Genomic DNA, 144,179 nt, shown 5'->3' with positions numbered 1-144,179 from the left:
CCAGAAACACCACAGACTACAAACTAGAGATCCATAAACACCACAGACTACAAACTAGAGATCCAGAAACACCACAGACTACAAACTAGAGATCCAGAAACACCACAGACTACAAACTAGAGATCCAGAAACACCACAGACTACAAACTAAAGATCCAGAAACACCACAGACTACAAACTAGAGATCCAGAAACACCAGAGACACCAGACTACAAACTAGAGATCCAGAAACACCACAGACTACAAACTAGAGATCCAGAAACACCACAGACTAAACTAGAGATCCAGAAACACCACAGACTACAAACTAGAGATCCAGAAACACCACAGACTACAAACTAGAGATCCATAAACACCACAGACTACAAACTAGAGATCCACAGACACCAGAAACACCACAGACTACAAACTAGAGATCCACAGACACCAGAAACACCACAGACTACAAACTAGAGATCCAGAAACACCACAGACTACAAACTAGAGATCCAGAAACACCACAGACTACAAACTAGAGATCCAGAAACACCACAGACTACAAACTAGAGATCCAGAAACACCAGAGACTACAAACTAGAGATCCAGAAACAGCAGAGACTACAAACTAGAGATCCAGAAACACCACAGACTACAAACTGGAGATCCAGAAACACCAGAGACACCACAGACTACAAACTAGAGATCCAGAAACACCAGAGACACCACAGACTACAAACTGGAGATCCAGAAACACCACAGACTACAAACTAGAAATCCAGAAACACCACAGACTACAAACTAGAGATCCAGAAACACCACAGACTACAAACTAAAGATCCAGAAACACCAGAGACACCACAGACTACAAACTGGAGATCCAGAGACACCACAGACTACAACTAAGAGATCCAGAGACACCACAGACTACAAACTAGAGATCCAGAAACACCACAGACTACAAACTAGAGATCCAGAAACACCACAGACTACAAACTAGAGTTCCAGAAACAGCAGAGACTACAAACTAGAGATCCAGAAACAGCAGAGACTACAAACTAGAGATCCAGAAACACCACAGACTACAAACTGGAGATCCAGAAACACCAGAGACACCACAGACTACAAACTAGAGATCCAGAAACACCAGAGACACCACAGACTACAAACTGGAGATCCAGAAACACCACAGACTACAAACTAGAAATCCAGAAACACCACAGACTACAAACTAGAGATCCAGAAACACCACAGACTACAAACTAAAGATCCAGAAACACCAGAGACACCACAGACTACAAACTGGAGATCCAGAGACACCACAGACTACAACTAAGAGATCCAGAGACACCACAGACTACAAACTAGAGATCCAGAAACACCACAGACTACAAACTAGAGATCCAGAAACACCACAGACTACAAACTAGAGATCCAGAAACACCACAGACTACAAACTAGAGATCCAGAGACACCACATACTACAAACTAGAGATCCAGAAACACCACAGACTACAAACTAGAGATCCAGAAACACCACAGACTACAAACTAGAGATCCAGAAACACCACAGACTACAAACTAGAGATCCAGAGACACCACATACTACAAACTAGAGATCCAGAAACACCACAGACTACAAACTAGAGATCCAGAAACACCACAGACTACACACTAGAGATCCAGAAACACCACTGACTACAAACTAAAGATCCAGAAACACCACAGACTACAAACTAGAGATCCAGAAACACCACAGACTACAAACTAAAGATCCAGAAACACCACAGACTGCAAACTAAAGATCCAGAAACACCACAGACTACAAACTAAAGATCCAGAAACACCACAGACTACAAACTAGAGATCCAGAAACACCACAGACTACAAACTAAAGATCCAGAAACACCACAGACTACAAACTAGAGATCCAGAAACACCACAGACTACAAACTAGAGATCCAGAAACACCACAGACTACAAACTAGAAATCCAGAAACACCACAGACTACAAACTAGAGATCCAGAAACACCACAGACTACAAACTAGAGATCCAGAAACACCAAATACTAAACTAGAGATCCAGAAACACCACAGACTAAACTAGCGATCCAGAAACACCACAGACTAAACTAGAGATCCAGAAACACCAAACACACCACATACAACAAACTAGAGTTCAAGAAACACCAGAGACAACACAGACTACAAACTAGAGATCCATAAACACCACAGACTACAAACTAGAGATCCAGAAACACCACAGACTACAAACTAGAGATCCAGAAACACCACAGACTACAAACTAGAGATCCAGAAACACCACAGACTACAAACTAAAGATCCAGAAACACCACAGACTACAAACTAGAGATCCAGAAACACCAGAGACACCAGACTACAAACTAGAGATCCAGAAACACCACAGACTACAAACTAGAGATCCAGAAACACCACAGACTAAACTAGAGATCCAGAAACACCACAGACTACAAACTAGAGATCCAGAAACACCACAGACTACAAACTAGAGATCCAGAAACACCACAGACTACAAACTAGAGATCCAGAAACACCACAGACTACAAACTAGAGATCCAGAAACACCAAAGACTACAAACTAGAGATCCAGAAACACCACAGACTACAAACTAGAGATCCAGAAACACCACAGACTACAAACTAGAGATCCAGAAACACCACAGACTACAAACTAGAGATCCAGAAACACCACAGACTACAAACTAGAGATCCAGAGACACCACATACTACAAACTAGAGATCCAGAAACACCACAGACTACAAACTAGAGATCCAGAAACACCACAGACTACACACTAGAGATCCAGAAACACCACTGACTACAAACTAAAGATCCAGAAACACCACAGACTACAAACTAGAGATCCAGAAACACCACAGACTACAAACTAAAGATCCAGAAACACCACAGACTGCAACTAAGAGATCCAGAAACACCACAGACTACAAACTAAAGATCCAGAAACACCACAGACTACAAACTAGAGATCCAGAAACACCACAGACTACAAACTAGAGATCCAGAAACACCACATACTAAACTAGAGATCCAGAAACACCACAGACTAAACTAGCGATCCAGAAACACCACAGACTAAACTAGAGATCCAGAAACACCAAACACACCACATACTACAAACTAGAGTTCAAGAAACACCAGAGACAACACAGACTACAAACTAGAGATCCAGAAACACCACAGACTACAAACTAGAGATCTAGAAACACCACAGACTACAAACTAAAGATCCAGAAACACCTCAGACTACAAACTAGAGATCCAGAAACACCACAGACTACAAACTAGAGATCCAGAAACACCACATACTAAACTAGAGATCCAGAAACACCACAGACTAAACTAGCGATCCAGAAACACCACAGACTAAACTAGAGATCCAGAAACACCAAACACACCACAGACTACAAACTAGAGATCCAGAAACACCACATACTAAACTAGAGATCCAGAAACACCACAGACTACAAACTAGAGATCCAGAAACACCACAGACTACAAACTAGAGATCCAGAAACACCACATACTAAACTAGAGATCCAGAAACACCACAGACTACAAACTAGAGATCCAGAAACACCACAGACTACAAACTAGAGATCCAGAGACACCACATACTACAAACTAGAGAACCAGAAACACCACAGACTACAAACTAGAGATCCAGAAACACCACAGACTACAAACTAGAGATCCAGAAACACCACAGACTACAAACTACAGATCCAGAAACACCACAGACTACAAACTAAAGATCCAGAAACACCACAGACTACAAACTAGAGATCCAGAAACACCAGAGACACCAGATTACAAACTAGAGATCCAGAAACACCACAGACTACAAACTAGAGATCCAGAAACACCACAGACTAAACTAGAGATCCAGAAACACCACAGACTACAAACTAGAGATCCAGAAACACCACAGACTACAAACTAGAGATCCAGAGACACCACAGACTACAAACTAGAGATCCAGAAACACCACAGACTACAAACTAGAGATCCAGAAACACCAGACTACAAACTAAAGATCCAGAAACACCAGAGACACCACAGACTACAAACTGGAGATCCAGAGACACCACAGACTACAACTAAGAGATCCAGAGACACCACAGACTACAAACTAAAGATCCAGAAACACCACAGACTACAAACTAGAGATCCAGAAACACCACAGACTACAAACTAGAGATCCAGAAACACCACAGACTACACACTAGAGATCCAGAAACACCAATGACTACAAACTAAAGATCCAGAAACACCACAGACTACAAACTAGAGATCCAGAAACACCAGACTACAAACTAAAGATCCAGAAACACCACAGACTGCAAACTAAAGATCCAGAAACACCACAGACTACAAACTAAAGATCCAGAAACACCACAGACTACAAACTAGAGATCCAGAAACACCACAGACTACAAACTAAAGATCCAGAAACACCACAGACTACAAACTAGAGATCCAGAAACACCACAGACTACAAACTAGAGATCCAGAAACACCACAGACTACAAACTAGAAATCCAGAAACACCACAGACTACAAACTAGAGATCCAGAAACACCACAGACTACAAACTAGAGATCCAGAAACACCAAATACTAAACTAGAGATCCAGAAACACCACAGACTAAACTAGCGATCCAGAAACACCACAGACTAAACTAGAGATCCAGAAACACCAAACACACCACATACTACAAACTAGAGTTCAAGAAACACCAGAGACAACACAGACTACAAACTAGAGATCCATAAACACCACAGACTACAAACTAGAGATCCAGAAACACCACAGACTACAAACTAGAGATCCAGAAACACCACAGACTACAAACTAGAGATCCAGAAACACCACAGACTACAAACTAAAGATCCAGAAACACCACAGACTACAAACTAGAGATCCAGAAACACCAGAGACACCAGACTACAAACTAGAGATCCAGAAACACCACAGACTACAAACTAGAGATCCAGAAACACCACAGACTAAACTAGAGATCCAGAAACACCACAGACTACAAACTAGAGATCCAGAAACACCACAGACTCCAAACTAGAGATCCAGAAACACCACAGACTACAAACTAGAGATCCAGAAACACCACAGACTACAAACTAGAGATCCAGAAACACCACAGACTACAAACTAGAGATCCAGAAACACCACAGACTACAAACTAGAGATCCAGAAACACCACAGACTACAAACTAGAGATCCAGAAACACCACAGACTACAAACTAGAGATCCAGAAACACCACAGACTACAAACTAGAGATCCAGAGACACCACATACTACAAACTAGAGATCCAGAAACACCACAGACTACAAACTAGAGATCCAGAAACACCACAGACTACACACTAGAGATCCAGAAACATCACAGACTACAAACTAGAGATCCAGAAACACCACAGACTGCAAACTAAAGATCCAGAAACACCACAGACTGCAAACTAAAGATCCAGAAACACCACAGACTACAAACTAAAGATCCAGAAACACCACAGACTACAAACTAGAGATCCAGAAACACCACAGACTACAAACTAAAGATCCAGAAACACCACAGACTACAAACTAGAGATCCAGAAACACCACAGACTACAAACTAGAGATCCAGAAACACCACAGACTACAAACTAGAAATCCAGAAACACCACAGACTACAAACTAGAGATCCAGAAACACCACAGACTACAAACTAGAGATCCAGAAACACCAAATACTAAACTAGAGATCCAGAAACACCACAGACTAAACTAGCGATCCAGAAACACCACAGACTAAACTAGAGATCCAGAAACACCAAACACACCACATACTACAAACTAGAGTTCAAGAAACACCAGAGACAACACAGACTACAAACTAGAGATCCATAAACACCACAGACTACAAACTAGAGATCCAGAAACACCACAGACTACAAACTAGAGATCCAGAAACACCACAGACTACAAACTAGAGATCCAGAAACACCACAGACTACAAACTAAAGATCCAGAAACACCACAGACTACAAACTAGAGATCCAGAAACACCAGAGACACCAGACTACAAACTAGAGATCCAGAAACACCAGACTACAAACTAGAGATCCAGAAACACCACAGACTACAAACTAGAGATCCAGAAACACCACAGACTACACACTAGAGATCCAGAAACACCACTGACTACAAACTAAAGATCCAGAAACACCACAGACTACAAACTAGAGATCCAGAAACACCAGACTACAAACTAAAGATCCAGAAACACCACAGACTGCAAACTAAAGATCCAGAAACACCACAGACTACAAACTAAAGATCCAGAAACACCACAGACTACAAACTAGAGATCCAGAAACACCACAGACTACAAACTAAAGATCCAGAAACACCACAGACTACAAACTAGAGATCCAGAAACACCACAGACTACAAACTAGAGATCCAGAAACACCACAGACTACAAACTAGAAATCCAGAAACACCACAGACTACAAACTAGAGATCCAGAAACACCACAGACTACAAACTAGAGATCCAGAAACACCAAATACTAAACTAGAGATCCAGAAACACCACAGACTAAACTAGCGATCCAGAAACACCACAGACTAAACTAGAGATCCAGAAACACCAAACACACCACATACTACAAACTAGAGTTCAAGAAACACCAGAGACAACACAGACTACAAACTAGAGATCCATAAACACCACAGACTACAAACTAGAGATCCAGAAACACCACAGACTACAAACTAGAGATCCAGAAACACCACAGACTACAAACTAGAGATCCAGAAACACCACAGACTACAAACTAAAGATCCAGAAACACCACAGACTACAAACTAGAGATCCAGAAACACCAGAGACACCAGACTACAAACTAGAGATCCAGAAACACCACAGACTACAAACTAGAGATCCAGAAACACCACAGACTAAACTAGAGATCCAGAAACACCACAGACTACAAACTAGAGATCCAGAAACACCACAGACTACAAACTAGAGATCCAGAAACACCACAGACTACAAACTAGAGATCCAGAAACACCACAGACTACAAACTAGAGATCCAGAAACACCACAGACTACAAACTAGAGATCCAGAAACACCACAGACTACAAACTAGAGATCCAGAAACACCACAGACTACAAACTAGAGATCCAGAAACACCACAGACTACAAACTAGAGATCCAGAAACACCACAGACTACAAACTAGAGATCCAGAGACACCACATACTACAAACTAGAGATCCAGAAACACCACAGACTACAAACTAGAGATCCAGAAACACCACAGACTACACACTAGAGATCCAGAAACATCACAGACTACAAACTAGAGATCCAGAAACACCACAGACTACAAACTAAAGATCCAGAAACACCACAGACTGCAAACTAAAGATCCAGAAACACCACAGACTACAAACTAAAGATCCAGAAACACCACAGACTACAAACTAGAGATCCAGAAACACCACAGACTACAAACTAAAGATCCAGAAACACCACAGACTACAAACTAGAGATCCAGAAACACCACAGACTACAAACTAGAGATCCAGAAACACCACAGACTACAAACTAGAAATCCAGAAACACCACAGACTACAAACTAGAGATCCAGAAACACCACAGACTACAAACTAGAGATCCAGAAACACCAAATACTAAACTAGAGATCCAGAAACACCACAGACTAAACTAGCGATCCAGAAACACCACAGACTAAACTAGAGATCCAGAAACACCAAACACACCACATACTACAAACTAGAGTTCAAGAAACACCAGAGACAACACAGACTACAAACTAGAGATCCATAAACACCACAGACTATAAACTAGAGATCCAGAAACACCACAGACTACAAACTAGAGATCCAGAAACACCACAGACTACAAACTAAAGATCCAGAAACACCACAGACTACAAACTAGAGATCCAGAAACACCAGAGACACCAGACTACAAACTAGAGATCCAGAAACACCAGACTACAAACTAGAGATCCAGAAACACCACAGACTACAAACTAGAGATCCAGAAACACCACAGACTACAAACTAGAGTTCCAGAAACACCACAGACTACAAACTAGAGATCCAGAAACACCACAGACTACAAACTAGAGATCCAGAAACACCACAGACTACAAACTAGAGATCCAGAAACACCACAGACTACAAACTAGAGATCCAGAAACACCACAGACTACAAACTAGAGATCCAGAAACACCACAGACTACAAACTAGAGATCCAGAAACACCACAGACTACAAACTAGAGATCCAGAAACACCACAGACTACAAACTAGAGATCCAGATACACCACATACTACAAACTAGAGTTCAAGAAACACCAGAGACAACACAGACTACAAACTAGAGATCCAGAAACACCACAGACTACAAACTAGAGATCCAGAAACACCACAGACTACAAACTAAAGATCCAGAAACACCACAGACTACAAACTAGAGATCCAGAAACACCACAGACTACAAACTAGAGATCCAGAAACACCACAGACTACAAACTAGAGATCCAGAAACACCACATACTAAACTAGAGATCCAGAAACACCACAGACTAAACTAGCGATCCAGAAACACCACAGACTAAACTAGAGATCCAGAAACACCAAACACACCACAGACTACAAACTAGAGATCCAGAAACACCAAATACTAAACTAGAGATCCAGAAACACCACAGACTACAAACTAGAGATCCAGAAACACCACAGACTACAAACTAGAGATCCAGAAACACCACAGACTACAAACTAGAGATCCATAAACACCACAGACTACAAACTAGAGATCCAGAAACACCACAGACTACAAACTAGAGATCCAGAAACACCACAGACTACAAACTAGAGATCCAGAAACACCACAGACTACAAACTAAAGATCCAGAAACACCACAGACTACAAACTAGAGATCCAGAAACACCAGAGACACCAGACTACAAACTAGAGATCCAGAAACACCACAGACTACAAACTAGAGATCCAGAAACACCACAGACTAAACTAGAGATCCAGAAACACCACAGACTACAAACTAGAGATCCACAGACACCAGAAACACCACAGACTACAAACTAGAGATCCACAGACACCAGAAACACCACAGACTACAAACTAGAGATCCAGAAACACCACAGACTACAAACTAGAGATCCAGAAACACCACAGACTACAAACTAGAGATCCAGAAACACCACAGACTACAAACTAGAGATCCAGAAACACCACAGACTACAAACTAGAGATCCAGAAACACCAGAGACTACAAACTAGAGATCCAGAAACAGCAGAGACTACAAACTAGAGATCCAGAAACACCACAGACTACAAACTGGAGATCCAGAAACACCAGAGACACCACAGACTACAAACTAGAGATCCAGAAACACCAGAGACACCACAGACTACAAACTGGAGATCCAGAAACACCACAGACTACAAACTAGAAATCCAGAAACACCACAGACTACAAACTAGAGATCCAGAAACACCACAGACTACAAACTAAAGATCCAGAAACACCAGAGACACCACAGACTACAAACTGGAGATCCAGAGACACCACAGACTACAACTAAGAGATCCAGAGACACCACAGACTACAAACTAGAGATCCAGAAACACCACAGACTACAAACTAGAGATCCAGAAACACCACAGACTACAAACTAGAGTTCCAGAAACAGCAGAGACTACAAACTAGAGATCCAGAAACAGCAGAGACTACAAACTAGAGATCCAGAAACACCACAGACTACAAACTGGAGATCCAGAAACACCAGAGACACCACAGACTACAAACTAGAGATCCAGAAACACCAGAGACACCACAGACTACAAACTGGAGATCCAGAAACACCACAGACTACAAACTAGAAATCCAGAAACACCACAGACTACAAACTAGAGATCCAGAAACACCACAGACTACAAACTAAAGATCCAGAAACACCAGAGACACCACAGACTACAAACTGGAGATCCAGAGACACCACAGACTACAACTAAGAGATCCAGAGACACCACAGACTACAAACTAGAGATCCAGAAACACCACAGACTACAAACTAGAGATCCAGAAACACCACAGACTACAAACTAGAGATCCAGAAACACCACAGACTACAAACTAGAGATCCAGAGACACCACATACTACAAACTAGAGATCCAGAAACACCACAGACTACAAACTAGAGATCCAGAAACACCACAGACTACAAACTAGAGATCCAGAAACACCACAGACTACAAACTAGAGATCCAGAGACACCACATACTACAAACTAGAGATCCAGAAACACCACAGACTACAAACTAGAGATCCAGAAACACCACAGACTACACACTAGAGATCCAGAAACACCACTGACTACAAACTAAAGATCCAGAAACACCACAGACTACAAACTAGAGATCCAGAAACACCACAGACTACAAACTAAAGATCCAGAAACACCACAGACTGCAAACTAAAGATCCAGAAACACCACAGACTACAAACTAAAGATCCAGAAACACCACAGACTACAAACTAGAGATCCAGAAACACCACAGACTACAAACTAAAGATCCAGAAACACCACAGACTACAAACTAGAGATCCAGAAACACCACAGACTACAAACTAGAGATCCAGAAACACCACAGACTACAAACTAGAAATCCAGAAACACCACAGACTACAAACTAGAGATCCAGAAACACCACAGACTACAAACTAGAGATCCAGAAACACCAAATACTAAACTAGAGATCCAGAAACACCACAGACTAAACTAGCGATCCAGAAACACCACAGACTAAACTAGAGATCCAGAAACACCAAACACACCACATACAACAAACTAGAGTTCAAGAAACACCAGAGACAACACAGACTACAAACTAGAGATCCATAAACACCACAGACTACAAACTAGAGATCCAGAAACACCACAGACTACAAACTAGAGATCCAGAAACACCACAGACTACAAACTAGAGATCCAGAAACACCACAGACTACAAACTAAAGATCCAGAAACACCACAGACTACAAACTAGAGATCCAGAAACACCAGAGACACCAGACTACAAACTAGAGATCCAGAAACACCACAGACTACAAACTAGAGATCCAGAAACACCACAGACTAAACTAGAGATCCAGAAACACCACAGACTACAAACTAGAGATCCAGAAACACCACAGACTACAAACTAGAGATCCATAAACACCACAGACTACAAACTAGAGATCCAGAAACACCACAGACTACAAACTAGAGATCCAGAAACACCACAGACTACAAACTAGAGATCCAGAAACACCACAGACTACAAACTAGAGATCCAGAAACACCACAGACTACAAACTAGAGATCCAGAAACACCACAGACTACAAACTAGAGATCCAGAAACACCACAGACTACAAACTAGAGATCCAGAGACACCACATACTACAAACTAGAGATCCAGAAACACCACAGACTACAAACTAGAGATCCAGAAACACCACAGACTACACACTAGAGATCCAGAAACACCACTGACTACAAACTAAAGATCCAGAAACACCACAGACTACAAACTAGAGATCCAGAAACACCACAGACTACAAACTAAAGATCCAGAAACACCACAGACTGCAAACTAAAGATCCAGAAACACCACAGACTACAAACTAAAGATCCAGAAACACCACAGACTACAAACTAGAGATCCAGAAACACCACAGACTACAAACTAGAGATCCAGAAACACCACATACTAAACTAGAGATCCAGAAACACCACAGACTAAACTAGCGATCCAGAAACACCACAGACTAAACTAGAGATCCAGAAACACCAAACACACCACATACTACAAACTAGAGTTCAAGAAACACCAGAGACAACACAGACTACAAACTAGAGATCCAGAAACACCACAGACTACAAACTAGAGATCTAGAAACACCACAGACTACAAACTAAAGATCCAGAAACACCTCAGACTACAAACTAGAGATCCAGAAACACCACAGACTACAAACTAGAGATCCAGAAACACCACATACTAAACTAGAGATCCAGAAACACCACAGACTAAACTAGCGATCCAGAAACACCACAGACTAAACTAGAGATCCAGAAACACCAAACACACCACAGACTACAAACTAGAGATCCAGAAACACCACATACTAAACTAGAGATCCAGAAACACCACAGACTACAAACTAGAGATCCAGAAACACCACAGACTACAAACTAGAGATCCAGAAACACCACATACTAAACTAGAGATCCAGAAACACCACAGACTACAAACTAGAGATCCAGAAACACCACAGACTACAAACTAGAGATCCAGAGACACCACATACTACAAACTAGAGAACCAGAAACACCACAGACTACAAACTAGAGATCCAGAAACACCACAGACTACAAACTAGAGATCCAGAAACACCACAGACTACAAACTACAGATCCAGAAACACCACAGACTACAAACTAAAGATCCAGAAACACCACAGACTACAAACTAGAGATCCAGAAACACCAGAGACACCAGATTACAAACTAGAGATCCAGAAACACCACAGACTACAAACTAGAGATCCAGAAACACCACAGACTAAACTAGAGATCCAGAAACACCACAGACTACAAACTAGAGATCCAGAAACACCACAGACTACAAACTAGAGATCCAGAGACACCACAGACTACAAACTAGAGATCCAGAAACACCACAGACTACAAACTAGAGATCCAGAAACACCAGACTACAAACTAAAGATCCAGAAACACCAGAGACACCACAGACTACAAACTGGAGATCCAGAGACACCACAGACTACAACTAAGAGATCCAGAGACACCACAGACTACAAACTAGAGATCCAGAAACACCACAGACTACAAACTAGAGATCCAGAAACACCACAGACTACAAACTAGAGATCCAGAAACACCACAGACTACAAACTAGAGATCCAGAGACACCACATACTACAAACTAGAGATCCAGAAACACCACAGACTACAAACTAGAGATCCAGAAACACCACAGACTACAAACTAGAGATCCAGAAACACCACAGACTACAAACTAGAGATCCAGAGACACCACATACTACAAACTAGAGATCCAGAAACACCACAGACTACAAACTAGAGATCCAGAAACACCACAGACTACACACTAGAGATCCAGAAACACCACTGACTACAAACTAAAGATCCAGAAACACCACAGACTACAAACTAGAGATCCAGAAACACCACAGACTACAAACTAAAGATCCAGAAACACCACAGACTGCAAACTAAAGATCCAGAAACACCACAGACTACAAACTAAAGATCCAGAAACACCACAGACTACAAGCTAGAGATCCAGAAACACCACAGACTACAAACTAAAGATCCAGAAACACCACAGACTACAAACTAGAGATCCAGAAACACCACAGACTACAAACTAGAGATCCAGAAACACCACAGACTACAAACTAGAAATCCAGAAACACCACAGACTACAAACTAGAGATCCAGAAACACCACAGACTACAAACTAGAGATCCAGAAACACCAAATACTAAACTAGAGATCCAGAAACACCACAGACTAAACTAGCGATCCAGAAACACCACAGACTAAACTAGAGATCCAGAAACACCAAACACACCACATACAACAAACTAGAGTTCAAGAAACACCAGAGACAACACAGACTACAAACTAGAGATCCATAAACACCACAGACTACAAACTAGAGATCCAGAAACACCACAGACTACAAACTAGAGATCCAGAAACACCACAGACTACAAACTAGAGATCCAGAAACACCACAGACTACAAACTAAAGATCCAGAAACACCACAGACTACAAACTAGAGATCCAGAAACACCAGAGACACCAGACTACAAACTAGAGATCCAGAAACACCACAGACTACAAACTAGAGATCCAGAAACACCACAGACTAAACTAGAGATCCAGAAACACCAGAGACACCAGACTACAAACTAGAGATCCAGAAACACCACAGACTACAAACTAGAGATCCAGAAACACCACAGACTAAACTAGAGATCCAGAAACACCACAGACTACAAACTAGAGATCCAGAAACACCACAGACTAAACTAGAGATCCAGAAACACCACAGACTACAAACTAGAGATCCAGAAACACCACAGACTACAAACTAGAGATCCAGAAACACCACAGACTACAAACTAGAGATCCAGAAACACCACAGACTACAAACTAGAGATCCAGAAACACCACAGACTACAAACTAGAGATCCAGAAACACCACAGACTACAAACTAGAGATCCAGAAACACCACAGACTACAAACTAGAGATCCAGAAACACCACAGACTACAAACTAGAGATCCAGAAACACCACAGACTACAAACTAGAGATCCAGAGACACCACATACTACAAACTAGAGATCCAGAAACACCACAGACTACAAACTAGAGATCCAGAAACACCACAGACTACACACTAGAGATCCAGAAACACCACTGACTACAAACTAAAGATCCAGAAACACCACAGACTACAAACTAGAGATCCAGAAACACCACAGACTACAAACTAAAGATCCAGAAACACCACAGACTGCAAACTAAAGATCCAGAAACACCACAGACTACAAACTAAAGATCCAGAAACACCACAGACTACAAACTAGAGATCCAGAAACACCACAGACTACAAACTAGAGATCCAGAAACACCACATACTAAACTAGAGATCCAGAAACACCACAGACTAAACTAGCGATCCAGAAACACCACAGACTAAACTAGAGATCCAGAAACACCAAACACACCACATACTACAAACTAGAGTTCAAGAAACACCAGAGACAACACAGACTACAAACTAGAGATCCAGAAACACCACAGACTACAAACTAGAGATCCAGAAACACCACAGACTACAAACTAAAGATCCAGAAACACCTCAGACTACAAACTAGAGATCCAGAAACACCACAGACTACAAACTAGAGATCCAGAAACACCACATACTAAACTAGAGATCCAGAAACACCACAGACTAAACTAGCGATCCAGAAACACCACAGACTAAACTAGAGATCCAGAAACACCAAACACACCACAGACTACAAACTAGAGATCCAGAAACACCACATACTAAACTAGAGATCCAGAAACACCACAGACTACAAACTAGAGATCCAGAAACACCACAGACTACAAACTAGAGATCCAGAAACACCACATACTAAACTAGAGATCCAGAAACACCACAGACTACAAACTAGAGATCCAGAAACACCACAGACTACAAACTAGAGATCCAGAGACACCACATACTACAAACTAGAGAACCAGAAACACCACAGACTACAAACTAGAGATCCAGAAACACCACAGACTACAAACTAGAGATCCAGAAACACCACAGACTACAAACTAGAGATCCAGAAACACCAGAGACACCAGATTACAAACTAGAGATCCAGAAACACCACAGACTACAAACTAGAGATCCAGAAACACCACAGACTAAACTAGAGATCCAGAAACACCACAGACTACAAACTAGAGATCCAGAAACACCACAGACTACAAACTAGAGATCCAGAAACACCACAGACTACAAACTAGAGATCCAGAAACACCACAGACTACAAACTAGAGATCCAGAAACACCACATACTAAACTAGAGATCCAGAAACACCACAGACTAAACTAGCGATCCAGAAACACCACAGACTAAACTAGAGATCCAGAAACACCAAACACACCACATACTACAAACTAGAGTTCAAGAAACACCAGAGACAACACAGACTACAAACTAGAGATCCAGAAACACCACAGACTACAAACTAGAGATCCAGAAACACCACAGACTACAAACTAAAGATCCAGAAACACCTCAGACTACAAACTAGAGATCCAGAAACACCACAGACTACAAACTAGAGATCCAGAAACACCACATACTAAACTAGAGATCCAGAAACACCACAGACTAAACTAGCGATCCAGAAACACCACAGACTAAACTAGAGATCCAGAAACACCAAACACACCACAGACTACAAACTAGAGATCCAGAAACACCACATACTAAACTAGAGATCCAGAAACACCACAGACTACAAACTAGAGATCCAGAAACACCACAGACTACAAACTAGAGATCCAGAAACACCACATACTAAACTAGAGATCCAGAAACACCACAGACTACAAACTAGAGATCCAGAAACACCACAGACTACAAACTAGAGATCCAGAGACACCACATACTACAAACTAGAGAACCAGAAACACCACAGACTACAAACTAGAGATCCAGAAACACCACAGACTACAAACTAGAGATCCAGAAACACCACAGACTACAAACTAGAGATCCAGAAACACCACAGACTACAAACTAAAGATCCAGAAACACCACAGACTACAAACTAGAGATCCAGAAACACCAGAGACACCAGATTACAAACTAGAGATCCAGAAACACCACAGACTACAAACTAGAGATCCAGAAACACCACAGACTAAACTAGAGATCCAGAAACACCACAGACTACAAACTAGCGATCCAGAAACACCACAGACTACAAACTAGAGATCCAGAGACACCACAGACTACAAACTAGAGATCCAGAAACACCACAGACTACAAACTAGAGATCCAGAAACACCAGACTACAAACTAAAGATCCAGAAACACCAGAGACACCACAGACTACAAACTGGAGATCCAGAGACACCACAGACTACAACTAAGAGATCCAGAAACACCACAGACTACAAACTAGAGATCCAGAAACACCACAGACTACACACTAGAGATCCAGAAACACCACTGACTACAAACTAAAGATCCAGAAACACCACAGACTACAAACTAGAGATCCAGAAACACCACAGACTACAAACTAAAGATCCAGAAACACCACAGACTGCAAACTAAAGATCCAGAAACACCACAGACTACAAACTAAAGATCCAGAAACACCACAGACTACAAACTAGAGATCCAGAAACACCACAGACTACAAACTAAAGATCCAGAAACACCACAGACTACAAACTAGAGATCCAGAAACACCACAGACTACAAACTAGAGATCCAGAAACACCACAGACTACAAACTAGAAATCCAGAAACACCACAGACTACAAACTAGAGATCCAGAAACACCACAGACTACAAACTAGAGATCCAGAAACACCAAATACTAAACTAGAGATCCAGAAACACCACAGACTAAACTAGCGATCCAGAAACACCACAGACTAAACTAGAGATCCAGAAACACCAAACACACCACATACTACAAACTAGAGTTCAAGAAACACCAGAGACAACACAGACTACAAACTAGAGATCCATAAACACCACAGACTACAAACTAGAGATCCAGAGACACCACATACTACAAACTAGAGATCCAGAAACACCACAGACTACAAACTAGAGATCCAGAAACACCACAGACTACACACTAGAGATCCAGAAACACCACAGACTACAAACTAAACATCCAGAAACACCACAGACTGCAAACTAAAGATCCATAAACACCACAGACTACAAACTAAAGATCCAGAAACACCACAGACTACAAACTAGAGATCCAGAAACACCACAGACTACAAACTAGAGATCCAGAAACACCACATACTAAACTAGAGATCCAGAAACCCCACAGACTAAACTAGCGATCCAGAAACACCACAGACTAAACTAGAGATCCAGAAACACCAAACACACCACATACTACAAACTAGAGTTCAAGAAACACCACAGACTACAAACTAGAGATCCAGAAACACCACAGACTACAAACTAGAGATCCAGAAACACCACAGACTACAAACTAAAGATCCAGAAACACCACAGACTACAAACTAGAGATCCAGAAACACCACAGACTACAAACTAGAGATCCAGAAACACCACAGACTACAAACTAGAGATCCAGAAACACCACATACTAAACTAGAGATCCAGAAACACCACAGACTAAACTAGCGATCCAGAAACACCACAGACTAAACTAGAGATCCAGAAACACCAAACACACCACAGACTACAAACTAGAGATCCAGAAACACCACATACTAAACTAGAGATCCAGAAACACCACAGACTACAAACTAGAGATCCAGAAACACCACAGACTACAAACTAGAGATCCAGAAACACCACATACTAAACTAGAGATCCAGAAACACCACAGACTACAAACTAGAGATCCAGAAACACCACAGACTACAAACTAGAGATCCAGAGACACCACATACTACAAACTAGAGATCCAGAAACACCACAGACTACAAACTAGAGATCCAGAAACACCACAGACTACAAACTAGAGATCCAGAAACACCACAGACTACAAACTAGAGATCCAGAAACACCACAGACTACAAACTAAAGATCCAGAAACACCACAGACTACAAACTAGAGATCCAGAAACACCAGAGACACCAGACTACAAACTAGAGATCCAGAAACACCACAGACTACAAACTAGAGATCCAGAAACACCACAGACTAAACTAGAGATCCAGAAACACCACAGACTACAAACTAGAGATCCAGAAACACCACAGACTACAAACTAGAGATCCAGAAACACCACAGACTAAACTAGAGATCCAGAAACACCACAGACTACAAACTAGAGATCCAGAAACACCACAGACTACAAACTAGAGATCCAGAAACACCATAGACTGCTAACTAGAGATCCAGAAACACCACAGACTACAAACTAGAGATCCAGAAACACCACAGACTACAAACTAGAGATCCAGAAACACCACAGACTACAAACTAGAGATCCAGAAACACCACAGACTACAAACTAGAGATCCAGAAACAGCAGAGACTACAAACTAGAGATCCAGAAACAACACAGACTACAAACTAGAGATCCAGAAACACCACAGACTACAAACTGGAGATCCAGAAACACCAGTGACACCACATACTACAAACTAGAGATCCAGAAACACCAGAGACACCACAGAATACAAACTAGAGATCCAGAAACACCACAGACTTCAAACTAAAGATCCAGAAACACCACAGACTACAAACTAGAGATCCAGAAACACCACAGACTAATAACTAGAGATCCAGAAACACCACAGACTACAAACTAGAGATCCAGAAACACCACAGACTACAAACTAGAGATCCAGAAACACCACAGACTACAAACTAGAGATCCAGAAACACATCAGACTACAAACTAGAGATCCAGAAACACCACAGACTACAAACTAAAGATCCAGAAACACCAGAGACACCACAGACTACAAACTGGAGATCCAGAGACACCACAGACTACAACTAAGAGATCCAGAGACACCACAGACTACAAACTAGAGATCCAGAAACACCACAGACTACAAACTAGAGATCCAGAAACACCACAGACTACAAACTAGAGATCCAGAAACACCACAGACTACAAACTAGAGATCCAGAAACACCACAGACTACAAACTAGAGATCCAGAAACACCAGACTACAAACTAGAGATCCAGAAACAGCAGAGACTACAAACTAGAGATCCAGAAACACCACAGACTACAAACTAGAGATCCAGAAACACCACAGACTACAAACTGGAGATCCAGAAACACCAGAGACACCACATACTACAAACTAGAGATCCAGAAACACCAGAGACACCACAGAATACAAACTAGAGATCCAGAAACACCACAGACTTCAAACTAGAGATCCAGAAACACCACAGACTAATAACTAGAGATCCAGAAACACCACAGACTACAAACTAGAGATCCAGAAACACCACAGACTACAAACTAGAGATCCAGAAACACCACAGACTACAAACTAGAGATCCAGAAACACATCAGACTACAAACTAGAGATCCAGAAACACCACAGACTACAAACTAAAGATCCAGAAACACCAGAGACACCACAGACTACAAACTGGAGATCCAGAGACACCACAGACTACAACTAAGAGATCCAGAGACACCACAGACTACAAACTAGAGATCCAGAAACACCACAGACTACAAACTAGAGATCCAGAAACACCACAGACTACAAACTAGAGATCCAGAAACACCACAGACTACAAACTAGAGATCCAGAGACACCACATACTACAAACTAGAGATCCAGAAACACCACAGACTACAAACTAGAGATCCAGAAACACCACAGACTACAAACTAGAGATCCAGAGACACCACAGACTACAAACTAGAGATCCAGAGACACCACATACTACAAACTAGAGATCCAGAAACACCACAGACTACAAACTAGAGATCCAGAAACACCACAGACTACACACTAGAGATCCAGAAACACCACTGACTACAAACTAAAGATCCAGAAACACCACAGACTACAAACTAGAGATCCAGAAACACCACAGACTACAAACTAAAGATCCAGAAACACCACAGACTACAAACTAGAGATCCAGAAACACCAGAGACACCAGACTACAAACTAGAGATCCAGAAACACCACAGACTACAAACTAGAGATCCAGAAACACCACAGACTAAACTAGAGATCCAGAAACACCAGAGACACCAGACTACAAACTAGAGATCCAGAAACACCACAGACTACAAACTAGAGATCCAGAAACACCACAGACTAAACTAGAGATCCAGAAACACCACAGACTACAAACTAGAGATCCAGAAACACCACAGACTAAACTAGAGATCCAGAAACACCACAGACTACAAACTAGAGATCCAGAAACACCACAGACTACAAACTAGAGATCCAGAAACACCACAGACTACAAACTAAAGATCCAGAAACACCACAGACTGCAAACTAAAGATCCAGAAACACCACAGACTACAAACTAAAGATCCAGAAACACCACAGACTACAAGCTAGAGATCCAGAAACACCACAGACTACAAACTAAAGATCCAGAAACACCACAGACTACAAACTAGAGATCCAGAAACACCACAGACTACAAACTAGAGATCCAGAAACACCACAGACTACAAACTAGAAATCCAGAAACACCACAGACTACAAACTAGAGATCCAGAAACACCACAGACTACAAACTAGAGATCCAGAAACACCAAATACTAAACTAGAGATCCAGAAACACCACAGACTAAACTAGCGATCCAGAAACACCACAGACTAAACTAGAGATCCAGAAACACCAAACACACCACATACAACAAACTAGAGTTCAAGAAACACCAGAGACAACACAGACTACAAACTAGAGATCCATAAACACCACAGACTACAAACTAGAGATCCAGAAACACCACAGACTACAAACTAGAGATCCAGAAACACCACAGACTACAAACTAGAGATCCAGAAACACCACAGACTACAAACTAAAGATCCAGAAACACCACAGACTACAAACTAGAGATCCAGAAACACCAGAGACACCAGACTACAAACTAGAGATCCAGAAACACCACAGACTACAAACTAGAGATCCAGAAACACCACAGACTAAACTAGAGATCCAGAAACACCAGAGACACCAGACTACAAACTAGAGATCCAGAAACACCACAGACTACAAACTAGAGATCCAGAAACACCACAGACTAAACTAGAGATCCAGAAACACCACAGACTACAAACTAGAGATCCAGAAACACCACAGACTAAACTAGAGATCCAGAAACACCACAGACTACAAACTAGAGATCCAGAAACACCACAGACTACAAACTAGAGATCCAGAAACACCACAGACTACAAACTAGAGATCCAGAAACACCACAGACTACAAACTAGAGATCCAGAAACACCACAGACTACAAACTAGAGATCCAGAAACACCACAGACTACAAACTAGAGATCCAGAAACACCACAGACTACAAACTAGAGATCCAGAAACACCACAGACTACAAACTAGAGATCCAGAAACACCACAGACTACAAACTAGAGATCCAGAGACACCACATACTACAAACTAGAGATCCAGAAACACCACAGACTACAAACTAGAGATCCAGAAACACCACAGACTACACACTAGAGATCCAGAAACACCACTGACTACAAACTAAAGATCCAGAAACACCACAGACTACAAACTAGAGATCCAGAAACACCACAGACTACAAACTAAAGATCCAGAAACACCACAGACTGCAAACTAAAGATCCAGAAACACCACAGACTACAAACTAAAGATCCAGAAACACCACAGACTACAAACTAGAGATCCAGAAACACCACAGACTACAAACTAGAGATCCAGAAACACCACATACTAAACTAGAGATCCAGAAACACCACAGACTAAACTAGCGATCCAGAAACACCACAGACTAAACTAGAGATCCAGAAACACCAAACACACCACATACTACAAACTAGAGTTCAAGAAACACCAGAGACAACACAGACTACAAACTAGAGATCCAGAAACACCACAGACTACAAACTAGAGATCCAGAAACACCACAGACTACAAACTAAAGATCCAGAAACACCTCAGACTACAAACTAGAGATCCAGAAACACCACAGACTACAAACTAGAGATCCAGAAACACCACATACTAAACTAGAGATCCAGAAACACCACAGACTAAACTAGCGATCCAGAAACACCACAGACTAAACTAGAGATCCAGAAACACCAAACACACCACAGACTACAAACTAGAGATCCAGAAACACCACATACTAAACTAGAGATCCAGAAACACCACAGACTACAAACTAGAGATCCAGAAACACCACAGACTACAAACTAGAGATCCAGAAACACCACATACTAAACTAGAGATCCAGAAACACCACAGACTACAAACTAGAGATCCAGAAACACCACAGACTACAAACTAGAGATCCAGAGACACCACATACTACAAACTAGAGAACCAGAAACACCACAGACTACAAACTAGAGATCCAGAAACACCACAGACTACAAACTAGAGATCCAGAAACACCACAGACTACAAACTAGAGATCCAGAAACACCAGAGACACCAGATTACAAACTAGAGATCCAGAAACACCACAGACTACAAACTAGAGATCCAGAAACACCACAGACTAAACTAGAGATCCAGAAACACCACAGACTACAAACTAGAGATCCAGAAACACCACAGACTACAAACTAGAGATCCAGAAACACCACAGACTACAAACTAGAGATCCAGAAACACCACAGACTACAAACTAGAGATCCAGAAACACCACATACTAAACTAGAGATCCAGAAACACCACAGACTAAACTAGCGATCCAGAAACACCACAGACTAAACTAGAGATCCAGAAACACCAAACACACCACATACTACAAACTAGAGTTCAAGAAACACCAGAGACAACACAGACTACAAACTAGAGATCCAGAAACACCACAGACTACAAACTAGAGATCCAGAAACACCACAGACTACAAACTAAAGATCCAGAAACACCTCAGACTACAAACTAGAGATCCAGAAACACCACAGACTACAAACTAGAGATCCAGAAACACCACATACTAAACTAGAGATCCAGAAACACCACAGACTAAACTAGCGATCCAGAAACACCACAGACTAAACTAGAGATCCAGAAACACCAAACACACCACAGACTACAAACTAGAGATCCAGAAACACCACATACTAAACTAGAGATCCAGAAACACCACAGACTACAAACTAGAGATCCAGAAACACCACAGACTACAAACTAGAGATCCAGAAACACCACATACTAAACTAGAGATCCAGAAACACCACAGACTACAAACTAGAGATCCAGAAACACCACAGACTACAAACTAGAGATCCAGAGACACCACATACTACAAACTAGAGAACCAGAAACACCACAGACTACAAACTAGAGATCCAGAAACACCACAGACTACAAACTAGAGATCCAGAAACACCACAGACTACAAACTAGAGATCCAGAAACACCACAGACTACAAACTAAAGATCCAGAAACACCACAGACTACAAACTAGAGATCCAGAAACACCAGAGACACCAGATTACAAACTAGAGATCCAGAAACACCACAGACTACAAACTAGAGATCCAGAAACACCACAGACTAAACTAGAGATCCAGAAACACCACAGACTACAAACTAGCGATCCAGAAACACCACAGACTACAAACTAGAGATCCAGAGACACCACAGACTACAAACTAGAGATCCAGAAACACCACAGACTACAAACTAGAGATCCAGAAACACCAGACTACAAACTAAAGATCCAGAAACACCAGAGACACCACAGACTACAAACTGGAGATCCAGAGACACCACAGACTACAACTAAGAGATCCAGAAACACCACAGACTACAAACTAGAGATCCAGAAACACCACAGACTACACACTAGAGATCCAGAAACACCACTGACTACAAACTAAAGATCCAGAAACACCACAGACTACAAACTAGAGATCCAGAAACACCACAGACTACAAACTAAAGATCCAGAAACACCACAGACTGCAAACTAAAGATCCAGAAACACCACAGACTACAAACTAAAGATCCAGAAACACCACAGACTACAAACTAGAGATCCAGAAACACCACAGACTACAAACTAAAGATCCAGAAACACCACAGACTACAAACTAGAGATCCAGAAACACCACAGACTACAAACTAGAGATCCAGAAACACCACAGACTACAAACTAGAAATCCAGAAACACCACAGACTACAAACTAGAGATCCAGAAACACCACAGACTACAAACTAGAGATCCAGAAACACCAAATACTAAACTAGAGATCCAGAAACACCACAGACTAAACTAGCGATCCAGAAACACCACAGACTAAACTAGAGATCCAGAAACACCAAACACACCACATACTACAAACTAGAGTTCAAGAAACACCAGAGACAACACAGACTACAAACTAGAGATCCATAAACACCACAGACTACAAACTAGAGATCCAGAGACACCACATACTACAAACTAGAGATCCAGAAACACCACAGACTACAAACTAGAGATCCAGAAACACCACAGACTACACACTAGAGATCCAGAAACACCACAGACTACAAACTAAACATCCAGAAACACCACAGACTGCAAACTAAAGATCCATAAACACCACAGACTACAAACTAAAGATCCAGAAACACCACAGACTACAAACTAGAGATCCAGAAACACCACAGACTACAAACTAGAGATCCAGAAACACCACATACTAAACTAGAGATCCAGAAACCCCACAGACTAAACTAGCGATCCAGAAACACCACAGACTAAACTAGAGATCCAGAAACACCAAACACACCACATACTACAAACTAGAGTTCAAGAAACACCACAGACTACAAACTAGAGATCCAGAAACACCACAGACTACAAACTAGAGATCCAGAAACACCACAGACTACAAACTAAAGATCCAGAAACACCACAGACTACAAACTAGAGATCCAGAAACACCACAGACTACAAACTAGAGATCCAGAAACACCACAGACTACAAACTAGAGATCCAGAAACACCACATACTAAACTAGAGATCCAGAAACACCACAGACTAAACTAGCGATCCAGAAACACCACAGACTAAACTAGAGATCCAGAAACACCAAACACACCACAGACTACAAACTAGAGATCCAGAAACACCACATACTAAACTAGAGATCCAGAAACACCACAGACTACAAACTAGAGATCCAGAAACACCACAGACTACAAACTAGAGATCCAGAAACACCACATACTAAACTAGAGATCCAGAAACACCACAGACTACAAACTAGAGATCCAGAAACACCACAGACTACAAACTAGAGATCCAGAGACACCACATACTACAAACTAGAGATCCAGAAACACCACAGACTACAAACTAGAGATCCAGAAACACCACAGACTACAAACTAGAGATCCAGAAACACCACAGACTACAAACTAGAGATCCAGAAACACCACAGACTACAAACTAAAGATCCAGAAACACCACAGACTACAAACTAGAGATCCAGAAACACCAGAGACACCAGACTACAAACTAGAGATCCAGAAACACCACAGACTACAAACTAGAGATCCAGAAACACCACAGACTAAACTAGAGATCCAGAAACACCACAGACTACAAACTAGAGATCCAGAAACACCACAGACTACAAACTAGAGATCCAGAAACACCACAGACTAAACTAGAGATCCAGAAACACCACAGACTACAAACTAGAGATCCAGAAACACCACAGACTACAAACTAGAGATCCAGAAACACCATAGACTGCTAACTAGAGATCCAGAAACACCACAGACTACAAACTAGAGATCCAGAAACACCACAGACTACAAACTAGAGATCCAGAAACACCACAGACTACAAACTAGAGATCCAGAAACACCACAGACTACAAACTAGAGATCCAGAAACAGCAGAGACTACAAACTAGAGATCCAGAAACAACACAGACTACAAACTAGAGATCCAGAAACACCACAGACTACAAACTGGAGATCCAGAAACACCAGTGACACCACATACTACAAACTAGAGATCCAGAAACACCAGAGACACCACAGAATACAAACTAGAGATCCAGAAACACCACAGACTTCAAACTAAAGATCCAGAAACACCACAGACTACAAACTAGAGATCCAGAAACACCACAGACTAATAACTAGAGATCCAGAAACACCACAGACTACAAACTAGAGATCCAGAAACACCACAGACTACAAACTAGAGATCCAGAAACACCACAGACTACAAACTAGAGATCCAGAAACACATCAGACTACAAACTAGAGATCCAGAAACACCACAGACTACAAACTAAAGATCCAGAAACACCAGAGACACCACAGACTACAAACTGGAGATCCAGAGACACCACAGACTACAACTAAGAGATCCAGAGACACCACAGACTACAAACTAGAGATCCAGAAACACCACAGACTACAAACTAGAGATCCAGAAACACCACAGACTACAAACTAGAGATCCAGAAACACCACAGACTACAAACTAGAGATCCAGAAACACCACAGACTACAAACTAGAGATCCAGAAACACCAGACTACAAACTAGAGATCCAGAAACAGCAGAGACTACAAACTAGAGATCCAGAAACACCACAGACTACAAACTAGAGATCCAGAAACACCACAGACTACAAACTGGAGATCCAGAAACACCAGAGACACCACATACTACAAACTAGAGATCCAGAAACACCAGAGACACCACAGAATACAAACTAGAGATCCAGAAACACCACAGACTTCAAACTAGAGATCCAGAAACACCACAGACTAATAACTAGAGATCCAGAAACACCACAGACTACAAACTAGAGATCCAGAAACACCACAGACTACAAACTAGAGATCCAGAAACACCACAGACTACAAACTAGAGATCCAGAAACACATCAGACTACAAACTAGAGATCCAGAAACACCACAGACTACAAACTAAAGATCCAGAAACACCAGAGACACCACAGACTACAAACTGGAGATCCAGAGACACCACAGACTACAACTAAGAGATCCAGAGACACCACAGACTACAAACTAGAGATCCAGAAACACCACAGACTACAAACTAGAGATCCAGAAACACCACAGACTACAAACTAGAGATCCAGAAACACCACAGACTACAAACTAGAGATCCAGAGACACCACATACTACAAACTAGAGATCCAGAAACACCACAGACTACAAACTAGAGATCCAGAAACACCACAGACTACAAACTAGAGATCCAGAGACACCACAGACTACAAACTAGAGATCCAGAGACACCACATACTACAAACTAGAGATCCAGAAACACCACAGACTACAAACTAGAGATCCAGAAACACCACAGACTACACACTAGAGATCCAGAAACACCACTGACTACAAACTAAAGATCCAGAAACACCACAGACTACAAACTAGAGATCCAGAAACACCACAGACTACAAACTAAAGATCCAGAAACACCACAGACTACAAACTAGAGATCCAGAAACACCAGAGACACCAGACTACAAACTAGAGATCCAGAAACACCACAGACTACAAACTAGAGATCCAGAAACACCACAGACTAAACTAGAGATCCAGAAACACCAGAGACACCAGACTACAAACTAGAGATCCAGAAACACCACAGACTACAAACTAGAGATCCAGAAACACCACAGACTAAACTAGAGATCCAGAAACACCACAGACTACAAACTAGAGATCCAGAAACACCACAGACTAAACTAGAGATCCAGAAACACCACAGACTACAAACTAGAGATCCAGAAACACCACAGACTACAAACTAGAGATCCAGAAACACCACAGACTACAAACTAGAGAACCAGAAACACCACAGACTACAAACTAGAGATCCAGAAACACCACAGACTACAAACTAGAGATCCAGAAACACCACAGACTACAAACTAGAGATCCAGAAACACCACAGACTACAAACTAAAGATCCAGAAACACCACAGACTACAAACTAGAGATCCAGAAACACCAGAGACACCAGATTACAAACTAGAGATCCAGAAACACCACAGACTACAAACTAGAGATCCAGAAACACCACAGACTAAACTAGAGATCCAGAAACACCACAGACTACAAACTAGAGATCCAGAAACACCACAGACTACAAACTAGAGATCCAGAAACACCACAGACTACAAACTAGAGATCCAGAAACACCACAGACTACAAACTAGAGATCCAGAAACACCACATACTAAACTAGAGATCCAGAAACACCACAGACTAAACTAGCGATCCAGAAACACCACAGACTAAACTAGAGATCCAGAAACACCAAACACACCACATACTACAAACTAGAGTTCAAGAAACACCAGAGACAACACAGACTACAAACTAGAGATCCAGAAACACCACAGACTACAAACTAGAGATCCAGAAACACCACAGACTACAAACTAAAGATCCAGAAACACCTCAGACTACAAACTAGAGATCCAGAAACACCACAGACTACAAACTAGAGATCCAGAAACACCACATACTAAACTAGAGATCCAGAAACACCACAGACTAAACTAGCGATCCAGAAACACCACAGACTAAACTAGAGATCCAGAAACACCAAACACACCACAGACTACAAACTAGAGATCCAGAAACACCACATACTAAACTAGAGATCCAGAAACACCACAGACTACAAACTAGAGATCCAGAAACACCACAGACTACAAACTAGAGATCCAGAAACACCACATACTAAACTAGAGATCCAGAAACACCACAGACTACAAACTAGAGATCCAGAAACACCACAGACTACAAACTAGAGATCCAGAGACACCACATACTACAAACTAGAGAACCAGAAACACCACAGACTACAAACTAGAGATCCAGAAACACCACAGACTACAAACTAGAGATCCAGAAACACCACAGACTACAAACTAGAGATCCAGAAACACCACAGACTACAAACTAAAGATCCAGAAACACCACAGACTACAAACTAGAGATCCAGAAACACCAGAGACACCAGATTACAAACTAGAGATCCAGAAACACCACAGACTACAAACTAGAGATCCAGAAACACCACAGACTAAACTAGAGATCCAGAAACACCACAGACTACAAACTAGCGATCCAGAAACACCACAGACTACAAACTAGAGATCCAGAGACACCACAGACTACAAACTAGAGATCCAGAAACACCACAGACTACAAACTAGAGATCCAGAAACACCAGACTACAAACTAAAGATCCAGAAACACCAGAGACACCACAGACTACAAACTGGAGATCCAGAGACACCACAGACTACAACTAAGAGATCCAGAAACACCACAGACTACAAACTAGAGATCCAGAAACACCACAGACTACACACTAGAGATCCAGAAACACCACTGACTACAAACTAAAGATCCAGAAACACCACAGACTACAAACTAGAGATCCAGAAACACCACAGACTACAAACTAAAGATCCAGAAACACCACAGACTGCAAACTAAAGATCCAGAAACACCACAGACTACAAACTAAAGATCCAGAAACACCACAGACTACAAACTAGAGATCCAGAAACACCACAGACTACAAACTAAAGATCCAGAAACACCACAGACTACAAACTAGAGATCCAGAAACACCACAGACTACAAACTAGAGATCCAGAAACACCACAGACTACAAACTAGAGATCCAGAAACACCACAGACTACAAACTAGAGATCCAGAAACACCACAGACTACAAACTAGAGATCCAGAAACACCACATACTAAACTAGAGATCCAGAAACACCACAGACTACAAACTAGAGATCCAGAAACACCACAGACTACAAACTAGAGATCCAGAGACACCACATACTACAAACTAGAGAACCAGAAACACCACAGACTACAAACTAGAGATCCAGAAACACCACAGACTACAAACTAGAGATCCAGAAACACCACAGACTACAAACTAGAGATCCAGAAACACCACAGACTACAAACTAAAGATCCAGAAACACCACAGACTACAAACTAGAGATCCAGAAACACCAGAGACACCAGATTACAAACTAGAGATCCAGAAACACCACAGACTACAAACTAGAGATCCAGAAACACCACAGACTAAACTAGAGATCCAGAAACACCACAGACTACAAACTAGCGATCCAGAAACACCACAGACTACAAACTAGAGATCCAGAGACACCACAGACTACAAACTAGAGATCCAGAAACACCACAGACTACAAACTAGAGATCCAGAAACACCAGACTACAAACTAAAGATCCAGAAACACCAGAGACACCACAGACTACAAACTGGAGATCCAGAGACACCACAGACTACAACTAAGAGATCCAGAAACACCACAGACTACAAACTAGAGATCCAGAAACACCACAGACTACACACTAGAGATCCAGAAACACCACTGACTACAAACTAAAGATCCAGAAACACCACAGACTACAAACTAGAGATCCAGAAACACCACAGACTACAAACTAAAGATCCAGAAACACCACAGACTGCAAACTAAAGATCCAGAAACACCACAGACTACAAACTAAAGATCCAGAAACACCACAGACTACAAACTAGAGATCCAGAAACACCACAGACTACAAACTAAAGATCCAGAAACACCACAGACTACAAACTAGAGATCCAGAAACACCACAGACTACAAACTAGAGATCCAGAAACACCACAGACTACAAACTAGAAATCCAGAAACACCACAGACTACAAACTAGAGATCCAGAAACACCACAGACTACAAACTAGAGATCCAGAAACACCAAATACTAAACTAGAGATCCAGAAACACCACAGACTAAACTAGCGATCCAGAAACACCACAGACTAAACTAGAGATCCAGAAACACCAAACACACCACATACTACAAACTAGAGTTCAAGAAACACCAGAGACAACACAGACTACAAACTAGAGATCCATAAACACCACAGACTACAAACTAGAGATCCAGAGACACCACATACTACAAACTAGAGATCCAGAAACACCACAGACTACAAACTAGAGATCCAGAAACACCACAGACTACACACTAGAGATCCAGAAACACCACAGACTACAAACTAAACATCCAGAAACACCACAGACTGCAAACTAAAGATCCATAAACACCACAGACTACAAACTAAAGATCCAGAAACACCACAGACTACAAACTAGAGATCCAGAAACACCACAGACTACAAACTAGAGATCCAGAAACACCACATACTAAACTAGAGATCCAGAAACCCCACAGACTAAACTAGCGATCCAGAAACACCACAGACTAAACTAGAGATCCAGAAACACCAAACACACCACATACTACAAACTAGAGTTCAAGAAACACCACAGACTACAAACTAGAGATCCAGAAACACCACAGACTACAAACTAGAGATCCAGAAACACCACAGACTACAAACTAAAGATCCAGAAACACCACAGACTACAAACTAGAGATCCAGAAACACCACAGACTACAAACTAGAGACCCAGAAACACCACAGACTACAAACTAGAGATCCAGAAACACCACATACTAAACTAGAGATCCAGAAACACCACAGACTAAACTAGCGATCCAGAAACACCACAGACTAAACTAGAGATCCAGAAACACCAAACACACCACAGACTACAAACTAGAGATCCAGAAACACCACATACTAAACTAGAGATCCAGAAACACCACAGACTACAAACTAGAGATCCAGAAACACCACAGACTACAAACTAGAGATCCAGAAACACCACATACTAAACTAGAGATCCAGAAACACCACAGACTACAAACTAGAGATCCAGAAACACCACAGACTACAAACTAGAGATCCAGAAACACCACAGACTACAAACTAGAGATCCAGAAACACCACAGACTACAAACTAGAGATCCAGAAACACCACAGACTACAAACTAAAGATCCAGAAACACCACAGACTACAAACTAGAGATCCAGAAACACCAGAGACACCAGACTACAAACTAGAGATCCAGAAACACCACAGACTACAAACTAGAGATCCAGAAACACCACAGACTAAACTAGAGATCCAGAAACACCACAGACTACAAACTAGAGATCCAGAAACACCACAGACTACAAACTAGAGATCCAGAAACACCACATACTAAACTAGAGATCCAGAAACACCACAGACTACAAACTAGAGATCCAGAAACACCACAGACTACAAACTAGAGATCCAGAAACACCACAGACTACAAACTAGAGATCCAGAAACACCACAGACTACAAACTAGAGATCCAGAAACACCACAGACTACAAACTAAAGATCCAGAAACACCACAGACTACAAACTAGAGATCCAGAAACACCAGAGACACCAGACTACAAACTAGAGATCCAGAAACACCAGACTACAAACTAGAGATCCAGAAACACCACAGACTAAACTAGAGATCCAGAAACACCACAGACTACAAACTAGAGATCCAGAAACACCACAGACTACAAACTAGAGATCCAGAAACACCACAGACTAAACTAGAGATCCAGAAACACCACAGACTACAAACTAGAGATCCAGAAACACCACAGACTACAAACTAGAGATCCAGAAACACCATAGACTGCTAACTAGAGATCCAGAAACACCACAGACTACAAACTAGAGATCCAGAAACACCACAGACTACAAACTAGAGATCCAGAAACACCACAGACTACAAACTAGAGATCCAGAAACAGCAGAGACTACAAACTAGAGATCCAGAAACACCACAGACTACAAACTAGAGATCCAGAAACACCACAGACTACAAACTGGAGATCCAGAAACACCAGTGACACCACATACTACAAACTAGAGATCCAGAAACACCAGAGACACCACAGAATACAAACTAGAGATCCAGAAACACCACAGACTTCAAACTAAAGATCCAGAAACACCACAGACTACAAACTAGAGATCCAGAAACACCACAGACTAATAACTAGAGATCCAGAAACACCACAGACTACAAACTAGAGATCCAGAAACACCACAGACTACAAACTAGAGATCCAGAAACACCACAGACTACAAACTAGAGATCCAGAAACACATCAGACTACAAACTAGAGATCCAGAAACACCACAGACTACAAACTAAAGATCCAGAAACACCAGAGACACCACAGACTACAAACTGGAGATCCAGAGACACCACAGACTACAACTAAGAGATCCAGAGACACCACAGACTACAAACTAGAGATCCAGAAACACCACAGACTACAAACTAGAGATCCAGAAACACCACAGACTACAAACTAGAGATCCAGAAACACCACAGACTACAAACTAGAGATCCAGAAACACCACAGACTACAAACTAGAGATCCAGAAACACCAGACTACAAACTAGAGATCCAGAAACAGCAGAGACTACAAACTAGAGATCCAGAAACACCACAGACTACAAACTAGAGATCCAGAAACACCACAGACTACAAACTGGAGATCCAGAAACACCAGAGACACCACATACTACAAACTAGAGATCCAGAAACACCAGAGACACCACAGAATACAAACTAGAGATCCAGAAACACCACAGACTTCAAACTAAAGATCCAGAAACACCACAGACTACAAACTAGAGATCCAGAAACACCAAAGACTAATAACTAGAGATCCAGAAACACCACAGACTACAAACTAGAGATCCAGAAACACCACAGACTACAAACTAGAGATCCAGAAACACCACAGACTACAAACTAGAGATCCAGAAACACATCAGACTACAAACTAGAGATCCAGAAACACCACAGACTACAAACTAAAGATCCAGAAACACCAGAGACACCACAGACTACAAACTGGAGATCCAGAGACACCACAGACTACAACTAAGAGATCCAGAGACACCACAGACTACAAACTAGAGATCCAGAAACACCACAGACTACAAACTAGAGATCCAGAAACACCACAGACTACAGACTAGAGATCCAGAAACACCACAGACTACAAACTAGAGATCCAGAGACACCACATACTACAAACTAGAGATCCAGAAACACCACAGACTACAAACTAGAGATCCAGAAACACCACAGACTACAAACTAGAGATCCAGAGACACCACAGACTACAAACTAGAGATCCAGAGACACCACATACTACAAACTAGAGATCCAGAAACACCACAGACTACAAACTAGAGATCCAGAAACACCACAGACTACACACTAGAGATCCAGAAACACCACTGACTACAAACTAAAGATCCAGAAACACCACAGACTACAAACTAGAGATCCAGAAACACCACAGACTACAAACTAAAGATCCAGAAACACCACAGACTACAAACTAGAGATCCAGAAACACCACAGACTACAAACTAAAGATCCAGAAACACCACAGACTACAAACTAGAGATCCAGAAACACCACAGACTACAAACTAAAGATCCAGAAACACCACAGACTACAAACTAGAGATCCAGAAACACCACAGACTACAAACTAGAGATCCAGAAACACCACAGACTACAAACTAGAAATCCAGAAACACCACAGACTAAACTAGAGATCCAGAAACACCAAACACACCACATACTACAAACTAGAGTTCAAGAAACACCAGAGACAACACAGACTACAAACTAGAGATCCATAAACACCACAGACTACAAACTAGAGATCCAGAAACACCACTGACTACAAACTAGAGATCCACAGACACCAGAAACACCACAGACTACAAACTAGAGATCCAGAAACACCACAGACTACAAACTAAAGATCCAGAAACACCACAGACTAGAGATCCAGAAACACCACAGACTACAAACTAGAGATCCAGAAACAGCAGAGACTACAAACTAGAGATCCAGAAACAGCAGAGACTACAAACTAGAGATCCAGAAACAGCAGAGACTACAAACTAGAGATCCAGAAACACCACAGACTACAAACTGGAGATCCAGAAACACCAGAGACACCACAGACTACAAACTAGAGATCCAGAAACACCAGAGACACCACAGACTACAAACTGGAGATCCAGAAACACCACAGACTACAAACTAGAAATCCAGAAACACCACAGACTACAAACTAGAGATCCAGAAACACCACAGACTACAAACTAAAGATCCAGAAACACCAGAGACACCACAGACTACAAACTGGAGATCCAGAGACACCACAGACTACAACTAAGAGATCCAGAGACACCACAGACTACAAACTAGAGATCCAGAAACACCACAGACTACAAACTAGAGATCCAGAAACACCACAGACTACAAACTAGAGTTCCAGAAACAGCAGAGACTACAAACTAGAGATCCAGAAACAGCAGAGACTACAAACTAGAGATCCAGAAACACCACAGACTACAAACTGGAGATCCAGAAACACCAGAGACACCACAGACTACAAACTAGAGATCCAGAAACACCAGAGACACCACAGACTACAAACTGGAGATCCAGAAACACCACAGACTACAAACTAGAAATCCAGAAACACCACAGACTACAAACTAGAGATCCAGAAACACCACAGACTACAAACTAAAGATCCAGAAACACCAGAGACACCACAGACTACAAACTGGAGATCCAGAGACACCACAGACTACAACTAAGAGATCCAGAGACACCACAGACTACAAACTAGAGATCCAGAAACACCACAGACTACAAACTAGAGATCCAGAAACACCACAGACTACAAACTAGAGATCCAGAAACACCACAGACTACAAACTAGAGATCCAGAGACACCACATACTACAAACTAGAGATCCAGAAACACCACAGACTACAAACTATAGATCCAGAAACACCACAGACTACAAACTAGAGATCCAGAAACACCACAGACTACAAACTAGAGATCCAGAGACACCACATACTACAAACTAGAGATCCAGAAACACCACAGACTACACACTAGAGATCCAAAAACACCACTGACTACAAACTAAAGATCCAGAAACACCACAGACTACAAACTAGAGATCCAGAAACACCAAATACTAAACTAGAGATCCAGAAACACCACAGACTAAACTAGCGATCCAGAAACACCACAGACTAAACTAGAGATCCAGAAACACCAAACACACCACATACTACAAACTAGAGTTCAAGAAACACCAGAGACAACACAGACTACAAACTAGAGATCCATAAACACCACAGACTACAAACTAGAGATCCAGAAACACCACAGACTACTAACTAGAGATCCAGAAACACCACAGACTACAAACTAGAGATCCAGAAACACCACAGACTACAAACTAAAGATCCAGAAACACCACAGACTACAAACTAGAGATCCAGAAACACCAGAGACACCAGACTACAAACTAGAGATCCAGAAACACCACAGACTACAAACTAGAGATCCAGAAACACCACAGACTAAACTAGAGATCCAGAAACACCACAGACTACAAACTAGAGATCCAGAAACACCACAGACTACAAACTAGAGATCCAGAAACACCACAGACTACAAACTAGAGATCCAGAAACACCACAGACTACAAACTAGAGATCCAGAAACACCACAGACTACAAACTAGAGATCCAGAAACACCACAGACTACAAACTAGAGATCCAGAAACACCACAGACTACAAACTAGAGATCCAGAAACACCACAGACTACAAACTAGAGATCCAGAGACACCACATACTACAAACTAGAGATCCAGAAACACCACAGACTACAAACTAGAGATCCAGAAACACCACAGACTACACACTAGAGATCCAGAAACACCACTGACTACAAACTAAAGATCCAGAAACACCACAGACTACAAACTAGAGATCCAGAAACACCACAGACTACAAACTAAAGATCCAGAAACACCACAGACTGCAAACTAAATATCCAGAAACACCACAGACTACAAACTAAAGATCCAGAAACACCACAGACTACAAACTAGAGATCCAGAAACACCACAGACTACAAACTAAAGATCCAGAAACACCACAGACTACAAACTAGAGATCCAGAAACACCACAGACTACAAACTAGAGATCCAGAAACACCACAGACTACAAACTAGAAATCCAGAAACACCACAGACTACAAACTAGAGATCCAGAAACACCACAGACTACAAACTAGAAATCCAGAAACACCACATACTAAACTAGAGATCCAGAAACACCACAGACTAAACTAGCGATCCAGAAACACCACAGACTAAACTAGAGATCCAGAAACACCAAACACACCACAGACTACAAACTAGAGATCCAGAAACACCACATACTAAACTAGAGATCCAGAAACACCACAGACTACAAACTAGAGATCCAGAAACACCACAGACTACAAACTAGAGATCCAGAAACACCACAGACTACAAACTAGAGATCCAGAAACACCACATACTAAACTAGAGATCCAGAAACACCACAGACTAAACTAGCGATCCAGAAACACCACAGACTACAAACTAGAGATCCATAAACACCACAGACTACAAACTAGAGATCCAGAAACACCACAGACTACAAACTAGAGATCCAGAAACACCACAGACTACAAACTAGAGATCCAGAAACACCACAGACTACAAACTAAAGATCCAGAAACACCACAGACTACAAACTAGAGATCCAGAAACACCAGAGACACCAGACTACAAACTAGAGATCCAGAAACACCACAGACTACAAACTAGAGATCCAGAAACACCACAGACTAAACTAGAGATCCAGAAACACCACAGACTACAAACTAGAGATCCAGAAACACCACAGACTACAAACTAGAGATCCAGAAACACCATAGACTGCAAACTAGAGATCCAGAAACACCACAGACTACAAACTAGAGATCCAGAAACACCACAGACTACAAACTAGAGATCCAGAGACACCACATACTACAAACTAGAGATCCAGAAACACCACAGACTACAAACTAGAGATCCAGAAACACCACAGACTACAAACTAGAGATCCAGAAACAGCAGAGACTACAGACTAGAGATCCAGAAACAGCACAGACTACAGACTAGAGATCCAGAGACTAAAGCAACAACACACCCTATTCCCTACTTGGTCAAAACCCAAAGGATCCTGTCCACCCTCTTTGCTAGAGGGTTAATTTCAGGATTAACTGTAGACAGTAATATTTCATACCTTGGTATCCCAGTCTCTGTGCTACATGGTTCAGTAATAGTAGATAACTGTAGACAGTAATATTAGTAATATACCTTGGCGTCCCAGTCTTTATTTAGGTAGTATATACAGGTGACACATCGCCCGTCTCCGTTCGGGTTGTCCACGTGGCGTACGTATCCGGTCCCGTTGCCTGGGTAACATGCCACCATCGCCTAGACAACAGAACAGAAACAGAGGAAAAGATTAGTCCTGACTCTCCTAAGTATACGTGATAACAGAACTACTCATAACAACATTAAATAGACTAACTCTCATGATTAGCCTAGGAGGAGAAGATTAGTCCTGACTCTCCTAAGAATGTGATCAATTAACTAAATCTCATGATTAGACCTAGGAAGGAGACCCCCACAAACAACCGCTATGGATGTTACACCCTCCGTTATTGATGTTACAGTCTAAAATAGACATTCAAATCTGAAAGATTTCTTGATCAAACTCTATCATAACACATTTGTTGTAATTTGGAATGTTTTAAAAATGTCAGCAGAAGTCATAGTACTTTAGGATTGCATAATTACAGGTAGCCTGAATAGTATACAAGGCCAGTCACCGTGTTAAATACTGTTGAAGTAATACGGCTACAGGTTCACCTGCCTCACCTACAGTGGCTTGCGAAAGTATTCACCCCCCTTGGCATTTTTCCTATTTTGTTGCCTTACAACCTGGAATTAAATTGATTTTGGGGGGTTTGTATCATTTGATTTACACAACATGCCTACCACTTTGAAGATGCAAAATATTTTTTGGTGTGAAACAAACAAGAAATAACACAAAAAAACAGAAAACTTGAGTGTGCATAACTATTCACCCCCCCCCCCCCCCCAAAGTCAATACTTTGTAGAGCCACATTTTGCAGCAATTACAGCTGCAAGTCTCTTGGGGTATGTCTCTATAAGCTTGGCACATCTAGCCACTGGGATATTTGCCCATTCTTCATGGCAAAACTGCTCCAGCTCCTTCAACTTGGATGGGTTCCGCTGGTGTACAGCAATCTTTAAGTCATACCACAGATTCTCAATTGGATTGAGGTCTGGGCTTTGACTAAGCCATTCCAAGACATTTAAATGTTTCCCCTTAAACCACTCAAGTGTTGCTTTAGCAGTATGCTTAGGGTCATTGTCCTGCTGGAAGGTGAACCTCCGTCCCAGTCTCAAATCTCTAGAAGACTGAAACAGGTTTCCCTCAAAAATGTCCCTGTATTTAGTGCCGTCCATCATTCCTTAAATTCTGACCAGTTTCCCAGTCCCTGCCGATTAGAAACATCCCCACAGCATGATACTGCACCACCATGCTTCACTGTGGGGATGGTGTTCTCGGGGTGATGTTAGGTGTTGGGTTTGCACCAGACATAGCGTTTTCCTTGATGGCCAAAAAGCTCAATTTTAGTCTCATCTGACCAGAGTACCTTCTTCCATATGTTTGGGGAGTCTCCCACATTCTTTTTTTCTTTAAGCAATGGCTTTTTTCTGGCCACTCTTCCGTAAAGCCCAGCTCTGTGGAGTGTACGGCTTAAAGTGGTCCTATGGACAGATACTCCAATCTCCAAAGTGGAGCTTTGCAGCTCCTTCAGGGTTATCTTTGGTCTCTTTGTTGCCTTTCTGATTAATGCCCTCCTTGCCTGGTCCGTGAGTTTTGGTGGGCGGCTGTCACGCCCTGACTCAAGGGACTCGTATTGGTTGAGTCAGGGTGTGTATTTTCTGTGTTGTGTGTTTGCTATGTTGGATTTTCTATGTTTAAGATATAGAGTGTGTAGATCTATGTTGGCCGGGGTGGTTCCCAATCAGAGGCAGCTGTAGCTTGTTGTCTCTGATTGGGGACCATACTTAGGCAGCCTTTTGGCACCTGTTAGTTGTGGGATCTTGTTCCGTGTTAGGTATGTTATTTTGTCTACCTTGGACTTCACGTTTCGTTTGTTGTTTTGTCGTGTGTTCAGTACGGAAATAAATATGAATACATATCACGCTGCGCCTTGGTCCGTCTCATCCGTTAACGATCGTGACAGAAGATCCCACCAACCTAGGACCAAGCAGCGGGTTCAGGAGCAAACGCCGGGAATTCAACGGGAGGTTACATTAGTTGATGTCCTCCTCGGTTGGGGGAGAATTTCGGAGGAAGAGGCCGTCCGTTACCGGAGGGCGATGAATGAGGATGAGAGTAGGAGAGGAGAAACGGCGGCAACAGTACCGACGACGGAGACCCGAGAGGCAACCCCAAGAATTTTTTTTGGGGGGGCACAAGGTGTGGACGACGAGGCAGCAGGAGGCAGCGACGTGGCGAATCTGCAGGTTAGGAGAGGAGGCCACCAGGTTACGGGGGCTATTGGTCCAGAGGGAGCAGGAGTTATTTGGTCAGAGGGAGGAGCTACAGGAGGCGATAAGGGAGAAGGAGAGTGTAGAGGCACGGCGAGAGGAGCTGGTTAGGCAGCAGAAGGAGCGGGGGTTTATAAGGGAACCCAGTTCCGCTCCTCGCACCAAGCAAGTGGTGCGTGTCGCCAGTCCGGTCCGGCCCGTTCCTGATCCCCGCACTAAGACAGTGGTGCGTGTTCCCAGTACGGCCCGACCCGTTCCTGCTCCCCGCACTAAGCCAGTGGTGTGTGTTCCCAGTCCGGCACGGCCCGTGCCTGGTTCGGCACCGGTCAGCTGCTCCACTCCGGAGCCAGAGCAGTCCGCTCCACCGGTGCCCAGTTCAGGTCCGGTCAGCTGCTCCACTCCGGAGCCAGAGCAATCCGCTCCACCGGGGTCAAGTCCAGCTCCGGTCAGCGGCTCCACTCCGGAGCCAGAGCAGTCCGCTCCACCGGTGCCTGATCCAGCTCCGGTCAGCGGCTCCACTCCGGAGCCAGAGCAGTTCGATCCACCGTCGTCAGGTCCAGGGGGGGGGGGTACTGTCATGCCCTGACTCAAGGGACTCGTATTGGTTGAGTCAGGGTGTGTATTTTCTGTGTTGTGTGTTTGCTATGTTGGATTTTCTATGTTTAAGATCTAGATTGTGTAGATCTATGTTGGCCGGGGTGGTTCCCAATCAGAGGCAGCTGTAGCTCGTTGTCTCTGATTGGGGACCATACATAGGCAGCCTTTTGGCACCTGTTAGTTGTGGGATCTTGTTCCGTGTGAGGTATGTTATTTTGTCTACCTTGGACTTCACGTTTCGTTTGTTGTTTTGTCGTGTGTTCAGTACGGAAATAAATATGAATACATATCACGCTGCGCCTTGGTCCTTCTCATCCGTTAACGATCGTGACAGCGGCCCTCTCTTGGCAGGTTTGTTGTCGTGCCATATTCTTTCCATTTTTTAATAATGGATTTAATGGTGCTCCGTGGGATGTTCAAATTTTCAGATATTTTTTCAGAACCCAAACCTGATCTGTACTTCTCCACAACTTTGTCCCACCCCTGTTTGGATAGTTCCTTGGTCTTCATGGCGCCGCTTGCTTGGTGGTGCCCCTTGCTTAGTGGTGTTGCAGACACTGGGGCCTCTCAGAACAGGTGTATATATACACTGAGATCATGTGACAGATCATGTGACACTTAGATTGCACACAGGTGGACTTTATTTAACTAATTATGTGACTTCTGAAGGTAATTGGTTGCACCTGATCTTATTTAGGGGCTTCATAGCAAAGGTGGTGAATACATATGCAGTCACGACTTCCTCCAAAGCTTCCTCCTCTCCTTGTTCGGGCAGGCTTCGGCGTTCGTCGTCACCGGCCTTCTAGCCACTGCCGCTCCTCATCTCATCATTCCATTTGTTTTGTCTTGTTTTTTCACACACCTGGTTCATATTCCCCTCATCAGTACCTGTATAAGTGTTCCCTCTGCCCCCCTTGTCTTTGTGTGTGATTATTTATTGTGGAGGTGACGATAGCGCGGTGGATCGTTATATATTTGTATCGCTGGGATATTCACCCGTGTGCTTTGTTTTCTCCAGTGCGCCGTTATACCGCACTGTAGTGTTTTAGGCATTTCTGCGTACCGCTGTATTTGCCGAATAAACAATTTATTCGGCATTCAGTGTCACTCTTGTGGCAAGAGAGGACATTCTGCTGCACGCTGTCGTCAGAGTTCCTCTGGGTCTGGAGGCGGCATGCAGGTCACTCTCGCATCGCCCCAGGTAGCGCAAACCCACACTCGTTCAGAACCCTCTGCTGTGCACTTCACCATACACGTCAACTTCCCTGATTACACGGTAGTTCCCCAGTTTAAGGCGCTGGTCGATTCAGGCACAGCTGGGAACTTTATGGACAGGTCTTTAGCTAATAGTCTATGTATTACATTGGTTCCCCTATCCATTCCATTGCCCATCAAAGCACTTGACAGTCGACCATTAGGGTCAGGTTTTGTTAGGGAGGTTACAGCACCAGTCACGATGATTACGCAGGAGACCCATAGAGAGCAAATCACCTTTTATATTATTGAGTCCCCTGATTTCCCTGTTGTGTTGGGTCTTCCCTGGCTCGCACTACACGACCCCACCTTTTCATGGCCGCAGAGGGTTCTCACGGGGTGGTCGCGAGAGTGTCAGGGTAGGTGTCTAGCTGTTTCCGTTGGTGCAACCACGGTGGAAGGTCCAGACACTACCTCCACTGTGCGCATTCCCCCCAAATACCTCGACTTGGTGCAAGCGTTTTCCAAAACGCAGGTGACCAAATTACCACCCCAATCAGGTGGGGGATAAACCTCCAGTTAGACGCTGTGAAACAGGCTGTCAGGCTGAAACAGAGGCTATGGAGAAATACGTCTCCGAGTCCCTGCGCTAGGGGCTCATACATCCCTCCACTTCGCCCGCCTCCTCGAGTTTCTTTTTCGTGAAGAAGAAAGACGGAGGTCTGCGCCCTTGCATTGATTACTGTGCACTTAATGAAACTACCATTCACTATTCACTATAGTTAACCTCTACCCCTCATCTCCTCTGTTAACGAATCAATGCATGGGGCGCGCTTCTTCATGAAATTAGATCTCCGGAGTGCGTACAACCTGGTGCGTGTCCGGGAGGGGGATGAGTGGAAGACAGCATTCAGCACAACCACGGGGCATTATGAATACCTGGTGATGCCCTACGGTTTGATGAATGCTCCATCAGTCTTCCAGTCCTTTGTGAACGAGGTGTTTCAGGACATGCTTGGTCGCGGTGTGGTGGTCTACATCGATGACATTCTGGTGTACTCCGCTACGCGCACCGAGCATGTGTCCCTGGTTCGCAGAGTGCTGGGCCGACTGTTGGAACATGACCTATATGCCAAGGCAGAAAAGTGTCTGTTCTTTTAACAGTCCGTCTCCTTCCTCGGATACCGCATTACCACCTCAGGTGTGGAGATGGAGGGAGACTGCATTTCAGCCGTGAGTAATTGGCAGACTCCAACCACGGTAAAGGAGGAGCAGCACTTTATTGGCTTTGCCAATTACTATCGGAGGTTTATCCAGGGCTTTGGCAAGGTCGCAGCTCCCATCACCTCTCTTTTGAAGGGTGCACTGCTGAGGCTGACAGGGCTTTTAACCTGAGGGCTCTGTACACCTCAGCCCCGGTACTGGCCCATCCCGATCCATCATTGCCGTTCGTAGTGGAGGTGGATGCGTCCGAGGTAGGGGTAGGCGCTGTCCTATGCCAACGCTCGGGCACACCACCCAAGCTCCGCCCCTGTGCCTTCTTCTATAAGATGCTCAGCCCGGTGGAGCAGAACTATGACGTTGGTGATCGGGAGCTGTTGGCTGTTGTCAGAGCCCTGACTGCGTGTAGGCACTGGCTCGAGGGGGCGAAACAACCTTTCCTTGTCTGGACTGACAACCGTAACCTGGAGTATATCCGGGCAGCGAGGAGGCTGAACCCTCGCCAGGCCAGGTGGGCCTTGTTCGTCACCCAGTTTGATTTCACGCTGTCCTACATACCAGGCACAAAGAACGTGAAGGCAGATGCCCTGTCACGGCTGTACGATACAGAGGAGAGGCCCTGCATTGTGGCGCCGGTAATGTGGGCGGTGGACATAGAGTGGGCGTTACGCACAGGTACCCAGCTGGGCTGCGGTACGTGCCGTCTATTGTCCATGATTGTCTTATCTATTGGGCACACACGTCCCCCTCCTCTGATCACCCAGGCATCGGCCGTACAGTGCGCTGCCTGACCAGGAAGTACTGGTGGCCTACCTTGGCTAAGGACGCTCGGTGAGCGCCCAGAGGAAGGCACCTAGGCACCTTCCAGCGGGTAAGTTACATCCCTTCCCAGTTCCACAACATCCCTAACCGATCTTCCCCTCTCTCAGGGTAAGGCACCTAGGCACCTTCCAGCGGGTAAGTTACATCCCTTCCCAGTTCCACAACATTCCTAACCGATCTTCCCCTCTCTCAGGGTAAGGCACCTAGGCACCTTCCAGCGGGTAAGTTACATCCCTTCCCAGTTCCACAACATTCCTAACCGATCTTCCCCTCCTGCTTTTCTAAAGCCTGCCACCTCCTTCCTCTGCCCGGTCTCCCCACGGCCCTGCAAACTGCAGAAGCCCTGTTTACTCACGTCTTCCGGCACTACGGGGTGCCAGAGGACATAGTGTCTGACCGGGGTCCCCAGTTTACATCCAGGGTCTGGAAGGCATTCATGGAACGTCTGGGGGTCTCGGTTAGCCTGACCTCTGGGTTTCACCCCGAATCTAATTTTTATTTATTTATTTTACCTTTATTTAACTAGGCAAGTTAGTTAAGAACAAATTCTTATTTACAATGACGGCCTACACTGGCCAAACCCGGACGACGCTGAGCCAATTGTGCGCCGCCCTATGGGACTCCCAATCACGGCCGGTTGTGATACAGCCTGGAATCGAACCAGGTGGTCTGTAGTGACGCCTCAAGCACTGAGATGCAGTGCCTTAGTCCGCTGCGCCACTCGGGAGCCCCAATGGGCAGGTGGAACGGGTGAATCAGGATGTGGGTAGGTTCCTGCGGTCCTACTGCCAGGACCGGCCGGGGGAGAGGTCAGTGTTCTTGCCATGGGCCGAATATGCTCAGAACTCTCTCCGCCACTCCTCCATTAACCTGTCTCCATTTCAATGTGTTTTAGGGTTTCAGCCGGTCCTGGCACCGTGGCATCAGAGCCAGACCGAAGCTCCTGCGGTGGACGACTGGTTTTGGCGCGCGGAGGAGCCATGGAACACTGCCCACGTCCACCTCCAGCACACCGTACATCGCCAGAAGGCCAACGCTGACCGTCACCGCAGTGAGGCCCCCGGTCTTTGTACCGGGTGATCGGGTCTGGCTCTCGACCCTCCACCTGCCCCTCCACCTGCCCTGCCAGAAGCTGAGCCTGTGGTTGGTGGGACCGTTCAAAGTCCTGAGGAGAGTAAATGAGGTTATGTATAGGTTACTACTCCCTCCTGATTACCGTATTAACACTTCGTTTCACATGTCTCTCCTCAGGCCAGTGGTGGCTGGTCTGCTCCAGGAGTCTGAGGTGCGGGGGCCCCGGCGTACTCTGTCCGTTCCATTCTGGATTCGAGGCGTCGGGTGGGGGGCCTTTAGTACCTCGTGGAGTGGGAGGGGTACGGTCCGAAGGAGCGGTGCTGGGTCCCGGTGAGGGATGTCCTCGATCCCTCCCTGTTGCGGGATTTCCACCGTCGCCATCCTGGCCGTGTGTCGGGGGGGGGGGGGGTTACTGTCACAACTTCCTCTGAAGCTGCCTCCTCTCCTTGTTCGGGCAGGCTTCGGCGTTCGTCGTCACCGGCCATCTCATCATTCCATTTGTTTTGTCTTGTTTTTACACACACCTAGTTCATTTCCCCTCATCATTACCTGTATAAGTATTCCCTCTGCCCCTTGTCTTTGTGTGTGATTGTTTATTGTGGAGGTGACGATAGCGCGGTGGAGCTTTATACATTTGCTGCGTACCACTGTACCACCTCCTGCCTGACTCCGTCCAAATCACCCACTACATAATGCACGCACCACTTTTCTGTTATTTATTTTTTTTTAAATTTTTTAACAAGTTATTTTTAAAATTTCACTTCACCAATTTGGACTATTTTGTGTATGTCCATTACATGAAATCCAAATATAAAAATCTATTTACATTACAGGTTTTAATGCAACAAAATAGGAAAAACACCAAGGGGGGTGAATACTTTGGCAAGGCACTGTATACGCGTCAGCTACTACAGCGACTGAAATGACTGCAACACTTAACAAAGAGCTGCAGTTACTTTCAGAACAGGTGGCAAGGAATAAGATAGTCCTAAATATTTCAAAAACTAAAAGCATTGTATTTGGGACAAATCCTTCACTAAACCCTAAACCTCAACTAAATCTTGTAATGAATAATGTGGAAATTGAGGAAGTTGTTGTGAATAAACTGCTTGGAGTAACCCTGGATTGTAAACTGTCATGGTCAAAACATATTGATACAACAGTAGCTAAGATGGGGAGAAGTCTGTCCATAATAAAGCGCTGCTCTGCCTTCTTAACAGCATTATCAACAAGGCAGGTCCTACAGGCCCTAGTTTTAATCAGGTCAGGTGCCACAAAGAGGAACTTAGGAAAATTGCAATTGGCTCAAAACAGGGCAGCACGGCTGGCCCTTGGATGTACACAGAGAGCTAACAATAATATGCATGTCAATCTCTCCTGGCTCAAAGTGGAGGAGAGATTGACTTCATCACTACTTGTATTTGTGAGAGGTATTGACATGTTGAATGCACCGAGCTGTCTGTTTGAACTACTGGCACACAGCTCGGACACCCATTCATACCTGGGGTTTATTATGGATCCCCATTAGTTCCTGCCAAGGCAGCAGCTACTCTTCCTGGGGTTTATTATGGATCCCCATTAGTTCCTGCCAAGGCAGCAGCTACTCTTCCTGGGGTTTATTATGGATCCCCATTAGTTCCTGCCAAGGCAGCAGCTACTCTTCCTGGGGTTTATTATCGATCCCCATTAGTTCCTGCCAAGGCAGCAGCTACTCTTCCTGGGGTCCAGCAACATTAAGGCAGTTATATACAGGAAAAAAGAAGAAACCCACACACAGCTCTCGATGGTATCACTGCTCTCGATGGTATCACTGCTCTTTATTCAGCTTTACATATCGGCCTCCAGGCCTTCGTCAGAGCTTTTGAGTAAAGCTTAATAAAGAACAGTGATACCATCGAGAGCAGTGATACCATCGAGAGCAGTGATACCATCGAGAGCAGTGTGCAGCTTCTTCTTTTTCTCATGTTATTCAACTGTTACCAGGCAACTGCAACTAAGATAGCTCAGATGTGTGAGTGCCTTTTGAATTATGAGTTATATACAGTTTAAAATACTACATGACATTATGAGTTATATACAGTTTAAAATACTACATGACATTACATAACACCTTATACAACACATTCAGTGTGTTCCCTCAGGCCACTACTCTACTATCACATATTTACAATACAACATCCATGTGTACGTGTGAGTGTCCCTCAGGTGATGTAGTGCCTTCGGGAAAGTATTCAGACCCCTTGACTTTTTCCTCGTTACAGCCTTATTCTAAAATTTATTAAATAAATACAACTCTCAATCTACACACAATACCCCATAATGACCAAGCAAAAACAGGTTTTTACAATTTTTTGCAAATGTACTAAACATAAAACAGAAATAGTATTCAGACCATTTGTTATTAGACTCAAAATTGAGCTCAGGTGCATCCTGTTTCCATTGATCATCCTTGATGTTTCTACAACTTGATTAGAGTCCACATGTGGTAAATTAAATTGATTGGACATGATTTGGAAAGGAACACACCTGTCTATATAAGGTCTAACAGTTGACAGTGCATGTCAGAGCAAAATCCAAGCCATGAGGTCGAAGGAATTGTCCGTAGAGCTCCGAGACAGGATTGTGTCGAGGCACAGATCTGGGGAAGGGTACCAAAACAATTCTGCAGCATTGAAGGTCCCCAATAACACAGTGTCTTCCATCATTCTTAAATGGACGAAGTTTGGAACCAACAAGACTCTTCCTAGAGCTGGCCACCCGGCTAAACTGAGCAATCGGGGGAGAAGGGCCTTGGTCAGGGAGGTGACCAAGAACCCGATGGTCACTCTGAAAGAGCTCCAGAGTTCCTCTGTGGAGATGGGAGAACCTTCCAGAAGGACAACCATCTCTGCAGCACTCCACCAATCAGGCCTTTATGGTAGAGTGGCCAAAAGGAAGCCACTCTTCAGTAAAAAGGCACATGACAGCCCGCTTGGAGTTTGCCAAAAGGCACCTAAATTCTCTCAGACCATGAGAAACAAGATTCTCTGGTCTGATGAAACCAAGATTGAACTCTTTGGCCTGAATGCCAAGCGTCACGTCTGGAGGAAACGTGGCACCATCCTTACAGTGAAGTATGGTGGTGGCAGCATCATGCTGAGGAAATGTTTTTCAGCGGCAGGGACTGGGAGACTAGTCAGGATCGAGGGAAAGATGAACGGAGCAAAGTACAGAGAGATCCTTGATGAAAACCTGCTCCAGAGCGCTCAGGACCTCAGACTGGGGCGAAGGTTCACCTTCCAACAGGACAACGACCCTAATCACAGCCAAGACAACACAGGAGTGGCTTCGGGACAAGTCTCTGAATGTCCTTGAGTGGCCCAGCCAGAGCCCAGACTTGAACCCGATCGAACATCTCTGGAGAGACCTGAAAATAGCTGTGTAGCGATGTTCCCCATCCAACCTGACAAAGCTTGACAGGATCTGCAGAGAAGAATGGGAGAAACTACCCAAATACAGGTGTGCCAAGCTTGTAGCATCATACCCAAGAAGACTCGAGGCTGTAATCACTGCCAAAGGTGCTTCAACAAGTGTCTGAATACTTATGTAAATGTCATATTTCATTTTTCTATTTTTAATAATTTTGCTTTGTCATTATGGGGTATTAAGTGTAGATTGATGACGGGGAAAAAACGATTTAATCAATTTTAGAATAAGGCTGTAACATAAAATGTGGAAAAAGTCAAGGGGTCTGAATACTTTCTGAATGCACTGTACCCAATAAACTGTCCACTGAGTATTTTAGAAGAAAATATTAGCTAGAACACATGATTTTCAAGATAAACAAACTTCGGCAAAAGTCTAAAGAATACATTTAAGAACTAGCACAGACGGTGATTCTGAAGCTAAGATATGATACATCAATTTCCATCACACCGACAACCGTTATGGATATCATAACGCTGAAAAAGGATACTGACAATGAAAAGAGAGAAACCGATTATAGACCATATAAACGTTACAGAGAAAGTTTCAAGACAATCCAATGTAAGGTCCATGTTTTACAAAAACTTTTCCTAAAAAACATTACGGCCTGTCCCTTATCTTTACCAGACTGTCTATTGGTCTATTGTTTCATGATCATCTACTCTTCAGAACTAATACTGGGGGGTGAATGGAAAAACAAGCTTTGTGAGCCCTTTCTAAAATAAATGAAATATGATTGACTTTAAAGCCTTTGAGACTTTGCATTCTACTCTGCAATGGTCAAAATTCATACAACTTCTTACAGAAACAAAAAAAAAAAAAAAAAGAAATCCTAAACCTTAAGCATCATTATGAACATGGTTTCATTTGGAAATTACGCACTTTATTTGTGGATGCTCAGGTTGACCTTTCCACGAAATCGCCCAAATACATCCACGGCTATTTCAGTGGAAGTTATTCTCTATCTGGGTGGAGTATTCACTGACTAGTGGATGGAACAGCCTCCTCCACACGCCGTTATTCTCTATCTGGGTGGAGTATTCACTGACTAGTGGATGGAACAGCCTCCCCCACACGCCGTTATTCTCTATCTGGGTGGAGTATTCACTGACTAGTGGATGGAACAGCCTCCCCCCACACTGCAGCACACGTCGTTATTCTCTATTTGGGGTGGAGTATTCACTGACTAGTGGATGGAACAGCCTCCCCCACACGCCGTTATTCTCTATCTGGGGTGGAGTATTCACTGACTAGTGGATGGAACAGCCTCCCCCACACGCCGTTATTCTCTATCTGGGTGGAGTATTCACCGACTAGTGGATGGAACAGCCTCCCCCACACTGCAGCACACGCCGTTATTCTCTATCTGGGTGGAGTATTCACTGACTAGTGGATGGAACAGCCTCCCCCACACGCCGTTATTCTCTATCTGGGTGGAGTATTCACCGACTAGTGGATGGAACAGCCTCCCCCACACGCCGTTATTCTCTATCTGGGGTGGAGTATTCACCGACTAGTGGATGGAACAGCCTCCCCCCCACGCCGTTATTCTCTATCTGGGTGGAGTATTCACTGACTAGTGGATGGAACAGCCTCCCCCACACGCCGTTATTCTCTATCTGGGTGGAGTATTCACTGACTAGTGGATGGAACAGCCTCCCCCACACGCCGTTATTCTCTATCTGGGTGGAGTATTCACCGACTAGTGGATGGAACAGCCTCCCCCACACGCCGTTATTCTCTATCTGGGTAGAGTATTCACTGACTAGTGGATGGAACAGCCTCCCCCACACGCCGTTATTCTCTATCTGGGTGGAGTATTCACTGAATAGTGGATGGAACAGCCTCCCCCCACACTGCAGCACATGCCGTTATTCTCTATCTGGGGTGGAGTATTCACTGACTAGTGGATGGGACAGCCTCCCCCACACGCCGTTATTCTCTATCTGGGTGGAGTATTCACTGACTAGTGGATGGAACAGCCTCCCCCACACGCCGTTATTCTCTATCTGGGTGGAGTATTCACTGACTAGTGGATGGAACAGCCTCCCCCACACTGCAGCACACGCTGTTATTCTCTATCTGGGGTGGAGTATTCACCGACTAGTGGATGGAACAGCCTCCCCCACACGCCGTTATTCTCTATCTGGGGTGGAGTATTCACCGACTAGTGGATGGAACAGCCTCCCCCCACGCCGTTATTCTCTATCTGGGGTGGAGTATTCACCGACTAGTGGATGGAACAGCCTCCCCCACACGCCGTTATTCTCTATCTGGGGTGGAGTATTCACTGACTAGTGGATGGAACAGCCTCCCCCACACTGCAGCACACGCCGTTATTCTCTATCTGGGTGGAGTATTCACTGACTAGTGGATGGAACAGCCTCCCCCACACTGCAGCACACGCCGTTATTCTCTATCTGGGTGGAGTATTCACTGACTAGTGGATGGAACAGCCTCCCCCACACGCCGTTATTCTCTATCTGGGGTGGAGTATTCACTGACTAGTGGATGGAACAGCCTCCCCCACACTGCAGCACACGCCGTTATTCTCTATCTGGGTGGAGTATTCACCGACTAGTGGATGAAACAGCCTCCCCCACACGCCGTTATTCTCTATCTGGGGTGGAGTATTCACTGACTATTGGATGGAACAGCCTCCCCCACACGCCGTTATTCTCTATCTGGGTGGAGTATTCACTGACTAGTGGATGGAACAGCCTCCCCCACACGCCGTTATTCTCTATCTGGGTGGAGTATTCACTGACTAGTGGATGGAACAGCCTCCCCCACACGCCGTTATTCTCTATCTGGGTGGAGTATTCACTGACTAGTGGATGGAACAGCCTCCCCCACACGCCGTTATTCTCTATCTGGGGTGGAGTATTCACTGACTAGTGGATGGAACAGCCTCCCCCACACTGCAGCACACGCCGTTATTCTCTATCTGGGTGGAGTATTCACTGACTAGTGGATGGAACAGCCTCCCCCACACGCCGTTATTCTCTATCTGGGGTGGAGTATTCACTGACTAGTGGATGGAACAGCCTCCCCCACACTGCAGCACACGCCGTTATTCTCTATCTGGGTGGAGTATTCACTGACTAGTGGATGGAACAGCCTCCCCCACACGCCGTTATTCTCTATCTGGGTGGAGTATTCACTGACTAGTGGATGGAACAGCCTCCCCCACACGCCGTTATTCTCTATCTGGGGTGGAGTATTCACTGACTAGTGGATGGAACAGCCTCCCCCACACTGCAGCACACGCCGTTATTCTCTATCTGGGTGGAGTATTCACTGACTAGTGGATGGAACAGCCTCCCCCACACGCCGTTATTCTCTATCTGGGGTGGAGTATTCACTGACTAGTGGATGGAACAGCCTCCCCCACACGCCGTTATTCTCTATCTGGGTGGAGTATTCACTGAATAGTGGATGGAACAGCCTCCCCCCACGCCGTTATTCTCTATCTGGGTGGAGTATTCACTGACTAGTGGATGGAACAGCCTCCCCCACACGCCGTTATTCTCTATCTGGGGTGGAGTATTCACTGACTAGTGGATGGAACAGCCTCCCCCACACGCCGTTATTCTCTATCTGGGTGGAGTATTCACTGACTAGTGGATGGAACAGCCTCCCCCACACGCCGTTATTCTCTATCTGGGTGGAGTATTCACTGACTAGTGGATGGAACAGCCTCCCCCACACGCCGTTATTCTCTATCTGGGTGGAGTATTCACTGACTAGTGGATGGAACAGCCTCCCCCACACTGCAGCACACGCCGTTATTCTCTATCTGGGGTGGAGTATTCACCGACTAGTGGATGGAACAGCCTCCCCCACACGCCGTTATTCTCTATCTGGGTGGAGTATTCACTGACTAGTGGATGGAACAGCCTCCCCCCACACTGCAGCACACGCCGCACGGCACGTAGCAGAACCATTAAAACATACTCCCTCTGGAGAGGGGCCAGGAGTCAAACTACCAGCCAGGAGTTTAACCTAGTTTACTCTCTCTTCCTCCTCCGCACGAACACACCTCTCTGTCTCCCGCTCAGTGTCCCTGCAGAGCCCCTTCAGCATAATGAGTTGTACATGTGAGACGTGCAGAGAGCTGTGGTTTACATGGATAACTGGTTGTCTTGGTTACCCTTTCTGTCCCGTTGCCAGATCAACAAACCAAAATGAAACATATTCTAGACTTCCCTAACTTAACTTTTAGACTTTCTGAGCAGACATGCATACTAGCAGACAGGATTAACTAGACAAAGTTGAAATGTGAATATCTGATGTTTGAACCCTTTTTAACCCTTAAACCAGTGTTTTTAAAACAAGACATATGAGCCTTGTGAAATGTGCTCGGCCTAGGTTTCATCTAGCCTTGTTCAACAGATGGGACAGGATCGCTTTACAAATACGGAACAGAAAGATTTACATGATTAGTCTTGGTGTGGTACGAGCCCCGGGAGGCTAGTCTGCTATGGTAATAATAATGTTTCTACGTAACTGGATAGAAGAATATGGACTAACCAGTTTCTGATATCAGCTCAGACAAGGTGCTGCATGGGGGACTGAACCTGAACCCGTCTCTGAGTGTCAGCTCAGCTCAGACAAGGTGCTGCATGGGGGTCTGAACCTGAACCCGTCTCTGAGTGTCAGCTCAGCTCAGACAAGGTGCTGCATGGGGGACTGAACCTGAACCCGTCTCTGAGTGTCAGCTCAGCTCAGACAAGGTGCTGCATGGGGGTCTGAACCTGAACCCGTCTCTGAGTGTCAGCTCAGCTCAGACAAGGTGCTGCATGGGGGACTGAACCTGAACCCGTCTCTGAGTGTCAGCTCAGCTCAGACAAGGTGCTGCATGGGGGTCTGAACCTGAACCCGTCTCTGAGTGTCAGCTCAGCTCAGACAAGGTGCTGCATGGGGGACTGAACCTGAACCCGTCTCTGAGTGTCAGCTCAGCTCAGACAAGGTGCTGCATGGGGACTGAACCTGAACCCGTCTCTGAGTGTCAGCTCAGCTCAGACAAGGTGCTGCATTGGGGTCTGAACCTGAACCCGTCTCTGAGTGTCAGCTCAGCTCAGACAAGGTGCTGCATGGGGGACTGAACCTGAACCCGTCTCTGAGTGTCAGCTCAGCTCAGACAAGGTGCTGCATGGGGACTGAACCTGAACCCGTCTCTGAGTGTCAGCTCAGCTCAGACAAGGTGCTGCATGGGGGACTGAACCTGAACCCGTCTCTGAGTGTCAGCTCAGCTCAGACAAGGTGCTGCATGGGGACTGAACCTGAACCCGTCTCTGAGTGTCAGCTCAGCTCAGACAAGGTGCTGCATTGGGGTCTGAACCTGAACCCGTCTCTGAGTGTCAGCTCAGCTCAGACAAGGTGCTGCATGGGGGACTGAACCTGAACCCGTCTCTGAGTGTCAGCTCAGCTCAGACAAGGTGCTGCATGGGGACTGAACCTGAACCCGTCTCTGAGTGTCAGCTCAGCTCAGACAAGGTGCTGCATGGGGGACTGAACCTGAACCCGTCTCTGAGTGTCAGCTCAGCTCAGACAAGGTGCTGCATTGGGGTCTGAACCTGAACCCGTCTCTGAGTGTCAGCTCAGCTCAGACAAGGTGCTGCATGGGGGACTGAACCTGAACCCGTCTCTGAGTGTCAGCTCAGCTCAGACAAGGTGCTGCATGGGGTCTGAACCTGAACCCGTCTCTGAGTGTCAGCTCAGCTCAGACAAGGTGCTGCATGGGGACTGAACCTGAACCAGTCTCTTTGAGGAACATTCTGAACTCCTCTGTCTGCGCTGTGCATATGGCTTCTTCTGGGTTAAGCTAGGTGCATATGGCTTCTTCTGGGTTAAGCTAGGTGCATATGGCTTCTTCTGGGTTAACCTAGGTGCACATGGCTTCTTCTGGGTTAACCTAGGTGCATATGGCTTCTTCTGGGTTAACCTAGGTGCACATGGCTTCTTCTGGGTTAACCTAGGTGCACATGGCTTCTTCTGGGTTAACCTAGGTGCATATGGCTTCTTCTGGGTTAACCTAGGTGCATATGGCTTCTTCTGGGTTAACCTAGGTGCATATGGCTTCTTCTGGGTTAAGCTAGGTGCATATGGCTTCTTCTGGGTTAAGCTAGGTGCACATGGCTTCTTCTGGGTTAACCTAGGTGCATATGGCTTCTTCTGGGTTAAGCTAGGTGCATATGGCTTCTTCTGGGTTAACCTAGGTGCATATGGCTTCTTCTGGGTTAAGCTAGGTGCATATGGCTTCTTCTGGGTTAAGCTAGGTGCATATGGCTTCTTCTGGGTTAAGCTAGGTGCATATGGCTTCTTCTGGGTTAAGCTAGGTGCATATGGCTTCTTCTGGGTTAAGCTAGGTGCATATGGCTTCTTCTGGGTTAAGCTAGGTGCATATGGCTTCTTCTGGGTTAAGCTAGGTGCACATGGCTTCTTCTGGGTTAACCTAGGAGCATATGTTTCATATACAATTGTAACCGGTGTGAAATGGCTAGCTAGTTAGCGGTGCACGCTAGTAGCATTTCAAATCGGTGACGTCACTCGCTCTGAGACCTTGAAGTAGTTGTTTCCCTTTGCTCTGCAAGGGCCGCGGCTTTTGTGGAGCGACGGGTAACGGTGCTTCGAGGGTGACTGTTGTCGATGTGTGCAGAGGGTCCCTGGTTCAAGCCCAGGTGAGGAGAGGGACGGAAGCAACACTGTTACACAATATCATGCATTCCACCAGGATTTATGGGTGAAGTTATGTCCAAATCCTCCAATATCGTGTCTGTTTTTAACAGTTGATCTCTAAACGTAACCAATGCTGTACTAAGGTACACTATATAAACTAAAGTATGTGGACATCCCTTTTCAAATGAGTGGAATCGGCTATTTCAGCCACACCCGTTGCTGACAGGTGTATAAAAATTGAGCATTAAGCCATGCAAACTCCATAGACAAACATTGGCAGTAGAATGGCCTTACTGAAAAGCCAAGTGACTTTCAACGTGGCACCATCATAGGATGCCACCTTTCCAACAAGTCAGTTTGTCAAATTTCTCAGGAAAATATTAAACCCTAGTGTGTGTTTCTTCTAGTGAGACTTTGGCACAGGGTGTTAGACAATAATTAACATAGCGAGAGCGTCTGAACCAATCGAGGCTCCGGTACAAACAGTTAGGCAGCATGTACGGTTAACAAGCCCGCCTGCACGCACACTTCTGTCAGCTGAGCCTTGTAGCATGTGATCCAGCCAGTCACGTGATCCAGCCAGTCATGATGATGGTGTTAAGTTAACTACACAGCTATACTGCTTGGCAGCAGCAGGCTAGCTACTTCAAGCTCTATCCTATAGATCTTTCTGTCCATATACTGGGCTTCACATTCACTTTTTTTAGACACTGGTCCAAAGTAGGACTGATTTCTTATTTGTCCAAAAGCTGAAGTTACCTAGGTCTAGAGATGTGTAGGATCCCAGGTCTAGAGATGTGTAGGATCCCAGGTCTAGAGATGTGTAGGATCCCAGGTCTAGAGATGTATAGGATCCCAGGTCTAGAGATGTGTAGGATCCCAGGTCTATCTGATGCACATTGCTATAATATTGAAATAGGTCTAGGCCAACTACGCATTTCTTTCATAAGCTTTCCTCTGCTGTAGCCTAAGTTTTCTTTTGCCTCATTATATATTTTTCCCATCTTGTTATTGTTTGCTCAATTTCACTTCTTGTGGTCTAAAATATATATGTCATTCAAAATAAATCTGTGAATGATTACAGCATAAAATCCCACTTTCATACTGATTCCCATTTAAAAGCTGCAACTTTAGGAACCTAAAACTATTTATTAGATTCATTTGAAAAATACTCTTCATACCTTCAATTTGTATTAATGCTTTTTTGATATTTCAGTTAGTACGATTTTGGTTGTCTGGTTCGCAATGGCAAGGAAGGATATATATTTATTTTAGGCCTTGCATGCATGGATCATTCCTGTTTTATAACGCTTTGCTCAACTGTAAGGTTTGTTCACCTTTCTCTTTAGATCTTTATCGTTTCATCGCTCTCGTTAGTACCTTAGGCCTCCCATGTTTGGGGTTATTCTAAAACAACTTAACTTGCTGAGAACTCTGTTAGATTCATTCCCTGTTTGATCATCAAATAGTGCAGCAGGAGAAATCTAACATGCATTAAACTGAGTGTCTTAATATACCAGGTCATAATCATATCAAACGGAGAGGAAATAGAACATATGGCCTCCTACAACAACAAGACACTGGAGTGTCCTCTACAACAACAACAACGACAAGACACTGGAGTGTCCTCTACAACAACAAGACACTGGAGTGTCCTCTACAACAACAACAACACGACACTGGAGTGTCCTCTACAACAACAACAACAAGACACTGGAGTGTCCTCTACAACAACAACAACGACAAGACACTGGAGTGTCCTCTACAACAACAACAACAAGACACTGGAGTGTCCTCTACAACAACAACAACAAGACACTGGAGTGTCCTCTACAACAACAAGACACTGGAGTGTCCTCTACAACAACAACAACAAGACACTGGAGTGTCCTCTACAACAACAACAAGACACTGGAGTGTCCTCTACAACAACAACAACAAGACACTGGAGTGTCCTCTACAACAACAACAAGACACTGGAGTGTCCTCTACAACAACAAGACACTGGAGTGTCCTCTACAACAACAACAACGACAAGACACTGGAGTGTCCTCTACAACAACAACAACAAGACACTGGAGTGTCCTCTACAACAACAACAACAAGACACTGGAGTGTCCTCTACAACAACAACAACAAGACACTGGAGTGTCCTCTACAACAACAAGACACTGGAGTGTCCTCTACAACAACAACAACAAGACACTGGAGTGTCCTCTACAACAACAACAAGACACTGGAGTGTCCTCTACAACAACAACAACAAGACACTGGAGTGTCCTCTACAACAACAACAACAAGACACTGGAGTGTCCTCTACAACAACAACAACAAGACACTGGAGTGTCCTCTACAACAACAACAACACGACACTGGAGTGTCCTCTACAACAACAACAACAAGACACTGGAGTGTCCTCTACAACAACAAGACACTGGAGTGTCCTCTACAACAACAACAACAAGACACTGGAGTGTCCTCTACAACAACAACAACAACAAGACACTGGAGTGTCCTCTACAACAACAACAAGACACTGGAGTGTCCTCTACAACAACAACAACGACAAGACACTGGAGTGTCCTCTATAACAACAACAACAACAAGACACTGGAGTGTCCTCTACAACAACAACAACAAGACACTGGAGTGTCCTCTACAACAACAAGACACTGGAGTGTCCTCTACAACAACAACAACAAGACACTGGAGTGTCCTCTACAACAACAACAAGACACTGGAGTGTCCTCTACAACAACAACAAGACACTGGAGTGTCCTCTACAACAACAACAACAACAACAAGACACTGGAGTGTCCTCTATAACAACAACAAGACACTGGAGTGTCCTCTACAACAACAACAACAAGACACTGGAGTGTCCTCTACAACAACAACAACAAGACACTGGAGTGTCCTCTACAACAACAACAAGACACTGGAGTGTCCTCTACAACAACAACAACAACAACAAGACACTGGAGTGTCCTCTACAACAACAACAACAACAACAAGACACTGGAGTGTCCTCTACAACAACCACAACAACAAGACACTGGAGTGTCCTCTACAACAACAACAACAACAAGACACTGGAGTGTCCTCTACAACAACAACAACAACAAGACACTGGAGTGTCCTCTACAACAACAACAAGACACTGGAGTGTCCTCTACAACAACAACAAGACACTGGAGTGTCCTCTACAACAACAACAACAAGACACTGGAGTGTCCTCTACAACAACAACAACAAGACACTGGAGTGTCCTCTACAACAACAACAAGACACTGGAGTGTCCTCTACAACAACAACAACAACAAGACACTGGAGTGTCCTCTACAACAACCACAACAACAACAAGACACTGGAGTGTCCTCTACAACAACAACAACAACAACAAGACACTGGAGTGTCCTCTACAACAACAACAACAACAACAAGACACTGGAGTGTCCTCTACAACAACAACAACAAGACACTGGAGTGTCCTCTACAACAACAAGACACTGGAGTGTCCTCTACAACAACAACAACAAGACACTGGAGTGTCCTCTACAACAACAACAACAAGACACTGGAGTGTCCTCTACAACAACAACAACAACAACAAGACACTGGAGTGTCCTCTACAACAACAACAACAAGACACTGGAGTGTCCTCTACAACAACAACAACAAGACACTGGAGTGTCCTCTACAACAACAACAACAAGACACTGGAGTGTCCTCTACAACAACAAGACACTGGAGTGTCCTCTACAACAACAACAACAAGACACTGGAGTGTCCTCTACAACAACAACAACACGACACTGGAGTGTCCTCTACAACAACAACAACAAGACACTGGAGTGTCCTCTACAACAACAACAAGACACTGGAGTGTCCTCTACAACAACAAGACACTGGAGTGTCCTCTACAACAACAACACGACACTGGAGTGTCCTCTACAACAACAAGACACTGGAGTGTCCTCTACAACAACAACAACAAGACACTGGAGTGTCCTCTACAACAACAACAACAAGACACTGGAGTGTCCTCTACAACAACAACAACACGACACTGGAGTGTCCTCTACAACAACAACAACACGACACTGGAGTGTCCTCTACAACAACAACAACACGACACTGGAGTGTCCTCTACAACAACAACAACAAGACACTGGAGTGTCCTCTACAACAACAACAACACGACACTGGAGTGTCCTCTACAACAACAACAAGACACTGGAGTGTCCTCTACAACAACAACAACAAGACACTGGAGTGTCCTCTACAACAACAACAAGACACTGGAGTGTCCTCTACAACAACAACAAGACACTGGAGTGTCCTCTACAACAACAACAACAAGACACTGGAGTGTCCTCTACAACAACAACAACACGACACTGGAGTGTCCTCTACAACAACAAGACACTGGAGTGTCCTCTACAACAACAACAACAAGACACTGGAGTGTCCTCTACAACAACAAGACACTGGAGTGTCCTCTACAACAACAACAACAACAACAAGACACTGGAGTGTCCTCTATAACAACAACAAGACACTGGAGTGTCCTCTACAACAAGACACTGGAGTGTCCTCTACAACAACAACAACAAGACACTGGAGTGTCCTCTACAACAACAACAAGACACTGGAGTGTCCTCTACAACAACAACAAGACACTGGAGTGTCCTCTACAACAACAACAAGACACTGGAGTGTCCTCTACAACAACAACAACAAGACACTGGAGTGTCCTCTACAACAACAACAACAAGACACTGGAGTGTCCTCTACAACAACAACAACAAGACACTGGAGTGTCCTCTACAACAACAACAACAAGACACTGGAGTGTCCTCTACAACAACAACAAGACACTGGAGTGTCCTCTACAACAACAACAAGACACTGGAGTGTCCTCTACAACAACAACAAGACACTGGAGTGTCCGCTATAAAAATACACTTCGGCTATTTGCCCAGATCATAAAACATTAGAGGGAGAGAAAAGAAAACATTTTCTGATATTTTGCGCTGCTTTGGTGAGACTAAGCGCCATCTACATTGTTCTCTTGCTTTGAGTAAATATAAACATATTTATTGAAATAGGCTATAGCAAATAGGAATATAAGCAATTTATTCAGAATGTCAACCATGCACTCCCATGCGCTGCCTGATCAAATTCTGATCGGAGTAATTGTTTAATAGTGATTTTAGACTTGTCCATTCAGCCAACTGGTGGTCCTATTTGTTTTACTTGCCCCGGACAAGCCTTAATGGTCGATGATATATTAACCCTCCATATCCCATTTTGATTTGACTATTTCAAATACATAAAGAAGACACCAGGCAACCAAAACTGCTGAGGATTAGAATATATCATATATAATATATATATTACAACGTCAAAGACATCTATTGGTAGGCAAGTGGCTACAAGGCAAACCAACCATGGTGATTATTCCCCTAATCTCAACAGCAAACCAACCATGGTGAGATTATTCCCCTAATCGCAACACGGCTTTAGGGAGCAATATGACGTCATGAGATCTACTTTAGATTACAGTAAATACCAACCAGAGAAGTTGTGTCGATAGTCAATAACTGTAAAGAATAATTAGAAGGATATACATAAAGCAAACCCCTTTCTCCCTTTCCCCTCTCTCCCCCCTCTCCCCCTCTCCTCTCTCCCCCCTCTCTTCCCCCCTCTCTCCTCTCCTCTCTTCCCCCTCTCCTCTCCCCTCTCTCCTCTCCTCTCTTCCCCCTCTCCTCTCCTCTCTTCCCCCTCTCCTCTCCTCTCCCCCCCTCTCTCCTCTCCTCTCTTCCCCCCCTCCTCTCCTCTCTCCCCCCTCCCCTCTCCTCTCTTCCCCCCTCTCTCCTCTCTTCCCCCCTCTCTCCTCTCCTCTCTCCTCTCCCCCCCCCCTCTCTCCTCTCCTCTCTTCCCCCCTCTCTCCTCTCCTCTCTTCCCCCCTCTCTCCTCTCCTCTCTTCCCCCCTCTCTCCTCCTCTCCTCTCTTCCCCTCTCTCTCCTCTCCTCTCTTCCCCTCTCTCTCTCTCCTCTCTTCAATTTCAATTCAATGGGTCTTTATTGGCATGGGAAATGTGGTCTTTATTGGCATGTGTTTACATTGCCAAAGCAAGTGAAATAAACAAACAAAAGTGAGAAGACAAAACAACAAAAACAAAAAAACGATTAGAAATGAACCGTAAACGTTGCACCCAAGGGTTTAAATATTAGACATTTAAAATGTTATCAGCTACGTACAGTGTTTTAACAATGTGCCAATAGTTGTACTACGAATAGTAGGGGAAGATAAACAGGTACATGTTGGTATTTATAATGTTTATAATGTTGTTTGTGCTTCACTGGTTTCCCTTTTCTCATGGCAACGGGCCACAAATCTTGCTGCTGTGATGGCACACTGTGGTATTTCACCCAGTAGATAAGGGAGTTTATCAATGTTTGGATTTGTTTTCAAATTCTTTGTGGGTCTGTGTAATCTGAAGGAAATATGTGTCTCTAATATGGTCATACATTTGGCAGGAGGTTAGGAAGTGCAGCTCAGTTTCCACCTCATTTTGTGGGCAGTGTGCACATAGCCTGTCTTTTTTTGGGGGTTGATTCTTTCCAGTGTATCAAATAGTTATCTTTTTGCCTTCTCATAATTTGGTTAGGTCTAAATGTGTTCTACCCATTTTGTGAATTATTGGTTGGTGAGCTGACCCCAGACCTCACAACCATAAAGGGCAATGGGTTCTATAACTGATTAAAGTATTTTTTTGCCAGATCCTAATTGGGATGTTGAGTTTTATGTTCCTTTTGATGGCATAGAAGGCCCTTCTTGCCTTGTCTCTCAGATCGTTCACAGCTTTGTGGAAGTTATCTGTGGCGTTGATGTTTAGGCTGAGGTATGTATAGTTTTTTGTGTGCTCTAGGGCAACAGTGTCTAGATGGAATTTGTATTTGTGGTCCTGGCAACTGGATCTTTTTTGGAACACCATTATTTTTGTCTTACTGAGATTTACTCTCAGGGCCCAGGTCTGGCAGAATATGTGCAGAAGATCTAGGTGCTGCTGTAGGCCCTCCTTGGTTGGTGGCAGAAGCACCAGATCATAAGCAAACAGTAGACATTTGACTTCAGATTCTAGTAGGGTGAGGCCGGGTGCTGCAGACTGTTCTAGTGCCATCACCAATTGATTGATATACACTGAACAAAAATATAAACGCAACATGTAAAGTGTTGGTCCCATGTTTTCATGAGCTGAGATAAAAGATCCTAGAAATTTTACATACGCACAAAAAGCTTATTTCTCTCAAATGTTGTGCACAAATTTGTTTACATCCCTGTTAGTGAGCATTTCTCATTTGCCAAGATAATCCATCCACCTGACAGGTGTGGCATATCAAGAAGCTGATTAAACTGCATGATCATTACACAGGTGCACCTTGTGCTGGGGACAATAAAAGGCCACTAAAATGTGTTCATTTGTCACAAAACACAATGCCACAGATAACTCAAGTTTTGAGGGAGTGTGCAATTGGCATGCTGACTGCAGGAATGTCCACCAGAGCTGTTGCCAGAGAACTGAATGTTAATTTCTCTACCATAAGCCGCCTCCAACGTCGTTTTTTAGAGAATTTGGCAGTACATCCAACTGGCCTCACAACCGCAGACCATGTGTAACCACGCCAGCAAAGGACCTCCAAATCCGGTGTCTCATTTTGGAGTCACTTTTAATGTGAGTAAGAATAGAACGTTTCTAAACACTTCTACATTCATGTGGATCCTACCATGATTATGGATAGTCCTGAAATAATTGTGAGTGAGGAAGTTAGACGAGGGGAGGGTATGATATTTATGCCTCTGTAACAATGTTAATTTGCTTTGACTAGTGTTCCATTTGTACATGTGCATTTGCGGGGCACAACAAAAAGAGAAACCAAGCCAAGCATCACACCATTCTTCTCCCTAAATTCCCTTTCAATTACTCAATTGTGTTCCATCTGCTCCCTATACACAGTGTGTACACAGTCTCCCGTTAGGCCTACTGAAATAAATGCCTGTAAAAACGGATCTAACTGATAGGATACATAAGCTACATTCATTGCCAAATGATGACAGTTTTATCACAAATTCAAAGTGGACTGGTCGATTGAAGTAGGAAAATATGTGTTCCAACAACGAGCTTCAGTTTTTGAATAATTACGTCCCGTCTATTTTCCACTTAAGCTACATTACTGCTAGAGCCATTTAGAATGAGTTATCCTAGGGCTATCACCCCCCTAAACATAGACAGGTTAGTTATCCTAGGGCTATAACCCCCCTAAACATAGACAGGTTAGTTATCCTAGGGCTATAACCCCCCTAAACATAGACAGGTTAGTTAGCCTAGGGCTATAACCCCCTAAACATAGACAGGTTAGTTATCCTAGGGCTATAACCCCCTAAACATAGACAGGTTAGTTATCCTAGGGCTATAACCCCCCTAAACATAGACAGGTTAGTTATCCTAGGGCTATAACCCCCTAAACATAGACAGGTTAGTTAGCCTAGGGCTATAACCTCCTAAACATAGACAGGTTAGTTATCCTAGGGCTATAACCCCCTAAACATAGACAGGTTAGTTATCCTAGGGCTATAACCCCCTAAACATAGACAGGTTAGTTATCCTAGGGCTATAACCCCCCCTAAACATAGACAGGTTAGTTATCCTAGGGCTATAACCCCCCTAAACATAGACAGGTTAGTTATCCTAGGGCTAGTCTATAACCCCCTAAACATAGACAGGTTAGTTATCCTAGGGCTATAACCCCCTAAACATAGACAGGTTAGTTAGCATAGGGCTATAACCCCCTAAACATAGACAGGTTAGTTATCCTAGGGCTAGGCTATAACCCCCCTAAACATAGACAGGTTAGTTATCCTAGGGCTATAACCCCCCTAAACATAGACAGGTTAGTTATCCTAGGGCTATAACCCCCTAAACATAGACAGGTTAGTTCGCCTAGGGCTATAACCCCCCTAAACATAGACAGGTTAGTTATCCTAGGGCTATAACCCCCCTAAACATAGACAGGTTAGTTATCCTAGGGCTATAACCCCCCTAAACATAGACAGGTTAGTTAGCCTAGGGCTATAACCCCCTAAACATAGACAGGTTAGTTATCCTAGGGCTATAACCCCCCTAAACATAGACAGGTTAGTTATCCTAGGGCTATAACCCCCTAAACATAGACAGGTTAGTTATCCTAGGGCTATAACCCCCTAAACATAGACAGGTTAGTTATCCTAGGGCTAGGCTATAACCCCCTAAACATAGACAGGTTAGTTATCCTAGGGCTATAACCCCCCTAAACATAGACAGGTTAGTTAGCCTAGGGCTATAACCCCCTAAACATAGACAGGTTAGTTATCCTAGGGCTATAACCCCCTAAACATAGACAGGTTAGTTATCCTAGGGCTATAACCCCCCTAAACATAGACAGGTTAGTTATCCTAGGGCTATAACCCCCCTAAACATAGACAGGTTAGTTATCCTAGGGCTATAACCCCCCTAAACATAGACAGGTTAGTTATCCTAGGGCTATAACCCCCCTAAACATAGACAGGTTAGTTATCCTAGGGCTATAACCCCCCTAAACATAGACAGGTTAGTTATCCTAGGGCTAGGCTATAACCCCCCTAAACATAGACAGGTTAGTTATCCTAGGGTTATAACCCCCTAAACATAGACAGGTTAGTTATCCTAGGGCTATAACCCCCCTAAACATAGACAGGTTAGTTAGCCTAGGGCTATAACCCCCTAAACATAGACAGGTTAGTTATCCTAGGGCTATAACCCCCCTAAACATAGACAGGTTAGTTAGCCTAGGGCTATAACCCCCTAAACATAGACAGGTTAGTTATCCTAGGGCTATAACCCCCCTAAACATAGACAGGTTAGTTATCCTAGGGCTATAACCCCCTAAACATAGACAGGTTAGTTATCCTAGGGCTATAACCCCCCTAAACATAGACAGGTTAGTTATCCTAGGGCTATAACCCCCTAAACATAGACAGGTTAGTTATCCTAGGGCTATAACCCCCTAAACATAGACAGGTTAGTTATCCTAGGGCTATAACCCCCTAAACATAGACAGGTTAGTTATCCTAGGGCTATAACCCCCTAAACATAGACAGGTTAGTTATCCTAGGGCTATAACCCCCTAAACATAGACAGGTTAGTTATCCTAGGGCTATAACCCCCTAAACATAGACAGGTTAGTTAGCCTAGGGCTAGGCTATAACCCCCTAAACATAGACAGGTTAGTTAGCCTAGGGCTAGGCTATAACCCCCTAAACATAGACAGGTTAGTTATCCTAGGGCTATAACCCCCTAAACATAGACAGGTTAGTTATCCTAGGGCTATAACCCCCTAAACATAGACAGGTTAGTTAGCCTAGGGCTAGGCTATAACCCCCTAAACATAGACAGGTTAGTTATCCTAGGGCTATAACCCCCCTAAACATAGACAGGTTAGTTATCCTAGGGCTATAACCCCCCTAAACATAGACAGGTTAGTTATCCTAGGGCTATAACCCCCTAAACATAGACAGGTTAGTTATCCTAGGGCTATAACCCCCTAAACATAGACAGGTTAGTTAGCCTAGGGCTATAACCTCCTAAACATAGACAGGTTAGTTATCCTAGGGCTATAACCCCCCTAAACATAGACAGGTTAGTTAGCCTAGGGCTATAACCCCCTAAACATAGACAGGTTAGTTAGCCTAGGGCTATAACCCCCTAAACATAGACAGGTTAGTTATCCTAGGGCTATAACCCCCTAAACATAGACAGGTTAGTTATCCTAGGGCTATAACCCCCCTAAACATAGACAGGTTAGTTATCCTAGGGCTATAACCCCCTAAACATAGACAGGTTAGTTAGCCTAGGGCTATAACCCCCCTAAACATAGACAGGTTAGTTATCCTAGGGCTATAACCCCCCTAAACATAGACAGGTTAGTTATCCTAGGGCTATAACCCCCCTAAACATAGACAGGTTAGTTATCCTAGGGCTATAACCCCCTAAACATAGACAGGTTAGTTATCCTAGGGCTATAACCCCCTAAACATAGACAGGTTAGTTAGCCTAGGGCTAGGGCTATAACCCCCTAAACATAGACAGGTTAGTTATCCTAGGGCTATAACCCCCTAAACATAGACAGGTTAGTTATCCTAGGGCTAGGCTATAACCCCCCTAAACATAGACAGGTTAGTTATCATAGGGCTATAACCCCCCTAAACATAGACAGGTTAGTTATCCTAGGGCTATAACCCCCTAAACATAGACAGGTTAGTTATCCTAGGGCTATAACCCCCTAAACATAGACAGGTTAGTTATCCTAGGGCTAGGCTATAACCCCCCTAAACATAGACAGGTTAGTTAGCCTAGGGCTATAACCCCCTAAACATAGACAGGTTAGTTATCCTAGGACTATAACCCCCTAAACATAGACAGGTTAGTTATCCTAGGGCTATAACCCCCTAAACATAGACAGGTTAGTTAGCCTAGGGCTATAACCCCCTAAACATAGACAGGTTAGTTATCCTAGGGCTATAACCCCCTAAACATAGACAGGTTAGTTAGCCTAGGGCTATAACCCCCTAAACATAGACAGGTTAGTTATCCTAGGGCTATAACCCCCTAAACATAGACAGGTTAGTTATCCTAGGGCTATAACCCCCCTAAACATAGACAGGTTAGTTATCCTAGGGCTATAACCCCCTAAACATAGACAGGTTAGTTAGCCTAGGGCTAGGGCTATAACCCCCTAAACATAGACAGGTTAGTTAGCCTAGGGCTATAACCCCCCTAAACATAGACAGGTTAGTTATCCTAGGGCTATAACCCCCTAAACATAGACAGGTTAGTTATCCTAGGGCTATAACCCCCCTAAACATAGACAGGTTAGTTAGCCTAGGGCTATAACCCCCCTAAACATAGACAGGTTAGTTAGCCTAGGGCTATAACCCCCCTAAACATAGACAGGTTAGTTATCCTAGGGCTATAACCCCCTAAACATAGACAGGTTAGTTATCCTAGGGCTATAACCCCCTAAACATAGACAGGTTAGTTAGCCTAGGGCTATAACCACCCTAAACATAGACAGGTTAGTTATCCTAGGGCTATAACCCCCTAAACATAGACAGGTTAGTTATCCTAGGGCTATAACCCCCCTAAACATAGACAGGTTAGTTAGCCTAGGGCTATAACCCCCTAAACATAGACAGGTTAGTTATCCTAGGGCTATAACCCCCTAAACATAGACAGGTTAGTTATCCTAGGGCTATAACCCCCCTAAACATAGACAGGTTAGTTAGCCTAGGGCTATAACCCCCTAAACATAGACAGGTTAGTTATCCTAGGGCTATAACCCCCTAAACATAGACAGGTTAGTTAGCCTAGGGCTATAACCCCCTAAACATAGACAGGTTAGTTAGCCTAGGGCTATAACCCCCTAAACATAGACAGGTTAGTTAGCCTAGGGCTATAACCCCCTAAACATAGACAGGTTAGTTATCCTAGGGTTATAACCCCCCTAAACATAGACAGGTTAGTTAGCCTAGGAATATATAACCCCCCTAAACATAGACAGGTTAGTTAGCCTAGGAATATATAACCCCCCTAAACATAGACAGGTTAGTTATCCTAGGGCTATAACCCCCTAAACATAGACAGGTTAGTTATCCTAGGGCTAGGCTATAACCCCCTAAACATAGACAGGTTAGTTAGCCTAGGAATATATAACCCCCCTAAACATAGACAGGTTAGTTAGCCTAGGAATATATAACCCCCCTAAACATAGACAGGTTAGTTATCCTAGGGCTAGGCTATAACCCCCCTAAACATAGACAGGTTAGTTAGCCTAGGAATATATAACCCCCCTAAACATAGACAGGTTAGTTATCCTAGGGCTATAACCCCCTAAACATAGACAGGTTAGTTAGCCTAGGGTTATAACCCCCTAAACATAGACAGGTTAGTTATCCTAGGGCTAGGCTATAACCCCCTAAACATAGACAGGTTAGTTAGCCTAGGGTTATAACCCCCTAAACATAGACAGGTTAGTTATCCTAGGGCTAGGCTATAACCCCCTAAACATAGACAGGTTAGTTATCCTAGGGCTATAACCCCCTAAACATAGACAGGTTAGTTATCCTAGGGCTATAACCCCCTAAACATAGACAGGTTAGTTATCCTAGGGCTATAACCCCCCTAAACATAGACAGGTTAGTTATCCTAGGGCTATAACCCCCTAAACATAGACAGGTTAGTTATCCTAGGGCTATAACCCCCTAAACATAGACAGGTTAGTTATCCTAGGGCTATAACCCCCTAAACATAGACAGGTTAGTTATCCTAGGGCTATAACCCCCTAAACATAGACAGGTTAGTTATCCTAGGGCTATAACCCCCTAAACATAGACAGGTTAGTTATCCTAGGGCTATAACCCCCTAAACATAGACAGGTTAGTTAGCATAGGGCTATAACCCCCCTAAACATAGACAGGTTAGTTAGCCTAGGGCTATAACCCCCTAAACATAGACAGGTTAGTTAGCCTAGGGCTAGGCTATAACCCCCCTAAACATAGACAGGTTAGTTAGCCTAGGGCTATAACCCCCTAAACATAGACAGGTTAGTTATCCTAGGGCTAGGCTATAACCCCCCTAAACATAGACAGGTTAGTTATCCTAGGGCTATAACCCCCTAAACATAGACAGGTTAGTTATCCTAGGGCTATAACCCCCTAAACATAGACAGGTTAGTTAGCATAGGGCTATAACCCCCCTAAACATAGACAGGTTAGTTATCCTAGGGCTATAACCCCCCTAAACATAGACAGGTTAGTTATCCTAGGGCTATAACCCCCTAAACATAGACAGGTTAGTTATCCTAGGGCTATAACCCCCCTAAACATAGACAGGTTAGTTAGCCTAGGGCTATAACCCCCTAAACATAGACAGGTTAGTTATCCTAGGGCTATAACCCCCTAAACATAGACAGGTTAGTTAGCCTAGGGCTATAACCCCCTAAACATAGACAGGTTAGTTATCCTAGGGCTATAACCCCCTAAACATAGACAGGTTAGTTATCCTAGGGCTATAACCCCCTAAACATAGACAGGTTAGTTATCCTAGGGCTATAACCCCCTAAACATAGACAGGTTAGTTAGCCTAGGGCTATAACCCCCTAAACATAGACAGGTTAGTTAGCCTAGGGCTATAACCCCCCTAAACATAGACAGGTTAGTTAGCATAGGGCTATAACCCCCTAAACATAGACAGGTTAGTTAGCCTAGGGCTATAACCCCCCTAAACATAGACAGGTTAGTTAGCATAAGGCTAGGGCTATAACCCCCTAAACATAGACAGGTTAGTTAGCCTAGGGCTAGGCTATAACCCCCCTAAACATAGACAGGTTAGTTAGCATAAGGCTAGGGCTATAACCCCCTAAACATAGACAGGTTAGTTAGCATAAGGCTAGGGCTATAACCCCCTAAACATAGACAGGTTAGTTAGCATAAGGCTAGGGCTATAACCCCCCTAAACATAGACAGGTTAGTTATCCTAGGGCTATAACCCCCCTAAACATAGACAGGTTAGTTATCCTAGGGCTATAACCCCCTAAACATAGACAGGTTAGTTAGCCTAGGGCTAGGCTATAACCCCCCCCCCTTAAACATAGACAGGTTAGTTAGCCTAGGGCTATAACCCCCTAAACATAGACAGGTTAGTTAGCCTAGGGCTATAACCCCCTAAACATAGACAGGTTAGTTATCCTAGGGCTATAACCCCCTAAACATAGACAGGTTAGTTATCCTAGGGCTATAACCCCCTAAACATAGACAGGTTAGTTATCCTAGGGCTATAACCCCCTAAACATAGACAGGTTAGTTAGCCTAGGGCTAGGCTATAACCCCCTAAACATAGACAGGTTAGTTAGCCTAGGGCTATAACCCCCTAAACATAGACAGGTTAGTTATCCTAGGGCTATAACCCCTAAACATAGACAGGTTAGTTATCCTAGGGCTATAACCCCCTAAACATAGACAGGTTTGTTAGCCTAGGGCTATAACCCCCTAAACATAGACAGGTTAGTTAGCCTAGGGCTATAACCCCCCTAAACATAGACAGGTTAGTTATCCTAGGGCTATAACCCCCTAAACATAGACAGGTTAGTTATCCTAGGGCTATAACCCCCTAAACATAGACAGGTTAGTTATCCTAGGGCTATAACCCCCTAAACATAGACAGGTTAGTTATCCTAGGGCTATAACCCCCTAAACATAGACAGGTTAGTTAGCCTAGGGCTATAACCCCCTAAACATAGACAGGTTAGTTATCCTAGGGCTATAACCCCCTAAACATAGACAGGTTAGTTATCCTAGGGCTATAACCCCCTAAACATAGACAGTTTAGTTATCCTAGGGCTATAACCCCCCTAAACATAGACAGGTTAGTTAGCCTAGGGCTATAACCCCCTAAACATAGACAGGTTAGTTAGCCTAGGGCTATAACCCCCTAAACATAGACAGGTTAGTTAGCCTAGGGCTATAACCCCCTAAACATAGACAGGTTAGTTATCCTAGGGCTATAACCCCCTAAACATAGACAGGTTAGTTAGCCTAGGGCTATAACCCCCTAAACATAGACAGGTTAGTTATCCTAGGGCTATAACCCCCTAAACATAGACAGGTTAGTTATCCTAGGGCTATAACCCCCTAAACATAGACAGGTTAGTTATCCTAGGGCTATAACCCCCTAAACATAGACAGGTTAGTTATCCTAGGGCTATAACCCCCTAAACATAGACAGGTTAGTTAGCCTAGGGCTATAACCCCCTAAACATAGACAGGTTAGTTATCCTAGGGCTATAACCCCCTAAACATAGACAGGTTAGTTATCCTAGGGCTATAACCCCCCCTAAACATAGACAGGTTAGTTAGCCTAGGGTTATAACCCCCTAAACATAGACAGGTTAGTTATCCTAGGGCTATAACCCCCCCTAAACATAGACAGGTTAGTTAGCCTAGGGCTATAACCCCCCTAAACATAGACAGGTTAGTTATCCTAGGGCTATAACCCCCCTAAACATAGACAGGTTAGTTATCCTAGGGCTATAACCCCCTAAACATAGACAGGTTAGTTAGCCTAGGGCTATAACCCCCTAAACATAGACAGGTTAGTTAGCCTAGGGCTATAACCCCCTAAACATAGACAGGTTAGTTAGCCTAGGGCTATAACCCCCCCTAAACATAGACAGGTTAGTTATCCTAGGGCTATAACCCCCTAAACATAGACAGGTTAGTTAGCCTAGGGCTATAACCCCCCTAAACATAGACAGGTTAGTTATCCTAGGGCTATAACCCCCCTAAACATAGACAGGTTAGTTAGCCTAGGGCTATAACCCCCTAAACATAGACAGGTTAGTTAGCATAGGGCTAGGCTATAACCCCCCTAAACATAGACAGGTTAGTTAGCATAGGGCTATAACCCCCCTAAACATAGACAGGTTAGTTAGCCTAGGGCTATAACCCCCCTAAACATAGACAGGTTAGTTATCCTAGGGCTATAACCCCCTAAACATAGACAGGTTAGTTAGCCTAGGGCTATAACCCCCCTAAACATAGACAGGTTAGTTATCCTAGGGCTATAACCCCCCTAAACATAGACAGGTTAGTTAGCCTAGGGCTATAACCCCCCTAAACATAGACAGGTTAGTTAGCCTAGGGCTATAACCCCCTAAACATAGACAGGTTAGTTATCCTAGGGCTATAACCCCCTAAACATAGACAGGTTAGTTATCCTAGGGCTATAACCCCCTAAACATAGACAGGTTAGTTATCCTAGGGCTATAACCCCCTAAACATAGACAGGTTAGTTATCCTAGGGCTATAACCCCCTAAACATAGACAGGTTAGTTAGCCTAGGGCTATAACCCCCCTAAACATAGACAGGTTAGTTATCCTAGGGCTATAACCCCCCTAAACATAGACAGGTTAGTTAGCATAGGGCTATAACCCCCTAAACATAGACAGGTTAGTTATCCTAGGGCTATAACCCCCTAAACATAGACAGGTTAGTTATCCTAGGGCTATAACCCCCTAAACATAGACAGGTTAGTTAGCCTAGGGCTATAACCCCCCTAAACATAGACAGGTTAGTTAGCCTAGGGCTAGGGTTATAACCCCCTAAACATAGACAGGTTAGTTATCCTAGGGCTATAACCCCCTAAACATAGACAGGTTAGTTATCCTAGGGCTATAACCCCCTAAACATAGACAGGTTAGTTATCCTAGGGCTATAACCCCCTAAACATAGACAGGTTAGTTAGCCTAGGGCTAGGCTATAACCCCCTAAACATAGACAGGTTAGTTAGCCTAGGGCTATAACCCCCTAAACATAGACAGGTTAGTTATCCTAGGGCTATAACCCCCTAAACATAGACAGGTTAGTTAGCCTAGGGCTATAACCCCCTAAACATAGACAGGTTAGTTATCCTAGGGCTATAACCCCCTAAACATAGACAGGTTAGTTAGCCTAGGGCTATAACCCCCTAAACATAGACAGGTTAGTTATCCTAGGGCTATAACCCCCTAAACATAGACAGGTTAGTTATCCTAGGGCTATAACCCCCTAAACATAGACAGGTTAGTTAGCCTAGGGCTAGGCTATAACCCCCTAAACATAGACAGGTTAGTTAGCCTAGGGCTATAACCCCCTAAACATAGACAGGTTAGTTATCCTAGGGCTATAACCCCCTAAACATAGACAGGTTAGTTAGCCTAGGGCTATAACCCCCTAAACATAGACAGGTTAGTTATCCTAGGGCTATAACCCCCCTAAACATAGACAGGTTAGTTAGCCTAGGGCTATAACCCCCTAAACATAGACAGGTTAGTTATCCTAGGGCTATAACCCCCCTAAACATAGACAGGTTAGTTAGCCTAGAGCTATAACCCCCCTAAACATAGACAGGTTAGTTAGCCTAGGGCTATAACCCCCTAAACATAGACAGGTTAGTTAGCCTAGGGCTATAACCCCCTAAACATAGACAGGTTAGTTATCCTAGGGCTATAACCTCCTAAACATAGACAGGTTAGTTAGCCTAGGGCTAGGCTATAACCCCCTAAACATAGACAGGTTAGTTAGCATAGGGCTATAACCCCCTAAACATAGACAGGTTAGTTAGCCTAGGGCTATAACCCCCCTAAACATAGACAGGTTAGTTATCCTAGGGCTATAACCCCCTAAACATAGACAGGTTAGTTATCCTAGGGCTATAACCCCCCTAAACATAGACAGGTTAGTTATCCTAGGGCTATAACCCCCCTAAACATAGACAGGTTAGTTAGCCTAGGGCTAGGGCTATAACCCCCTAAACATAGACAGGTTAGTTATCCTAGGGCTATAACCCCCCTAAACATAGACAGGTTAGTTATCCTAGGGCTATAACCCCCTAAACATAGACAGGTTAGTTAGCCTAGGGCTATAACCCCCTAAACATAGACAGGTTAGTTAGCCTAGGGCTATAACCCCCTAAACATAGACAGGTTAGTTATCCTAGGGCTATAACCCCCTAAACATAGACAGGTTAGTTAGCCTAGGGCTATAACCCCCCTAAACATAGACAGGTTAGTTATCCTAGGGCTATAACCCCCCTAAACATAGACAGGTTAGTTATCCTAGGGCTATAACCACCTAAACATAGACAGGTTAGTTATCCTAGGGCTATAACCCCCTAAACATAGACAGGTTAGTTAGCCTAGGGCTATAACCCCCCTAAACATAGACAGGTTAGTTATCCTAGGGCTATAACCCCCTAAACATAGACAGGTTAGTTAGCCTAGGGCTATAACCCCCTAAACATAGACAGGTTAGTTAGCCTAGGGTTATAACCCCCTAAACATAGACAGGTTAGTTATCCTAGGGCTATAACCCCCTAAACATAGACAGGTTAGTTAGCCTAGGGCTATAACCCCCCTAAACATAGACAGGTTAGTTATCCTAGGGCTATAACCCCCTAAACATAGACAGGTTAGTTATCCTAGGGCTATAACCCCCCTAAACATAGACAGGTTAGTTATCCTAGGGCTATAACCCCCCTAAACATAGACAGGTTAGTTATCCTAGGGCTATAACCCCCCTAAACATAGACAGGTTAGTTAGCCTAGGGCTATAACCCCCTAAACATAGACAGGTTAGTTATCCTAGGGCTATAACCCCCTAAACATAGACAGGTTAGTTATCCTAGGGCTATAACCCCCTAAACATAGACAGGTTAGTTATCCTAGGGCTATAACCCCCTAAACATAGACAGGTTAGTTATCCTAGGGCTATAACCCCCTAAACATAGACAGGTTAGTTAGCCTAGGGCTATAACCCCCTAAACATAGACAGGTTAGTTATCCTAGGGCTATAACCCCCTAAACATAGACAGGTTAGTTAGCCTAGGGCTATAACCCCCTAAACATAGACAGGTTAGTTATCCTAGGGCTATAACCCCCTAAACATAGACAGGTTAGTTATCCTAGGGCTATAACCCCCTAAACATAGACAGGTTAGTTATCCTAGGGCTATAACCCCCTAAACATAGACAGGTTAGTTATCCTAGGGCTATAACCCCCTAAACATAGACAGGTTAGTTATCCTAGGGCTATAACCCCCCTAAACATAGACAGGTTAGTTAGCCTAGGGTTATAACCCCCTAAACATAGACAGGTTAGTTATCCTAGGGCTATAACCCCCTAAACATAGACAGGTTAGTTATCCTAGGGCTATAACCCCCTAAACATAGACAGGTTAGTTAGCCTAGGGCTAGGCTATAACCCCCCTAAACATAGACAGGTTAGTTATCCTAGGGCTATAACCCCCTAAACATAGACAGGTTAGTTATCCTAGGGCTATAACCCCCTAAACATAGACAGGTTAGTTAGCCTAGGGCTATAACCCCCCTAAACATAGACAGGTTAGTTATCCTAGGGCTATAACCCCCCTAAACATAGACAGGTTAGTTATCCTAGGGCTATAACCCCCTAAACATAGACAGGTTAGTTAGCATAGGGCTATAACCCCCTAAACATAGACAGGTTAGTTAGCCTAGGGCTATAACCCCCTAAACATAGACAGGTTAGTTAGCATAGGGCTATAACCCCCTAAACATAGACAGGTTAGTTAGCCTAGGGCTATAACCCCCTAAACATAGACAGGTTAGTTATCCTAGGGCTATAACCCCCCTAAACATAGACAGGTTAGTTATCCTAGAGCTATAACCCCCCTAAACATAGACAGGTTAGTTATCCTAGGGCTATAACCCCCCTAAACATAGACAGGTTAGTTATCCTAGGGCTATAACCCCCTAAACATAGACAGGTTAGTTAGCCTAGGGCTATAACCCCCTAAACATAGACAGGTTAGTTATCCTAGGGCTATAACCCCCTAAACATAGACAGGTTAGTTAGCCTAGGGCTATAACCCCCTAAACATAGACAGGTTAGTTATCCTAGGGCTATAACCCCCTAAACATAGACAGGTTAGTTATCCTAGGGCTATAACCCCCTAAACATAGACAGGTTAGTTATCCTAGGGCTATAACCCCCCTAAACATAGACAGGTTAGTTATCCTAGGGCTATAACCCCCTAAACATAGACAGGTTAGTTATCCTAGGGCTATAACCCCCTAAACATAGACAGGTTAGTTATCCTAGGGCTATAACCCCCTAAACATAGACAGGTTAGTTATCCTAGGGCTATAACCCCCTAAACATAGACAGGTTAGTTAGCCTAGGGCTATAACCCCCTAAACATAGACAGGTTAGTTATCCTAGGGCTAGGCTATAACCCCCCTAAACATAGACAGGTTAGTTAGCCTAGGGCTATAACCCCCTAAACATAGACAGGTTAGTTATCCTAGGACTATAACCCCCCTAAACATAGACAGGTTAGTTATCCTAGGGCTATAACCCCCTAAACATAGACAGGTTAGTTATCCTAGGGCTATAACCCCCTAAACATAGACAGGTTAGTTAGCCTAGGGCTATAACCTCCTAAACATAGACAGGTTAGTTATCCTAGGGCTATAACCCCCTAAACATAGACAGGTTAGTTATCCTAGGGCTATAACCCCCTAAACATAGACAGGTTAGTTAGCATAGGGCTATAACCCCCTAAACATAGACAGGTTAGTTATCCTAGGGCTATAACCCCCTAAACATAGACAGGTTAGTTATCCTAGGACTATAACCCCCCTAAACATAGACAGGTTAGTTATCCTAGGGCTATAACCCCCTAAACATAGACAGGTTAGTTATCCTAGGGCTATAACCCCCTAAACATAGACAGGTTAGTTAGCCTAGGGCTATAACCCCCTAAACATAGACAGGTTAGTTATCCTAGGGCTATAACCCCCCTAAACATAGACAGGTTAGTTATCCTAGGGCTATAACCCCCCTAAACATAGACAGGTTAGTTATCCTAGGGCTATAACCCCCCTAAACATAGACAGGTTAGTTATCCTAGGGCTATAACCCCCCTAAACATAGACAGGTTAGTTAGCCTAGGGCTATAACCCCCCTAAACATAGACAGGTTAGTTATCCTAGGGCTATAACCCCCTAAACATAGACAGGTTAGTTATCCTAGGGCTATAACCCCCCTAAACATAGACAGGTTAGTTAGCCTAGGGCTATAACCCCCTAAACATAGACAGGTTAGTTATCCTAGGGCTATAACCCCCCTAAACATAGACAGGTTAGTTATCCTAGGGCTATAACCCCCCCTAAACATAGACAGGTTAGTTAGCCTAGGGCTATAACCCCCTAAACATAGACAGGTTAGTTATCCTAGGGCTATAACCCCCCTAAACATAGACAGGTTAGTTAGCCTAGGGCTATAACCCCCTAAACATAGACAGGTTAGTTATCCTAGGGCTATAACCCCCCTAAACATAGACAGGTTAGTTAGCCTAGGGCTATAACCCCCCTAAACATAGACAGGTTAGTTAGCCTAGGGCTATAACCCCCCCTAAACATAGACAGGTTAGTTAGCCTAGGGCTATAACCCCCTAAACATAGACAGGTTAGTTATCCTAGGGCTATAACCCCCTAAACATAGACAGGTTAGTTATCCTAGGGCTATAACCCCCCCTAAACATAGACAGGTTAGTTATCCTAGGGCTATAACCCCCTAAACATAGACAGGTTAGTTATCCTAGGGCTATAACCCCCTAAACATAGACAGGTTAGTTATCCTAGGGCTATAACCCCCTAAACATAGACAGGTTAGTTATCCTAGGGCTATAACCCCCTAAACATAGACAGGTTAGTTATCCTAGGGCTATAACCCCCTAAACATAGACAGGTTAGTTATCCTAGGGCTATAACCCCCCTAAACATAGACAGGTTAGTTATCCTAGGGCTATAACCCCCCTAAACATAGACAGGTTAGTTAGCCTAGGGCTATAACCCCCCTAAACATAGACAGGTTAGTTATCCTAGGGCTATAACCCCCTAAACATAGACAGGTTAGTTATCCTAGGGCTAGACTATAACCCCCCTAAACATAGACAGGTTAGTTAGCCTAGGGCTAGGCTATAACCCCCTAAACATAGACAGGTTAGTTAGCCTAGGGCTATAACCCCCTAAACATAGACAGGTTAGTTATCCTAGGGCTATAACCCCCTAAACATAGACAGGTTAGTTATCCTAGGGCTATAACCCCCTAAACATAGACAGGTTAGTTATCCTAGGGCTATAACCCCCTAAACATAGACAGGTTAGTTATCCTAGGGCTATAACCCCCTAAACATAGACAGGTTAGTTATCCTAGGGCTATAACCCCCTAAACATAGACAGGTTAGTTAGCCTAGGGCTATAACCCCCTAAACATAGACAGGTTAGTTATCCTAGGGCTATAACCCCCTAAACATAGACAGGTTAGTTAGCCTAGGGCTATAACCCCCTAAACATAGACAGGTTAGTTATCCTAGGGCTATAACCCCCTAAACATAGACAGGTTAGTTATCCTAGGGCTATAACCCCCCTAAACATAGACAGGTTAGTTATCCTAGGGCTATAACCCCCTAAACATAGACAGGTTAGTTATCCTAGGGCTATAACCCCCTAAACATAGACAGGTTAGTTATCCTAGGGCTATAACCCCCTAAACATAGACAGGTTAGTTAGCCTAGGGCTATAACCCCCTAAACATAGACAGGTTAGTTATCCTAGGGCTATAACCCCCTAAACATAGACAGGTTAGTTATCCTAGGGCTATAACCCCCTAAACATAGACAGGTTAGTTAGCCTAGGGCTAGGCTATAACCCCCTAAACATAGACAGGTTAGTTATCCTAGGGCTATAACCCCCCTAAACATAGACAGGTTAGTTAGCCTAGGGCTATAACCCCCTAAACATAGACAGGTTAGTTATCCTAGGGCTATAACCCCCCTAAACATAGACAGGTTAGTTATCCTAGGGCTATAACCCCCCCTAAACATAGACAGGTTAGTTATCCTAGGGCTATAACCCCCCTAAACATAGACAGGTTAGTTATCCTAGGGCTATAACCCCCCCTAAACATAGACAGGTTAGTTATCCTAGGGCTATAACCCCCCTAAACATAGACAGGTTAGTTATCCTAGGGCTATAACCCCCCTAAACATAGACAGGTTAGTTAGCCTAGGGCTATAACCCCCCTAAACATAGACAGGTTAGTTATCCTAGGGTTATAACCCCCCTAAACATAGACAGGTTAGTTATCCTAGGGTTATAACCCCCCTAAACATAGACAGGTTAGTTATCCTAGGGCTATAACCCCCCTAAACATAGACAGGTTAGTTAGCCTAGGCTATAACCCCCCTAAACATAGACAGGTTAGTTAGTCTAGGGCTATAACCCCCCTAAACATAGACAGGTTCTACACTTAAAATACGCAAAAACAGTTTGATAAAGACAGAGTGTATTGTCATCAGAATCATTAAGTCTAGGCCTACTCAACAAACATATGTTGTCACTAATTCATCACCATGCAGTGTTCAATGTGGATTGTTAATTCATTTACAAAATTCCAAAGAACAGGCAGAATGAAATAAATCGAACAATACCCCATAATGACAAAGCGAAAACAGGTTTTTACAACATTTTTGCTTATTTATTACATATAACTAACAGAAATACCTTATTTACATAAGTATTCAGACCCTTTGCTATGAGACTCGAAAATTGAGCTCAGATGCATCCTGATTCCATTGATCATCCTTGAGATATTTCTACAACTTGATTGGAGTCCACCTGTGGTAAATTCAATTGAATGGACATGATTTGGAAAGAACCCGATGGTCACTCTGACAGAGCTCTAGAGTTCCTCTGTGGAGATGGTTGTCCTTCTGGAAGGTTCTCCCATCCACGCAGATGAACTCTGGAGCCCTGAAACAGACTTTAAGAACATACAGGCTATGTGCCCACTGGCCACAAAATGAGGTGGAAACTGAGCTGCACTTCTTAACCTCCTGCCAAATGTATGACCATATTAGAGACACATATTTCCTTCAGATTACACAGATCCACAAAGAATTAGAAAACAGCCTTTATTATTTTGGGACTTCTGAGTGTAATGTTTACTGTTAATATTTATTGTTTAATTCACTTTTGTTTATTATCTATTCCACTTGCTTTGGCAATGTTAACATATGTTTCCCATGCCAATAAAGCCCTTACATTGAAATTGAATTTTGAGAGAGAGAGAGAGAGAGATATGGAGAGCGAGAGAGAGAGATATGGAGAGAGAGAAAGAGGGAGAGAGAGGGAGAAGGTATAGAGATGGAGAGAGAGAGGAGGTAGAAAGAGAGAGAGAGGAGAGAGAGACGAGGTAGAGAAAGACGAGGTAGAGAGCGAGAGAGAGACGAGGGAGAGAGAGACGAGGGAGAGAAAGAAACGAGGTAGAGAGAGAGACGAGTTGAGAGCGAGAGAGAGACGAGGTAGAGAGCGAGAGAGAAACGAGGTAGAGAGCGAGAGAGAGCGAGACGAGAGAGAGAGCGAGACGAGGTAGAGAGAGAGAAACGAGGTAGAGAGCGAGAGAGAAACGAGGTAGAGAGCGAGAGAGAAACGAGGTAGAGAGCGAGAGAGAAACGAGGTAGAGAGCGAGAGAGAGCGAGACGAGGTAGAGAGAGAGATGAGGTAGAGAGAGAGAGAGCGGCGAGGGAGAGAGAGACGAGGTAGAGAAAGAAACGAGGTAGAGAGAGAGACGAGTTGAGAGCGAGACGAGGAAGAGAGACGAGGTAGAGAGAGAGAGAAGATGTAGAGATCGAGACAGATGTGGCAGGTAGACAGAGAGATGGAGAGAGAGAGACGAGGTAGAGAGATGAGAAAAAGACGAGGTGGAGAGATGAGAGAGAGGAGGTAGAGATGGAGAGAGAGGTAGTAGAAAGAGGTAGAAAGAGAGAGAGATGTGGTAGGTAGACAGAGATGGAGAGAAGGTAGAGAGAGAGAGAGAGACGAGGTAGAGAGAGACGAGGTAGAGAAAGAAACGAGGTAGAGAGAGAGCGAGACGAGGTAGAGCGAGCGACGAGGTAGAGAGCGAGAGAGAGACGAGGTAGAGAGCGAGAGAGAGACGAGGTAGAGAGCGAGACGAGGTAGAGAGCGAGTCGAGGTAGAGAGAGCGAGACGAGGTAGAGAGAGCGAGAGAGACGAGGTAGAGCGAGCGACGAGGTAGAGAGCGAGAGAGAGACGAGGTAGAGAGCGAGAGAGAGACGAGGTAGAGAGCGAGACGAGGTAGAGCGAGAGAGAGACGAGGTAGAGCGAGCGACGAGGTAGAGAGCGAGAGAGAGACGAGGTAGAGAGCGAGAGAGAGACGAGGTAGAGAGCGAGACGAGGTAGAGCGAGAGAGAGACGAGGTAGAGAGCGAGAGAGAGACGAGGTAGAGAGCGAGAGAGAGACGAGGTAGAGAGCGAGTCGAGGTAGAGAGAGCGAGACGAGGTAGAGAGAGCGAGAGAGACGAGGTAGAGAGCGAGAGAGAAAGGTAATATTAGGTCATATTAGGTGATCTAGCTAGCTAGCCAATTAGATAATATGCCTGAACACATGGTTTATGAATGTAAAATGCGGTCCGCTATAGGATACAAGAAATGTACAAGAAATGATGCGCTGGTAATATGGGCCGGATCTTTAATATAATAATGGGCCGGATCTGTAATATGGGCCGGATCTGTAATATGGGCCGGATCTGTAATATGGGCCGGATCTGTTGACGTGGCTGGGCTAGAAGCAAGCCGTTTTCGCTGTAGTAATGGAACAAACATGAAGATACCGAATCTGCACTCACTCTTGTTTTTAGGAAACAAAAAAAGGTACAGTGGACCCTAATCATTACAACAATTATCTGGGAGACTTTTTTCATAGATGCAAAATAAAACTCCTGGTCGTCCAGCAAACTATTTGGTCGCACTTTAGAGCCCTGATCCATTCTCTGTCACACGACCCACACTGCCGCCCACTCCGTCACGCTGCTACCGCCCACTCCGTCACGCTGCTACCGCCCACTCCGTCACGCTGCTACCGCCCATTCCGTCACGCTGCTACCGCCCACTCAGTCACGCTGCTACCGCCCACTCAGTCACGCTGCTACCGCCCACTCCGTCACGCTGCTACCGCCCACTCCGTCACGCTGCTACCGCCCACTCCGTCACGTTGCTACCGCCCACTCCGTCACGTTGCTACCGCCCACTCCGTCACGCTGCTACCGCCCACTCCGTCACGCTGCTACCGCCCACTCCGTCACGCTGCTACCGCCCACTCCGTCACGCTAATGCCCAGTGTTCTACTACCCGCACGGTTGGAACATACTGCCAAATTCTCTAAAACGCTGTTGGAGGCGGCTTATGGTAGAGAAATAAACACTAAATTCTCTGGCAACATCTCTGGTGGACATTCCTGCAGTCATCATGCCAATTGCACGCTCCCTCAAAACATGAGACATCTGTGGCATTGTGTTGTGTGACAAAAATGCACATTTTAGAGTGGCCATTTATTGTCCCCAGCACAAGGTGCACCTGTGTAATGATAATTAATTAGCTTCTTGATATGGAACCTGGCGCAGACGAAGATGGCGGCCTCGCGACTACCTCTTAGGAAACTTTGCAGTATTTTGTTTTTTTATGTATAATTTTTTACATTGTTATCTCAGAAAGTGTTTTGTATCATTACATACAGCCGAGGAAAACTATTGGATATCAGAGCGGCGGTAACTTGGGATATTCTGTCGAAATCGGTCCAGCCAGAGGGGTTCTCAGTTCTTCGCGCAGACAGGAATAAATATCTCTCCGGGAAGCAGAAGGGCGGAGGTGTGTGTTTCATGATTAACAACTCATGGTGTAATTGTAGTAACATAGAGGAACTCGAGTCCTTCTGTTCACCCGACCTAGAATATCTCACAATCAAATGCCGACCGTATTTTCTCCCAAGATAATTTTCTTCGGTTATAGTCACGGCCGTGTATATCCCCCTCAAGCTGATACCACGACGGCCCTCAAAGAACTACGCTGGACTTTATGCAAACTGGAAACCACATATCCTGAGGCTGCATTTATTGTAGCCGGGGATTTTAACAAAGCAAATTTGAGGACTAGGCTGCCGAAGTTCTATCAACAAAATCGACTGTTGTACTCGCTCTACCAAATTCCTCGACCATTGCTATTCAAACTACCGGGGTGGCTACAAGGCCCTCCCCGCCCTCCTTTCGGCAAATCTGACCACGACTCCATTTTGCTCCTCCCTTCCTATAGGCAGAAACTCAAACAGGAAATACCCGTGCTAAGGACTATTCAACGCTGGTCTGACCAATCGGAATCCACGCTTCAAGATTGTTTTGATCACGCGGACTGGGATATGTTCCGGGTAGCTTCCAAAAATAATTTAAACGAATGCACTGAAACGGTGACTGAGTTTATCAGGAAGTGTATAGGTGATGTTGTGCCCACTGTGACTATTAAAACCTACCCTAACCAGAAACCGTGGATAGACGGCAGCATTCGCACAAAACTGAAAGCGCGAACCACCGCATTTAACCATGGCAAGGTGACTGGGAATATGGCAGAATACAAACAGTGTAGCTACTCACTCCGCAAGGCAATTAAACTGGCAAAACATCAGTATAGAGACAAAGTGGAGGCGCAATTCAACGGCTCAGACACAAGACGTATGTGGCAGTGTCTACAGACAATCACGGACTACAAAAAGAAAACCAGCCACGTCGCCGACACCGACGTCTCGCTTCCAGACAAGCTAAACACCTTCTTCGCCCGCTTTGAGGATAACACAGTGCCACTGACGAGGCCCACTACCAAGGACTGTGGCCTCTCCTTCTCCGTGGCTGATGTGATTAAGACATTTAAGCATGTTAACCCCCGCAAGGCTGCCGGCCCAGACGGTATCCCTAGGCGCGTCCTCAGAGCATGCACAGACCAGCTGGCTGGTGTGTTTATGGAAATATTCAATCTCTCCCTTTCCCAGTCTGCTGTTTCCACATGCTTCAAGATGGCCAATAGATCCACAGACGATGCAATCGCCATCACACTGCCCTATCCCATCTGGACAAGAGGAATACCTATGTAAGAATGCTGTTCATTGACTATGGCTCAGCATTCAACACCATAGTACCCTCCAAGCTCATCATTAAGCTTGAGGCCCTGGGTCTGAACCCCGCCCTGTGCAACTGGGTCCTGGACTTCCTGATGGGCCGCCCCCAGGTGGTGAAGGTAGGAAACAACATCTCCACTTCGCTGATCCTCAACACAAGGGTGCATGCTCAGCCCCCTCCTGTCCTCCCTGTTCACCCATGACTATCCTAAGCCAGGTTGAACAGCACTATCCTAAACCAGGTTGAACAGCACAATCCTAAGCCAGGCTGAACAGCACAATGCTAAGCAAGGCTGAACAGCACTATCCTAAACCAGGTTGAACAGCACTATCCTAAACCAGGTTGAACAGCACAATCCTAAGCCAGGCTGAACAACACAATCCTAAGCAAGGCTGAACAGCACAATCGTAAACCAGGCTGAACAGCACTATCCAAGCCAGGTTGAACAGCACTATCCTAAACCAGGCTGCCAGTTACAACAGATCAGTTCTGCACCGTCAGCATCTTTATGCAAACAATAACAGATGAACTCAGAACAGAAGCATGTGAGATCATTTCAGGAACTAGAGCAAGTTGGTGTGAAACTTCTTGATTGTGTCCCAAATGGCATCCTATTTCCTAGCCTATAGTGGACTACTAGACCCATAGGGCCCTGGTCAAAAGTATTACAGGTGTAATATAGCTGTGGATTAATGGTGAATAAACTCAACTTTAACACATACTAAAGTATGTGGACACCCCTTCAAATTAATGGATTCGGCTATTTCAGCCATGGCCGTTGCTGACAGGTGTATAAAATCGAGAACATAGCCATGCGATCTCCATAGACAAAAATTGGCAGTAGAATGGCCTTACTGAAGAGCTCAGTGACTTTCAACGTGGCACCATCATAGGATGCCACCTTTCCAACAAGTCAGTTCGTCAAATGTCTGCCCTGCTAAACCTTCCCCAGTCAACTGTAAGTGCTGTTATTGTGAAGTGGAAACGTCTAGGAGCAACAACGGTTCAGCCGCGAAGTGGTAGGCCACACAAGCTCACAGAACGGGACCGCCGAGTGCTGAAGCACGTAGCACGTAAAAATTGTCTGTACTCGGTTGCAACACTCACTCCCGAGTTCCAAACTGCCTCTGGAAGCAACGTCAGCATTAGAACTGTTTGTTGGGAGCTTCATGAAATGGGTTTCCATGGCAGAGCAGCCGCACACAAGCCTAAGATCACCATGCGTAATGCCAAGCGTCAGCTGGAGTTGTGTAAAGCTCGCCACCATTGGACGCTGGAGCAGTGGAAACGCGTTCTCTGGAGTGATGAATCATGCTTCACCATCTGGCAGTCTGACGGACAAATCTGGGTTTGGCGGATGCCAGGAGAACGCTACCTGCCCCAATGCATAGTGCCAACTGTAAAGTGTGGTGGAGGAGGAATAATGGGCTGGGGCTGTTTTTCATGGTTTGGGCTAGGCCCCTTAGTTCAAGTGAAGGGAAATCTTAATGCTACAGCATACAATGACATTCTAGACAATTCTGTGCTTCCAACTTTGTGGCAACAGCTTGTTTCAGCATGACAATGCCCCCGTGCACAAAGCGAGGTCCATACAGAAATGGTTTGTCGAGATTGGTGTGGAAGAACTTGACTGGCCTGCACAGAGCCCTGCCCTCAACCTCATTGAACACCTTTGGGATGAATTGGAACGGCAACTGTGATCCAGGCCTAATCGCCCTACATCAGTGCTACTAATCACTAATGCTTGTGGTTGACTGGAAGCAAGTCCCCGCAGCAATGTTCCAACATCTAGTGGAAAGTCTTCCCAGAAGAGTGGAGGCTGTTATAGCAGCAAAGGGGGACCAACTCCATATTAATGCCCATGATTTTGGAATGAGATGTTCGACAGGCAGGTGTCCACATACTTTTGGTCATGTAGCGCACGCTTACCATGGTATATCATTTACATTACATTTACATTTTAGTCATTTAGCAGACTAAGAGCGACTTACAGGAGCAATTAGGGTTAAGTACCTTGCTCAAGGGCACATCGACAGATTTTTCACCTAGTTGGCTGGGGGATTACAACCAGCGACCTTTCGGTTACTGGCACAACGCGCTTTACCACTAAGCTACCTGCTACCTGGTTGAATGAATGTATGGACCTGTTCCATACTGTAGTCATGCATGGTACAGGCCTATAGGCTGAAATACATGATGTATACAGGCTATGTGACGACTTAGGAAACATTGTGATTTAATTAAAAGATGCATAATGCAGAAATCGCTCCGCCATTTCCTGGTTGCTAAAATTCTACTAGTTCGACTAATTTCAGTTTATGTGACAAAACAAATCAAGTATAGTGTAGAGAATCATTGTGCTATCTAAACAAAAGCTGTTAAATAAATGTAACATCAGCTGAAAATGCAATATTTTTGCTTATGTACAAATCCGAAAGTAAAAGACACTAAAACTAAAAACTTAATGGGGTACATAGAAACAGCCTCTTAAGACTCGCCTTCAATGAGAATGACAGATATATACAATTCTATGTGAATTTGGTCGGGTCGGCCAAAGAGTTTCATATCGCAGCTTTAACTTAACCTGGCTACTTACTTTAGTCCTTCCATTTATTGTAAAGTTTCCCAGCTGACCGTTACAATGTCTGACCAGATCATCCATACGGCTCATGAGGAAGCGGATCTTCTCACAGCCGGCCTCTCGGCCCTCGATCCATGTGATCTTATCCCCCCTAATGTCTTTAGTGGAGTCACTTTTCTGACTGACCAACTGACCGTCGGTAAACTTCCCGGTTTTATGCAGCACCTTGACATCCTCCAGGATGGCCAGCCCCGTTTCCCCGCCGAGGAAGTTGTCAACTACACAGATCCCATGCTTAGTCATACACGGGACTATGTACTCCATGGCGAGTTTCTGCGGCGTGGACCGGGTGGTGGTTTGTCCGTTGGGTTTGGTATTGTTATTAGACCCGCCTGGCTGATCGACGGAGGACCCCGAGCACTCTGCGTTAGTTATAAAACCTTTCATTCTAGTCTCTCCGCTCCGAGATGCGGTGTTGTCGGGTTCGACGCGTGTCTTCAGCTCCGCTGGTGGTCCTTTTTGTGGCGGTAGTGTCTGTCCCTCTGTCCCCCCATCCCCAGACGGTACCCGACGTTCAGCAGGCTTCTGGTTTGAAACCTGCGACTTCGCCTCAGATTCTTTACAGAGGAGTTTGTGCATTTTCCAGTGCTGCTTCTGGTGTTCCTTGCTGCAGTAGAACGAGTTCCGACACCGGCTGCACTTGAGGAGATTCTCCATTTTCCCACAAAGTTCACAATACTGTCTTTCCCGCTCCAAGTCCAGAGCAGTCTGGGCTCCAGTCTCATGTTTAGTCTCCATGTTTGCAGTTGGAAGTAACGTTTGTTAGCTAGTGTGTTACGGTGTTTAAATCCAACCCTTTACACCGCTACTGAGAAGTTTGGAAGTGATCCACACACAGCTCCAGCCCAGCCTCCCACGCCACACAGAGTGAAACGGAAAAGCAGCTCCCGACGATTTAAGACCCGATAATTTCATCACACGTATTCCGCTGTTTACTTTATATTACACGGTAATAGGAGTGTCGGTGCGTTCGAACCCAACATTTCGATAAGACTGGTCGTCGGGACGTTTTGTAGCGAGGAGCAAGCTATCGGTCCGTCTTACTACGCTCTCCCTCTCTCTGGGGCGTATTATTTACCCAGAGTCTGTTGCAAAACCTTTCTTAAACGGAAGCGAACAAAATAGGGCGGGACATACCTGAATTTGTCCAATAGAAACTCTAGTTTAGTTGCAAATCGGATTGGAATTGTTTACACATCTGGGCTGCGTTCAGTACGTTTTTACGTTCTGGAACGTTCAATTGAACGGAAATGGTGCTGTACTGAACGACAAGTTGGGGAACACAGTCAGCATGGCCACTGCCCTTTAAATACGTCACTCATTGCTTCAAGCCACACCTCGCCACACCCACCACATTGGAGAAAATGTACCTCAAAGTATGTTCAAGAACGTACAATAACGTTTTGGAGAAACGTCGTTAAATACAAACCGTTCCACAACGTAGCAAACGTTCAAGCGAACTGAACGCACCTATGATGTCGGCAACGAAACCCTGCCTACTGGTCCAATGTCAGCAGCTGGGCCTCCTCCCTCTAAACCTGCAATGTGTAACGTTTTGGGAGACCCGACCAAATTCACATAGAAATGTGCGGTATAAATGTGTCATTCATTGAAAACAAGTTAAATATGCGGTAGATCTGTTCTATGTCCTATATTTCTATGCTTTCCGTTCATAAGTTTCATTTTGCATCTTTTACTTTTCAAATCAAATCTAACTTGATTTGTCACATGCGCCTAATACAACAGGTGTAGACCTTAACATGAAATGCTTACTGACAAGCCCTTAACCAACAATGCAGTTCAAGAAAGAGTTAAGAAAATATTTACTAAATAAACAAAAGTAAAAAATAATACAAAGTAAAACAATAAAATAACAATAACGAGGCTATATACAGAGTGTACCGGTACCTAGTCAATGGGCTGGGGAACAGGTTAGTCCAGGTAATAACGAGGCTATATACAGGGGGTACCGGTACCGAGTCAATGGGCTGGGGTACAGGTTAGTCGAGGTAATAACGAGGCTATATACAGGTTGTACCGGTACCGAGTCAATGTGCTGGGGAACAGGTTAGTCCAGGTAATTTGTACATGTGGGTAGGGGTAAAGTGACTCTACATAGATAACAGACAGCGCGGGGGTCTTGGCGCTCCGGTACCGCTTGCCGTGCGGTAGCAGAGAGAACAGTCTATGACTTGGGTGACTGGAGTCTTTGACAACTTTTAGGGCCTTCCTCTGACACCGCCTGGTATAGTGGTCCTGGATGGCAGGAACCTTGGCCCCAGTGATGTAATGGGCCATACGCACTACCCTCTGTAGCGCCTCATGGTCGGATGCCGAGCAGTTGCGATACCTGGGGGTGATGCAACCGGTCAGATTGCTCTCGATGGTGCAGCTGTAGAACTTTTTGAGGATCTGGGGACCCATGCCAAATCTTTTCAGTCTCCTGAGGGGGAAAAGGTGTTGTCGTGCCCTCTTCACGACTGTCTTGGTGTGTTTGGACCATGATAGTTTGTTGGTGATGTGGACACCAAGGGACTTGAAACTCTCAACCTGTTCCACTACAGCCCTGTCGATGTGAACGGGGGCCTGTTCGGCCCTCCTTTTCCTGTAGTCCACGATCATCTCCTTTGTCTTGCTCACATTGAGGGAGAGGTTGTTGTCCTGGCATCACACTGCCAGGTCTCTGACCTCCTCCCTATAGGCTGTATCATCATTGTCGGTGATCAGGCCTACCACCGTTGTCGTCAGCAAACTTAATGATGGTGTTGGAGTCGTGCCTGGCCATGCAGTCATGGGTGAACAGGGAGTACAGGAGGGGACTGAGCACGCACCCCTGAGGGGCCCCCGTGTTGAGGATCAGCGTGGCAGATGTGTTGTTGCCTACCCTTACCACCTGGGGGCGGCCCGTCAGGAAGTCCAGGACCCAATTGCAGAGGGAAGTGTTCAGACCCAGGGTCCTTAGATTAGTGATGAGCTTGGAAGGCACTATGGTGTTGAACGCTGAGCCTGACCAGCCTTTCAAAGCACTTCATGGCTACCAATGTGAGTGCTACGGGGTGCTACTCTGTCTCCCTTGTGGCGCAGTGGTCTAAGGCACTTGCTGTGCCACTAGAGATCCTGGTTCGTATCCAGGCTCTGTCGTAGCCGGCTGCGACCGGGAGACCCATGGGGCGGCGCACAATTGGCCCAGCGTCATCCAGGGTAGGGGAGGGAATGGCCGGCAGGGATGTAGTTCAGTTGGTAGAGCATGGTGTTTGCAACGCCAGGGTTGTGGGTTCGTTTCCCACGGGGGGCCAGTATGAAAAAAATAAAAAATAAAATGTATGGACTCACTAACTGTAAGTCGCTCTGGATAAGAGTGTTTGCTAAATGACTAAAATGTAAAAAATGAAATAATTTAGGCAGGTTACCTTCGCTTCCTTGGGCACAGGGACTATGGTGGTCTGCTTGAAACATTTAGGTATTACAGACTCGGTCAGGGAGAGGTTGAAAATGTCAGTGAAGAAACTTGCCAGTTGGTCCGCGCATGCTTTGAGTACACATCCTGGTAATCTGTCACTGGGCAGCTCGCGGCTGGGTTTCCCTTTGTAGTCCGTAATAGTTTTCAAGCCTGCCACATCCGACGTGCATTAGAGCTGGTGTAGTAGGATTCAATCTTAATCCTGTATTGACGCTTTGCCTGTTTGATGGTTCGTCTGAGGGCATAGCGGGATTTCTTATAAGCGTCCGGATTAGTGTCCCGCTCCTTGAAAGCGGCAGCTCTACCCTTTAGCTCAGTGCGGATGTTGCCTGTAATCCATGGCTTCTGGTTGGGATATATACGTACGCTCACTGTGGGGACGACGTCGTCGTTGCACTTATTGATGAAGCCGATGACTGATGTGGTGTACTCCTCAATGCCATTGGATGAATCCCGGAACATGTTCCAGTCTGTGCTAGCAAAACAGTCCTGTAGCTTAGCATCTGCGTCATCTGACCACTTTTTATTGACCGAGTCACTGGTGCTTCCTGCTTTAGCTTTTGCTTGTAAGCAGGAATCAGGAGGATAGAGTTATGGTCAGATTTGCCAAATGGAGTGCGAGGGAGAGCTTTGTATGCATCTCTGTGTGTGGAGTAAAGGTGGTCTAGAGTTTTTTTTTCCTCTGGTTGCACATTTAACATGCTGGTAGAAATTAGGTAGAACGGATTTAAGTTTGCCTGCATTAAAGTCCCCGGCCACTAGGAGCGCCACTTCTGGATGAGCGTTTTCCTGTTTACTTATGGCCTTATACAGCTCATTCAGTGCAATCTTAATGCCAGCATTGGTTTGTGGTGGTAAATAGACAGCTATGAAAAATATAGATGAAAACTCTCTTGGTAGATAGTGGGTCTACAGCTTATTACCTCAGGCGAGCAATACCTCAAGACTACCTTAATATTAGACATCGTGCACCAGCTGTTATTGACAAATAGACACACCCCCCACACCTCGTCTTACCAGACGTAGCTGCTCTGTCCTGCCGATGCACAGAAAACCCAGCCAGCTCTATATTATCCGTGTCGTCGTTCAGCCACGACTTGGTGAAATATCTTATAGTTTTTAAAGTCCCGTTGGTAGGATATTCTTGATTGTAGATAATCCAGTTTATTTTCCAATGATTGGCCAGGTTTAGTCCCTCGCAGCCCGACCTCCGCCCCCTTCTTCATCCCCTCCGGCCCGACCTCCGCCCCCTTCTTCATCCCCTCCGGCGCCACCAGCTTCAAACAGCTGAAAATACAATATTTTTGTTTATGGAAAATATATTTCACAGCGGTTTAGATGGTACAATGATTCTCTACACTATACTTGCTTGTTTTGTCACATAAACTGAAATTAGGCAAACTATTAGAATTTTAGCAACCAGAAAATGGCGGAGCGATTTCTCCATAGTGCATCTTTAAATCCAGCAGAAAAAAAGAGGAAGGATTTAATTCACAGTAAACAATATATTTCTGGCAACAAAACAAAAAAAGTAGCCTACACTTCTACAACTCGTAGCACACCTAAAATACTGACTTTGTTAAGGGGCAAATTATATATTCTATTCTACTGGTTTTGTTCCTATTTCATTATAAAAATATAAAATAAAAATGACTAAAATGTAAATGTAAATGTAAATAGCCTATGCCCCAAAACACCAGTACACCAGTAGAATGTTCTCTCATCCAGAGTTAGATCTTTCTATTTAAAAGGCAACTGTAAGCCCAACACCGAGACTACAAAATAATAACATTATCTCCTCAAAATCTCATCTCTGTTTTTATAAGAATAGGCCTACATAGTAATAATAAATAATAAATAAATATTAATAAAAAGTGCATAACATAATTTGACATTTTGAAGGCTGTGCATAGAAAAAAGAACCTTCTGTGCACCATGTTAAATAAAATAAAATCAAAGGTTATTGGTCAGATTTAAAGATGTTATCGAAGGTGCAGCAGTAACACCTCGCAACACAATACACACATAATAAAAAAATAAAAAAATAAATTAAGAAATATCAGAAAAAACAATGTCAGATTCCAGAATATACAGTGGGGAAAAAAGTATTTAGTCAGCCATCAATTGTGCAAATTCTCCCACTTAAAAAGATGAGAGAGGCCTGTAATTTTCACCATAGGTACACGTCAACTGTGACAGACAAATTGAGAAGAAAAAAATCCAGAAAATCACATTGTAGGATTTTTAATGAATTTATTTGCAAATTATGGTGGAAAATAAGTATTTGGTCACCTACAAACAAGCAAGATTTCTGGCTCTCACAGACCTGTAACTTCTTCTTTAAGAGGCTCCTCTGTCCTCCACTCGTTACCTGTATTAATGGCACCTGTTTGAACTTGTTATCAGTATAAAAGACACCTGTCCACAACCTCAAACAGTCACACTCCAAACTGCACTATGGCCGAGACCAAAGAGCTGTCAAAGGACACCAGAAACAAAATTGTAGACCTGCACCAGGCTGGGAAGACTGAATCTGCAATAGGTAAGCAGCTTGGTTTGAAGAAATCAACTGTGGGAGCAATTATTAGGAAATGGAAGACATACAAGAGCACTGATAATCTCCCTCGATCTGGGGCTCCACGCAAGATCTCACCCCGTGGGGTCAAAATGATCACAAGAACGGTGAGCAAAAATCCCAGAACCACACGGGGGGACCTAGTGAATGACCTGCAGAGAGCTGGGACCAAAGCAACAAAGCCTACCATCAGTAACACACTACGCCGCCAGGGACGCAAATCCTGCAGTGCCAGACGTGTCCCCCTGCTTAAGCCAGTACATGTCCAGGCCCGTCTGAAGTTTGCTAGAGTGCATTTGGATGATCCAGAAGAGGATTGGGAGAATGTCATATGGTCAGATGAAACCAAAATATAACTTTTTGGTAAAAACTCAACTCGTCGTGTTTGGAGGACAAAGAATGCTGTGTTGCATCCAAAGAACACCATACCTACTGTGAAGCATGGGGGTGGAAACATCATGCTTTGGGGCTGTTTTTCTGCAAAGAGACCAGGACGACTGATCCGTGTAAAGGAAAGAATGAATGGGGCCATGTATCGTGAGATTTTGAGTGAAAACCTCCTTCCATCAGCAAGGGCATTGAAGATGAAACGTGGCTGGGTCTTTCAGCATGACAATGATCCCAAACACACCGCCCGGGCAATGAAGGAGTGGCTTCGTAAGAAGCATTTCAAGGTCCTGGAGTGGCCTAGCCAGTCTCCAGATCTCAACCCCATAGAAAATCTTAGGAGGGAGTTGAAAGTCTGTGTTGCCCAGCGACAGCCCCAAAACATCACTGCTCCAGAGGAGATCTGCATGGAGGAATGGGCCAAAATACCAGCAACAGTGTGTGAAAACCTTGTGAAGACTTACAGAAAACGATTGACCTGTGTCATTGCCAACAAAGGGTAAATAACAAAGTATTGAGAAACTTTTGTTATTGACCAAATACTTATTTTCCACCATAATTTGCAAATAAATTCATTAACAATCCTACAATGTGATTTTCTGGAGAAAAAAATTCTCATTTTGTCTGTCACAGTTGACGTGTACCTATGATGAAAATTACAGGCCTCTCTCATCTTTTTAAGTGGGAGAACTTGCACAATTGGTGGCTGACTAAATACTTTTTTTCCCCACTGTACATTGAACAAAAATAAACACAACATGCAACAATTTTAAAGATTTTAGCGAGTTACAGTTCATATAAGGAAATCAGTCAATTGAAAGAAATTAATTAGGCCTTAATCTAGGGATTTCACATGACTGGGAATACAGATATTCATCTGTTGGTCACAGATACCTTTAAAAACAAGTACGGGCGTGGATCAGAAAACCAGTCAGTAACCTGTTTGACCACCATTTCCCTCATGTAGCGTGACACATTTCCTTCACATAGAGTTGATCAGGCTGTTGATTGTGGCCTGTGAAATGTTGTCCCACTCCTCTTCAATGGCTGTGTGAAGTTGTTGGATAAAGGCGGGAACTGGAACAGGATGTCGTACACGTCGATCCAGAGCATCCCAAACATGCTCAATGGGTGACATTGTGTTCGCTGTCCGTAGTTTATGCATGCCCATACCATAACCCCACCGCCACCATGGGGCACTCTGTTCACAACGTTGACATCAGCAAACCGCTCGCCCACACGATGCCATACACGCTGTCTGCCATCTGCCCGGTACAGTTGAAACCGGGATTATTCCGTGAAGAGCACACTTCTCCAGGGATTTTCTTTATTTTTACTATTTTCTGCATTGTAGAATAATAGTGAAGACATCAAAACTATTAAATAACACATATGGAATCATGTAGTAACCAAAAAAGTGTTCAACAAATCAAAATATATTTTATATTTGAGATTCTTCAAAGTAGCAACCCTTTGCCTTGATGACAGCTTTGCACACTCTTGGCATTCTCTCAACCAACTTCACTCGGAAGCCCATAGTTTTGATGTCTTCAATATTATTCTACAATGTAGAAAATAGTAAAAATAAAGAAAAACCCTTGAATGAGTAGATGTGTCCAAACTTTTGACTGGTAAATATATATATATATATATTAGGGGGTAGATCAGCTTTAATATTGCAAATAGATTGTAGCTTCCATCAATGTAATTGTCTGCATCATTTCCAATCCGCTATATATTTTTTGGGTAAATATATAGCCTATTATTACTGTGTCTGTAATGTTGGTGCTGTGTAGTCTGATCCTGTAATGTTGGTGCTCTGTAGTCTGATCCTGTAATGTTGGTGCTCTGTAGTCTGATCCTGTAATGTTGGTGCTCTGTGGTCTGAACCTGTAATGTTGGTGCTCTGTAGTTGAACCTGTAATGTTGGTGCTCTGTAGTCTGAACCTGTAATGTTGGTGCTCTGTAGTCTGATCCTGTAATGTTGGTGCTCTGTAGTTGAACCTGTAATGTTGGTACTCTGTAGTTGAACCTGTAATGTTGGTGCTCTGTAGTCTGATCCTGTAATGTTGGTGCTCTGTAGTTGAACCTGTAATGTTGGTGCTCTGTAGTCTGATCCTGTAATGTTGGTGCTCTGTAGTCTGATCCTGTAATGTTGGTGCTCTGTAGTTGAACCTGTAATGTTGGTGCTCTGTAGTTGAACATGTAATGTTGGTGCTCTGTAGTTGAACCTGTAATGTTGGTGCTCTGTAGTCTGAACCAGTAATGTTGGTGCTCTGTAGTCTGATCCTGTAATGTTGGTGCTCTGTAGTTGAACCTGTAATGTTGGTGATCTGTAGTCTGATCCTGTAATGTTGGTGCTCTGTAGTCTGATCCTGTAATGTTGGTGCTCTGTAGTCTGAACCTGTAATGTTGGTGCTCTGTAGTCTGAACCTGTAATGTTGGTGCTCTGTAGTCTGATCCTGTAATGTTGGTGCTCTGTAGTCTGATCCTGTAATGTTGGTGCTCTGTAGTCTGAACTTGTAATGTTGGTGCTCTGTAGTCTGAACCTGTAATGTTGGTGCTCTGTAGTCTGACCCTGTAATGTTGGTGATCTGTAGTCTGATCCTGTAATGTTGGTGCTCTGTAGTCTGATCCTGTAATGTTGGTGCTCTGTAGTCTGAACCTGTAATGTTGGTGCTCTGTAGTCTGAACCTGTAATGTTGGTGCTCTGTAGTCTGATCCTGTAATGTTGGTGCTCTGTAGTTTGATTCTGTAATGTTGGTGCTCTGTAGTCTGAACCTGTAATGTTGGTGCTCTGTAGTCTGAACCTGTAATGTTGGTGCTCTGTAGTCTGACCCTGTAATGTTGGTGCTCTGTAGTCTGATCCTGTAATGTTGGTGCTCTGTAGTCTGATCCTGTAATGTTGGTGCTCTGTAGTCTGATCCTGTAATGTTGGTGCTCTGTAGTTGAACCTGTAATGTTGGTGCTCTGTAGTCTGATCCTGTAATGTTGGTGCTCTGTAGTATGAACCTGTAAAGTTGGTGCTCTGTAGTTGAACCTGTAATGTTGGTGCTCTGTAGTCTGAACCTGTAATGTTGGTGCTCTGTAGTCTGATCCTGTAATGTTGGTGCTCTGTAGGCTGAACCTGTAATGTTGGTGCTCTGTAGTCTGAACCTGTAATGTTGGTGCTCTTTAGTCTGATCCTGTAATGTTGGTGCTCTGTAGTTGAACCTGTAATGTTGGTGCTCTGTAGTCTGATCCTTTAATGTTGGTGCTCTGTAGTCTGAACCTGTATTGTTGGTGCTCTGTAGTCTGATCCTGTAATGTTGGTGCTCTGTAGTCTGAACCTGTAATGTTGGTGCTCTGTAGTTGAACCTGTAATGTTGGTGCTCTGTAGTCTGATCCTGTAATGTTGGTGCTCTGTAGTTTGATCCTGTAATGTTGGTGCTCTGTAGTTGAACCTGTAATGTTGGTGCTCTGTAGTCTGAACCTGTAATGTTGGTGCTCTGTAGTCTGATCCTGTAATGTTGGTGCTCTGTAGTCTGATCCTGTAATGTTGGTGCTCTGTAGTTGAACCTGTAATGTTGGTGCTCTGTAGTCTGATACTGTAATGTTGGTGCTCTGTAGTCTGAACCTGTAATGTTGGTGCTCTGTAGTCTGATCCTGTAATGTTGGTGCTCTGTAGTCTGATCCTGTAATGTTGGTGCTCTGTAGTTGAACCTGTAATATTGGTGCTCTGTAGTTGAACCTGTAATGTTGGTGCTCTTTAGGCTGATCCTGTAATGTTGGTGCGCTGTAGTCTGATCCTGTAATGTTGGTGCTCTGTAGTCTGAACCTGTAATGTTGGTTTTCTGTAGTCTGAACCTGTAATGTTGGTGCCCTGTAGTCTGATCCTGTAATGTTGGTGCTCTGTAGTTTGAACCTGTAATGTTGGTGCTCTGTAGTCTGAACCTGTAATGTTGGTGCTCTGTAGTCTGATCCTGTAATGTTGGTGCTCTGTAGTCTGATCCTGTAATGTTGGTGCTCTGTAGTTGATCCTGTAATGTTGGTGCTCTGTAATCTGATCCTGTAATGATGGTGCTCTGTAGTCTGATCCTGTAATGTTGGTGCTCTGTATTTCAACCTGCAATGTTGGTGCTCTGTAGTTGAACCTGTAATGTTGGTGCTCTGTAGTTGAACCTGTAATGTTGGTGCTCTGTAGTCTGAACCTGTAATGTTTATTGCTCTGTAGTCTGATCCTGTAATGTTGGTGCTCTGTAGTTTGAACCTGTAATGTTGGTGCTCTGTAGTCTGAACCTGTAATGTTGGTGCTCTGTAGTCTGATCCTGTAATGTTGGTGCTCTGTAGTTGAAACTGTAATGTTGGTGCTCTGTAGTCTGATCCTGTAATGTTGGTGCTCTGTAGTGTGAACCTGTAATGTTGGTGCTCTGTAGTCTGAACCTGTAATGTTGGTGCTCTGTAGTCTGATCCTGTAATATTGGTGCTCTGTAGTTGAACCTCTAATGTTGGTGCTCTGTAGTCTGATCCTGTAATGTTGGTGCTCTGTAATCTGATCCTGTAATGTTGGTGCTCTGTAGTCTGATCCTGTAATGTTGGTGCTCTGTAGTTGAACCTGTAATGTTGGTGCTCTGTAGTCTGATCCTGTAATGTTGGTGCTCTGTAGTCTGATCCTGTAATGTTGGTGCTCTGTAGTTGAACCTGTAATGTTGGTGCTCTGTAGTCTGATCCTGTAATGTTGGTGCTCTGTAGTCTGAACCTGTAATGTTGGTGCTCTGTAGTCTGATCCTGTAATGTTGGTGCTCTGTAGTTGAACCTGTAATGTTGGTACTCTGTAGTTGAACCTGTAATGTTGGTGCTCTGTAGTCTGATCCTGTAATGTTGGTGCTCTGTAGTTGAACCTGTAATGTTGGTGCTCTGTAGTCTGATCCTGTAATGTTGGTGCTCTGTAGTCTGATCCTGTAATGTTGGTGCTCTGTAGTTGAACCTGTAATGTTGGTGCTCTGTAGTTGAACCTGTAATGTTGGTGCTCTGTAGTTGAACCTGTAATGTTGGTGCTCTGTAGTCTGAACCAGTAATGTTGGTGCTCTGTAGTCTGATCCTGTAATGTTGGTGCTCTGTAGTTGAACCTGTAATGTTGGTGATCTGTAGTCTGATCCTGTAATGTTGGTGCTCTGTAGTCTGATCCTGTAATGTTGGTGCTCTGTAGTCTGAACCTGTAATGTTGGTGCTCTGTAGTCTGAACCTGTAATGTTGGTGCTCTGTAGTCTGATCCTGTAATGTTGGTGCTCTGTAGTCTGATCCTGTAATGTTGGTGCTCTGTAGTCTGAACTTGTAATGTTGGTGCTCTGTAGTCTGAACCTGTAATGTTGGTGCTCTGTAGTCTGACCCTGTAATGTTGGTGATCTGTAGTCTGATCCTGTAATGTTGGTGCTCTGTAGTCTGATCCTGTAATGTTGGTGCTCTGTAGTCTGAACCTGTAATGTTGGTGCTCTGTAGTCTGAACCTGTAATGTTGGTGCTCTGTAGTCTGATCCTGTAATGTTGGTGCTCTGTAGTTTGATCCTGTAATGTTGGTGCTCTGTAGTCTGAACCTGTAATGTTGGTGCTCTGTAGTCTGAACCTGTAATGTTGGTGCTCTGTAGTTGAACCTGTAATGTTGGTGCTCTGTAGTCTGAACCTGTAATGTTGGTGCTCTGTAGTCTGATCCTGTAATGTTGGTGCTCTGTAGGCTGAACCTGTAATGTTGGTGCTCTGTAGTCTGAACCTGTAATGTTGGTGCTCTTTAGTCTGATCCTGTAATGTTGGTGCTCTGTAGTTGAACCTGTAATGTTGGTGCTCTGTAGTCTGATCCTTTAATGTTGGTGCTCTGTAGTCTGAACCTGTATTGTTGGTGCTCTGTAGTCTGATCCTGTAATGTTGGTGCTCTGTAGTCTGAACCTGTAATGTTGGTGCTCTGTAGTTGAACCTGTAATGTTGGTGCTCTGTAGTCTGATCCTGTAATGTTGGTGCTCTGTAGTTTGATCCTGTAATGTTGGTGCTCTGTAGTTGAACCTGTAATGTTGGTGCTCTGTAGTCTGAACCTGTAATGTTGGTGCTCTGTAGTCTGATCCTGTAATGTTGGTGCTCTGTAGTCTGATCCTGTAATGTTGGTGCTCTGTAGTTGAACCTGTAATGTTGGTGCTCTGTAGTCTGATACTGTAATGTTGGTGCTCTGTAGTCTGAACCTGTAATGTTGGTGCTCTGTAGTCTGATCCTGTAATGTTGGTGCTCTGTAGTCTGATCCTGTAATGTTGGTGCTCTGTAGTTGAACCTGTAATATTGGTGCTCTGTAGTTGAACCTGTAATGTTGGTGCTCTTTAGGCTGATCCTGTAATGTTGGTGCGCTGTAGTCTGATCCTGTAATGTTGGTGCTCTGTAGTCTGAACCTGTAATGTTGGTTTTCTGTAGTCTGAACCTGTAATGTTGGTGCCCTGTAGTCTGATCCTGTAATGTTGGTGCTCTGTAGTTTGAACCTGTAATGTTGGTGCTCTGTAGTCTGAACCTGTAATGTTGGTGCTCTGTAGTCTGATCCTGTAATGTTGGTGCTCTGTAGTCTGATCCTGTAATGTTGGTGCTCTGTAGTTGATCCTGTAATGTTGGTGCTCTGTAATCTGATCCTGTAATGATGGTGCTCTGTAGTCTGATCCTGTAATGTTGGTGCTCTGTATTTCAACCTGCAATGTTGGTGCTCTGTAGTTGAACCTGTAATGTTGGTGCTCTGTAGTTGAACCTGTAATGTTGGTGCTCTGTAGTCTGAACCTGTAATGTTTATTGCTCTGTAGTCTGATCCTGTAATGTTGGTGCTCTGTAGTTTGAACCTGTAATGTTGGTGCTCTGTAGTCTGAACCTGTAATGTTGGTGCTCTGTAGTTGAACCTGTAATGTTGGTGCTCTGTAGTCTGATCCTGTAATGTTGGTGCTCTGTAGTGTGAACCTGTAATGTTGGTGCTCTGTAGTCTGAACCTGTAATGTTGGTGCTCTGTAGTCTGATCCTGTAATATTGGTGCTCTGTAGTTGAACCTCTAATGTTGGTGCTCTGTAGTCTGATCCTGTAATGTTGGTGCTCTGTAATCTGATCCTGTAATGTTGGTGCTCTGTAGTCTGATCCTGTAATGTTGGTGCTCTGTAGTTGAACCTGTAATGTCGGTGCTCTGTAGTCTGATCCTGTAATGTTGGTGCTCTGTAGTCTGATCCTGTAATGTTGGTGCTCTGTAGTTGAACCTGTAATGTTGGTGCTCTGTAGTCTGATCCTGTAATGTTGGTGCTCTGTAGTTGAACCTGTAATGTTGGTTTTCTGTAGTCTGAACCTGTAATGTTGGTGCTCTGTAGTCTGATCCTGTAATGTTGGTGCTCTGTAGTGTGAACCTGTAATGTTGGTGCTCTGTAGTCTGATCCTGTAATGTTGGTGCTCTGTAGTTGAACCTGTAATGTTGGTGCTCTGTAGTCTGATCCTGTAATGTTGGTGCTCTGTAATCTGATCCTTTAATGTTGGTGCTCTGTAGTCTGATCCTGTAATGTTGGTGCTCTGTAGTTGAACCTGTAATGTTGGTGCTCTGTAGTCTGATCCTGTAATGTTGGTGCTCTGTAGTCTGATCCTGTAATGTTGGTGCTCTGTAGTTGAACCTGTAATGTTGGTGCTCTGTAGTCTGATCCTGTAATGTTGGTGCTCTGTAGTTGAACCTGTAATGTTGGTTTTCTGTAGTCTGAACCTGTAATGTTGGTGCTCTGTAGTCTGATCCTGTAATGTTGGTGCTCTGTAGTGTGAACCTGTAATGTTGGTGCTCTGTAGTCTGATCCTGTAATGTTGGTGCTCTGTAGTCTGAACCTGTAATGTTGGTGCTCTGTAGTCTGAACCTGTAATGTTGGTGCTCTGTAGTCTGATCCTGTAATGTTGGTGCTCTGTAGTCTGATCCTGTAATGTTGGTGCTCTGTAGTTGATCCTGTAATGTTGGTGCTCTGTAATCTGATCCTGTAATGTTGGTGCTCTGTAGTCTGATCCTGTAATGTTGGTGCTCTGTAGTCTGAACCTAAGTATTACATGGCTGGGGAAACTTGTGAGAGCAGGCTGTTTAATTACATAGGTGAAATATGTTCATCATAATTAACAATCTTATCAAAACCTAATTAAAACTGACACCATGTCTACTGTACGAAAAACTAATTTTCCCAAAATGCGTCTCTGCCGTACACGTAGGTAAGAAGCGCAAAAGCCCCAAAACCACGGGTTGCCCTAGGCATTTTGGGAAATTAGAATACACCAAAGCTTTGTGTTTACTATTCTACATTATATAATACTACAGACTGTATAAGGTTTTTTTTAGGAATATTCTCGTATCCTTTTGTGTTTCTGAAAATATATTTTATGACTCAAAACAATTCTAATGGTTGTTTAACATGCTTGTTCAACTTGCACACAATCACAAATAAACAGTCGATTCAGGTTGTAATCAAATGCTGCTAGAAAGCTAACTGATAGATAAGAACATTCCTGTTCGATAATACGATTATATAGAAGTTATGAGCAAGCGCGAAGGTCATCAAATTAATTCTTAACAATATGTATGAAGTGTAAATGAGCTATGATCGGGATTTGATCTACGTTAAATTCACATAGCTAGCTCGCTTATCGTTTTTGTTCCATAAAGTCGACACTTGCTATATTGCCAAATATAACATGAATCTTTCATCTGTAATCTCCCTGTCTCTCTCGGGTGAAGGGTGTCCTCGGAGGAGGAAGGTTGATGAAACTCAGAAAACAAATGACCGCGACACAGGAGCTAACCTGACCTCAGCCGTGATAGCTGCATTCAAAGGTAGCTATTAGATCACTTTTTGTCATACCTTGGGCTGCACTGATTGATGTGAGAAATAATTTAGATTCAGCCCAGAGTTCACTCCTCCTCTCGTCTTGCTGTATACTTTACCTTTAAATGTTCTTCATGATAACATTGTAGTTGTGTGTAGGTAGAGAAAGAGATGCAGCCTACTAATCAGATATTTCTACCATGTTCCAGCAGGAGCTAGACACCAAGCATGAGCGCCTGGTCAAACTCAGCCGAGACATCACCGTTGAAAGCAAGAGGACAATCTTTCTACTGCACAGAGTCACCAGGTAAATTGTCTGAACTACAATAATGACCTATCCCAGGGGTTACCAAACTGGGGTCTGCCAGGTTCCTTAGGGGGTAAAAAGAAAAAGTCTGTATAAGAGAAATGTAATCTCATACCAATAGTCAGTCACTCCATACTGTTTGAAATCAAATGCAGTGTTAAATATCATCTAGGTTAGCCAAATCAGTTCATTTTTCTAAGCAATTTTTGTTTTTTTGTTGATGCTTTGATTAAATGTCATGTCCATCTCATAATAACCTACAGTTGAAGTCGGAAGTTTAGGTTGGAGTCAATAAAACTTGTTTTTCAACCACTCCACAAATGTCTTGTTAACAAACTATAGTTTTGCAAGTCGGTTAGGACATCTACTTTGTGCATGATACAAGTAATTTTTCCAACAATTGTTTACAGACAGATTATTTCACTTATAATTCACTGTATCACAATTCCAGTGGGTCAGAAGTTTACATACACTAAGTTGACTGTGCCTTTAAACAGTCCTCTCAGCTCGTTGCAACGGGCTTCCCTCAACGTTTCCTTCAGGTTCATTTCCCCTCTCAGCTCATTCCAACGGGCTTCCCTCAACGTTTCCTTCAGGTTCATTTCCCCTCTCAGCTCGTTGCAACGGGCTTCCCTCAACGTTTCCTTCAGGTTCATTTCCCCTCTCAGCTCGTTCCAACGGGCTTCCCTCAACGTTTCCTTCAGGTTCATTTCCCCTCTCAGCTCGTTCCAATGGGCTTCCCTCTACGTTTCCTTCAGGTTAATTTCCCCTCTCAGCTCGTTGCAACGGGCTTCCCTCAACGTTTCCTTCAGGTTCATTTCCCCTCTCAGCTCGTTCCAACGGGCTTCCCTCAACGTTTCCTTCAGGTTCATTTCCCCTCTCAGCTCGTTCCAACGGGCTTCCCTCAACGTTTCCTTCAGGTTCATTTCCCCTCTCAGCTCGTTCCAACGGGCTTCCCTCAACGTTTCCTTCAGGTTCATTTCCCCTCTCAGCTCGTTCCAACGGGCTTCCCTCAACGTTTCCTTCAGGTTCATTTCCCCTCTCAGCTCGTTCCAATGGGCTTCCCTCTACGTTTCCTTCAGGTTAATTTCCCCTCTCAGCTCGTTGCAACGGGCTTCCCTCAACGTTTCCTTCAGGTTCATTTCCCCTCTCAGCTCGTTCCAACGGGCTTCCCTCAACGTTTCCTTCAGGTTCATTTCCCCTCTCAGCTCGTTCCAACGGGCTTCCCTCAACGTTTCCTTCAGGTTAATTTCCCCTCTCAGCTTGTTCCAACGGGCTTCCCTCAACGTTTCCTTCAGGTTCATTTCCCCTCTCAGCTCGTTCCAACGGGCTTCCCTCTACGTTTCCTTCAGGTATTGTTTTATCATATTCATCATGTGGTCCTCTGTAGCTCAGCTGGTAGAGCATGGCGCTTGTAACGCCAAGGTAGTGGGTTCGATCCCCGGGACCACCCATACACAAAAATGTATGCACGCATGACTGTAAGTCGCTTTGGATAAAAGCGTCTGCTAAATGGCATATTATTATTATTATTATTATCATGTCATTCCTCTGTGTGGAGGCTGTGTCGTTCCATCACTTCATCAGACATTGTACTCTCATCAGCCTGGAGGAGATGAACACCAAGCTGGTCTTCATCAAGGAGCCTGAGGCCAAGGTATAAACATGTGTTACAAAAAAGGTGGATTGGATCGTCAAGGGGGAATGTGTCATATTTGACAATTCTTGATATTACCTGACATTTATATCAGAAAAAAGCACATTGAGTAACATTGCACTGAGTGAATAGACATGGAAGAACCATAAACAATATAATGAATCATAGTATGTTAGCTGCATACCGATAACCTGATACAGTGTCTGGATATGGTTGACCAAGCACATTACTGCCAACGGTCAACCCGGATTTAGCATCTACTTGTGCTAAGTCATTGTAGATAATGATAGATCTATGACTAATGTCCTTCTGGTGGAGATAATGATAGCTCTGTGACTAATGTCCTTCTGGTGGAGATAATGATAGCTCTGTGACTAATGTCCTGGTGGAGATAATGATAGCTCTGTGACTACTGTCCTTCTGGTGGAGATAATGATAGCTCTGTGACTAATGTCCTTCTGGTGGAGATAATGATAGCTCTGTGACTACTGTCCTTCTGGTGGAGATAATGATAGCTCTGTGACTAATGTACTTCTTGTGGAGATAATGATAGCTCTGTGACTAATGTCCTTCTGTTGGACATAGATTAATCATTTTAAAGGATGAGGAAGGATGATGACCTGCCAATGTTGTTGTTGGTCGCATCATGAGCTGTGTTTTCTACAGCACTTACCCCTCATCTGTTCTGATTGTCCAGAGTCCCACCATCTCTCCCCCCAGAGCTGCACCTGGGGGACACTTCACCCCAGAGCTGCACCTGGGGGACACTTCACCCCAGAGCTGCACCTGGGGGACACTCCACCCCAGAGCTGCACCTGGGGGACACTCCACCCCAGAGCTGCACCTGGGGGACACTTCACCCCAGAGCTGCACCTGGGGGACACTTCACCCCAGAGCTGCACCTGGGGGACACTCCACCCCAGAGCTGCACCTGGGGGACACTTCACCCCAGAGCTGCACCTGGGGGACACTTCACCCCAGAGCTGCACCTGGGGGACACTTCACCCCAGAGCTGCACCTGGGGGACACTTCACCCCAGAGCTGCACCTGGGGGACACTTCACCCCAGAGCTGCACCTGGGGGACACTTCACCCCAGAGACTCATCATGCAGTCAGGGCCACGTTCAGTAGGCAGATTGTTGTGGAACGTTGCAGATAGAAGTGTATAAAGATCCCTTATTCTAGATGTTGGAGGCATGTTTGTTCTACATAGTACATTTATATCTGAACATTCCACAACATTATACCCTGCTGTGTTCTGACTTCTGAGTTCTGTACCTCAGTTTGACCTTGTGGTGACCATCTGATGTTGGTCTAGATGATGTGTTTTTATGGCATTTAATGTCAACTGTCTCTCTGCCGAGTCCCCAACAACCGGATGTTCTGGTTTTCAGGGGAAATGGAAAGAGAGCCTGTGACGAGACTTCCTCTTTTGGACGTTAACAAGGAGACACTCCATCTGAACTCCTCCTCCACATTTACTGGATTGGTTGAACAGTGCAGAAGAGACCAGTATGTAGGGGATCTAGTTTCAGACCAGTATGTAGGGGATCTAGTTTCAGACCAGTATGTAGGGGATCTAGTTTCAGACCAGTATGTAGGGGATCTAGTTTCAGACCAGTATGTAGGGGGATCTAGTTTCAGACCAGTATGTAAGTATCTAAGGTAGACTTTACGTCTGTGTGATCTAAGGTAGACTTTACGTCTGTGTGATCTAAGGTAGACTTTACGTCTGTGTGATCTAAGGTAGACTTTACGTCTGTCTGTGATCTAAGGTAGACTTTACGTCTGTCTGTGATCTAAGGTAGACTTTACGTCTGTGTGATCTAAGGTAGACTTTACGTCTGTGTGATCTAAGGTAGACTTTACGTCTGTCTGTGATCTAAGGTAGACTTTACGTCTGTCTGTGATCTAAGGTAGACTTTACGTCTGTCTGTGATCTAAGGTAGACTTTACGTCTGTGTGATCTAAGGTAGACTTTACGTCTGTCTGTGATCTAAGGTAGACTTTACGTCTGTCTGTGAAATAAGGTAGACTTTACGTCTGTCTGTGATCTAAGGTAGACTTTACGTCTGTGTGATCCAAGGTAGACTTTACGTCTGTCTGTGATCTAAGGTAGACTTTACGTCTGTGTGATCTAAGGTAGACTTTACGTCTGTGTGATCTAAGGTAGACTTTACGTCTGTCTGTGATTTACATTTTACATTTTAGTCATTTAGCAGACGCTCTTATCCAGAGCGACTTACAGTTAGTGAATGCATACATTTATTATTATTTTTTCATACTGAACCCACATCCCTGCCGGCCAAACCCTCCCCTACCTTGGACGACGCTCTGTCTGTCATCTAAGGTAGACTTTACGTCTGTGTGATCTAAGGTAGGCTTTACGTCTGTCTGTGATCTAAGGTAGACTTTACGTCTGTCTGTGATCTAAGGTAGACTTTACGTCTGTGTTATCTAAGGTAGACTTTACGTCTGTGTTATCTAAGGTAGACTTTACGTCTGTGTTATCTAAGGTAGACTTTACGTCTGTGTTATCTAAGGTAGACTTTACGTCTGTGTGATCTAAGGTAGACTTTACGTCTGTGTGATCTAAGGTAGACTTTACGTCTGTGTGATCTAAGGTAGACTTTACGTCTGTGTTATCTAAGGTAGAGCCATTGGTTTAATATATCCCTAATGACACCCTATTCTAAACATAGTGCAATACTTTTGACCTGAACCTTATGGGATGCAGTGGTTGCTCGGGGAGACATGTGACCTGTGTACTAGTGGCGCAGTGGTCTAAGGCACTGCATCGCAGTGCTAGCTGTGCCACTAGAGATCCTGGTTCGAATCCAGGCTCTGTCGTGGCCGGCCGCGACCGGGAGACCCATGGGGCGGCGCACAATTGGCCCAGCGTCGTCCAGGGTAGGGGAGGGAATGGCCGGCAGCGATGTAGCTCAGTTGGTAGAGCATGGCGTTTGCAACGCCAGGGTTGTGGGTTCGATTCTCACGGGGGGTCAGTATGAAAAAATATAAAATAATGTATGCACTAACTAACTGTAAGTCGCTCTGGATAAGAGCGTCTGCTAAATGACAAAAATGTAAATGTACTAGGGTTTAATAGCAGGAACTGGGTGACCGAGATTTCCTGGCCGAACTCACTCCCATTTCCTGGGATAAATAACTGAGAAACCAGTAAGTTAGGATAATTATTTATATGAACAGCATGACGTGAAATGGAACCGTTAAATTATTAGCAATGTCTTAATCTGGCTTCTCTACGGCCTTCCCTCTACTATCTGCTTGATCAGCCGTCAACGCTCAGGTGATGAAGATTTTTATTTTCCTGTCAAATCGGCAGTTGGCAACACGTCCCTTACGGGATTAATTGACACAAACATTACAATAATTCACTGTGTTAATTCTTCTTCCGGTGTTCTCTGCATTGCTCATCGCATAAAGAGTGAACAGGTTTAAGATAAAAGTCAATACATAATAGTAAATAAGGTTATCCAAACAATAATGATATCCTTAGAGCAGTAAAATAATATACATACATACATAACATACAGATACATAAATCCAGAAAATGAAACAGAAGGCATTTTAACCCAGTCTGTCACAGAGAGGAGATTCATCTGGGAGACAAGCCTCTACACAATCTATATACACACAGCCTCTACACAATCTATATACACACAGCCTCTACACAATCTATATACACACAGCCTCTACACAATCTATATACACACAGCCTCTACACAATCTATATACACACAGCCTCTACACAATCTATATACACACAGCCTCTACACAATCTATATACACACAGCCTCTACACAATCTATATACACACAGCCTCTACACAATCTATATACACACAGCCTCTACACAATCTATATACACACAGCCTCTACACAATCTATATACACACAGCCTCTACACAATATATATACACACAGCCTCTACACAATCTATATACACACAGCCTCTACACAATCTATATACACACAGCCTCTACACAATCTATATACACACAGCCTCTACACAATCTATATACACACGTACCATTTACCACATAGAAGCTAAATATCTTTATAATTGAATTATAGGTAGTCCTTTTATTCCAGGCTTTTATCTAAATATTCCGCAAACTGAAATACACAATGGACAAAAAAACATGTTATTTTCTCCTCATGGCTCAGCCACATAATGCCAGGGTATATCTGGTGGTCTGTTTCCTCAGCCACATAATGCCAGGGTATATCTCGTGGTCTGTCTCCTCAGCCACATAATGCCAGGGTATTGTCAGGTGTTGAGTGTGGATGCGGTGAGGGAATCAAGCGCAGGAAACACGGTCGTTCGTCAACAGACTTTAGTAAACAAAAAAGCAGCACCAAACAGGCGCACAGCCAACCCAACCCGGAGGCAAAATACAAAGTACGCACAACACACACAGTGCGTAAACTGACGATAGCGCACACAGTGCGGACTCTCGGAAAACAACAATCCTGAGAGTAATACCAGAGAGCAACAGCTTGACAAATAAACAATACCACATAACACCTGCCCCCACACACGAAAACTAAATAGGCAACCAAATCAAACACTAACAAGGGACAGGTGTACAAACAGACAAAACCAAACAAACATGAAACATCGAACGGTGGCAGCTAGTACTCCGGGGACGACGACCGCCGAAGCCTGCCCGAACAAGGAGGAGGAGCAGCCTCGGCCGAAACCGTGACAGGTATATCTGGTGGTCTGTCTCCTCAGCCACATAATGCCAGGGTATATCTGGTGGTCTGTCTCCTCATGGCTCAGCCACATAATGCCAGGGTATATCTGGTGGTCTGTCTCCTCAGCCACATAATGCCAGGGTATATCTGGTGGTCTGTCTCCTCAGCCACATAATGCCAGGGTATATCTGGTGGTCTGTCTCCTCAGCCACATAATGCCAGGGTATATCTGGTGGTCTGTCTCCTCAGCCACATAATGCCAGGGTATATCTGGTGGTCTGTCTCCTCAGCTACATAATGCCAGGGTATATCTGGTGGTCTGTCTCCTCAGCTACATAATGCCAGGGTATATCTGGTGGTCTGTCTCCTCAGCCCCATAATGCCAGGGTATATCTGGTGGTCTGTCTCCTCAGCCCCATAATGCCAGGGTATATCTGGTGGTCTGTCTCCTCAGCCACATAATGCCAGGGTATATCTGGTGGGCTGTCTCCTCAGCCACATAATGCCAGGGTATATCTGGTGGTCTGTCTCCTCAGCCACATAATGCCAGGGTATATCTGGTGGTCTGTCTCCTCAGCTACATAATGCCAGGGTATATCTGGTGGTCTGTCTCCTCAGCCACATAATGCCAGGGTATATCTGGTGGTCTGTCTCCTCAGCCACATAATGCCAGGGTATATCTGGTGGTCTGTCTCCTCAGCCACATAATGCCAGGGTATATCTGGTGGTCTGTCTCCTCAGCCACATAATGCCAGGGTATATCTGGTGGTCTGGCTCCTCAGCCACATAATGCCAGGGTATATCTGGTGGTCTGGCTCCTCAGCCACATAATGCCAGGGTATATCTGGTGGTCTGTCTCCTCAGCCACATAATGCCAGGGTATATCTGGTGGTCTGTCTGGAATCAGACCAAGCGTATATCGTGGTAGAAAGGACAATAGAGGATAAAATGAGTTTCATCCTCTATTTCTTCCAGGTCACAATAGTTACAGTCTTTCCTCTTCCGTTTCACCACAATACCGACCTGTTTCAATACGCAGAGACAATGTCCCTGATCATACCTGTGTACATAGCGATCTCTTGCTTTTAGGTAGGTTATACATAATAATATATCTCTCACACACAGATTCACCCTTAATCAAACAAAAGGTTCTCAATTTGGGTTTCTGATTAATCTCCACCACCCATTTATTTTCATATTGCATCAACAGTTGTTTTTTTTAACAATATACTATGTCTCAATTTAGTTTTCATACAGATGTTCACAGTCAGACTTGGAAAAGGTCAGACTTTTCAGTTGCCCAGGCTCCCCCTATGACTGGTTCAGAGAGACTGGGTTTTGTGGTGAGTAGGAGTTGACCTCAAACTGACCAGCAGACTGACTGGGTCAGAGAGACTGGAGTTTGTGGTGAATAGGAGTTGTCCGTTGTCTGTTTCAACCACATTAACGTGAACTGTGGGGCTTTTATATGACAGTGAAACACAGTTGATTCCAATGCCACCTCCATTCAGGAAACAAGGACATCGTTCTCCTCTCAACAGCACAATGTTTATTTATTTCAGAGATAGAATACAATGGCGGATCTATAGAAATAGAATGACTATGAATCTACCCACTGGGTACACACTGGTTGAATCAACACCCCGTAATTTCAATGAAATTGGAATAGACGTTGAATTGATGTCTGTACCCAGTGGGTAGCCGTTCAGTAAAAGTTATACTGAATTGAAAGCAGTGGTTGTGAGTCTGAACATTGATTCCTCAACAGACCTCTCTCTATGTGGAGATGGATTCCTCTAGACACGGCAGCCGTAGAGCTCTCTGACCAAACCCTTCTCTCGCTCTCTCTAATTCAATATGCTTTAATGGTACGAATAACAAGGTCAATGTTGCCAAAGCAAAGTGATACACACAATCATGACAATGACAGTGACAACAATAGAAATAGTAGCTACAATATTACAAGAATATATCTGAGTATACAAAACATTAGGAACACCTGCTCTTTCCATGACATAGACTGACCAGGTGAACCCAGGTGAAAGCTATGATCCCTTATTGATGTCACCTGTTAAAACAGTTGGAACACATTCCTAATGTTGAGTTGCACCCCCCTTTTGCCCTCAGAATAGCCTCAATTCGTCAGGGCATGGACTCTACAAGGTGTCAGATGTTCCACAGGGATGCTGGCCCATGTTGACTCCAACGCTTCCCACAGCTGTGTCAAGTTGGCTGGATGTCCTTTGGGTGGAGGACCATTCTTGATACACACAGGAAACTGTTGAGCGTGAAAAACCCAGCAGCGTTGCAGTTTTTGACACACTCAAACCGGTGCGCCTGGAACCTACTGCCATACCCTGTTCAAAGGCATTTAAATCTTATCTTGCCAATTCACCATCTGAATGACACACATACACAATCCATGTTTCAATAGTTTTAAGGATAAAAAATCCTTCTTTAACCTGTCTCCTCCCCTTCATCTACACAGATTGAAGTGGATTTAACAGGTGACATCAATAAGGGATTATAGTGTTCACCTGGATTAACCTGGTCAGTCTATGTCATGGAAAGAGCAGGTGTTCATAATGTTTTGTACACTCAGTGTGTATATACATTACATTGGGAAAGTATTCAGACCTCTTGACTTTTTCCACATTACAGCCTTATTCTAAAATTGATTGAATTATTTTTCCTCATCAATCTACAGACAATACCCCATAATGACAAAGCAAAAACAGGTTTTTAGAATTTTTTGCAAATGTATTAAAAAAACAAAACAGAAATACCTTATCTACATAAGTGTGGTCCTCTGTAGCTCAGCTGGTAGAGCACGGCGCTTGAAACGCCAAGGTAGTGGGTTCGATCCCCGGGACCACCCATACACAAAAATGTATGCACGCATGACTGTAAGTCGCTTTGGATAAAAGCGTCTGCTAAATGGCATATTATTATTATTATTATAAGTATTCAGACCCTTTGCTATGAGACTTGAAATTGAGCTCAGGTGCATCCTGTTTCCATTGATCATCCTTGAGATGTTTCTACAACTTGATTGGAGTCCACCTGTGGTAAATTCAATTGATTGGACATGATTTTGAAAGGCACACACCTGTCTATATAAGGTCCCACAGTTGACAGTGCATGTCAGAGCAAAAACCATGAGGTCAGAGGAATTGTCCGTAGAGCTCCGAGACAGGATTGTGTCGAGGCACAGATCTGGGGAAGGGTACCAAAACATTTCTGCAGCATTGAAGGGCCCCCATGAGAAACAACATTCTCTGGTCTGATGAAACCAAGATTGAACTCTTTGGCCTTGAGCGGATCTGCAGAGAAGAATGGGAGAAACTCCTCAAATACAGGTGTTCCAAGCTTGTAGTGTCATACCTTAGAAGACTCAAGGCTATAATCGCTGCCAAAGATGCCTCAACAAAGTACTGAGTCAAGGGTCTGAATACTTATGTAAAAGTAATATTATTATTATTATTATTATTATTATTATTATTATTATTATTCTTCTTCTTCAAAGTGATATATCCATTATTTTTAATAAATGTGAAAAAAATTCTAACAACCTGTTTTTGCTTTGTCATTATGGAATTTTGTGTGTAGATGAGGTAAAAAAAACTATGTAATCAATTTTAGAATAAGGCTGTAACGTAACAAAATGTGGAAAAAGTTACTTCACATTTTGTGTTACAGCCTCTATTAAAAACGGAGCGCTATCAAGATCATTGTTGATCATTGCTAGACAGCCATTTTCAAGTATTGCCATAGATTTTCATGTCGACTTAAGTAAAACCTGTAACTAGGCCACTCAGGAACATTCAATGTAATTTTGGTAACAACTCCAGTGTAGATTTGGCCTTGTGTTTTAGGTTATTGTCCTGCTGAAAGGTGAATTTATCTCCCAGTGTCTGTTGGAAAGCAGACTGGACCAGGTTTTCCTCTGGGATTTTGCCTGTTTAGCTCTATTCCGTTTCTTTTTATCCTAAAAAACTCCCCAGTCCTTAACGATGACAAGCATACCCATAACATGATGCAGCCACCACTATGCTTGGAAATATGAAGAGTGGTACTCAGTGATGTGTTGTGTTGGATTTGCCCCAAACTTACTTTGTATTCAGGACATGAAGTTCATTTCTTTGCCACATTTTTGGCAGTTTTTCTTTAGTGCCTTATTGCAAACAGGATACATGTTTTGGAATATTTTTATTATGTACAGGCTTCCTTCTTTTCACTCAATCATTTAGGTTAGTATTGTGGAGTAACCACTGTCCTCCCGAGTGGCGCAGTGGTCTAAGGTGGTCACTGCTAGCTGTGCCACTAGAGATCCTGGTTCGAATCCAGGCTCTGTCGTAGCCGGCCACGACCGGGAGACCCATGGGGCGGCGCACCATTGGTCCAGGGTAGGGGAGGGAATGGCCGGCAGGGATGTAGAGCATGGCGTTTGCAACGCCAGGGTTGTGGGTTCAATTCCCATGGGGGGCCAGTATAAAAAATAAAATAATGTATGCACTCACTAACTGTAAGTCGCTCTGGATAAGAGCGTCTGCTAAATGACAAAAATGTAATGTTGTAATGTTGATTCATCCTCAATTTTCTCCTATCAAAGCCATTCAACTCTGTAACTGTTTTAAAGTCACCATTGGCCTCATGGAGAAATCCCTGAGCAGTTTCCTTCCTCTACGGCAACTGAGTTAAGAAGGATTCTTGTATCTTTGTAGTGACTGGGTGTATTGATACACCATCCGAAGTGTAATGAATAACTTCAATGTCTGCAGATGTTTATTAAAAATGTTATCTACCAATAGGTGGCCTTCTTTTGCGAGGCATTGGGAAACCTCCCTGGTCTTTGGTTGAATCTGTGTTTGAAATTCACTTCTCGACTGGGAGACCTGACAGATAATTCTATGTGTGGGGTACAGAGATGAGGTAGTCATTCAAAAATCATGTTAACTTATTATGTGACTTTAGCAAATTTTTACTCCTTACAACTTATTTAGGCTTGCCTTAACAAAGGGGTTGAATACTTATTGACTCAAGACATTTCTACAAACATAATTCCACTTTGACATTATGAGGTATTGTGTGTAGGCCAGTGACACAAAATCTCAATTTAATAAATTTTAGATTCAGGCTGTAACACAACAAAATGTGAAAAAAGTCAAGGGGTGTGAATACTTGAGATTGAACTTGTCAATAAAGTCTACTGAATTGAAATTGAGAGATTTTTTTCTTTCATGAATTAGATTCTGAATGTTGACCATTATTTGACAAGGAATGTATTACTCAGCTTTAGGCTAAATCTAATCCAAGCGTTCCACATTTAGTTCTCATTCCATTTGATTCGTGGTAGTTGTGAGTTCCTGTAATGACTGAATTCCATGCTCTGTATTTACTGAAATGCATTTGTACCCAGTGAAAACACCAGTGGAATTCCCCTTAGTTTCCAGGCTGAACATATTGCCTGACACCCTGTGGTCAACATGTATACAACCATCTTAAGGGCCGGGGGGGAAATCTTGTACATTTTAACTAATTTGCATGTATTTAAATGCTGTTCACACACCATTTCGGTCACAATTTCTTTGTCACTAATTTGGGAGTTGGTCTGTTGTCTGCTTGTCTTAAAAGGGAAATGATGATGACGATGATGTGGCCGGTGACACTTTTCTTCTTGAAAGTCCCAATATCTTGAAAACTTGGCTGCTGACATGCAAAACATTTTGGGACTGTGTCAATAATGTAGAATAAGACAGCTACAGGATAGAGAGGTCATCAACGCGTCCCAGTAACGAGGTCAGTACGACTGGCCATTTGATTTGCTCTCCACAGCTGGATCGTGACGTTCCCGGGACTGCTTCTTACACCCTATGAGACAGTAGAGGAGTTGGAATGTCCTGCCATGTGTGTTATGAGGTCTGGTGATCAGACAGCTGGTTGGATTGATCTCCCAGGGGACAGTAAGACACCGTAGGGCCAGGCCATAGACCTACGTAGGGCCAGGCCATAGACCTACGTGGGGCCAGGCCATAGACCTACGTGGGGCCAGGCCATAGACCTACATGGGGCCAGGCCATAGACCTACGTGGGGCCAGGCCATAGACCTACGTGGGGCCAGGCCATAGACCTACGTGGGGCCAGGCCATAGACCTACATGGGGCCAGGCCATAGACCTACGTGGGGCCAGGCCATAGACCTACGTGGGGCCAGGCCATAGACCTACGTGGGGCCGGCCATAGACCTACGTGGGGCCAGGCCATAGACCTACGTGGGGCCAGGCCATAGACCTACGTGGGGCCAGCCATGTTGCCTTAATCAGACAGTCCCTAGACATGGAACAGGCAGCCTTAAACCCCTATGGGGCACTACAAACAAGTTTGATCTTGTGTTGGAAAGATAATACGGTTGGCCACAACAATATTATTTAAATGTTGTTATTAGGCTATTTAAATGTATTATAGCCAGTAACCATGCATTTCTGTAGGCTATTATATAGCAGGCTCAGCTATTGACTGTTACCCTGTTAAAGGCTGCCTGAAGGAGTCATGTAGGAAGGACTCGTCACGTTTAGCCGTTCTCCTTCCGGCACGACACATAACGGGTCCTTAACGGGACCGCATCAAGAGGCAGAATAAGGGAAAGCTTTATTTATTCGGTTGGATTTTAACGACATTGACACGCACCATTGTAACCCACTGTTATAATAACAACGCTTAAAAAAAAAAGTTTTATCATTTTGAAAAGGTTTGTTCCCATTTTCTCTGAAGTTAACACTCTTGCTACGGCCGTCTGTCACGTTCGTTGAAGGACGGGACGGACCAAGGCGCAGCGTGATATGCATACATGTTTATTATACAGAATAAACACAACGACAAAACAAGAAACGAAACGTGACGTCCAAGGTACACAAACAACATACCTCACACGGAGCAAGATCCCACAACCCACTAGTGCCAATAGGCTGCCTAAATATGGTCCCCAATCAGAGACAACGAGCTACAGCTGCCTCTGATTGGGAACCACACCGGCCAACATAGATCCATACATACTAGATCGTAGCACATACACAACAAAGAATATACACACCCTGACTCAACATATAAGAGTCCCCTGAGTCCGGGCGTGACATCGTCAAAGTTTATCTTGCTGCCATAGGGTGAATTGACGGCCAAGAGGGATCCAACAGAACTGGATTTTATAAGTGTTTTCTACATATACCAGAATATTAGTTATATACCAACATGGCTAGCTAAGTTATAAAATATGATCTTACAGTGTTTTGGCTTTCAAAAGGCACTTCAGACAAACAGATTGTAATTTTGGTGCACATAGAATGCCACGAGTGCTTTCAAGTGCGTATTCCGCAGCAGGTTTTCTTCACAATAGACTCATCCTTGTAACTGTGGATCAAACATAGCAATCATGAACTTTGATCATGTAAATGACATGAGTTTTCACATTTGAAAATGTGAAGTGCACATTTGGACTCATGGGTGTGTGGCTTGCTTTTATGACATCAAAGCGAATATTTATTATAATCCTCAATGTCTTTCAAAATACATCGAGTCCTCTTCATTTACAGCATTTCCTTCACTCAGACAAAACATTTGCAAAAGTTGACCAATCAGCAGGCTGGATGAGGGCAACTTGTTGTCACTTATGGTGCTCAAGTTCAGAACAGCTGTCAATCAAAACCCGTACAGAGCTGTGAAGGACAGAGCCTGAACTCTGACATCATGTACAGCATGTTACTGTACAGCCACTATGTTCAAATTTAGGCGTTTATCAATGACAAAATCAGCCATTTTCAACTGGTATTAGGGATGACAGCAAGGCTGCTTCGGACCTCAAATCAAACAAATTGCTGAAACACCAGATCCCAGTGTGGCTTTTTAACTTTGGGAAAAATACTTTGTGAAAGCGTTTTGGCACTCTCTGATTCTATCATAGACTGTTGTTTATTTATGTACTGAATAAATCTACCTCAGAAAACACCAGATGGGAAATACCCTCAGGACAACCATGTGACCATGGAGTGGGCATCCTCTGAGTCTGGAGAGGGAAGTCCCTATTCTGCCCCCTGCTACTAGTCAGAGAGTTAGCCGTTAACTCTTTACTTGTATACTGATATCAATCCTGATGGTTTTGGACTTTTCCAAGTATGGAAGAAGTGTGTCAGTTGTTTACATTTAACAGTGAGGGACCAAGGGACATCTTTAACAACTCTTCTGATAGTCACACACTGTGTTTCCTTTCCCTGGTTTCTGTCTGTCGATCGTTACATTACTGCCCCTATGTGACAACGTGTGCACAGCAGCAACCCACGTGAGATTGTGAGAGTGTGTGTGTGTGCCAAGCCTCCACTGGTGCTGTTGAATTCCTCACAGGGCCTTTAGTAACCCCCTCCCTTCCACTGGTGTAGGTGCTGTTGAATTCCTCACAGGGCCTTTAGTAACCCCCTCCCCTCCACTGGTGTAGGTGCTGTTGAATTCCTCACAGGGCCTTTAGTAACCCCCTCCCCTCCACTGGTGTAGGTGCTGTTGAATTCCTCACAGGGCCTTTAGTAACCCCCTCCCCTCCACTGGTGTAGGTGCTGTTGAATTCCTCACAGGGCCTTTAGTAACCCCCTCCCCTCCACTGGTGTAGGTGCTGTTGAATTTCATATGATGCACTTTCAGGAACTGTTTCAGGAATAGTTTCAGGAACAAGCCTCACAGGCAGATCAATGTCTGCCAATTAGGATTTGAGCGCTAAATGTAATTCCCTTCCACAAAAGCCAGAATTGAATGAGATTCAGAATAGATCCCAAAATGCTAAAAGCAGTCTGGTGGTCTTTGAAGATGGACTCGCCCCAGAGCCTTTGTTATGGTTTTGGTTTTGTTCATGAAACGGAGGAGCGGCGTCAGCGTTGTAAAATATATAACACATTCTGCTGTTCTATTGGGCGTGCCATGATATCCGGGGGGGGGAGTGTTCTTTGTTTGCAGTAAGTTTGGTTGTTGTTGTAATATCCCAAACGTACGTGGAAGTTTCTCCAATTGAGGATTCTGGTTTTAAATTGTATTTTTCCGCTGTTTGTTTTGTCTTTTACACTGCCACCCTCGTGGAACTTAGACAAGTAGAGGATCTATTCTGGAGTGGAGGACAAACTTGTCTTTTTGATTTTGACAGAAAAAAATTTGTTGCTGACACTTCTAGAGGCTGAAAGACGACTTTCACTTCCTCTAATGTTCGTGTACTGTGGAATATGTGGTCAGTTAGCTGCTAGCCAGTCTCTGAGGAGGGAGATTAGCTGCTAGCCCATCTCTGAGGAGGGAGATTAGCTGCTAGCCAGTCTCTGAGGAGGGAGATTAGCTGCTAGCCCATCTCTGAGGGAGATTAGCTGCTAGCCAGTCTCTGAGGAGGGAGATTAGCTGCTAGCCAGTCTCTGAGGAGGGAGATTAGCTGCTAGCCAGTCTCTGAGGAGGGAGATTAGCTGCTAGCCCATCTCTGAGGAGGGAGATTAGCTGCTAGCCAGTCTCTGAGGAGGGAGATTAGCTGCTAGCCAGTCTCTGAGGAGGGAGATTAGCTGCTAGCCCATCTCTGAGGAGGGAGATTAGCTGGTAGCCCATCTCTGAGGAGGGAGATTAGCTGCTAGCCCATCTCTGAGGAGGGAGATTAGCTGCTAGCCAGTCTCTGAGGAGGGAGATTAGCTGCTAGCCAGTCTCTGAGGAGGGAGATTAGCTGCTAGCCCATCTCTGAGGAGGGAGATTAGCTGCTAGCCAGTCTCTGAGGAGGGAGATTAGCTGCTAGCCCATCTCTGAGGAGGGAGATTAGCTGCTAGCCCATCTCTGAGGAGGGAGATTAGCTGCTAGCCCATCTCTGAGGGAGATTAGCTGCTAGCCCATCTCTGAGGGAGATTAGCTGCTAGCCCATCTCTGAGGGAGATTAGCTGCTAGCCCATCTCTGAGGGAGATTAGCTGGTAGCCAGTCTCTGAGGAGGGAGATTAGCTGCTAGCCAGTCTCTGAGGAGGGAGATTAGCTGCTAGCCCATCTCTGAGGAGGGAGATTAGCTGCTAGCCCATCTCTGAGGAGGGAGATTAGCTGCTAGCCCATCTCTGAGGAGGGAGATTAGCTGCTAGCCCATCTCTGAGGAGGGAGATTAGCTGCTAGCCCATCTCTGAGGAGGGAGATTAGCTGCTAGCCAGTCTCTGAGGAGGGAGATTAGCTGCTAGCCAGTCTCTGAGGAGGGAGATTAGCTGCTAGCCCATCTCTGAGGAGGGAGATTAGCTGCTAGCCAGTCTCTGAGGAGGGAGATTAGCTGCTAGCCAGTCTCTGAGGAGGGAGATTAGCTGCTAGCCCATCTCTGAGGAGGGAGATTAGCTGCTAGCCCATCTCTGAGGGAGATTAGCTGCTAGCCCATCTCTGAGGAGGGAGATTAGCTGCTAGCCCATCTCTGAGGAGGGAGATTAGCTGCTAGCCCATCTCTGAGGAGGGAGATTAGCTCTGCAGTTCCTCAAACATTTGTTTTTATGAGATTCTCTGCATTGTGTTCTCCGCTGAAGGGCCTCCCTCAACCAATGGAAAGCTGTCTTTAACATTCTGAACAGACACTCTTTCTCAAGCCCTCCTGTCTTTTACACTGCCACCCTCGTGGAACTTAGACAAGTAGAGGATCTATTCTGGAGTGGAGGACAAACTTGTCTTTTCGATTTTGACAGAAAAAAATTTGTTGCTGACACTTCTAGAGGCTGAAAGACGACTTTCACTTCCTCTAATGTTCGTGTACTGTGGAATATGTGGTCAGTTAGCTGCTAGCCAGTCTCTGAGGAGGGAGATTAGCTGCTAGCCCATCTCTGAGGAGGGAGATTAGCTGCTAGCCCATCTCTGAGGGAGATTAGCTGCTAGCCCATCTCTGAGGAGGGAGATTAGCTGCTAGCCAGTCTCTGAGGAGGGAGATTAGCTGCTAGCCAGTCTCTGAGGAGGGAGATTAGCTGCTAGCCCATCTCTGAGGAGGGAGATTAGCTGCTAGCCCATCTCTGAGGAGGGAGATTAGCTGCTAGCCCATCTCTGAGGAGGGAGATTAGCTGCTAGCCCATCTCTGAGGGAGATTAGCTGCTAGCCCATCTCTGAGGAGGGAGATTAGCTGCTAGCCCATCTCTGAGGAGGGAGATTAGCTGCTAGCCCATCTCTGAGGAGGGAGATTAGCTGCTAGCCCATCTCTGAGGGAGATTAGCTGCTAGCCCATCTCTGAGGAGGGAGATTAGCTGCTAGCCCATCTCTGAGGAGGGAGATTAGCTGCTAGCCAGTCTCTGAGGAGGGAGATTAGCTCTGCAGTTCCTCAAACATTTGTTTTTATGAGAAAATGTAAATGTAAAAAATCCTCTGCATTCCTGTTCTCCGCTGAAGGGCCTCCCTCAACCAATGGAAAGCTGTCTTTAACATTCTGAACAGACACTCTTTCTCAACCCCTCCTGTTACACTATAGACAGACAGAACCCTTTCTTTAGTAACCCCCCCCCCTCCACACAGGACCTTTAGTAACCCCCCCCCCTCCACACAGGACCTTTAGTAACCCCCCCCCCCCCCCACAGGACCTTTAGTACCCCCCCCCCCCCCCCCCCACAGGACCTTTAGTAACCCCCCCACAGGACCTTTAGTACCCCCCCCCCCCCCACAGGACCTTTAGTAACCCCCCCACAGGACCTTTAGTACCCCCCCCCCCACAGGACCTTTAGTAACCCCCCCACAGGACCTTTAGTACCCCCCCCCCCCCCCCACAGGACCTTTAGTAACCCCCCCACAGGACCTTTAGTACCCCCCCCCCACAGGACCTTTAGTAACCCCCCCACAGGACCTTTAGTACCCCCCCCCCCACAGGACCTTTAGTACCCCCCCCCCACAGGACCTTTAGTAACCCCCCCACAGGACCTTTAGTAACCCCCCCACAGGACCTTTAATACCCCCCCCCCCACAGGACCTTTAGTAACCCCCCCCCCCCCCCCCCCCACAGGACCTTTAGTACCCCCCCCCCCCCACCCCCCCCCCCACAGGACCTTTAGTAACCCCCCCACAGGACCTTTAGTACCCCCCCCCCACAGGACCTTTAGTAACCCCCCCCCCCCCTCCCCCCCCACAGGACCTTTAGTAACCCCCCCCCCCACCCCCCCCCCACAGGACCTTTAGTAACCCCCCCCACAGGACCTTTAGTACCCCCCCCCCCCCCCCACAGGACCTTTAGTAACCCCCCCACAGGACCTTTAGTACCCCCCCCCCACAGGACCTTTAGTACCCCCCCCCCCCCCCCCACAGGACCTTTAGTAACCCCCCCACAGGACCTTTAGTACCCCCCCCCACAGGACCTTTAGTAACCCCCCCACAGGACCTTTAGTACCCCCCCCCCACAGGACCTTTAGTACCCCCCCCCCACAGGACCTTTAGTACCCCCCCCCCCCCCACCCCCCCCCCACAGGACCTTTAGTACCCCCCCCCCCACAGGACCTTTAGTAACCCCCCCCACAGGACCTTTAGTAACCCCCCCACAGGACCTTTAGTACCCCCCCCCCACAGGACCTTTAGTACCCCCCCCCCCACAGGACCTTTAGTACCCCCCCCCCACAGGACCTTTAGTAACCCCCCCACAGGACCTTTAGTAACCCCCCCACAGGACCTTTAGTACCCCCCCCCCCCACAGGACCTTTAGTAACCCCCCCCCCCACCCCCCCCCCCACAGGACCTTTAGTAACCCCCCCCACAGGACCTTTAGTACCCCCCCCCCCCCCCCACAGGACCTTTAGTAACCCCCCCACAGGACCTTTAGTACCCCCCCCCCCACAGGACCTTTAGTACCCCCCCCCCCCCCCCCCACAGGACCTTTAGTAACCCCCCCACAGGACCTTTAGTACCCCCCCCCACAGGACCTTTAGTAACCCCCCCACAGAACCTTTAGTACCCCCCCCCCACAGGACCTTTAGTACCCCCCCCCCACAGGACCTTTAGTACCCCCCCCCCCCACCCCCTCCCCCCACAGGACCTTTAGTAACCCCCCCACAGGACCTTTAGTACCCCCCCCCCACAGGACCTTTAGTAACCCCCCCACAGGACCTTTAGTACCCCCCCCCCCACAGGACCTTTAGTACCCCCCCCCACAGGACCTTTAGTAACCCCCCCCACAGGACCTTTAGTAACCCCCCCACAGGACCTTTAGTACCCCCCCCCACAGGACCTTTAGTACCCCCCCCCCCCCCCCCACAGGACCTTTAGTAACCCCCCCCACAGGACCTTTAGTAACCCCCCCCCCACAGGACCTTTAGTAACCCCCCCCCCACAGGACCTTTAGTAACCCCCCCACAGGACCTTTAGTAACCCCCCCCACAGGACCTTTAGTAACCCCCCCACAGGACCTTTAGTACCCCCCCCCCACAGGACCTTTAGTACCCCCCCCCCCACAGGACCTTTAGTACCCCCCCCCCACAGGACCTTTAGTAACCCCCCCCCCACAGGACCTTTAGTAACCCCCCCCCCACAGGACCTTTAGTAACCCCCCCACAGGACCTTTAGTAACCCCCCCCACAGGACCTTTAGTAACCCCCCCACAGGACCTTTAGTACCCCCCCCCCACAGGACCTTTAGTACCCCCCCCCCCCACAGGACCTTTAGTACCCCCCCCCCACAGGACCTTTAGTAACCCCCCCACAGGACCTTTAGTAACCCCCCCACAGGACCTTTAGTACCCCCCCCCCCCACAGGACCTTTAGTAACCCCCCCCCCCCCCCCCCCCCCCCCACAGGACCTTTAGTAACCCCCCCCCCCCACGGGACCTTTAGTAACCCCCCCCCACAGGACCTTTAGTACCCCCCCCCCCCCCCCCCCACAGGACCTTTAGTAACCCCCCCACAGGACCTTTAGTATCCCCCCCCCCACAGGACCTTTAGTAACCCCCCCCCCCCCCCCACAGGACCTTTAGTACCCCCCCTCCCCCCCCCACAGGACCTTTAGTAACCCCCCCACAGGACCTTTAGTACCCCCCCCCCACAGGACCTTTAGTAACCCCCCCACAGGACCTTTAGTACCCCCCCCCCCCCACAGGACCTTTAGTAACCCCCCCACAGGACCTTTAGTACCCCCCCCCCCACAGGACCTTTAGTACCCCCCCCCTCACAGGACCTTTAGTAACCCCCCCACAGGACCTTTAGTAACCCCCCCACAGGACCTTTAGTACCCCCCCCCCACAGGACCTTTAGTACCCCCCCCCCCCCACAGGACCTTTAGTACCCCCCCCCACAGGACCTTTAGTAACCCCCCCCCACAGGACCTTTAGTACCCCCCCCCCACAGGACCTCAACGTGATCAAGACAAAGGAGATGATTGTGGACTACAGGAAAAAGAGGACCGAGCACGCCCCCCATTCTCATCGACGGGGCTGTAGTGGAGCAGGTTGAGAGCTTCAAGTTCCTTGGTGTCCACATCACCAACAAACTATCATGGTCCAAACACACCAAGACAGTTGTGAAGAGGACACGACAAAGCCTATTCACCCTCAGGAGACTGAAAAGATTTGGCATGGGTCCTCAGATCCTCAAAAAGTTCTACAGCTGTACCATCGAGAGAAACCTGACTGGGTGCGTCACTGCCTGGTATGGCATCTGTTCGGCCTCCGACCGCAAGGCACTAAAGAGGGTAGTGTGTACGGCCCAGTACATCACTGGGGCCAAGCTTCCTGCCATCCAGGACCTCTATACCAGGCGGTGTCAGAGGAAGGCCCTCAAAATTGTCAAAGACTCCAGCCACCCTAGTCATAGACTGTTCTCTCTGCTACCGCACGGCAAGCGGTACCGGAGCTCCAAGTCTAGGTCCAAAAGGCTTCTTAACAGCTTCTACCCCCAAGCCATAAGACTCCTGAACCGGTGAAATGAAGAACGCAATCTGCTTTATCTCTTAACGTATTGCACAAGTTTACTGCAGGTATTTACTTAAAAAGTAGCTTAAAATATTCAAATGTATTGAAAAACGTCAAATAAATAATTTCAATGGTATTGCCGTTATTGAAAAACCATTCCGTGGCTATTTCCAAATACCCCGGTATGAGGTATACCGCCCAAGCCTAATTTCTAATACCTTTTAAGACTTTTTCTTGTAGATGTCTTTTAAGACCCTTTTTCCATCCGTTTGAACAGCCTTTACAGTTTGATCAATGCCTTCATTTCTCAAAAATATAGACTCTTAGCTTTCATTTGACAGCCAATTTGACATGCTCCTATGAACTTCACGTTGATGCTCATGAGTCCTTTTACATGGAAATTATCTGAAACGTTTACCTATCCCAAATGCCTTTTTGGAAACGATTGATCAAATTATGATATGTAAAAAGATGAGTTGTGTAAATGACTTTCTAAAAATGGTTAAAACAGATACAACTGGTGGTTCTGTCTTCATGCTGTCTCTTTCCCTTCTAGTGCCAGCTCTTCTGAATGAGCCCACTGTGTGGACTCTTGTCTTCCAGTACAACTGTGTGTGGGAGAGGGAGGAAGAGGAAGAGGAAGAGGGAGAGAGAGAGAGCAGCACAGCTGTGCACAAATGATCTGTTGAAGGCTTCAGATTTCCGCCCACTCCTCTTTCACCTCCCTCCCTCCCTCCCTCCCTTCCTCTCCTCCCTCCCACTCCTCACTCTTCTCCCTCCCTCCCTCCCTCCCTCCCTCCCTCCCTCCCTCCCTCCCTCCCTCTTCTCCCTCCCTCCCCCTCTCTCTCTCCTCACTCTTCTCCCTCTCCTCCCTCCCTCTCCTCCTCTCCCTGCCACTCCTCACTCTTCTCCCTCCCTCCCTCCCTCCCTCCCTCCCTCCCTCCCTCCCTCCCTCCCTCCCTCCCTCCCTCCCTCCCACTCCTCACTCTTCTCCCTCCCTCCCTCCCTCCCTCCCTCTTCTCCCTCCCTCCCCCTCTCTCTCTCCTCACTCTTCTCCCTCCCTCCCTCCCCCCTCCTCCCTCCCTCCCTCCCCCTCCCTCCTCCCTCCCCCCTCCTCCCCCTCCTCCTCCCTCCCTCCCCCCTCCCTCCTTCCCTCCTCCCTCCCCCCTCCTCCCTCCCTCCTCCTCCCTCCCCCTCTCTCTCTCCTCCACTTCTCTCTCTCCTTTCTGAATGTATCTGCAGTCTTTGTGTTGTCATTCTACAGAGCAGGAGGAGCAGGATCCCAGACCTTCACACTAACTAGCCTTATGTCAAGACCACTTAGTAGTGTGTTGATCATTTCATTCAATCGGTGTATTTCATAGTTCTGTAAAGTTTATCCTAATCTAAAATGTATCCATATAAACTCCCAGATTAATCCTGCAGCATTTGTCTTGGCAGTTTGTATGCATAAACAGCTGTGAGGTATTCATGCATAATGCTGAAGATGACAGAGGAACCTCCCTCCTCTCAGCCCTTACCTACATAAGGGACGCAGACGGCGAAACCAGACGTCCTCCACAAGGGTCATCAGACACACTAGCTAGGGTTCCATCCAATTGGCAACAGATTTTCATGAATATTCTAGAATCTGCACAAAGTGTGTGCTGACATAGTGCACACAATGTACTTTTTCTCTTCAGTTTTCATGTACCCAATAAAAAGTTCAATATGTTTCCATCGCATTTTCAACTCTAACGATAGTTTTGTCACCAAAAACTGTTGCGTTAAATAGCAAATGTGCCTCCTCTGGTCTTGGCACGTGCGTTCTAGCCAACAGCGTGCAGATTCATGAGATTATGGATAAGAGCAAGAATATTTTTATTTATCGATCATCATGTCACCAGAATAGGACCCTCTATATTTATTGGATAGGAGCATCAAGCTCATCACCGTGCCCTTTCACCAGCCTGTGAAGTTCATTATAATATATATACCACGCACCATTTAATCACTTGACTCCAAATATACTTCGATATGGTTCTGATATTTGAGCATAAAGGCGTTTCCAGCACCATTTCCCGCATAACAAAAAGATCCCACCATGTCCAATGATCTAATTATCTATCAGCATGTATAAAATTACACCGAAACGTCCTGTTTCCATCACAGCTGTCGTGATTTTTTAACAGATAAAAAGAAATCCAATACAACTTCTTTCCCAAATAAATGGTTTAATCTTTTTATTTCCATGAGAGAAATGTGAACTCTATGTTGACCTTGATGTTTAAAGGGGCAACTACATAATTATTTAACTGAGCAATAGATTAACCAATGGAAGTTTAAAAGATAATTGACAAAATGGTAATAATTAAAACAAACTAAATCAAACCCAGTTCAGAAACTTTTTGTGTGAACTTTGGAGACGGCAGCCCTGGGGAAGTCCTTTGTCCAAAGCTTGTTGAATGCATACACTGAAACAATCAGAAAACAAAACAAAATTAGGATGCTTAAAACATTTTATTTTGGCATAAAAGGTAGAAATTGAGTTATGCCTAATATGGCAATTCATATTATTTTTCCAAAATTTATTTGTTACACCAAAAAAATGCTAGGTTAAAAAGAACCCCATTTGGGTCATTTCGACAACCCAGCTCTGGGTCAATATTGGCCAAACACAACATTGGGTTAATTCAACCCAGGGGGTTTGGGTTTTGCTTCTAACCCAGCACATTGGGTTGGGGGATTGACCCAGCAGCTGGGTAATTTATGTAGTCCTTAGCTTATTTTCAGTGTCATCCTAATTTCAATGTTGCTTATATTTTTGCTGGGTTAAAACCAATCCCTACCATCCCAGCCCCTCCCTTTCCTTTCCTATAAATTCCTTTTAACAACATTTTCAAAATACCCAAATCTTTCAAGATGTACCTGGCAATACCCGGCTACTACTCAAGCTTGGTGTGTCCACAGTCCTATGTATTCATGTGTGTCCCGAGGACCTCCCCTCGTGTATAAAAAACGTGGTGTTTACAGAATACTCACTGCTTTTATGTTCTTTAACTTCACCATACCTGGGGGTGATGCAACCGGTCAGGATGCTCTCGATGGTGCAGCTGTAGAACTTTTTGAGGATCTGGGGACCCATGCCAAATCTTTTCAGTCTCCTTAGGGGGAAAAGGTGTTGTCGTGCCCTCTTCACGACTGTCTTGGTGTGTTTGGACCATGATAGTTTGTTGGTGATGTGGACACCAAGGAACTTGAAGCCCTCGACCCGCTCCACTACAGCCCCGTCGATGTTAATGGGGGCCTGTTCGGCTTTCCTTTTCCTGTAGTCCACGATCAGCTCCTTTGTCTTGGTCACGTTGAGGGAGAGGTTGTTATCCTGGCACCACATGGCCATGTCTCTGACCTCCTCCCTATAGGCTGTCTCATCATTGTCGGTGATCAGGCCTACCACTGTTGTGTCATCTGCAAACTTAATGATGGTGTTGGAGTCGTGCCTGGCCATGCAGTCATGGGTGAACAGGGAGTACAGGAGGGGACTGAGCACGCACCCCTGAGGGGCCCCCGTGTTGAGGATCAGTGTGGCTGATGTGTTGTTACCTACCCTTACCACCTGGGGGCGGCCCGTCAGGAAGTCCAGGATCCAGTTGCAGAGGGAGGTGTTTAGTCCCAGGGTCCTTAGCTTAGTGATGAGCTTCATGGGCACTATGGTGTTGAACGCTGAGCTGTAATCAATGAATAGCATTCTCACGTAGGTGTTCCTTTTGTTCAGGTGGGAAAGGGCAGTGTGGAGTGCGATTGAGATTGAGTCATCTGTGGATCTGTTCGGGTGATATGCGAATTGGAGTGGGTCTAGGGTATCCGGGATGATGCCATGACCAGCCTTTCAAAGCTGGCAGACGTGAGTAAGACATTTAAGTGTGTTAACCCTCGCAAGGCTGCTGGCCCAGACAGCATCCCTAGCCGCGTCCTCAGAGCATGCGCAGCCAAGCTGGCTGGAGTGTTTACGGACATATTCAATCTCTCCCTATCCCAGTCTGCTGTCCCCACTTGCTTCAAGATGTACACCATTGTTCCTGTACCCAAGAAAGCAAAGGTAACTGAACTAAATGACTATCGCCCCATAGCACTCACCTCTGTCATCATGAAGTGCTTTGAGAGGCTAATTAAGGATCATATCACCTCTACCTTATCTGACACCCTAGACCCACCCTAGACCCACTTCAATTTGCATATCGCCCCAATAGATCCACAGATGATGCAATCGCCATCGCACTGCACACTGCCCTATCCCATCTGGACAAGAGGAATACCTATGTAAGAATGCTGTTCATTGACTTTAGCTCAGCATTCAACACCATAGTACCCTCCAAGCTCATCATTAAGCTCGAGGCCCTGGGTCTGAACCCCGGCCCTGTGCAACTGGGTCCTGGACTTCCTGACGGGCCGCCCCCAGGTGGTGAAGGTAGGAAACAACACCTCCACTTCGCTGATCCTCAACACTGGGGCCCCACAAGGGTGCGTGCTCAGCCCCCTCCTGTACTCCCTGTTCACCCATGACTGCGTGGCCAAGCACGCCTCCAACTCAATCATCAAGTTTGCAGACGACACAACAGTAGTAGGCCTGATTACCAACAATGATGACACAGCCTACAGGGAGGAGGTGAGGGCCCTGGCGGAGTGGTGCCAGGAAAATAACCTCTCCCTCAACGACAACAAAACGAAGGAGCTGATCGTGGACTTCAGGAGACAGCAGAGGGTGCACCCCCCCATCCACATCGACGGAATCAAGTTCTTCGGCGTACACATCACTGACAATCTGAAATTGTCCACCCACACAGACAGTGTGGTGAAGAAGGCGCAACAGTGCCTCTTCAACCTCAGGAGGCTGAACATTTTTGGCTTGGCCCCTAAGACCCTCACAAACTTTTACAGATGCACCATTGAGAGCATCCTGTCGGGCTGTATCACCGCCTGGTACGGCAACTGCACCGCCCGGAACCGCAGGGCTCTCCAGAGGGTGGTGCGGTCTGCCCAATGCATCACCAGAGGCAAACTACCCGCCCTCCAGGACACCTACAGCACCCGATGTCACAGGAAGGCCAAAAAGATAATCAAGGACATCAACCACCCGAGCCACGGCCTGTTCACCCCGCGATCATCCAGAAGGCGAGGTCAGTACAGGTGCATCAAAGCTGGGATCGAGAGACCGAAAACAGCTTCTATCTCAAGGCCATCAGACTGTTAAATAGCCATCACTAGCCGGCTACCACCCGGTTACATCTCAAGGCCATCAGACTGTTAAATAGCCATCACTAGCCGGCCTCCACCCGGTTACTCAACCCTGCACCTTAGAGGTGGCTGCCCTATATACATAGACATGGAATCACATGGAATCACTGGCCACTTTAATAATGGAACACTAGTCACTTTAATAAAGTTTACAAACTGCTTTACTCATTTCATATGTATATACTCGATTCTACTGTATTTTATTCAATGCCATTCCGACATTGCTCGTCCTAATATTTATATATTTCTTAATTCCATTATTTTACTTTTAGATTTGTGTATTGTTGTGAATTGTTAGATATTACTGCACTGTTGGAGCTAGGAACACAAGCATTTCGCTACACCCGCAATAACATCTGCTAAATATGTGTATGTGACCAATACAATTTGATTTGATTTGGAATTATATGCAGACATTGTGATGCAATTCAAGATCAATAAATGGATTCAAGATGAATAAATGTTGTTGACACATTAAACCAATACAAATGAAATGCAGTACTTTAACTGATGCATTACAAATGATTTCCATTTGATTTGATTGATTCCATTGCCATTCATGGTGCAGTAGACACGTTTTACCTTTAATGACCAGTAGATGGCAGTATTGACCTGATATGAGAAGCTGTCACCCTTAGCAGGTCAGTGTGGTATTGACCTGATATGAGAAGCTGTCACCCTTAGCAGGTCAGTGCAGTATTGACCTGATATGAGAAGCTGTCACCCTCAGCAGGTCAGTGCAGTATTGACCTGATATGAGAAGCTGTCACCCTCAGCAGGTCAGTGTGGTATTGACCTGATATGAGAAGCTGTCACCCTCAGCAGGTCAGTGCAGTATTGACCTGATATGAGAAGCTGTCACCCTCAGCAGGTCAGTGTGGTATTGACCTGATATGAGAAGCTGTTACCCTCAGCAGGTCAGTGCAGTATTGACCTGATATGAGAAGCTGTCACCCTCAGCAGGTCAGTGCAGTATTGACCTGATATGAGAAGCTGTCACCCTCAGCAGGTCAGTGCAGTATTGACCTGATATGAGAAGCTGTCACCCTCAGCAGGTCAGTGCAGTATTGACCTGATATGAGAAGCTGTCACCCTTAGCTGGTCAGTGTGGTATTGACCTGATATGAGAAGCTGTCACCCTCAGCAGGTCAGTGTGGTATTGACCTGATATGAGAAGCTGTTACCCTCAGCAGGTCAGTGCAGTATTGACCTGATATGAGAAGCTGTCACCCTCAGCAGGTCAGTGTAATTCACCATTGTAACCAGGAACACGTTTTAATGAATAAAACAGAAAGAAATCTAGAGACCAATGAGAATAAGCGTCCAAGGTTAGTCCAGCAGCTGACCACGCTGTTAATATAGTAAGAAAATATGTATATATATATATATAGAAAATACCACAACAGAGAAAATTGACACTTGGCACAGTGTTATAGGACACCTTCAGTGTTATAGGACACCTTCAGTTAAACAATCAGATAAGCAGTAAAGAACGTCTCTTTTTTTGCCACATTAATTCACTTCGATTTCACGTAAATAGCGTCCGAGAATAGCCGACGTTGCGGTGGGTTACAAACTGGGTCAGGGAGAGGTTGAAAATGGCAGTGAAGACACTTGCCAGTTGGTCCGCTCATGCTCTAAGTACACGTCCTGGTAATCCGTCTGGCCCCGTGGCTTTGTGGATGTTGACCTGTTTAAAGGTCTTACTCACATCGTCTACGAGAGCGTGATCACACAGTCATCTGGAACAGCTGGTGCTCTCATGCATGCTTCAGTGTTGTGTTTTATTATTATAATTTATTTTCTGTGAGTCAAATTTTTTTTTTCCTTTTCTTTTAGGGGGTAGTTCAGCTTTAATACTGTAGATAGATTGTAGCTTGCATCAATGTAACTGTCTGCATCATTTCCAATCCCCTATATATTATTATGTAAATATATATTATTTAAAATATATTTTCCTTTATTTTCCCCTCCCCTAATTGGAGTAAACTAATGGACTTAGGCTTCTACTTCCAGCTTATACACACTATATACATTTTACAGACACAATGTATTTTATAATAGCTCTCTTTTGTTTGTTTTTAATCCCATCCTTCAGCTACCATCAACCCCTCCCATCTATCTCTGAAGACCATCCAGTTTGATATATCTTGCATTATATTTTTTACTGTGCTGTTTCACAACAGTTTTGAACCTATATACATTTTATGGACACAGTATGTTTCACATTAGTTATCTTGTTGTTTTTAGTCCCACCCTTCAGCTCCACTCAACCCCTCCCATCTACAGTGGCTTGCGAAAGTATTCACCACCCTTGGCATTTTTCTATTTTGTTGCCTTACAACCTGGAATTAAAATGGATTTTGGGGGGGTTATCTTTGGTCTCTTTGTTGCCTCTGATTAATGCCCTCCTTCCCTGGTCCGTGAGTTTTGGTGGGCGGCCCTCTCTTGGCAGGTTTGTTGTGGTGCCATATTCTTTAAATTTTTTGATAATGGATTTAATGGTGCTCCGTGGGATGTCCAAAGTTTCTGATTTTTTTTATAACCCAACCCTGATCTGTACTTCTCCACAACTTTGTCCCTGACCTGTTTGGAGAGCTCCTTGGTCTTCATGGTGCCGCTTGCTTGGTGGTGCCCCTTGCTTAGTGGTGTTGCAGACTCTGGGGACTTTCAGAACAGGTGTATATATACTGAGATCATGTGACAGATCATGTGGCACTTAGACTGCACACAGGTGGACTTTATTTAACTAATTATGTGACTTCTGAAGGTAATTGGATGCACCAGATCTTATTTAGGGGCTTCATAGCAAAGGGGGTGAATACATATGCACGCACCACTTTTCCATTATTTATATTTTTGCATTTTTTGAAACAAGTTATTTTTTTAATTTAACTTCATCAATTCAGACTATTTTGTGTATGTCCATTACATGAAATCCACATAAAATCAATTTAAATTACAGTTTGTAATGCAACAAAATAGGAAAAACGCCAAGGGGGATGAATATGTTTTGCAAGGCACTGTATCTCTTAACACCATCAATCTTTCTTTTCTATTTGACATATTCAACTGATGTTTCACAAAAGTTCTGAACCTTTCTATTCTCATAGTTTCTTACAGATTGTAAGTTAAAGATAAACATTTTGCTAAAAGTATTATTATATTATTGATCGATTGACTATGACTTTTCAAATCACCCAGCAGTGCTATCTGCAGGGTTAGCTTCAGGTAAATGTTGGGATTCTTCTTCCATTCCTGGACCTGTGACCAAAAACAACTTGCTTAACGATGGGGAGAAGGTGTGCTTAACGATGGGGAGAAGGTGTGCTTAACGATGGGGAGAAGGTGTGCTTAACGATGGGGAGAAGGTGTGCTTAACGATGGGGAGAAGGTGTGCTTAACGATGGGTAGCAGGTGTGCTTAACGATGGGGAGTAGGTGTGCTTAACGATGGGGACCAGGTGTGCTTAACGATGGGGAGCAGGTGTGCTTAACGATGGGGAGCAGGTGTGCTTAACGATGGGGAGCAGGTGTGCTTAACGATGGGGAGCAGGTGTGCTTAACGATGGGGAGCAGGTGTGCTTAACGATGGGGAGCAGGTGTGCTTAACGATGGGGAGAAGGTGTGCTTAACGATGGGTAGCAGGTGTGCTTAACGATGGGGAGTAGGTGTGCTTAACGATGGGGACCAGGTGTGCTTAACGATGGGGAGCAGGTGTGCTTAACGATGGGGAGAAGGTGTGCTTAACGATGGGTAGCAGGTGTGCTTAACGATGGGGAGTAGGTGTGCTTAACGATGGGGACCAGGTGTGCTTAACGATGGGGAGCAGGTGTGCTTAACGATGGGGAGAAGGTGTGCTTAACGATGGGGAGAAGGTGTGCTTAACGATGGGGAGAAGGTGTGCTTAACGATGGGGAGCAGGTGTGCTTAACGATGGGGAGAAGGTGTGCTTAACGATGGGGAGCAGGTGTGCTTAACGATGGGGAGCAGGTGTGCTTAACGATGGGGAGCAGGTGGGCTTAACGATGGGGAGAAGGTGTGCTTAACGATGGGGAGAAGGTGTGCTTAACGATGGGGAGAAGGTGTGCTTAACGATGGGGAGCAGGTGTGCTTAACGATGGGGAGCAGGTGTGCTTAACGATGGGGAGCAGGTGTGCTTAATGTGGGTTGCCAGAACCGGTTGTTAGTAGACCGGTAATGTTGAGTGCCGGAGGGAGGGAGCAGGAGTGACACTGATGTTATGGAAGATGGCTGGTTTTCAATAATCTGTTGTTGGATTTCCCACCGTCTTTATTTTCAACTACCATTTGCACAAAGACAGCCTCCTGTTCATCTGTAAATAGACGTGTTCTACCATCACGTGGTGGTCGTCTTTCAGTTCTACAATAACAAAATAGCCTACAGTACAGTAAACACTACAGTAACACAGTATACAAGATAAACCATTTTACAAAGTAGTATCGCTCCCAGTTTCCTCCATCCAGTAATACATGAAACATTGACTTTGTTTCCCCTTACAGTATGTATTGGAATCTACAGTCTTTACTGAGCTTTACGTTGTACTGTCAAGTAGTAAAAGTAGTAGACAGGTCCAACGTCTGCAGTACATGCCTATTGTCATTTTGGAACATCCGATTGATGGATGCTACGGTGAAGCGGCTCAGAATGGGCTGCACTCCCAGCCTCTGTCAAGGTCAAACCGTGGTTGACCACATGGGCTGCACTCTCTGCCCAGCCTCTGTCAAGGTCAAACCGTGGTTGACCACATGGGCTGCACTCTCTGCCCCTGTCAAGGTCAAACCGTGGTTGACCACATGGTCTGCACTCTCTGCCCAGCCTCTGTCAAGGTCAAACCGTGGTTGACCACATGGTCCACCACAGTCTCCTTGTTTTATTTTACAACCATAACACAGAGCAATCAACATATACATACTGTACATATAAAAAACTAAACAAAGACGGAGACAGATACACAATCCCCCTTAATGGCTAATCTAATCTCCCTCTTGACAGGTAGCTCAGGAACACCCGCATCATCAGCTGGCTGCTCCACCTGCAAGAGGCTCCAGCAGCACCGGTGGCCAGGGTACCTGAGGACAGAGTTACCCAGGCTACAGAGCACCCTGGCTGGGGAGGAGGGGAGGACAGCCTGCCTGACCAACGGAGCATGTCTTGGGATGAACAGGCAGAACGGTTACAGTGACGTCATAAAGATGAGCCTGAGACTGCCTGTCCAACCAGCTGGCTCATGTGTCTCAGTCAGCCAGCAGCTCTCTCCTCTGGAGACATACAGCTCAGAAGCATACAAACCATCCCTAAGTTACCAAAACAACCACTTAATTTCCTCCTTTCCCACTCCTCTGCTCCTCTACTCCTCTCCTCCTCTCCTCCTCTCACACCCCTCCTTTCCTCTCCTTATCTCACAGGAAGAGAAGTGTTGTGTCACTAAGTGTTCATCATCCAGCCCTCAGGCCAGTTCCCCCAGCCCTCAGGCCAGTTCCCCCAGCCCTCAGGCCAGTTCCTCCAGCCCTCAGGCCAGTTCCCCCAGCCCTCAGGCCAGTTCCCCCAGCCCTCAGGCCAGTTCCCCCGGCCCTCAGGCCAGTTCCCCCAGCCCTCAGGCCAGTTCCCCCAGCCCTCAGGCCAGTTCCCCCAGCCCTCAGGCCAGTTCCCCCAGCCCTCAGGCCAGTTCCCCCAGCCCTCAGGCCAGTTCCCCCAGCCCTCAGGCCAGTTCCCCCATCCCTCAGGCCAGTTCCCCCAGCCCTCAGGCCAGTTCCCCCAGCCCTCAGGCCAGTTCCCCCAGCCTTCAGGCCAGTTCCCCCAGCCCTCAGGCCAGTTCCCCCAGCCCTCAGGCCAGTTCCCCCAGCCATCAGGCCAGTTCCCCCAGCCCTCAGGCCAGTTCCCCCAGACCCAGACCCAGGTCCCCTAACCCCAGACCCAGGACCCCTAACCCCAGACCCAGACCCAGGTCCCCTAACCCCAGACCCAGGTCCCCTAACCCCAGACCCAGACCCAGGTCCCCTAACCCCAGACCCAGGTCCCCTAACCCCAGACCCAGGTCCCCTAACCCCAGACCCAGACCCAGGTCCCCTAACCCCAGACCCAGACCCAGGTCCCCTAACCCCAGACCCAGGTCCCCTAACCCCAGACCCAGACCCAGGTCCCCTAACCCCAGACCCAGGTCCCCTAACCCCAGACCCAGGTCCCCTAACCCCAGACCCAGGTCCCCTAACCCCAGACCCAGGGCCCCTAACCCCAGACCCAGGTCCCCTAACCCCAGACCCAGGTCCCCTAACCCCAGACCCAGGTCCCCTAACCCCAGACCCAGGTCCCCTAACCCCAGACCCAGGCCCAGGTCCCCTAACCCCAGACCCAGGTCCCCTAACCCCAGACCCAGGTCCCCTAACCCCAGACCCAGGTCCCCTAACCCCAGACCCAGGTCCCCTAACCCCAGACCCAGGTCCCCTAACCCCAGACCCAGGTCCCCTAACCCCAGGTCCCCTAACCCCAGGTCCCCTAACCCCAGACCCAGGTCCCCTAACCCCAGGTCCCCTAACCCCAGACCCAGGTCCCCTAACCCCAGACCCAGGTCCCCTAACCCCAGACCCAGGTCCTCTAACCCCAGACCCAGGTCCCCTAACCCCAGACCCAGACCCAGGTCCTCTAACCCTAACTCCAGGACCTGTCCCTCTGGCTCCACTGGCTCCAGGTCCCCCCAGTCCCCCCAGCCTACTTGCCCCTCTAGGTCCCCTCCTTCAGGGGACACTCCTTTCAGCTCCTCCTTTAGCTTCATCCAGCAGTCACTGAGCCTTGATTCACTGAGCTCCAGTCACAGGACAGATACAGACACTCCCCTGGCCTAAACCCAAAACCACTGGATCAGTACTCACCTAGGTTGTTAAGAACTGGATCCGTCCCATCCCACTCAGAACCACTGGAGAGGCCTGGGTCTGTCCCACCCTGCCAATCAAGATCTGGGTCAGCCTCCAGCTCCAACCAATCACGATTAGGATTCTTGGGGCTTTCGGTTTCAAAACAGTCAACTACTGAGTACTGTCTAGTCAGAGCCACGCTCTGTCCCGCTCAGCCAATCAGACAGAGGACGGGAGAGGGCGGGATCAGGGCTGGGGTCAAAGTTACCTTCCTCTGTGACCTCTGACCTGGCGGAGGTGGAGCCTGACTGTGACTCCTCCTCTCTGGACACAAAAGCCGCCTCCTCCCTGTCAGTAGGGGAGGACTCTGACGCTGCCTCCTCCTCCTCCCTCACCTCGGGGTACGAGAGTTCCACGCCCACTACTGCCACTCCCGGCCCCGCCCATGACCGTTCCCAGGACCAGGGCTGGGACCAGGGGGTGAAGAAGTACGAGGGCGTCCTGCAAGACTGCCTGCATAACAACCGTACTAATACTAAGGTATGGCTTGCACCATAGAACCGTACTAATACTAAGGTATGGCTTGCACCATAGAACCGTACTAATACTAAGGTGTGGCTTGCACCATAGAACCGTACTAATACTAAGGTATGGCTTGCACCATAGAACCGTACTAATACTAAGGTATGGCTTGCACCATAGAACCGTACTAATACTAAGGTATGGCTTGCACCATAGAACCGTACTAATACTAAGGTATGGCTTGCACCATAGACTTGTTTTATACATATGGGGTCATTTAGGGTGTTTTCACATATAGTCCTCTTTAAAAGAACCTCACTCAGTCCTCTAAAGTGAACTCTGGGGTAAAAAAAAAAGCTAAAGAACTCAGTCCCCTTTGTATTCACACTGCCCTTGCCTTTGGATGAGGACTCAGTTCCCTTTGTATTCACACTGCCCTTGCCTTTGGATGAGGACTCAGTCCCCTTTGTATTCACACTGCCCTTGCCTTTGGATGAGGACTCAGTTCACTTCACCTATTTTGCGGTCCGAATACCCTTTGCATTCACATTGCTATGTTTAGAAAGGAACCAATATCTTTTTCCAACATTCACTAAATGCACTCTGGGTTTTTACAAAGTGCAGGACAAGCCATTCCATCAGAATGTGTTATTAACGGCTAGACATACCTACTTACATTTAGGAAGCTAATAGATTGCATTTAGTTAACAGATGAGACATAATATTTGTAATTAAAAGACACCAATAATATTTACATGTTAATATTAACAGAAGAAATAGCAGAAGAATAACTGCAGATTATATAATGCTGTAATTGAAAATCGTACACCCATAGTAGGCTACTGCCCCTTTAAGACCTAGAATTGACTTTGTACCCTGTGTTGTGATTCTAACCAAATATTTTGTCGAAAAATGAGTTCACAGAAATTGTCTGAAAGGGACCAAGTATGAAAACACCCTTAGAAGAGCTCCATTATGTTTTAATTGTTAAATTCTGCACTCAGTAATGTCCAGTATCATGATGACCTGATATTATATATATATATATATATATATATATATATATATATATATATATATATATATAGATACATATATACACATATTTCTGTCTGTGGCAGATGTCCACTGCTTAAACTACTGTGTTTTGTCATGTTGTCTCTCTGTTCCTGTCTCAGATTCGGTCCATGATGCTGAAGCTACAGAGACTACAGCAGAAGGCCATCCTGGAGGATGAGGATGAGGATGAAGATTGGAATAAACACTAAGACATGTTATGTAGTCTTTAGTGACTGTGAAGAATCTACAACTCTTCGGTGTCATCAGACTTCCACAGAATGTCTTGCTCTGCAGGAATTTCTTTCTCCAAATGAGGAGAAAGTTGTTTTAGTTGTTCTGTTTGTTGCTTCCAGTGACACTGTGGAGTAGAATAAATTAGTTGTTTTTTGTGGTCAACGCCTTAGAAATAAAGAAACTGTCTACTCGGTCTCCCAAACAAACTAACCATGTCTTTGCCTGCTCATCCTTGAGGATCAGAACTTTCAAACCCTCAAATGGTTCAGGACCGGGTTGTGTGTGTGTGTGTGTGTGTGTGTGTGTGTGTGTGTGTGTGTGTGTGTGTGTGTGTGTCTGTGTGTGTGTGTGTGTGTGTGTGTGTGTGTGTGTGTGTGTGTGTGTGTCTGTGTGTGTGTGTGTGTGTGTGTGTGTGTGTGTGTGTGTGTGTCTGTGTGTGTGTGTGTGTGTGTGTGTGTGTGTGTGTGTGTGTGTGTCTGTGTGTGTGTGTGTGTGTGTGTGTGTGTGTGTGTGTGTGCGTGTGGAGCTGATGATGGGCAGTATTTATGTTACATGTCTTTGAAATACGCATTCAAATTACTTTGGAGTATTTTGTCATTTGTATTTCACAGTCCAGTGTATTTAGTAACAAAATAATTTAGAGAGCTGTATTTTGTATTTTGAAAATACCAAATATTTTTCAACAGTCCTGAAAGAAAATGATTTAGGGCCTATTTCTTCTACAATAAGTTGAAATTGAAAAATAGTTTGGTGTTCGCACATGTATTTGTTTGATTTACTACACAGGATATTTGACTGAAAAAGTAGATTTATTTTGTTTTTTTTACCTACTTGAAATGCCTTTTCTGTTGACCACAGTATTTTGTATTTTCTTTTTTGTCATTTTAGCAGACGCTCTTATCCAGAGCGACTTACAGGGGCAATTAGGGTTAAGTGCCTTGCTCAAGGACACATCGACAAATTTTTCACCTAGTTGGCTCGGGGATTAGAACCAGCGACCTTTCGGTTACTGGAACAACGCTCTTAACCACTAAGCTACCTGCCGCCCCACATTCATATTTTATAGCAAGATACATTTTGATGGTCATTTTTACATTGCCATTTGCATTTAGGTCATTTCGCATCCATTTACATTTTAGTCATTTAGCAGACGCTCTTATCCAGAGCAACTTACAGTTAGTGAGTGCATACATTATTATAAAAAAATGTCATACTGGCCCCCCGTGGGAATCGAACCCACAACCCTGGCATTGCAAGCGCCATGCTCTACCAACTGAGCTACACAGGACCTATTTCCAGAGCGACTTACAGTCAGTGCTTTCAACTAAAGTAGATAAACAACCACAACAGTCATAGTCATGGAAAGTACGTGGCAGGTGGCTTAGTGGTTAGGAGCGTTGTGCCAGTAACCGAAAGGTCGCTGGTTCTAATCCCCGAGCCGACTAGGTGAAAAATCTGTCGATGTGCCCTTGAGCAAGGTACTTAACCCTAATTGCTCCTGTAAGTCGCTCTGGATAAGAGCGTCTGCTAAATGACTGAAATGTACAGTGCATTCGTAAGTATTCAGACCCCTTGACTTTTTCCACATTTTGTTACATTGCAGTCTTATTCGTAAATTGATTAAATTGTTTTTTTCCCCCTCATCAATTTACACGCAATACCCCATAATGACAAATCAAAAACAGTTTTTTTTTTAGATTTCTTTGCTAATTTATATATATATAAAAAAACTGAAATATCACATTAACATAAGTATTCAGACCCTTTACTCAGTACTTTGTTGAAGCACCTTTGGCAGCAATTGCAGCCTCGAGTCTTCTTGGGTATGATGCTACAAGCTTGGCACACCTGTATTTGGGGAGTTTCTCCCATTCTTCTCTGCAGATCCTCTCAAGCTCTGTCAGGTTGGATGGGGTGCATTGCTGCACAGCTATTTTCAGGTCTCTCCAGAGATGTTCGATCAGGTTCAAGTCCGGGCTCTGGCTGGGCTACTCAAGGACATTCAGAGACTTGTCCCGAAGCCACTCCTGCGTTGTCTTGACTGTGTGCTTAGGGTTGTTCTGAGAGTCTTTAAGTCCAAGCGGGAGTTTGCCAAAAGGCACCTAAAGACTCTCAGACCATGAGAAACAAGGTTCTCTGGTCTGATGAAACCAAGATTGAACTCTTTAGCCTGAATGCCAAGCGTCACGTCTGGAGGAAACCTGGCACCATCCCAACAGTGATGCATGGTGGTGGCAGCATCATGCTGTGGGGATGTTTTTCAGCAGCAGGGACTGGGAGACTAGTCAGGATTGAGGCAAAGATGAACAGAGCAAAGTACAGAGAGATCCTTGATGAAGAGCTCCAGAGCACTCAGGACCTCAGACTGGGGTGAAGGTTCACCTTCCAACTGGACAACGACCCTAAGTACACAGCCAAGACAACGCAGAAGTGGATTCGGGACAAGTCTCTGAATGTCCTTGAGTTGCCCTGCCAGAGCCCGGACTTGAACCCAATAATGTAATCCATTTTAGAATAAGGCTGTAACCTAAGAAAATGTGGAAAAAGTCAAGGGGTCTGAATACGTTCCCAAGGCACTGTACCACAATAAAGTCTGCAAAACCACTACAATGAATACTGTATTATTTGACCAAAGTATACTGTAGTATTTAACCATAGTATACTGTAGTATTTAACCATAGTATACTGTAGTATTTAACCATAGTATACTGTAGTATTTAACCATAGTATACTGTAGTATTTAACCATAGTATACTGTAGTATTTTTTCATGTGGGCTGATCGAATGCAACTTCTTGTCTGACATCAGGCTATATAGAGAGATATATCTCCTCCTGAATGTTGATGTATCAGACAGACTGCAAGCTGTCCTTCCTCCTGAATGTTGTTGTATCAGACAGACTGCAAGCTGTCCTTCCTCCTGAATGTTGTTGTCTCAGACAGACTGCAAGCTGTCCTTCCTCCTGAATGTTGATGTTGTCTCAGACAGACTGCAAGCTGTCCTTCCTCCTGAATGTTGATGTATCAGACAGACTGCAAGCTGTCCTTCCTCCTGAATGTTGATGTATCAGACAGACTGCAAGCTGTCCTTCCTCCTGAATGTTGATGTATCAGACAGACTGCAAGCTGTCCTTCCTCCTGAATGTTGATGTATCAGACAGACTACAAGCTGTCCTTCCTCCTGAATGTTGTTGTATCAGACAGACTGCAAGCTGTCCTTCCTCCTGAATGTTGATGTATCAGACAGACTACAAGCTGTCCTTCCTCCTGAATGTTGATGTATCAGACAGACTGCAAGCTGTCCTTCCTCCTGAATGTTGATGTTGTCTCAGACAGACTGCAAGCTGTCCTTCCTCCTGAATGTTGATGTATCAGACAGACTACAAGCTGTCCTTCCTCCTGAATGTTGATGTATCAGACAGACTACAAGCTGTCCTTCCTCCTGAATGTTGTTGTTGTCTCAGACAGACTACAAGCTGTCCTTCCTCCTGAATGTTGATGTATCAGACAGACTACAAGCTGTCCTTCCTCCTGAATGTTGATGTATCAGACAGACTGCAAGCTGTCCTTCCTCCTGAATGTTGATGTTGTATCAGACAGACTGCAAGCTGTCCTTCCTCCTGAATGTTGATGTTGTATCAGACAGACTACAAGCTGTCCTTCCTCCTGAATGTTGATGTTGTATCAGACAGACTGCAAGCTGTCCTTCCTCCTGAATGTTGATGTATCAGACAGACTGCAAGCTGTCCTTCCTCCTGAATGTTGATGTATCAGACAGACTACAAGCTGTCCTTCCTCCTGAATGTTGATGTATCAGACAGACTGCAAGCTGTCCTTCCTCCTGAATGTTGTTGTTGTATCAGACAGACTGCAAGCTGTCCTTCCTCCTGAATGTTGATGTTGTATCAGACAGACTACAAGCTGTCCTTCCTCCTGAATGTTGATGTATCAGACAGACTGCAAGCTGTCCTTCCTCCTGAATGTTGATGTTGTATCAGACAGACTGCAAGCTGTCCTTCCTCCTGAATGTTGATGTTGTATCAGACAGACTACAAGCTGTCCTTCCTCCTGAATGTTGATGTTGTATCAGACAGACTGCAAGCTGTCCTTCCTCCTGAATGTTGATGTATCAGACAGACTACAAGCTGTCCTTCCTCCTGAATGTTGATGAATCAGACAGACTGCAAGCTGTCCTTCCTCCTGAATGTTGATGTATCAGACAGACTGCAAGCTGTCCTTCCTCCTGAATGTTGATGTATCAGACAGACTGCAAGCTGTCCTTCCTCCTGAATGTTGATGTATCAGACAGACTGCAAGCTGTCCTTCCTCCTGAATGTTGATGTATCAGACAGACTGCAAGCTGTCCTTCCTCCTGAATGTTGATGTATCAGACAGACTGCAAGCTGTCCTTCCTCCTGAATGTTGATGTATCAGACAGACTGCAAGCTGTCCTTCCTCCTGAATGTTGATGTATCAGACAGACTGCAAGCTGTCCTTCCTCCTGAATGTTGATGTATCAGACAGACTGCAAGCTGTCCTTCCTCCTGAATGTTGATGTTGTCTCAGACAGACTGCAAGCTGTCCTTCCTCCTGAATGTTGATGTATCAGACAGACTACAAGCTGTCCTTCCTCCTGAATGTTGATGTATCAGACAGACTGCAAGCTGTCCTTCCTCCTGAATGTTGATGTATCAGACAGACTGCAAGCTGTCCTTCCTCCTGAATGTTGATGTATCAGACAGACTGCAAGCTGTCCTTCCTCCTGAATGTTGATGTATCAGACAGACTGCAAGCTGTCCTTCCTCCTGAATGTTGATGTTGTCTCAGACAGACTGCAAGCTGTCCTTCCTCCTGAATGTTGATGTTGTCTCAGACAGACTGCAAGCTGTCCTTCCTCCTGAATGTTGATGTTGTCTCAGACAGACTGCAAGCTGTCCTTCCTCCTGAATGTTGATGTATCAGACAGACTACAAGCTGTCCTTCCTCCTGAATGTTGATGTATCAGACAGACTGCAAGCTGTCCTTCCTCCTGAATGTTGATGTATCAGACAGACTGCAAGCTGTCCTTCCTCCTGAATGTTGTTGTTGTATCAGACAGACTGCAAGCTGTCCTTCCTCCTGAATGTTGATGTATCAGACAGACTGCAAGCTGTCCTTCCTCCTGAATGTTGATGTATCAGACAGACTGCAAGCTGTCCTTCCTCCTGAATGTTGATGTATCAGACAGACTGCAAGCTGTCCTTCCTCCTGAATGTTGTTGTTGTATCAGACAGACTGCAAGCTGTCCTTCCTCCTGAATGTTGATGTCTCAGACAGACTGCAAGCTGTCCTTCCTCCTGAATGTTGTTGTCTCAGACAGACTGCAAGCTGTCCTTCCTCCTGAATGTTGATGTATCAGACAGACTGCAAGCTGTCCTTCCTCCTGAATGTTGATGTTGTCTCAGACAGACTGCAAGCTGTCCTTCCTCCTGAATGTTGATGATGTATCAGACAGACTGCAAGCTGTCCTTCCTCCTGAATGTTGATGATGTATCAGACAGACTGCAAGCTGTCCTTCCTCCTGAATGTTGATGTATCAGACAGACTGCAAGCTGTCCTTCCTCCTGAATGTTGATGATGTATCAGACAGACTGCAAGCTGTCCTTCCTCCTGAATGTTGATGTTGTCTCAGACAGACTACAAGCTGACTACATGCTGTAGATGTACAGAGACCCATCCAGATCGTTTGACCTACATATCAGATGTGAGCAGAATACTCAGTCTACTGGATTCTCAGGTTGATTCAGGTGAACCTCCAAGGCTTTACCCTGACCTGTTTCCATGCCATGGCTGTGTGACTGAGATAACTAGCCCCTCCTGGAGCTGCTCTG

At 44.9% G+C, this 144,179-nt stretch overlaps 1 protein-coding gene and 1 pseudogene across 2 annotated transcripts; one reads left to right on the top strand and one right to left on the bottom strand.

Moving 5' to 3' along the window:
• Positions 1-38,886: 38,886 nt before the first annotated feature.
• On the bottom strand, positions 38,887-88,573 carry LOC311118537 (egl nine homolog 1-like; the record flags this gene model as incomplete). Its single annotated transcript, XM_084193329.1, has 2 exons — positions 87,491-88,573; positions 38,887-39,006 (listed from the first exon to the last, which is right to left on the bottom strand). Coding segments are annotated over exons 1-2 (903 nt in total), but the record flags the coding sequence as incomplete, so codon positions are not given.
• Positions 88,574-104,628: 16,055 nt separating this feature from the next.
• LOC311118536 lies at positions 104,629-138,285 on the top strand (annotated as a pseudogene). Its single transcript has 5 exons — positions 104,629-104,745; positions 105,443-105,872; positions 134,640-135,060; positions 136,228-137,035; positions 138,196-138,285. The product of its transcript is annotated as an uncharacterized misc_RNA (transcript).
• The last annotated feature ends 5,894 nt before the right edge of the window (positions 138,286-144,179 follow it).

Source organism: Coregonus lavaretus (assembly GCF_964263955.1).
Source record: "Coregonus lavaretus genome assembly, contig: HAP1_SCAFFOLD_390, whole genome shotgun sequence".
NCBI lineage: Eukaryota > Metazoa > Chordata > Actinopteri > Salmoniformes > Salmonidae > Coregonus > Coregonus lavaretus.
This window is presented reverse-complemented; position numbering and strand designations above follow the sequence as displayed.